Source organism: Vicia villosa, unplaced genomic scaffold (assembly GCF_029867415.1).
Source record: "Vicia villosa cultivar HV-30 ecotype Madison, WI unplaced genomic scaffold, Vvil1.0 ctg.002607F_1_1, whole genome shotgun sequence".
In the NCBI taxonomy this organism is placed as follows: Eukaryota; Viridiplantae; Streptophyta; class Magnoliopsida; order Fabales; family Fabaceae; genus Vicia; species Vicia villosa.
In genome coordinates, this window is record NW_026705983.1 from 80177 (window position 1) to 224355 (window position 144179).

The window sequence follows — 144179 nt, forward strand, 5'->3', positions numbered from 1 at the left end:
TATTGGGATGGCACCTTTTGAGGCGTTGTATGGTCGGAGATGTAGGACTCCGTTGTGTTGGCATGAATCGGGTGAGAGTGTAGTACTTGGACCTGAGATTGTGCGAGAGACTACCGAGAAGGTTAAGTTGATCCGTGAGAAGATGAAGGCTTCGCAAAGTAGGCAGAAGAGTTACCATGATAAGAGGAGGAAAGATTTAGAATTCCAAGCTGGTGACCATGTATTTTTAAGAGTTACGCCAACGACTGGTGTGGGAAGAGCCTTGAACTCGAAGAAGCTAACTCCTCGTTTTATCGGACCATATCATATTTCTAAGAGAGTTGGGAATGTGGCGTATAGAGTGGCCTTACCGCCTAATCTTTCGAATTTGCATGACGTGTTTCATGTGTCGCAACTTTGAAAGTATGTTTCGGATCCTTCGCATGTGATTCATATGGACGATGTGCAAGTGCGGGATAATCTCACGGTGGAGACTATGCCTATAAGGATTGAGGATCGCGAGACGAAGACGCTTAGAGGCAAGGAGATTGCTTTGGTGAAGGTCGTTTGGTCGGGTGCTACCGATGAAAGTATGACGTGGGAATTGGAAAGCAAGATGCGCGAGTCGTATCCTGAATTATTCGATTGAGGTAATTTTCGAGGACAAAAATATTCTAAGTGGGGGAGAGTTGTAACGACCGTTTTTCTTTATTTATTTATGTGAATTACGTGTTAATTATATGTTTAATTGATCTTATGTTGTTTTATTTGGGGATTGTTAGTAAATAATATAAGATATTAAGTGTTGTTGATTATTGGGCCTAAGTCGGTATTAGTAAGTGAGGGGTGTTAGTTAGAGCCCATTAGTAATTTAAGATAGTAAGGGTTTAACTAAAACAAGGGTTTTAGAGGAAATAGAAATTAGAAGTTCATTTTGGGGTTTTTGGTGAAAGAAGAGAAGAGTAGAGTGAAGAGAAAGAAAGGAATCTCAATATTGAAGCTAGAGTTGTCTTCAATCCAAACCTAAGGTAAGGGTGGGATTCTTTCATGCTAAAGGGATGTATGATGATGTTTTGGGTGGGATTTAATTGTATGTTGCATCCATGGAAGTTGTGTGTAGAGATGTTAGGGTCTATGAACAAATGCTTGATTTGATGATTTGAAATGTGTTTAATTGATGTTTGATGATGTTATGATGTTATAAGACCCATAATATGTGTTGTATTTGTGTTGATACCATGTATTCTGTGGTTGTTCGTGATGTTTGATGTTTTCCAACTTGATTGGGTTGAGTTTAGGGGTTTTGGGATGGGTTTCGTATGTTGTTTTCTGTGTTTGGGATTTTCTGAAAAATCGCCAATTCGCGCCGCGAACCTCTGTTGGCGCCGCAAACTTCTTGGCAGAAACTTTGGAAGTTCTGGATCTGCTCAGTTCGCGCCGCGACCCCCTGTTGGCGCCGCGAACTGCTTGGCAGAAAGTTGGGGATTTTTGGATTCGCTCAGTTCGCGCCGCGAACTCTGTTGGCGCCGCGAACCCTGTTTTGTAGAACTTTTTCTAAACTTTGAAATGCTGTATCTTTTGAACCGTAACTCCTTTTTAAGTGCCGTTTGAACCTACGTGAAGTCCTAATTGATGTCTTGCCATAGAATATGCTTTGTATAACTTTGAATACTCTTGGAATCTTTTTGAATTGGATTTTGTTGACATTGGATATCCGGAATTGATTATGTCGTTTAAGTTGATCATGTCGTTGACGTGGATTGTGCTGTTCGAGTCGATTATGTCGTTAAGTGTGATTGTGAATGTGCATCATTGAGTCACATTCATTGCATTGTTTGAGACGGCCCTTGTGGAAAATGTTTGAGACGGCCCTTGTGGCGAATGTTTGAGACGGCCCAATGGCAATTGTTTGAGACGGGAGTTTTACTCCAATGGTACCACATGCATTTGCATTGTTTGAGTTGCATAAGTAAAGTCGTATGATGAGTCGTACTTGAATATTTGTGTGCGCATAACATGATTGTTATCTTGTGTCAATTTGATGGTTGTTTCGTTGAGCATACGTGATAAATGACTATGTATGCCTTAATTGAGATTGATATTATTGTTGTCGGTAAGATGTTGAATGATGTGTATAGTAGTAAGTGATATATGTTGAGAAGTGGTGACCGATGTATAATTATTTCTCCGCTTTGAATATTATCATACACTTCTTTATAATGAATGATATCTCACCCTTTCTGTTTGAATGTTACCCTCCGTTGGTAACGTGCAGGTAATGACGCGGAGTAGTCGTGTACCTATAGCTCGAGTCGGTGTGTGTCGATGCTCTGATACGTAGAACTCGGGGAACGTTGGATTACTTGTTTATGTTTTGGCTTCTTGTGTTTATCCTTGTTAAACTTGTCCTTATGTTATGCTGAGACTTTTTAAATGTATCGTGCCGTGTTTGGCCGTGATATTATGAGTTGTATTGTTGTTGACATATGATTTTCCGCTGCGATGCAAGTACTTGATTGGCTGACAATGATTAATGATTTCGATATTGTTCTCCTACATGTGTGTTATGTATCTAAGTGATTGAGCATGACATATGTATGTGATTTTGTTGTTTAAAATGTGATGCTCCGAATCGTTATGTTCTAATTGCTTGAAATTTTATACTCTGGTATTCCTCTTTATTGTGGGGTAGATTTGGGGTGTTACATCTTGCCCTATGTGGCTTATACAACTATGGCTCAATGCTTCTTTCGAACCTACTTTGAAGGTATTCATCTCTTCTGACTTAATGATACAGGCAAAAGCCACTAGACTTGTTCTATTCTTGGAAGAGTTGTTCGATCAATGCATTTTCTATTCTTGGAAATGGTATCTTGACAAGTCATCTTGGTACTTTTCTTCCTACTATGAGTGACAAAAATATCTCATCATGTGCATGAGTCATTATTAGCCTAAGGTGTGCATTTTTTTCGTTGTATGGGTTAGTGTTGGTGGTGTGTTGGATGAGTTTGGATCCTGGTTAAATAAAGTAGAAAATAAAAAGGAACAATTCTGGAAATACCAAGGCATCTATTATCTAATTCTATTGTCCAGAGGTGGCCCCAAGTACAACACCAACATGCTTATTTCATCCTTTTTCTTTTGGGAAGGCTCGACTAACATCTTTCAACTTTGTTTTGAAATGGTGACTCATACCCTTTTCGACGTGGCTGGTTTTACTTGCCTTTGACGGTTTGACCCATCAGAGAAACCTTCGACCATTCTCTCAAAAATAAAATCAAACCAACATTTTCTTTTCCATGTCCAAGTTATAGTAACTACATCGAAGATCATTATGAAAGCCATCATGAAAAAGTCTCTGACTATGAGCATATTGCCTTCCTCTCCTTTTAGTTGTCCCACCTTGTCTTTTGTTCTAGCTCTCGGCAGGTATCTAAGGAGTTTATAGCTTTGGCAGCCCACACCCATGAGGGGGGCACATTTGTCTTAGTAAGCTGATTTTAGGGTCCCTATAGGAATCTCTTGGGCTATCTTCGTTTGATCTAAAATCCATAACCAATCCAAATCAAAAATTTTTGATCTCTGGGCCTATGTGGCTTATACAACTATGGCTCAATGCTTCTTTCGAACCTACTTTGAAGGTCTCCATCTCTTCTCACTTAATGAAACAGGTCAAAGCCACTAGACTTGTTCTATTCTTGGAAGAGTTGTTCGAGCAATGCATTTTCTATTCTTGGAAATGGTATCTTGACAAGTTATCTTTGTACTTCTCTTCCTACTATGAGTGACAAAAAGATCTCATCATGTGCATGAGTCATTATTAGCCTAAGGTGTGCATTTTTTTCATTGTATGGGTTAGTGTTGGTGGTGTGTTGGATGAGTTTGGATCCTGGTTTTGCTCATGGCTTGGTTAGAGATTTTTCTTCTTGCTCAGTGATTATTATGTACTCCAATTTATGAGTTGTTTTTGCTTTAGTCGCTTATGTGCTTGATTGACTATTTTTAGTTGTTGTGTGTATGTTTGTTCTTTCGAGTTGTTTTGATACAGTTCGAACATGCCTCATAAACTATATGGTGGCGTTTGTTTCAAGGATTTGAAAGTGATTCTCAAGAATTAGTTTTCCATAAATAAAAATAGTGATGTGTTGTAATTATAGTTTTGAATAAAAAATGTAAAAGTTCATGGAAATAAACATTCTCACCTTCTTACATGAGAGTAAAATCATTGGATAGAAATAAAAGAAATTAATGGCCCATGCAGGTCTCGAACCTGCGACCTTCGCGTTATTAGCACGACGCTCTAACAAACTGAGCTAATGGGCCACTTGATATTGAATAATTGCATAAAATTATCTTTCCATATGTATTTCAATCTGAAGAGACAGTTGGTTTAAACATCACGTGATTAAACCGATTAAAAATTTACAATCAAATCATTCATTAAACAAATAAGCAAATAAGTTAATAATATTAATTTAAGTTCATAGATAATTATACATAATTATACATGATTGTAGGTTTTATATGTTTGTAACCTAATAAAGTAAATATTTTAAAAATCATTAGAAATTTAATATAAAAATCAATGATATAAACGAGAATACAATATAATGATACACTTAATCCAACCTTGGTTCAATAACCAACTTGGGCTAGAAGGTTTCATAAAATTGACCCTAATTTTTTGATATAAACGGTTTAGAATCATTCAATCCAAATTTTCTACATCAGTTTTTACCCACCAACATCTTTATAAGGAAATTATAAAATTTTAATTTGTACCCTTATATTTATTCTTATACTCTTATATTTTATAGAAAAATGTAATTTTGTTCTTGTGTATTTTTAATTATCATTTTATTTTTTTAATATTTATTTTCTCCATCGGAAGACTTTGTAAAAGAGTTCTGATAGTCTTTTTTTATATATTTTTCAAGCTACAACCTTTCGAAGATCAATTTTTTCCTATAGTCCATATTAGTCCTGAAGCTCAGGCTACGGTTTGTGTCATTGGGGATATCATGGAGGGGCAATGTGTTGTATTGTTTCCCAAGTATTTCACTAAGAGTCGGTTCCTTATAGGAAACAATATATTCTTATATAAATGAAGTGGATCTTTCTCAAAAAGATATGTATTAGAAGAAACAGTTGATGAGCTTTATCGGCAACTTGGGTTACTTTGGGATTTATGTACCTCAAGATGAGCCCAATCAGAAACGTTTGCAGCGTCTAATTGATGTTTGATTGTTGGTGGAGGCCCGTTCTCGGGAAGAATGAAAAGTCATATTTGGTAAGCTCTGGAAACTTTTGGGCTTTTGTTTTTACGGTGCCTGTTCATGTTGCATTCGTTTTAAGCCTTCTTTTTCATTAATTGGATAAAGGATGAAGTACAACTCTGTGTTATAAAGCATGGAATATAGCCAACTGAGAGTGATTCTATTTTGGGCCTTCCTCTACCTCGAAAGACCATTAGAAGAGGAAGATGACTATTTTTCATCTTCTTAGGAGAAATTATATTCTATGTGTCTTCAAAACGCTTCTCTAACTCAACAGTTGGTCAAAGATGGTGAGGTTGTGTACGGGCGAAATTAACATTACTGACCTTTTATTTTTATTTTTTATGTTTCATTGGATTACCTTGTAATGGAAGCATCTGCCTGCAAGGTTTGCACTTCAACACTCATGTCAGTAACAGAGTAAGAATGGAGTTTAAATAGAAAATGAATCATACCTCAATACTTTTTTTTTCGATAAGCAATCATACCTCAATACTGACGTGTGTTCTCCTTTAAATAAGATGTATGGTTAGAAATTGTATGCGAGTAATATGCGACTGACCGCTTAATCATTTTTGGGAGATGATGCCTAATGATTTTATAAAGAGATTATGGAGGGAAAATAATATGGAATGTTTTCTTTATGACTATCCCTCATCCAGCTATTGGGTCTTACCTGATGAGTCTTGTCTACTAGGTAGGTCCAGACCAGATACAATAAAATAGCTTTGATTACAAAAGAAAGAAATAAAAGACGATAAAGTATTAGCACGTAACAACAGTATGAGCACACAACAAAAATAACTAAAGCATAGTAAACCTTGCATTTAGGGAGGGATTTTATTTTCCGTCATTAATTTTAATTTTACTAGTAGTTTTCGAGGGGGTTTGAACTTCCTTATAAAAAAAGAAGCCCATATACATATATATTTTACATTTTCAACCTATTTTTCTTGAACGAGAAGCCCAAAAGGATTTGAATTTTATTTTGCATTCTTTGTACTATAGTTCCGGATCCATTAGCGTGTGAGTATCAACTTCCAATTAAATTTCCAAAACTAACCTTAAAACCCTATATTTTCTAATGTGAGGTGAGGTGTTGCTTTCTGTCCACTCTCTCTCAACATTTCTTTCCCTCAAAAACCAAACTCCTTCATCGAATACCCTCAGAAAACACGATCAACAACAAAGATAATCTATGGGGAACAAACGTCAACGCAAGCTGATGAAACCTTGCTTGAATGCAATCGCAGATGATAAAGCACCAAATGAAATCCAGAAGAATGATGATCTGGCTACTGACGTTCGTGTTGAAAAGGGGGAGAAGATTTCATCTGAAAATTTTGATCGAAGATCCAATACTAAGAAGATCAATGGAATTTTTCGACCAAAGAAGATGAAGAAATATAGATCTCTTGCTGATATTTACAGGGTGACAAAACCCATTGATATTGAAAATTAAGAAAAGTGAGAGCTTGATATGTAATTTCAACAAGTATCTCGAACTAGTGTTATTATACCTTGATGGCATGAGAGGTTAATTATTCGTCAATAATAAATGATAAACAATTGGGTTGTACCTTATTTTGATACCATTTAATTTAAAAATATATGACTATATGCATGTTTTTTTAGGCTTTTGATTAACTTCGAAAGAAATCTTTCAATTCTCTTTTCACTTTATGATTTTAATTTGTGTATAATATATGGTTGATAGTCTTGCTCATAAGAAAAACTATCAATGAGATAGATCTTATTCTAGAAATTGAATATTTTATAATAAAAACTAATAGGAGACAACTTATGTATGTATTCAACTTATGTAACTAATTGGTGATTTTAATGGTATGTGTTGGTATAGTTTTTGTCTCTCATTATGGATTGAAATTTCATGCCATAAAGTATGAACATAAGAACTTCACCCCTATGTGTTAATATGTATGCTTAATTAATCTTGTGGATTTGATATTTTGTATTCAGTATGCATACATTTGTTTGATATTTTGTACTATGTGTGGTGGTTATTTAATGGAAATTTCATACTAGAAATATTTAAGTATGAAGGATATCATCTAATTCATCTCTAATATTGTAAAGACGTTCATATAACAATTGTTCATATAGTAGATATGTTCAATTTTGTGTATGTTAATATTCATGTATGTAAACAAAACTAGAAACAAGATAATGTTTTTCTCTTAGCTCTCAAGAGAAAGCTTTTAAGAATTCTCTTCACAAGAAAATATATTTAAGTCTATGAAAATCAATCATTTTTTTTTATTAAGTTCCCTCCTTAAAATTATTCCTTCTAAGTATAATGGGTCATTCTTCTGTCATATAGACCCATTGGGCCATATTTTGGAGATCATAAAAATAGACAATTTTTTTTATAGACACAACCTTCTTGGATATCTGCGGAGAAATTTTAAAGTTGCTCCTATATTTTGTAAATGCATCTCCGAAATCATTTTTTTATGAAAAAAAGTTGATTTCAGAAGTGCACTTCCGAAAACACCTTATTTTTTGGAGGGGTGTCTTCGGAGATGTATATCCGAAATATTCCAATTTCTCGTGTGTACTTACAATCCTTTGAGCCACTTCGGGCATAACATCTGATGTGTACTCGCTATATTTTCTTAGGCGTGCCCTCTTCTATTTCTCGTGTTGTGATGGTGGAGATGGAGTGCAATCAAGACTTATAGAACCTCTCACCTCTTCCTCCATTTGTTTTCTTTTTTCTTCAATCAAAATTTTTTTTCAAGTCTTTAATATCCTCCCCGAGACAACCTATGTGGATAGATATTTCTAGCTCAATTTTCCTTAACTTTTTGGCTCTTTTTCAAGAACTTGGGAGTGTTGCGAGACTCTACAAATTCCTCCCAAGTAGCTTTATCAATAAATGAATATACCTCGTATGAAGGTTGTTCTTTATTTGCTCTATTTGTAATATAATCATGGGTGAGTTATGTGTTAAACCCCCTCCAACGCTCACCATAATAAAAAAGCATTTTATTTTTCATGTATTTATCATTTGGAGTAACAATGAACACATCCTATGTTTACACAATAGAGATGTTATTAGTATTGCACAAAAAATATACTTGTAAAAAAAATGATAGAATAAAAAAATAAATACCGTAATATCGGTCCATATGCTGTATTTCAATTCTTTATCAACAACATGCCAACTATCTATCAAAATACTCACTTTACTTCTACCTTGTAAGGCAACGTAACCCAAAAAATCATCAGCATGTTCACCAAAAACCTTGTCGGTTTAGGCATCAACTCTAACAAGGTATCGAATACCAGTTTCATTGGATTTTTTCACATTTGTATACATCATGGCACCTCTAGTTTTTCTTAGGGTATTAACAGAGTTTGTAGCAGATGTTGTATGGGAGGTGTTAGTCGAATCGGCCATGACTATCAAGATGAATCAAATAAAAACGTTTCGGTCCAAACAAAATGATCAATAGATAAACTAACAAAAAAACCCTAAGCAACGTGATCAAGAGACTATTTCAGTGAAAAACTAACGTTGATGAATATACAAAATAACGCTTCGGTGAAGAACAAACCTACTTGCGAAAATGACGTTTGATGAATATCTTTTGCGAAATGACAAACTGGCGTTTGAGTGTTGATAGGTAAACGAAAAGTTAGAAACTAGATAGCACTCTAAAGTATTTCATGCATAATAAGTGTCATGTCGGTTTTACACTAAAACCGATTATAAAAAATATGAAATATAAATTAAAAAAATTCATAGCGCCATATTCTGGGACTTCATTTAAAAGATATACCACGTCAGTTATTTAATAAAATTGAGAGGTTAAAGTATATCAAATAAAGTATTAAAATAAGATTTTTGAAATTAATATTATGAAATTGTTAATGCAAAATATTTTACCTATCAGTTGGAAAAAATAAATAAAATAAAAATTTTATTGAAAAGACGCTAAATGAGAAATACTTATTAAACAATTGAAAAAATATATAAAATACTGCAACAGGGTGTCGAAGCGAGATCCCTTATTGCTAACTTACCTCGGTTTTATTAAATAAACGAAGGCTAAAGTTTTTTATAAAAAAGAATAATAATAAAACATGGCGCTCCCAGGATATATACCCTTATTTTTTCATTGTTCGAGGTGTAAGTTTCGTCATAAAAAGCGTTATTTATTGTAGTGACTCCTTGATTTTTTAAGCCTTTGATTGTGATTTAGCTTTGATATGTTAAATTTGGCACCCCTTCCTTCATTTTTGCACCCCTTTTCTAAAAAAGAAAATGCTTAAAACTCAATTAACTTATCAACAATAATAACTTTAAGAGAATGAGCAAATAATAAACTACTTATTTAGAGGGTTAATCAGAGTTTTCTGGTTTTTCAACCCTTAAAAAGTGTACCACCTTAAATCCCAAGTAGACTTGAGAAAATCTCCCAATTTTGAGAGAATGACAATATTATTATCGTAAATCCATATCTGCGAATCATTTTACTAGAGAGTTGGTTCAAACCACAAAGTTGATAAATTCATTACAGATTTATCACCTCAACCTATTAAGAGATTAAATCATCATAGATCATTATAACTATTGAGAAACATCCTCAATAAGAATATTCTGATCACGTCCGTTAAATACACCATCAACGAGAATCCCTTGGATCATAGGCATCAGAAATTCAAAATCATCAAACCTTATCAGGAAAGACTTTTACTTATATACTCAAAGGTATATTTTGCTTTGTACGACTTCATTTATACGCATTAAGGCTTCATTAAAGCTGCAAAGCATCTCTGCAAAACAAACCAAATTTTCACCTTTGGTATTCAAATCTTTTTTGGCTCCTGGTGTGTTAGTAGTTCTAAGAGGTATAGAGTTATTACCTTTAGACCTTCTTAATTTATCATAACAAAATGGCTGTAGGTGGCTAAACTTATTACAAAACGAGCATTTGTAAATAGGGTGGTTCAATTTCTTTCTATTTAAACTTGTACTATGTGATATATTCAATTTAAAAATCTAATCCAGTTTTATTTAAGGAAGACTTTTGATTTGATAAAATCAAATTTAAATTTTCTCTCTCTTTAGTAAATCTACTTAAGATTTCATGCAAAAACTTTACTTTCTTTTTTTCTTGAGAGACGAGTTTCACATTATTAGAATTTCGTGCAAATTTTTTACTTCCATTTTCATTAAAAGACAAGTCTCACATTACTTAGGGTCTAACCTATGATGCCCAAAATCAGCAAGAAATGGTTAACTAAGATATTGATGATGACATCAAGTAAATGAAACAAAAAATCCAAAATAAAATATAAAATGTTTGTACTTTGAACCAAACCAGTTTTTTCTAATGGCAAATTATTATATATTTTTCACCCTTGTCAGGACTTAAACCCTTGACCTCCAACTCCTTTTAACCCTTAACTCAAATATTTTAAAAATCAGACCGAACCGGCCAATCGAACCAGGAATCGGAGGAATCATCGGCCTGGTCTGATTGTTGGATCGAGTAAGCTATTAAATCGGTGTGAACCAGTCAAGATCGATAAAACTAAAAATCGACAATTTTTAAAATCGGCAGATTAGATGCTTATTTTTTCTCCGACAAAATGACTTGTTTTGATAATTTTTTAAAATAAAATTAAAATATAAGTAGAATTTGTTCAAAACTTATTTCGAACAACTTTCCCTCTTTAGAATTAAAAAATATTAGACAAATATTTTGTTATTCAATTTATATCGTAATTAAACTTTGTTCAAAATTTATTTTGAATTTATATTTGTACTATTTTGTAGTGTGTGATGACTATTTTTATAAATGAATTTAAAGAATGAACTAGTGAAATTGTAATATTTGAAATTTTGTAAGTGTTGTGATATCTAAAAAGACCAAGTCATCTTATTCGACCGATTTAATAACTATATAATTTTGTTATAAATATCAGTTTATTCAATCGAATTATCTGATTTAATCTGATTTAGTCATACAATTCGGCTAATACCCCGCGGTTCAATCTATAAACCAATTTTTAAAATATTGCTCTAAGCATTTTCCTTTATCCTCTGCTTATTAATTTATTTCTTTTTACTGTAGTTGTAGAGAGCAAAAAAATAAGAAAATTTCTTTGCCAACCTCCCAACTCTCTAGCCCACCTCTGGTGAAAAACCCAAACTACCCCTGACTTCGGAAGTTCATTTCCGAAATGCAAGAAAAAGGTGTTTTCGGAGATGCATCTCCGAAAGCGCCTTTTTTTTTGAAAAAATTATCTTATTTCGGAAGTTCATTTCCGAAAACACCATTTCGGAAATGAACTTCCGAAATAATGCGCGTTCTGCAGATTTAACAAAACACTCCCCCTCCCCCATTCATTTACCCTAACTCAAATCAAAACACAACCCCTCTTCAAATTTTCTGCCAAAATCAAGTGTAAGATCAAAGAGCATTCCCAAGTCTTCTTCCAAACTCATCATCAAACACTAATTGGTAAGTTCTACATTGTTTTTTCAAGTTTTAGATCTATTTGAATAAACTCTAATAGGGTGTTTAGAAACTGAAAAAATCACATTAAGATAGGTTAGTACTGATATTAGGATGTTTAGTAGGCATAAAAGTAGTTTTGGTTTAGGTTTTTTGGGTCTGCCATTGAAGGTTGCAGAAAAGCTCTGCGCAGGGGTGTTTCGGAAGTTCATTTCCGAAAACACCTCCATCCCAGTTTCGGAAATGAACTTCCGAACTGTATCAGAAGTGCATTTTTTTTTGTTTTTTCATTTGTCTCGCATATTAATCGATTTCGATTGTTTATAGGAACATGTCAGGCAACCAGCCAGCACGCATCAGACAGGGCAGGGAGTCCCATACTGCGTCGGCTAGACGCGAGCGGGCGGCGGCGCAGCTGGCGTCGACCCAGGGACGGGGCCGGGGACGCCGTGTGCGCGTTCCACAGGACTTGGTGGAGAGTTCATCTGCTTCAGGCTCTAGGAGTAGGCTGGCTCGGGTATCTTCTTCCCGCCAGCGAGAGGAGGAGGATGAGGAGGAGGAGGAGGTGATACCGGATGTTGACCCTCCAGTCGGGGAGCAGGAGGTGGATAGCTATCCGGGAGGGCCTTTTGACACTTCCCTGCTGATTCACTACCAGGATCACGTCGCTCGGCGGATCTGGGAGGGAGAGGTATTTTTTTAACTTAGCCGTTTATTTGTCACCATTTTTTATAATTTTACCGTTTATTTCTCGCTTATTTGTTTTTTTTTGTAACAGGAGAGAGAGCCATTGAAAATGGTGAACCACTCCAGGAAGATTTTCGGTCTGTTTAAACCATCAGCTCAGTGGTTTAACGACCATGTGCGAGGTTCAGGGCTTAGCGGGCTCTGCATGACCGGATACACCACCATCAGCACCGGCATGCAGGGGGCATTTGTGGAGCGTTGGCACAAGGAGACGTCTTCTTTCCACTTACCGGTGGGGGAGTTGACGATCACCTTGCATGACGTCCAGTGTCTTCTCCACCTGCCCATCAGGGGGTGGCTGTTGGACCACTCCAGGATCCAGAGGGTCGAGGCCATTGAGTGGATGATGCACTATTTGGGCATGCCGCACGAGGTTGCTCACCTGGAGTGCGTCTCGACTTTTGGGTGTCATGTCCGGTTCAACACACTGAGCCTCTATTTTGAGTTCCACCTGGACGCGGCGGCCGAGGCCGAGCAGGAGGGTAACGACCTATTCAGGGAGTACCACCGCGGCTGCGCTCTCCGGTGCTGGTACATGCATGTGGTAGGCGCTGCATGCTTTGTGGACAAGAGTGTCAGGTACGTCGACGTGGCCTACCTCCGCTATTTCATGGACCTGGATACCGTTCACCAGTGGAACTGGGGGTCAGCTACTCTGGCATATCTCTACCAGAAGCTGAATGAGGCCTCCAACTGGAGGACGAGGCAGTTGGTCGGATCCTGCACACTGCTTACGGTACGTTTTATTTTAATACATTATCGTATTTATTTATTTATATATGTTTCGTATTTAATTTTAATACATTATCTTGTTTCTGTTTCAGAGCTGGATCATCTCCTACTTCTCCCGCATCCACGGCTACCACCTCGATCCTGCGTACGTGGACGCCTTGCCCAGGGCCGCCAGATACGATCTCCAGAGGGGGAACGATGCGGTGGGACCATACCGTGGATACCTGGACCGCACTCTGCACGACGACGTCACCTGGAGGCCGTTCATCGACTACGCTCAGATTGTCCCCTTTGACGGCATTGCACTTTATTCTGGCTGGTTGGCTTGCGGGACCGGCATCATGGTTCGATATCTCCCTGAGCGGTGCATGCGTCAGTTCAGATTCGTGCAGCGGATACCCAGGTCACCCTTTGAGGCTGCTCCCGACACTGTGACCCGAGTGCAGCTCACTGCCATATGGGAGCATTGGGAGGTTCATGTGGTACCGCTGGAGTACCGTCTCACTCGGGTCACCCAGGACTGGCACAGTGAGGAGGGATATGTCACATGGTTCTACCGGGTGTCACATCCTCTTCTGAGACCCGACATTCCCGGCGCTCCTAGGCCAGCACACGAGGAGATCCTGGAGAACCAGCAGGCCGAGGATGATCACGCCATTGATCTCATGCCGATCTGCCAGCGGATATCGATGCTTGGGCGGGACGCGTTGGATCGAGGTATCGTGGAGCGGGGCGGTCCAGAGGCAGTCGCCGTGATGGAGATGATCGTCACTGATGCGGACCGTGCGGCGACATATAGGCGGCAGAGGAGGTCTCAGGGCGAGAGGTTTAGGCACACCCAGTAGTGGTCGGGTTTATATATTTTTTGTTATCGGATTGTATCTTTAGCACACTATTTTTATTTTTTTCGGTTTGTATATATTATTTTCATCGGATTAGTATTTTTTTTTTTGTTTATTTATCATATTAGTATTTTCAGTTTATCTATTGCTTATTTTATTTGGCGTTTACGTTTAATTAAAATGCGAGACTGTTTTAGATAAAACATAAAAAAAAAACACAGTTTCTGCATAATTCGGAAATGAACTTCCAAAACCCCCCAAAATCTGAACAAAGGTGTTTTCGGAAGTTCATCTCCGAAGACACCCCCCATGAGGTGTTTTCGGAAATTCATCTCCGAAGACACCCCCCATGAGGTGTTTTCGGAGATGCACTTCCGAATTAAGGAAATTTTTTTAAAAAAAAAAAGCGCTTCGGAAGTTCATTTCCGAAGCAGGGGTATTTTGGGATTTTCGCTGGGGGTGACCCCATAGGGAGGTGGGTAAAGAAAAAATCAAAAATAATGATCTAAAAAGGAGAAGGTGGCACAACCCGATTCCTCATTCAACTCCCCATCCAAAGTGTTAACCAAACATGTTTATTCTCCTTAATTTATTATAAGCACTCCATAAGAAAAATAAATCAATTTTAAATGCATATATATACATAGCAATTTAGGACCCATTTGTTTTGACTTTTTTAAAAATTAATTTTTATAGTGTTACATAATTTTGTAAAAAAAAAATTTACAAAAAATTTTTAAATGAAAATTTTATTTGAATAGTTCCTGTAATTTTAACTATTTCATCTATTTATAAAAAAAAACTGGACATCAAAATTTTAAAAAATCACTTAATTTTAAAGATATTTCAAATACATTTTCATAAAAATTATTTTTTAAATACAATTTTTTGAAAAAATTGCGATTTTAACTAAATTTTAATCTTCAATAATATATGTTTATGTTATACGATGTCAAAATTAGTGTTTCATTTTAAAAAATATATATATAAAAATATTTATAATATTTTAAAAAACGATTTTCAAAAATCTATTTTCAAAAATACAAAGAAAAAATTTATTTTTTTAAAGTTGAAACAAACGGGCTATTAGTCGTGGACACGTTAACACCATTCACTATTTTTAACAAAAATAAAATATACAATGGACGATTGTATCCTTAAAACATCTCAACATGTAATTAAACAAAGACCCTCCCCTCGCCTTAGCTTCCATTAAAGTTTCTCATTTACTCAGTTGAACCAAACAAATCACAACACATAAAAGAAATGCTCAGTTTTGTCAAGAGAAAAAAAGAGGACTTCAATCCTGCCCAAAATTTCAAGAATAGAAATGAAAGTGTCAACAACTACAAAGCAAACATGGCAAAACTTGCTGTGATAATTTCTATAAGAAAATTTTGATTATTTTGACTTTTTCAAAGTCTAAAATAAATATACCTAACTCAACCTCCCTAAACTTAAATTATAGATGTTACAAGGGAAAGAAACTACAAAAACAAAACTGCAGGAACATGGAATACTGAGAGCTTCCAATAATACCAAATTAACAGCTAATAAATGACTAAGCAGAGAGGCAGGGCAACCCTCTTCTAACAGAAAATTTACACAAGAACCAACATCTAGGTGATCAGGCAGCTGCACCATGGCCTGCATCACGGCCACGCCCACCACCCCATCCCCTTCCGCGACCTCGGCCTGCACGTCATCAAACAAAAATTACTACAGCATCCTTAAGTAATTTGTAAGGACCCCTACTGAATATGCCAAAAACAAGAAGGCAACACAAAAGACAAAGGAAACTAACAATCACAACAAGAAAAACAATTGGCAAATTCAAATTAAGTAGCTTTCTAATGCAAATAGGATACAGCAAAATACTTGACTGACTAAAATAAACAAATCTGTTTTGTATGACAGCATACAACTGGTATTAATCAATATCCGGAAATCTGAGTATGGACTGGCATACTTACCACGTGGGGCAGGTGGTGCATCATATTCACCATTGTCGTAATACCCGACAGGCTGGGCACCATAGCCTCGTCCTCGTCCCCGGAAAGCACGGCCCCATGCACGGCCACGCCCTCTGCCACCACCATAGCCACGGCCACCATCCCAACCATCTCCATATTCCATACCCCCATTGTACATTCCTACAAAGAATAAATTGCATCATAATAAGATACCTTTTTTTGTAAAAGAAACTACAAGCGTTAAAATGCATTTCAGGCCATTCTATAATATATGCCACATCCAATTACAGTTAAAAAAGCAAAACAAAAGACACAGCAATACCTCTGCCTCTACCTCTACCCCTTCCCCTTCCACGACCTCGCCCCCTTCCTCGCATCCTTGGTGAGCCTTCTGTTTCAAAATTATATTTAACAACTAAACATGCATAATAATAAGATTTCATTCATTTGAAATATCAAAAGAAAAGACTATTAATTCACCTCCTTCGTCTTCATATTCATTTAAAGGTTTTACTTGATCAGCCGGTAGAGGAGGTTGATATCTGCACGAGGAAAAAACAAACTTAGATCTTGCCAGCAGAGAATACAATTAAAAATCAAAACAAAATATTTGAATTTTAAAACATAATGTGAAAAACAGCCAAATAAAAGCATTTAATATAAAATTGAACCCCTGCATTATAGGAGTCTAAAGCAAATAACCAAGGTACAAAATCATAAACACAAGTGACAATAAAACAACCAAGTAAATGAAATCAAACAAGCCCATTAAAGATAAATTATACAGATAAAGCATCTAACAACAAAATTTAGAGACAAGATGCCGTACAGTATCATGAAAGTTCTTACCCTATAGAGGATGTATCCAGCTCTTTCTTTGACAAGGTGATTGTGATCATTGAAACATGACGGGTAGTTTCCAAACTGAGCAAGTAAAACACAAATAAAACAATCATACTCATGCACACAAACATTTGTTAATGTGGAATAGACTATAGAGGAAAAAGTAAGCCGTACGGAAGAAGGCCTTCTTCTAGTGGTTCCCATGTGTCAGTTATATCAGTTGATCCAATTTGAGTGTTCTGATGAAGACCAACAATCCTTCTCTGAAACAAGTAGAAATAGGAGTCACAAATAGTAAGATTAAAAAAATGCCAACCAATTTACTGCTTAAGGATAACAACCCCCCACCTTTATTAGCTCAGTAATCATTACAGTCTTATTTATCGCCCGTCCCATTGCTTTGACAACAATTTCATCTGATCCTTTCTCCTACAGAAAACACATGTAGATCAATATTAAAAGTCAGGGAAAAATTGTAAAATATTAGTTGGTTCACGATAATAGATACTTGCATGCATGTATTACACCAAACAAAATAAAAGAGAAAACTCCTGAAAACAGCAAAAAAATCATTGTAACTTAATTAAGTAAACAACTAAACATTAACCAACATGAGAACAAAATATATACAGAGTTATCTAAAGCAAAAATAAGGAAGTGCTAAGGGCAACATAGGAAAAGCTATGTCCCACATTAAATAGAGATAGCATTTAATCTAGGTAATTGCACTTGAAGAGCAATCACGCCGGGGCGTGTGGTTAAAGCGGCGCATATTAAGATTGGAGTTGTTCCTCGTGCGATTGCAGTTTGTGTAGTGTGTTTCGCAACAAACATGTAATTTGTCAGGAAAAATCAAGATCGCCCATTTTTTATGGGGGTATTTTGGGGTTTTCGCAGGCAATCTCTAGTCTACTCCTCTCTGCGTATTCAGAGGACATTTCTCTTCCCTTTTCAGCAAGTTTTCTACTACCCATTTTCTGCAAACCATCATGTCACTAGATACTTGTTTTCTCCTCTCCTTTGTTTCCAGTTTCCTTCATCCCTGTTTCCTACTATCCTTCTGTTTTTTATATATTTCTAATCTGTTTTTGGGTTTTTCCTTCTCTTGTTTTTCCTCCTCTCTATTTCCTTCATGTTTCTGTTTTTTCCACTCTATGCCGCTATTCGGAATTGATTACCAGTACTTAGTATACCAGTTTTGTGTAGTTGAGCTGTATTAAATCCTATCCTTGTTCCATTGTTGGGCCACTCACCTCATCATCTATCTTCCCCAAAAGTATTGGCCATTATGGAGATTTGCTGAGATTAAGGAATATCTCCCCCAACATAAAACTTACAAGTCAGGGAATTATTGTTCTCTCCAAACCTACACTCTATCACACGGGAAATCAGTTGTTATTTTCTATTGTCTATTGTCTATCTTCTCATTATTTTCTCCCACTTGCATCAAATATGTTGATATTTCAAGAAATTCCATATTTCCAATGATGCTACATTTCATAAAATGCAGCGTGAGCCATTTTAGACACTCCAATCTAAGTCATTCCTATGATATTTTATCCATTAACAGCATATTTAATTTTTCATAATGGGATAATAATGCATAAATCTTATAAGCTACTCCATTAATAAACATGCACAAAATCTACAGTATTAAATAAAAAACTGAAAACACAAGTTTCACTCAGCATTAAGAGCGAGTAAAAGCATTAATTAAAACACATAGGGAATAATTACGAACTTGAAAGAGAGTGGTGGCATATGTGATATAGTTCCTCATCCTTCCTTGAGTAGTAATGCGGATCTCATTTTCGTTAATTGGAGTGTCTGCTTTCGGCTTCTCCACCCTCTGGTATCTATCCATCTGAACACAGAAACAAAAATCAATTAATCAGAAAAATTGAATCGAATCGAAGCATTAATTGAAGAATCTAGGGTTCATAATACCGTTTGTGTAGTGCGTGAGTAAGATGGAAGCGAGGGTGTGTGTGGGTGGTTTTGGGGATATGGATTGAATTTGAGGGCGAGGAGGAAAAAGAAAGCTACACGCAGCGAATGCAATTTCTAATCTATCTATCAATAGAATGCCAAAGCCGAAAAAAAGGCGGATGAGTAGGGTTACTGTGGTCGCGGTCTCACTGCCGATTACATCGCTAAACTCATCCGGATCATTCCTGTCGTAACAATTACCCGATGGGCTTAGCTGGCCCATCTAGAGTGGTAATTTGACCCAGTTCATCCTATCCATCTATCCAATTTATTTAGACAGTCTTTATTTATTACAAGATATATTTGTTAATGAAATAAAAATTCATAAAAAAAAATTCTTTAAAGATCGGAAAGTATCTGTGCGCAGCTATGATCTCTAGAGCAAGGAAAGATCACAATAGACGAAAAAGTTATTCTTCAAAAAAATTTAACATTGTTGTGAGTCTAGAATTGAGTTCAAACTAAGAGCATCATATTAAGTTGGAAGAGATCTTTTATCATCTCATCTAAATACTCTTCATTATTCATTAAGAATCTAATCGATAATATTGATGAATTTTGTTCAACAACATATTTTTTAAATCTAATAGATTTTATTTTGTTAATGAAATTTAATAAATTATATTTATTTAACAAAATAAATCTTTTTTATTTATTTAAAAATATTTTATTAACTTTGATGTACAATACAACTTTTCTAAACATAATTCTCAATACAAAATTACTAGTTCATGTGTATTATTTATATTTTTATCACTTTTAATATATTTCCATAATAATAATAATAATAATAATAATATTTTGGGTCGGCTAAAGGCCTTATAAATTAAGGCTCACTCATCTTGTCCGCTCCCACGGTATAAATATTGTTACAAGAGGTTTCAGGTATGCAATTTTTAATCTCCATTCTCATTACGATTATATTGAATCATAAACTGACTTCCGCGTTTGAGTGTTAACCATCCACCCCCCCCCCCTTGTACCGTAAATTAGCAACATTAATTAAAGATCAATGTCTTTGATTCAAGATGCATAAAGATCGCTACATTCCGTCAAAGATCTTGTATCACTGAATCGCTTTTGAAGCTCTGTTCCACCGTAACTTGCGTAATCTTCTCCATTTTTAGTTTTGGAACGGGACAATGGCTCTGTCAGTGGGAATCTGATTCTCAGATCAGGAATCTAAAAGTGTCTCTGGTGAAGAAATTAAAGTTTCACATAGTCAAGATCTCAATTCTGCGGCGTTTGGATCCATCGAACTCTGATCAAACTTCGATCGATCGTTCATCTCGATCTGGAACCATTGTGAGAAGACACTAACATATATCCTCATGTTTGGACTCCGATCTACAGTGTTCTAACCGGTCAGACTCAATTTGAGTTTAGGTTGGGCAGGAATCTTGAACTCTAACTCTGCCAAGGCTTGTTATCAGATCCTGATTTAGATTCCCAAAGCTAGGATCGATTGAGTTCCATTTTACCTTCGGTCGAGCAACATTTTGGGTATGTAATTGCCGAATAAGTCCTTAGAGAGATCTCCTCAAATTTGAGCTTAGATTCATCCAGGATCCGGGAAAAGACAGAAGAAATCGCATCCGAGAAATACTATTGCACATATGCCACCATGATCGGCCCATGCCAAATGTCTCATCATCGTAAAAGCCTCATGTCGGATGTCTCATCATCGAAACGAATAGAGCCTGGACCCAGACGGTTACAAAATGTTCGGGACCGTAAAATGATAAAGAAGTTACGAGGTGATTGACATCTCGGAGAATGGGAAAACTTTGGGGATTAGTTGGTCGATTGGGTATCGAACCTGCTGGAGTAAACGAATGCCACATGGCTCTCCATTGACACTTGTAGTAACCCACCTCCTTGCCCTATTCCAAAGGACAGACTATAGGCAAGGTCAGGGTGTGAATCATGAAGAGGAAAGATAGTTTGTTTACCACGGGAATCCTGGGCATAACTACCCGAAATATTACACATGCTACAAACCCAGAAATGCATCGGAGGTTCGTCAGCCAGCACAAGTTAAACACCTGGATTCCTTCAGTCCACGGTCGAACATCAGGACAGCCTGAACATCCTTGATAGAGCTCGAAGTTCTGAGGCATCGGGCCTCCCCAAGGACGAGAAGTAGATCTGGACGCATCCAAAGACTCCAAATTTGCCTGGATAACACGTTCGAGGGCGAGTGATTGGTACATACTTGCGGCTGACCGTATTATTTAATTAATGTATTTGTAAATTTATTGCCTAGTTGTAATTACTAATATAATTGTTGAATGTATATTATATATATATATATATATATATATATATATATATATATATATACTGCTATTATATTCTTGCTGCTCTGCTTTTTCTCTAGTACCCTCTTTAGGGCACCGAAGTATGAATGCACGTAATAATGAAATGGTATGAGCAGTTGACACCCAAAATAAAGAAAATAAAGGGTGTTGTCAGAGACACTTTGCACATCCGACTATAGAAATCAAAATCTCACAGCACCAAGCATGCTTAAAGAAATTCAGGGATGCTGTTAGAGACGCTTTACACGTCCAACTACAATAATTAAATACCCCAGAGCACCGAGCACGCTTAAAGATTTCAGGGGAGCTTTTGAAGACTCTTTGTACATCTGACTAGAACAACAAATTCCCCAAAAGATGTTACACATGTCCAACTATAACAATCAATTCCCCCTATTCAAAGATTACACGCATTTTTGTGAAGTTAGTGCACCTTTCCTTCGGATCTAGCCAATCCAAGGGATGTGAGTGGTGGAGCCCAAATACGTCCACCTCGATCCGAGCTTTATCTCGGGGGCAGGGACGCGGATCCTCTACCTTTGTCTAAGGAATGATCCTCTGTGACGTAGAACGCAGTTCAAAACATAGTCACATCTGGTAGATCTCATGCTTCGTCCCTATGAATATGATTAAAAGCATAGCAGCATCTAGTCGGTTCCATGCGAAACCCTTACGAGTACAATTCAAAGTATAGTCGCGTCTAGCCGATTCCATGCCTCATAATTACAAATTCAACATATGAAGGTGCCAAGCCGGATCATCATCTCGGTGTTATAAACTCAATTTAAATATCGGTCACGTCAAACCAAACCAATACATTATCAACATAAGCACATTTCGATTATGGTCGCATTTAGGCGGACCAACATCTTACCAATAAAATATGCACATCTTAATGCGACATACTCGTGAATAAAGCAGCCAAACATGGTCTCACAAAGAACTTAAGGTTATTTACACTTTAATCAAATATTGTTTATCACTCTTTATAACAAACAAACTCTATAAATTGCAGGGTGGAAAATCAAACCCTAACGCTCTTTGGCTCGCGGTCAGTTGAAAATTACGATTAAAAGGAGCACAACATGAACCCAAAAACACAAGCATGCAAAAGGTAATGATATAGATAATTTTTTTTTACAAGCCGAGATGCAGAAGATCAACAAAGTCTTACAAGAACAACGTGAAATAAAAGAGAGAGGGGAGCAAAAAGACCCTCAAACGTCAGCGCCCGACTCCAACATTCCTAGACCATCTTCGGCGTTCTCTCTATAGATGGCTTGGAAGAGATCCAGTTGGTCAGAAATAGTATAAATTTTGGGGTAAAACCCTCTTGTAAGCTCTAAAATCTGATCTCAAACATAGTACACGGATTTCATAGCCCGCTAAAGGGACTCTTGAGTTTTCCTTTATGTATCAGTCAGGTCTTCCTCAAGGCCTTTCAAAACTTTTGCTTGATCATCTTTCTTCTGCTCAAGAGTTTTTTAGTTCCTCTTCCAACTTACAACATGCTTTCGCTGCATCTTTAGAAGCCTTTTCCAATGTTTCTCTCCCTCGATAAGAGAAGTCTTCAATTCCATTATCTGATCAGCCAAAACTGACAGAGAATTGTATTGTTTCACCTTCTCCTGCAAAGAGCTAGCAAGCTCGATTTTTTTCCTTAGCTCAACCAATTCTTGCTCAACTGTGGAATTCTCCTACTCAAGAGCCTCACACTTCTCCTTCAATTTATCCAGTTCCCTAGCAAGGTCACCAAAACCTAATACATCATCCTGGCCACCAACTACCATTAAAACCAAATATTGGGCCTTGAATAGGGTGCGAGAAGCATCCAAACAAAAAAAAAACTGCATGTCTCTTGCCAATATGTTCCAGACAAAAGCTAGGTCTTTAGTGGGCACAACAATAGCAAATTCCTATGGGGTGCTAGGTACCTAATAAGGAAGAATGACAGGGATCCAGAAGAAACGAGTAAGAGCCTCCAACTCAACATCTTCTAACAAACGACCCTGTTTAGAAAAATCCCCTTCAACAAGAGTGGACATGTAATTATCTTGATTCCTCTTGATAGGAGAAGGGGATGGTGAATGCTCACTGACAGTGAGGTCATCCGTCGCAGTAGTCAATGGTTTCACCTCAGGTGTTGTAACCTAGGATAGTAGTCATAGTTAATGTCGGGGCAATAACTATAATCGGTGTTTTAACCACCGGAGCGAGAGTAGTCGCCTCAGTAGAAGTCTCCACCACTTCACCCGATGAGTCGGTCGTAAGACACTGATCCTTGGGAAGCACGGGAAGCTTTTACACTTGATAAAAAAGGAGGCACCCTGGATTACCATCCTTACCAAAGTTATTGCCTCCTTGCATGACCTAGAGCACTGATAGTCACACAAGTATCAATTTTTTTATTCTTTTGCTGAGAAGTAGACACTTTGGCCGAACTAGATCCTTCTTCATAGTCGAGCCCTTAATACTAACTACATATCCTCCTTAATTTTTACCTCTTGGGAGGATAAAGGACTTATCCTAGTAAGGTAAGAAGAAAGGTACCAGCAGAAGTGAACTTAAGACTTGTATTTGAAAAAAACACTCTTGCAATGGCGAGTGAATCCAACTCGGGCCTAAGATGAACAAAAATAAAAGTGATCCTCAAGAGTATTAGGTTCCACCAGCACAAAACGTTCAAGAAAATTATCCCAATCATTAGTAAAAGAGTCAAACCAAGGGACATTGACATGAAGGAAAATCAATCTCTGATCTTGGGTGTCATCTCGAGAGGTGTGGATCGTATAAAAGAGGATTAAAAAGAGCTCAAGAGAAGGTTTCCAAGATTTTTGCTCGTTACAGAGTTGGAACACCTTCATATAAGGCCAAGCTTCAAGATAAAGTTGTGAGGCAAAACTCTTAAACAATTCATCACGACCAATTCAAAATCAAAAAAGGGAAAACGTATCCCCAACATGGTAAAGAAACGTTCATACAAAGGAATTGAGCAGCGCTCAAAAGAGATGCATGTCCTTTTTGTTAGATCTACTAGAAGAATCGACCAATATGATGGGTTGCCAACCATAATATTAGCATTGGTCATAGCCACAGTAGTGTTCAAAGCAGAATAATCCCTACCACTTTAGGGGCCACCCAAGGGTATTTATTGCCATTATTTGGATCAACTAACTGAATCCCTTTTTGGGCAAGTTTATCAGCTTTAAAGTGGTCACTAATTTTGATCCAAGATACAATATTAGACTTTCCTCGATACTCCAAATGACATGTGATTTCAGCATCTCTAGGCTCGCGACCATTCATCCCTTGATACAACCAAACAAAGTTACCGACACATTCTCTCCTTTGGTAGGCAGCTTCTAATTCTACCTCAGTCAAGATAGGGGGAGACATCAGTTTCTTGATAGGATTCTCATCCCTTCCAACCTTCCTTGAAAATAGAGCTTTTGAAGAATCATTTGAAGAAACTATTTCAAAAATGGATTCTCTAGACACCCTTCCATTTTAGAACAATCAACTAGAGAGATGATCTCCGATTTAAAATCCTCACTGATAAAAGAAAGGGAATGTGATTCATATTTTATCCCCCTCAAAGAGGAGTAAGTGCTACCATTTGAATCACTCTCTATGATGATAGGGTTATCACTCATGTTAACAAGGAGACAACAAATACTTGAAGAAAAAAGCTTGAGTTGGAAGTAGGTACCTCGAAGCATAAGGTCGTGGGCAGTAGAACGAAGAAGATTGAAGGTTGAAGTTTGGAAGCTTTGAATGCGTGATGGCGGTCACTCTAGGAAAAACACTCTTAGACAAGAGGGAAAGACTCAAAAGAAATAAGGGAAATTCAATCTAATAGGTTGCGAAAATACCCCAAAATTTCCTCTACCCTTATATAAGCAAAGGAAAATGAACGGATCGAATTGCAAGTAAGAAGCAAGTGCAAACCAACGGTCAGATTTCACCTTGGAAACACAATCAAACTCATGTGCATAGTAAGCAGCGTCATGCAAGTCTCTATATTTTCACGTCACACATCCATAGAGTAAACAACAAAATGTTTCAATGATGGGACAATATTTAATTTTCATGTTCCCCATCACACTTTGGAAAAACCAAAGTAATGTATGTTCGTCGATGCATGGACAACCATTCCTGAAGGATGACCATGGCTGCTAAAAGACTCCCCTGCATCCAAAGTGCCCAAAGAGTCTTAAGGGTTATTATTCTGGGACGGTGAAAGACATGATAAGATAAGGCCTACTTATCTCCTATTTTTCATTAAGCTGAAGGCATAAGTATTGTTACAAGAGGGTTTTAGATACACATTTTCTAATCTCCATTCTCACTATGATTGTCTTGAACACTAAACTGGCTTGGGCGTTGGAGTGCTAACCGTACAGGCACCCCCTTTGATCCACCGTATCAGAGATTAGCAACATCATTTCAAGATCAACGTCTTCAATTCAAGTTGCTTCAAGATCGCAACCTTTTGTTTAAGATCTTCCATCACTGAATCACTACTAAAGCTGTGTTCCACCCTAGCTTCCGCAATCTTTTCCATTTCTAGTTGCGGAATAGAACAAGTAATAATAATAACACAATAATTTATAATAATATTTTTCTTGACATATGACTCAGAGTAAATCATTATTTCACTTGTTTTATTTTTAAATAAATGACAAAAAAAAATCGTAACTCGGTTCTATGCAATTGTCCTTTAGGTCTGGAAGGCAGTAGCCCTATAAAAAGAAAAATCACTAATTAAAATAGTTAATAGTGAATTATGGTCTCATATGGACTATACCAGCTCATTTCCATTTTCTTAATAATATTTGTAAATTTCAACTCAGACTCACCTAAATTTGAGATTTTCTCAATTCCACTCAAACGATCTCCCAAATGTTTGTAAGAATCAATATTATGGACGTGACAAACTTCACGTGTGTATATATATATATATATATATATATATATATATATATATATATATATATATATATATATATATATATATATATATATATATATATATATATCCAAAACTTTATCTCTCATGAGTAGTAATTAATAACAATGAACAAAGTTTGACACCATCAAAACACACTACAAGAATCAAATAATTAATCTTTTTTAAAGCAAAATATTATATATTGTTATGGGCTGGCCAAAGGCCCAATACGGGTAAAATTAAAATATCCATCAAAACAATACAAAGCTCAATCATAATTATCCAACATATATAATCAACATACATGAGACTTTAGGTACACTTTTCTGATCTCATATTTTCACTTCACTCACCTTACACTCTGTAACTGACTTGTGCGATGGACTGCTAACCTTACAGATCCACCCCCACGTCGTCGTATTTGAGACCATTATCACTGCTTTAAGAGTCTATCATCATCAATACATCATAATTTGGTTCCAGTATGGTACATTGGTGTCGTCTATTGGAATCTACTTCTAATTGCCACTAAAATCCATAATCAAATCTTGCCCCCATAATTAAAATCGGGTTATCCCCGCACCAGACCCCACCCCAGTTAAATTGGCTTTTCCCCATTAGATCCAGGGCAGGGGCGGGCGGGTCCGACTGGGTCCGGATTTTCTTGCCATGTCTAATAGGAATGAGAAATTCATCCACAACTTCACGTCAATGAACTTTTCCTCCAAAACTCCCGAACCAACAATTGATTTCGTTATTGTAATTAAAGAAATCAAGAAAGAATCAATGTAACAATAATGATTTAATATCGCAAGATCTCACCATATTGGAAATATGAATCTAAAGAAATTGTGAACTGATGCTATCTCTTTATAGTGAGCAAACCTCCGAAGCAAATTCAAAATTCATTCATATCATCACGACAAATTATGCCACACTAAAATACTCAGGCTATAGTAGGATCTTGATTGATCCAAATTCAATCAGTAGCAAACAGGAATGAAGATCTTCAATGCACAAGCTGAGATAGGAATTAGAAAAGTGAAACTTCATGCATCCAACGAAATCATCAACCTTTTACGGAGTAAGGCATTCCTACATAGGAAAGGACACTTGGAAAGGAAAATTTAAGTAACTACCAATAGTTGATAGTCAGTTTGAACTATTGAAACATACAACGCTTTGATAACGAAGCTGAGATATACCTATCACCAAATATGAAGAAAAAATCTACATAATCTACCTCCAACTTGGAAGCATGTTCTGTGTTATTGAGATATTGTAGTTTTGTTGTTAATTAGAAAATGATGGTTTAATTTTGTTGTTGTATTTATTGAGATAAGAAGGTTTTGTATTATTGATATATTGGAGTTTTTTGTTATTGAGATAGTGATGGTTTAATGTTGATGTTGTTCTTGTTGTAATTGAGATATTGATGGTTTGTGTTATTGAGATATTGAAGTTCTATTGTTATTGAGATAATGATGGTTTATTATTGAATTTGTTCTTATTATTAAGATATTGAAGGTTTGTGTTATTGAGATATTGAAATTTTTATGTTATTGACGTAACGATGATTAGTGTTGAAGTTGTTACTATTATTGTTATTGAGATATTGAAGGTTTGTGTTATTGAAATATTGAAGTTTTGTTGTTATTGAGATAATGAGGATTTAATGTTGTTGCTATTGAGTGATTAATGGTTTATGTTATTGAGATAGTGAAGTTTTGTTGTTATTAAGATAATGAAGGTTTAGTGTTGTTGTTGTTGTTATTGAGTTGTTGAAGGTTTAGTTTTGCTGTTGTTTTTGTTATTGAGTTGTTGAAGGTTTGGTGAAGGTTTTTAGTGTTGTTGTTACATTGAATGTTTGAGGATAATATTGTCGTTATATTTAAGAACATATGCTTAATATGTTGTTATTATTTTTCTTTTGTAGTTATTTTGAACATAGATGAACTATAAAACTAGAGCCACTCATACAAATGAGTGTCCTACTAATGAGGATAAAAGAAAAATAAAAACTAGATGGGTTACAATGAAGGCTAAATTAGCAAAAGTCCGCAACACAAGTGTTAAGTTGTTGATCGAGTTTGATCATAAAACTTGGACTTGTTATGTTTAGAATGCTTCCCTTTTTAAGGAGCTATACGGTGTTCCTTGGACGTAACAAAGTTAGTATTTTTTTTAGATGATTGAAACAAAGCATATGGATATAAACTTAGGTATTAATTTTAATTTACATGAATTGATGATTTTTTTAATTACTAATACCTACTTATTGATGTAAGTGTAGTCAATTTTTGAGTTTGAAGAAAGTAATGACGATAAGTTGATGAATAAGTGGTCTCTTATGTTAGTGAGTGTTGGAGGGGCTTTGAGTCATGACCCACACCTGATTAAATTAGGAACCCTAAGCTTGATCTTGATCATCCAACTGTAAAATATAGTTTTATTGAGAATGACGTTTGGGAGAAGTTTTTCAAGTCTCGTAGTTCTGTTGATTTCTTGGTTAGTAGTAATCTTATTTTCTGAAGAATAATATTATTGTGTTTTATGTTGATGCTTTTTAGATATAGTCATGTAAATTAATATTTTCACTATGCTCAAGGGTGATCTTCTTATCTTTAATTAGTTCCTTGATGAAACAATGACGAATATCAATATGTTTGGTTATGTCGTGTTGGACAAGATGTTTAAGGATCTTCATAGCATTCAAGTTGTCACAGTACAATGTCATAACATCTTAAGTAACATTATACTCTATGAGCATTTGTTTCATCCACAACAATTGAGTGCAACTTCTTCCAACAACAATATACTTTACTTCTAAAATTGAAAGTGATACATAATTTTGCTTTTTGCTCAACCAAGAGATTTAATTGTTCCCAAGAAAGAAACATCCACCAAATGTAATTTTCTATCTTCAGCATTCCCTACCTAGTCAACATCACAATATACCACCAACAAGGAGTTTGTACTAAAGGAGTACAAAAATCCATAGTTAGATGTTCCATTTTTGTACTAGTTGATACATTTTTTTGAGTGAGATGGATAACCTTAGGATTGAATTTATATTGAACACATACTCCCACATAAAAGATGATGTCAGGGCAACAGGCCGTGAGATACAAGAGGCTACCAATCATACTCATACAAAGGCTTTGATCAACAAAGACTCCTTTTTCACCATTTGTCTTGATTGAGATGAATAACATTAGGATTGGACAAAATAAGCCACCATCTTGCTTGACATATCTCCAAACACAATGTCGTTAATATATATCTGAGTTATCATAAGATTCTCATTGTCATTCTTCACAAAACAGAGTCTTCTCAATTCCTCCTGGGACATAAATATTCATATTGAGAAATTTTTCCACTCTCTCATACCAAGCCTTGGGAGCTTTTTGAGGACATATAAAACCTTTTTTGAGTTTGTAGACGTGGTTGGGAAGGCATGGTTCATTAAATACCTTGGGTTGCTAAACATAGACTTCCTCATTCAAGTACCTCACTGAAGAAGACACATTTCACATCCATCTAATAGAGTTTAATTTAAACTGAAGGACACGGGGCAAGCCAAGTAATAATATGATAGCTTTGAGATGAGCAACGAGAGCAAAGGTCTCATCGAAGTCAACCCTTTTGATCTGAGTGTAGCTTTGAATACACAACGGACTTTATTTCTAGTAACATATCCATTTTCATCATACTTATTCTTGTAAACCCATTTAGTTCCACTAATATTTGCATATTTAGGTTTAGGAACAAACTTTCAAACTTTATTTCTCTTAAAATGAACAAGCTCTTCCTGTATTACATTTTCCCATAACTCATCACTTAAGGCTTTTTTTCGCATTCTTGGGTTCCATTTTTGAAATGAAACTTATATTATATATCATCTACCTGTAATTAACTTGATATTTTCTCTGTGTAGTGACTTGTTCATCCAAGTTTCATATGATTCTATCGATAGAATGATTCTTCTTGACCTTGGATGATGGTTATTTTCTTTCAATAACAATATTCACAACATCATCTGAATCTCCATCCTCTTTAGCAGACTGCATGTTGTTCTCTACATTGTTTGGAACATATTTCTTGTTGTTTTGACCGGTGAGATCATGATCTTTATCTTTGTGAATAATCACTATAGATTGTTTGTCATTAACAATAACGTTTATAGACTACATCATTGATTATGTACTATTATTAAACATCAAATACGCCCTACTGTAAATGGAATAGCCTAGAAAAATGTCGTAGTCGTTCTTTGGATTAAATTTCCTTTTTTGTTCACAGTCAGTAAGAATGTAGCAAGCACTGCCAAACACATAAAAATATTTAATGACGGGCTTTATCCATCCTCCATATATCATAATGAGTGATAGTGGTACCCGATCGAAGTATTACTCGATTATGAATATGATAGACAATATTATTTTCTTGAATCCAAAAATGATATGACAAGTGTTTATCATGGATCATAACTCTCTCCATTTCTTGCAACTTGCAAAGTATGGTTCTTCCATTTGATAATCTTGTCATGAGCAATCCCTTCAACATTACATAAAGAAGAAAAGCTAGGGTTTTGAAATTCTATATGAATAATCATACCAATTCCTTATCCTTTTTCACGTTGCAAACAAAGAGAAAGAGTTTCAAAAATAGCAAAGGCGTTTGAACTCTCATGAATAAACTCAACCCAAGTGTATTTAGAGTAGTTTTCAACAAAAACAAAAACATATATCTTCCCTTCAAGACTCTCAACTTACATGGGTCCTATGAGATGCATAAGTAGTAACTCAAGAACACAAAGAGTAGTAAGATATTGCACCTTCTTGTAAGACATTTTGGCTTGCTTTTCAACCTGGAAGCCTCCATAGGTTTTACCTTCTTCGATCTTGAGATTAAGTATACCAACAATAGCCTTTTCAGCAGTAATCTTCCTCATACTTATGAGATTCATGTGCCTAAGCTTATTGGGCCACAACTTAGTTTCTTTAACTATAGAGATTAAACATGATTGAGGTTGAATCCCATTAGAGGATAATCGCATATAGTAGTTGCTAGTGGATATAAACCCTTCAAGAGTTAAGTGTGTTGTTTGTTTGTAACATTGACACTTAATTCTTGATCACATATTTGGATAATACTGATGAGGTTAACATTAATATCATCAACCAATAACACATCATTAAGATAAGGAAGACCAGAAATGTCCAACTAACCATTTCCCATAATTTTTCCTCTAGCATCATCACCAAAAGTAACATAGTTGTTGAAATACGGATTGATATTTTTCAGATAGTTTCTTTCACTAGTCATGGGTCTAGAACTACCGTTATCAAAGTACCAGTCTTTTCTAGATGATACTCAGAGAGAGGTGCAAGCAATGTTGACTTGATTCTTAGGCTTCACACTCTTGAGGACGGGGGTGAGACTTCATACTCCACTTTGGATATAAATGGTTTTGATGAAGTTTTTCTCATAAAATTTATAGCAGAAAGGTTGAATGTGACCATGACGACTACAATAATGACATACCTAGGGACATTAGTATGTTGGTAGTCACGTGCGGTAGATTGTTGCGACATTATACGAGACATATTGATTTGCATTTTACATGTATAAGGAACAAATATAATCTTTAGGGTGGATGGTCTGCCAGTATATTCAAGTCCGTACATTTTCTTTGCAGGTTTACCAACACTCGAATTCATCATGCGCACAAATTTAGTCATTCCTTCAAGTTCAAAATTGAGACACCAAACTTCTTGTTTTAACTCAACAATAGTGAACATGAATCTGGTTTTGTTTTAAAGAAGCGTTTTACTTATTTCCTTCTCATTTTCAATAACTTGGGGTTCTTAAATCCGCTTCAAATAAAGAGTTTTATAAGATTCAGCAAGGGTATCATCAGATAGCTCATCTTCATCACTTATATTTTCATTATAGTTAGGAAATACATTAGCACTAGGTAACTCGGTATTAGAAATCTCTTTGACGCATCTAGTAAATGCCACAACACTACTTGTCTGATTGAATTCACTTCCTTCGTCAGACTTATCATCCGAAAAGGTGGCCTTGTAGCCTTTTCCTTGTTTTCTCAAAAGATTAGGTCATTTTGCTTGGATATGCCCAAATCCTTCACATTCATGACATTGGATTCCTTTGGATCTATTAAGACAACTAGAGTTTTGTCTTTCCTTATCTTTTCCTTGATGTTGGAAGTTGTCATTTTTTAAATTCTGATGTTGATTGTGTTTAACCTGTGAAGAGACATTATTGTTTTCAGATTTTTTATGAAGTCTTCTCATACCCTTGATAAAATTCGTAACAAGCATGACAGTATATTCAATAATACTTTCATCAATGGCATTGGATATTTGGTCTCCACAATCAATAATATTGACTTTAAACACTTCTCCTTTACTCTTCTCAAATTTGTCATCAAAAGTGAACAAGGGGCCAAATAATTCAACATTCATTGTGGAGATATTTTGTGTTTCCTCAATAGCAATAACCTTCATATCAAACCTCTACGAAGATATTTTGTGTTTTCTCAATAGCAATAACCTTCATATCAAACCTCTAAGGTAGAAATATCACAGTCTTTCTCACAAACTTCTCTTTTGACACCTTTTCACCAAAAACAAATGAATTATTGACAATGTCACGTAGACAAACATTGAACTCAACAATAATTTCCTCCTCAAGCATTTTCAAATTTTCATGAGGAATCGAAGTCTTGACTTACAAACTTTAGTGTGCATTATTAATTTCACTCAAATATATGATGACAGTCTATAGATGATAGATGGATGATTTAGTAATCTTAATTATCATTATGATAAATAATTCTACCAAACACAACATAAGTAGAAGTAATGGTAACTATATTTCTTCACTTATTTAATTCTATTTTTAAGGTGACAGTTAACTATATTCCAGGGATGAAGAGCCATAATAGGCCATTTGAAACCTCGTAATAAATGAGTTGCAGGAAAGTTCCCTTGCACACACACCATCCACTATGCGGGGTGGGGTGATGAGCAGGAGGATCAAACCTAGTTTCCACTGCCTGGGCAACCAAAAGAAACCAAGACAAATTTGGGAGCTTTATCACAATCGATTTGTTTGTAGCAAACAAGTATTGGAAGATAAGGCCAAAGATCCGGTTTTTCGAGTTTTTTCCAGTTCTGTGATGGCCAAGTCTTCCAAACTGGCCAGAGATCCGGCCTCCAGTCCGGTTCTGATTACCTTTCAAGTGTAAAAAATCAGTTTAAGTTTAGTATGTGTAGCGATGTCAAATTACAACAAATTGGGATTCAAGTGCGGAGATAGGACAACTGACTGAAACTAGTCTACCACTAAACAGTTGCATACCACTAGACCAAGATGGTCTAGCTTTTGGACAGAACAACGTCACCTCTAGCTCAACCTGCCGAACTTACAAGGGAAAAGAATACAAAAACAAAACTGCAGGAACATGGCTGAAACACTGACCCCTTCAAATAATACAAAATAAAACTCTAACAAATAACTAAGCAGAGAGGCAACCCTCTTCTAACAGATCATATACATGACAACCAACACCCAGTGATCAAGCAGCTGCTCCACCGCCTGCTTCAAAATCACGTCCACGGCCTCTTCCCCTTCCACGCCCTCGGCCTGCAAATCGTAAAAAATTTAGTATAACGTCCACTTACGTTTTGGAAGAAAATGCAAAAAAGAACTAATCAAACAATAGGCATACAGCAGCACAAGAAGTGCTTGTAAATTTTACTACAACAAGTCAACAACCACTGAAGTAACCAGTAGGTCAACAACTTTAAAATGCCTATACAGGTAGGAAATACAAGGGATAAAGGAAACTAAAAGATACAATAAAGAAAACAATTGGTGAATTCAATAGGAATAACTATGTAATGCAAATAGTACACAGCAAAATACATGTCTGGACTAAAATAAAGAACTTATTCATATCCAGAACCTGAATTTGGTGGAATCGCATGCTTACCCCGTGGCGCAGGTGGTGCATCGTATTCACCATTGTCGTAGTATCCAACCGGCTGGGAGCCATAGCCTCGTCCTCGCCCACGAAAAGCACGACCCCATGCACGGCCACGTCCTCTACCACCATAGCCACGTCCACCATCCCAACCATCACTATATTCCATACCCCCGTTGTACATTCCTATAAAGAATAAATTGTGTAGAAATAAGAAGACTCAGTTTTACAGGAAACCATAAAAGGGTTCAAAAAGGAATTTTTGATCATTCTATATGATTCATACTGCATCCAATTGCAGTTAAATAAGCGAAACAGAGTACTCAGCAATACCTCTACCTCTTCCCCTGCCCCTTCCACGCCCCCTTCCCCTTCCTCGCATCCTTGGCGAGCCTTCTGTAACAAAAATATTGTAAGCAATTAAACATGCCATAATGATCATAACCATTCACTCTTGAAATATCAAAGAAAAAACTATACACTCACCTCCTTCCTCTTCGTATTCATTTAAAGGTTTGACTTGATCCGCTGGGAGAGGGGGTTGATATCTGTAGGAGGAAAAACAACTTAGATCATGCCAACAGAGAATACGGTAAAAAAGAAGAAGACTTATCAGACATAGTGGGAAAGACAACCAGACTGCGACTTGCGTAAATCATGACTGAATCCTAATACTTGCAGAGTTGTATATTTAATTCTTTTTAGGAATGCATCCATTAGTGGGAGTCAACATTTAGAAAAGCAAAAAAATAACACCACAAACTGATACCATTCCATCAGTCTACATCAAACTAAGGTAACAATAAATACAGCAGCCCAAAAGGCATAGTTACATAGTATTTACCACACTCCTTTGAAGTTAAGGGTCTAACAAGTTCTTCCTCCTTAACAAAGTATTTGAAAAATCATGTACAAATTAAAAGTCAAATGCCAAAGGTGTCAAGTAAATTTATATGAACTTATTACAGACCCTCTTTGTTTCTAAAATTACACATACAACAACACTTGGTTAAGCATTTAACGAGACAAAGGGAACATTTTAGGATAAAATGTAAAACAGTACATGGTTTAGTTTTCTAGACACTGAGAGTTATATTCACGTGTACTTCAGTAAAACACTAGTCCTTTCTCATTTTGGATACAGTTCAGCAAGCTATCTAAAGCTTGTGACGATAAAATAGTAAAAATTATTCTTAACATCTATATCATGAAAGCAACATATAGTAACACATACTACAAAAACAGAGTGACCTGCGGAAGCTACTGTATATTTAGCACTTTACAGTGATCCGGAAACTTACAGAAGCACAGTAGCAAGGGGAAAATGCTTACAAGACTATATATGTACTGATTATAAAAACAAATAAACTCTGTCCAAGTGATTTAACAAAAGAGGACGGATAAACACTTATTAATGAGTCCAATTTGCCAATATCATAAAGTTTTGTAGTTTATGAAACAAACTAACTAGTCCAATCTTAACTAGTGATCAAGTAGTTTGCTTCAAAAATAACTAAGCACGTCAAATGATTAAGTATTGAACATAATTTAGAGATACATATGTCATACAATATCATGAAAGTTCATACCCTGTGGAGGATGTATCCAGCTCTTTCTTTGACAAAGTAATTGTGATCATTGAAACGTGACGAGTGGTTTCCAAACTGAGCAAGTAAAACACAATAATAAAAAATCACACACATGCATACATAGATTGTTTAATAGGGTAGCATAGAGAAAACAATAAGACATACGGAAGAAGGCCTTCTTCTAGTGGTTCCCATGTGTCGGTTATATCAGTTGATCCAATTTGAGTGTTCTGGTGCAGACCAACAATCCTTCTCTGAAACAAGTAGAAAGAACAGTCAAAATATTATGATAACCAAAAATGCCAACCAATGTAGTGCATATAGAGATATCGAGTCTCCAACCTTTATTAGCTCGGTAATCATTACAGTTTTATTTATTGCACGTCCCATTGCTTTAAGAACAATTTCATCAGATCCTTTCTCCTAAAGAAAACAAATGTAGAGCAATATTAAAAGTCAGACAAAACTTGTTTAACAGATGAGTTGCTTTTTGAAGAAAAATTTGTTCCTGTAAATGTGTCATTTTCAAAATTCAGCACAAAATTAAATATTGTTTTGTCAACCATACCCTTAACTAATTGAATAGAGAGAAATGAGTGGAATGACCAAAAAAATAGTTTAGGGTATTATCGAAAAGAGAAATAGTTATATTAAAAGTAACAAAACTGATTGATTTTCTTGATGTGTAAATAACCATAAAACAACAATTAAAAAGGAGCAGAGAGATAGTTGATTCTAGATCAATTGATACTTGCATGTGTGGAATGGATCACACCAAACAAAATATAAGAGAAGAGTCCTAAAACCAGCATAAACCATTGTAAAATGATTGAGTAAACATTAACCAAGGCAAGAAGAAAAAAATGGCGAAAGAGAAAATAAGCAAGAGCTAAATAGTGGCTATTGCATAGCAGAATTTGAACATATCTGTATTGTTATGCAATACACTATTAAGTACTCCCTCTATTTCACAATGAGCTGTTTCAAAATGAATGTCACTTTCATTTTTCAATGTAGACTGGAGGACACATGTCTTGAGAAATAGCATCTATAACGGAATTTAAACAAACTGTTATTTTCCGCCATCTCCAATTGACAGCACTCATATGAAGTTGGTTTTTCCCACAAGTGTCTTTTAAGGATACTCAATCTCCCACAAAGGTTATAGGTACCTTGCTTCTTATGGTAAACTCTACATCTCAAAGGATGTCTCACCTTCAATGAAGACAAGTTGCCCTATCCCGATCTTTTCAAACCTTCTACCTTGCCTCCTAATCCAAACTCACAGTCCAGTTATATTCCTGCCTCTATTTCAACCATACCTAAGGACCCCATTGTTGCATCTCCGGTTACTCCCACCTCTCAACCTGACAGTCCCAATTCTAACATTTTTCCTGCTCTTAATCCCTCACTTACCACTGTCTCATCTCCACCTAGCATACTTACTGTCATACCCACCAGTGTCCTCTCAATCTTAATCTCTTTCTCCCTTTGCTTGTCCTCTCCCTTTGCTTGTCCTCATCCAAGCACGAGGGTCAATCTCCTCCCCATCAGCCCCCATCCCATGCAAACCAGATCTAAGGATGGTATTGCATGTCCAAAATTTCGCTATATCCTGCTTATTCCTCATGCTGAGCCTAAAGCCGATGTCCTAATAAACAGGCCTTGTCTATGATTTTATAATAATCTAAATATTAAAAATATATTAATAATATGTACTCATTTATCATTCTATACAAAAGCTCTCTTTCAAAAAAAGTTATAAATTCTTTCTAATCATCTCCTCCCAAGGCCCTCCCCTCCCTTCCCCCTCAAACTCCCATGCAAAGCCTAAAAGTACTAGATCCTATCCTCAACCCTTTGTTGGGTCACTCACCATATTATCCACCAAGCCTAATATTATTGGATGTGGGGAGGATTGGTTGAGAAGGAATATTTCCTCCCACTTATGACATAACATGTTAGATAATTATTGCCCTCCCCAAACCTACATTCTATTCGTCAGGCAATCCATCTTTGCATTCAAATATACATACATTCTCTCTTTCTATCATCTATTACGGACTCTGTTTGCTCATGCTTGTCACTGGGACTTGTGTATCCCCTCTGATTTTTCTGTCTTGGGCATTAGTCATAGACATGTTTTTCAAGGAATTCCTTTCACCAATTGTTTTAGTAAATTCACTTTACAAGGCAACAGCTTTATTGTATTTCCCATGATGATAGTTTTCAAATTTCAATCCGCTGATTTTAGATAGAGAAATGATGTTTGGATATCAAAATTTTGATGATGTCATTTTAATTTTTGTAATATTGAATTGAATTTATCATTTTAATTGTTTTTAACATTTGAAATCCCAAATTTAAATCATTTCCAACTTACTTCAATTGAAGTACAATCAAAAGCAACATGAATGTGCATTAATTAAAACAATTATTATCATCTAATAACAACGCATTAAGTTATTATTACTAACTTGAAAGAGAGTGGTGGCATATGTGATATAGTTCCTCATCCTTCCTTGAGTGGTAATGCGGATCTCATTTTCGTTAATTGGAGTGTCTGCTTTCGGCTTCTCCACCCTCTGGTATCTATCCATCTGAACACAAAAACGAAATCAATTCATCAGAAACTTGAAAATGGAAGCATTGATTGAAGAATCTAGGGTTTATATTATAGAGAGAAAAGTGACGGATACCGTTTGTGTTGAGCGTGATAGAGATGGAAGCGAAGCAGGGTGGGTGGCTATGGGCGAATTTGCCAATGGTGGTGAAGTGTAGAAAGAAGAAAGGTACACGCAGCGATCTCGTCGCCGATTAGGCCGCTAAACTCGCCTGGATCGATCCTGTCCGAACGATTACCCACTGGGCTTTAATGGCCCAGCCCAGTTATTACAAAGTGAAGGTGAAAATGGAGGATTTACCCTTATCCATTCAAATAAAATTATTCATTGTCATGTCATATTTTAAATTATTTTAATTTTAAAATAAATTAATTTTTTTAATTTATTTACATTAAAGGTACCGGTATTTATTTTTGAGTTTAATATCAGTGTAAAAAAATTTATACTATCAATGCATCACAACCACTCAATTATATTACTTTTTAAAAAATTAAAATAAGAGTTAAATAATTTCAACAAATTAACGGTTGTGATTCACTAACAGTGTAAAACTTCTTTACACCGTTAATGTATTACAATTAAATTCTCTATCTTTTAATTAATTTACATTAAAGATACCGGTACCCAACTACTTATCATGGGTACCTAAGAATGTACCTTTTTTTTCCTATTAAATATTTTTGAATTTTTTAATATGCCATAAAATATTTTGAATATTTTGAAATGTTACCGGATTTTGTGCAATTGTTTACGTTTATATGATGATGAAATATCGTATTTTTTCGAAAAAAAATTAGATATTTTGAGAAATTTGAATGAAATACAAGATATTTTTGAAATTGTCGGTTAAAATGTATGGATTTCTGCAAAAATTATTGTAGAAATATGAGGTTTTCGACAAACTTGGTGCATATATATATATATATATATATATATATATATATATATATATATATATATATATATATATATATATATATATATATATATATATATATATATATATATATATATATATATCAATTTTTAAAATCTGATAACCCTATAATATGTATCAAATATTTTAGAAAATCCAATACATACCAAAATTTTCGAATATTTTAAAAAATCTGATAGGTAGTGGTGAGTTTTGAAATATCATTTAGTTTTTAATATTTTTAACAACATATACTTGATAAAATATATACATATAATGCAAAAAGTCTTACAATATCAATACAATACAAATTGTGTTGACTTCCTAACTTCTTCTTCCCAATGCCTAATAGGTCCCACATATGATATTTCTCATGATATTGCATCTTCACTACACTTTTGTCCTCATCGGTTTGTGACAGGAGACAATGGATTGAGTTTCAACTTCACCAGAACCTAGTGATTATTATTAATAAAATCAACTACAATAATTTTGTGTTTACTCGCAACTATGCATGGAGCTATCACTAATAAGAAGAACGTGATGTTAATTTTCTTGGACAACGAGATCGATGTGACATTGTATCTAGATGCAGTAGGGTTACCCATATCAGGAATCGTCATCCACTTTTCACGACCCTACACACCCAAGCTAGCTACTCGCAACATACTCTTAACTTCAGATACAATGTCATAGAATGTAACACCTTGTATAATATACATCTAGAAAATACATTATATAAAATATTAATTGGTACTGATATAACACAAGTGTCTAACGACATCGTTATATACACGTTTATTAAATAAAATACAATATATGGCACATGACGTACAATAGTGTCTAAACAAAAATTAAGATCTATGTACAATGTCCTCATTGCACACAATCCACAACAGAAGATCACGATAACAAAGTTTTTTTTGAAAACATCATCGGACAACCTTGTCCTTGCCTTAAACCTGCAAAGAAACACCTGAAAAATAACAAAAATAATGGGGTGAGATAATAATCTCGATGAGTTCCCCTATCATATGGGTCCACTTGGCTCTAAAGGGGTTTCATATTGCTTTCTTAACTTAAGTCATTCATCTTCGTTCTACTTATGTACACCTAAACAATAGAACAAGGACTTGAGCATCTAAGGGGATTTACGCTTCGTATGAAAAACATATAACATGAGCTTAAATAGCTCAATGAATCACAATTCGGAAGCACGAAACATCTTTCCCCGACCGGATCTACATCTTGGGCAAGACTCGGTTCATGTAACGACCGTTTTATTTTAAGTATTTTATGTTATTGTGTGATGTGAATTAATTGATGATTGTGCTATTTATGTGTTAATTATGTGATTACTTGGTTTTATGTTATTTTATTGGGAATTATTAGTAAATAACATGAGTTGGAACGTCTATTAGTTATTGGGCCTATGATAGAATTAGTAATTGAGAGGTGCTAATTAGAGTCCATTAGCATTATGACAAGTTAGTTAGGGTTTAACAAAACAAGAGAATTTAGAGAATAGAAAGTTAGAACCTCGTTTGGAGAAAGAAGAGGAGAAGCTATGTCAAGGTTCCCAATTGAAGATAGAGTTGTCTTCAATCCAAACTCAAGGTAAGAGTGGGATTCTTTCATGATAAGGGATTGTATGATGATGTTTATGGCGGGTTTTGATTGTATGAGTAGTAGCCTTGGTTGTATGTTGTAGAATCTTAAGGTTTATGTTGGATTTTCATGAAATTGTGCTTGAAATCATGTTTTTGATTAAGATTGTTAATGAATGATGTTAGATATTGATTGTGTGTGCCTTTAATTGTTGATTGAGAAGAGCTTTGTGGGGTGGAAGTGGGATTACGCAGGTCTGATAGTTCTGCTATTTTTCTGCATAATTGCACGTCCGCTAAGCGGAACCTGGGAACAAATTTGAAAATTCGCGAGCTCGCTAAGTGGAGCTGGTCTGCTAAGTGGAGACGCGAAAAATGGTTCGCTTCTGGATTTAGTTATGCGAAGCGCGCTTGAAGCCTCTAAGCGAACCTTGTTGTTGAATTTTTTTTGGAAACTTCTATTAGATGTATCTTTTGAGCCGTAACTCCTTTTCAAGCGTCGTTTGAACCTATGTGAAGTTGTAATCAATGTCTATCTAATGAAAATTAATTGAAAAACATTTGGAAAAGTTTTTAAAGTTTTTCTTGAAATGTATCGTTTGATATTGTGATTGATGTTGTGAAGCGAGATATTGTTATATGGTGATACAACATAGCGACGTGGTTGCGAAGTGATGCATTACTATGAATAGTGATGATTGTATTGTTGTCTTTGAATTTCAATATTGAATTGATGATGTTTAGTTGTTGTGACATGTTGTGTTTATGTGGATGTTGCATCATTGGGTCACATCCATTGCATAAAGAGACGATGGCCTGAAAATGGCAAAAAGCGACGATTGTCTTATAATGGCAAATGCGACGATGTGCCCAATGGCAACTTTTGAGACGATGGGAGTTTTACTCTAAATGGTACCACATGCATTTGCATAAGTTGAGTCGCATATGAATTGCATATGAATTGTGTATGAATTGCATTTGAATTGTTGAGATGATGAGATGTTTGTTGTAACGTGTTGATAACATACTTGTGAATTCGATTATGTTGTCATAATTGGTTAATAATATTGTTGTCGTTTAAAAGTTGTTTTGTGATGAGAAGTGGTGAACGATGTATAATCATTTCCTTGCTATGAATATTATCATACGTTCCTTTATACTGCTTAATATGTCACCCCTTCTGTTTGAATGTTACCCTATGTTGGTAACGTGCATGTAATGATTTGGAGTACCTGTTTACCTTTTGTAGCTCGAGTCGGTGTTTATGCTCTGATACGTAGAACTCGGGGGATGTTTGCTTGTCTTTGCGTATGTTTATATGTCATGATTGGATTTGATGTTGTTTTATGGAGACTTGTTGTTGGCATGTTGGCCATGATGTTATGACTTGGATTTTAAGAGTTTTTGTGAATTCCGCTGCAATGATTGAAGTTAATGAGATTTATATGACTAATGATTTATGATTCCTCCGTTGATTGTGTTATGTATCTTTATTAATGAGCTTGCATGAGATTTTGTTTAAGTTGCAAATGTGACACCTCGAATGAGTTGTTGTCTTTGAGATTTTGCACTCTGATTTCTTATTAAATTGTGGGGTAGATTTGGGGTGTTACAGTTCACGCGTGTTCGTACGATTCGACTTTCATATGGATTTGGGTTGTCCATGAGACTCGAACCCACTTCAAAAAATTGTCACTCATATGTGACTCAAATCCACTTAGGGTATTTTTTGTCGTATGGGACTCGAACCTACTTAGGCATCCACCTCTCCTCCATGGACTCAATCCATAGTTGGGACTCAAACCCATTGTGAGGCACGAATCATTGGTGTCACATCACTAATTATACTTTACATAAGCATCTCAATTGAGATGTGCACGATCAAGGGTTTTTTTCGAATACATGATTATTCTCAATAGACAAAACGCGACAATTCTCGTCAAACACCATATGATTATATCATAGCCATCACAGGATTATACAAGATTTCCATGTGATTACATCATAACCATAATATATCATAAAATGTTTCCATACAAGCTCATTTGAAAGAAATTATGACATCGTTCCCCATCCCTGACTTTGGCATTCTCATAGATGGGACGACTCGCCTCGAGCGACTACTCACTCATGGATGCATACCTCAACACCTCTTATATTCGAGTATCACAACCTAAGTTATTTATTATAACCTAAGTTATCTTTCTAATTCATTCCCCTAGTCATTATCTTATGTTCATCTCACTCTTCATCATAGTTAATTAATTATTAAACATTTAAGGCAAACAATAACTCATAATATAATTCACAACATAAGCATAATAAGTTACCATCATTCATTAATCATTATTTAACATGCATGCATAAATTTACTTCATTAAAGGATATAACATTAGATTAGCTTTCCAACGCATATGACTGCATCTTAATCGGAGTTACGAGACAAAAGTTACATCACAAACAGTGCCAGGAAAAAACTCAAAACTGTCAGACTCGCTAGGCGAGACTAGGACAGACTGTAGCACTTGAAACCCCATTAAGTTTTTGAAGGCTCGCTAGGTGACCCAGACGTGGCAGAGCGAGCGTAGTAGTAATTTCAACTTCCAGAACACCCAAGACCATGAGTTCATCCCTATATTCCATCATTTTACAACCCCCAAGCACCAATAAAACACGGATTACACAAAACATACATGTAGAACAACAAGAACATCATATATCAACATTAGTTTTCATGATCATAGCGAAAAACACCTTATCATGACGTCATACGCTCTTGGAGAAACCACCTAGGCTGGCTAATCTGGAGGTACTTGAGTTTTGGGATGAGCAGGCAAAGAAGGTGATAGCGGTATGCCAACATGTTGTAGAGATGGGTATAGGAGCCATCGAGGCATGCCTCTTTGAGGATGGTTCTCCCCAGTTTTTTCCTCGTGTATACCATGGTTTCCGAGTTACGGAATATTGTGCGGTACAGGCGGCGAAGGAGGCAGGGGTTAGATATATCCAGTAGTTTACATTGGGATGTTTTATTTTATTTTATTGCTATTTTCGCACTCCTGTTCTGTTATGTATGAATTATCTTGACTATTTTTTATTAATGTATGGATCTTTACCCTTCTTTAACTTTAAATTTACTTTGATTTTACGTTAATTTAAGTTAATATAAGTTAATGTATGAATTTTTGCGTCATGAAAATTTAATATTTGAACAATGGTGTTGGTTTGATATGAATCAGGAAGGGTTTCAGAGAGGCATCTCTGAAATAATCCTCCTTTGTATTTACCATGAAATAATCCTCCTTGGTATTTACCACGCTTTACAAACTTTTTAGGGTACATTTCAAATTTGCATCTCTGAATTTACCCAAATATCTCACGGTGACGCATCTCTAAACCACGTTTTAATTAAAATATGATGAAGCTCATAATAACACATTTTGGTTGTGATTTGAATGCATCCGATGAATATTTTAAAATTTTCAAGGGTGTTAGAGGCACAACTATAAATGAAATGAGCATTATATGCGCAAGAAACTTTGATGGTGGAATGAGATTTAAGGAGAAACAATATTTCAACTAACAACCATTTCACGATTTTTTATCTTCTTTGAGTTGTTTTTTTCTCAATAAATTAATTGAGAATCTTCACCATTGAAATACACTGCCAAAGTATGGTAGAGAGATATGGACAAGAATAGGTGTTCTTATTTTTATTTCCATCAAAATTTGACCGTGAACTTATTAATGCTCCACTAGTAGAGGAATTAATTGAACTCTTACAGAGAGAAGTCACCTTAAATATAAAACCTAGAAGTACATTTCATATATAAAGGTGTGGTGTGGAAACTGGAAAGTATCTAAATGTGCGAATTAGTTAAAAATATCTTAGAAGTAAGTAGCTCACAAAGTTCTCTAAATGTATAAATAATCCATTGTACTTCTGTCCTTTAAACTAACGGAATTGTACTTTCTCTTTTAGAGACACTTCTCTTTTAATGCTATAGACAATCTATTATGAAAGATTTTATTGTTGATCTTTTAGACCTACTCATATTTGTTTTATTTCTGAAAGGCTTTTACTTTCCTAAGTCAAGATTTGGGGCCAATTTACTTCAAAAATGCTAAACTAAGCACATTCCATTAATATCTTAACTTACATCAACTAAAAGGCTTTTACTTTACTCACTCAAGATTTGAGACCAATTTACTTCAAAAATGCTAAACTAAGCACCTTTCATTAATATCTTAACTTGCATCAATTTAAGAAGTTCCTGTAGCAGATGTTTATATAAACTATTTTTGATAAAAATAATAATTGGCTAATAAGCTAAGAGATAGTTTATAACTTATAACTGATGATCAATAATTTATAACTAATATTTGATAATCTAATTGAAGTGTTTGATAACTGATAAATGATATAATTATTTAAAATTCTTTACATTTAATACATATTTTAAATTTAAACAAATTATAAAAAGTAAAAGTGGATGTTGGTTAAAAAAGTAAGGGTAAAAGTGGGAAAAAATGATAAGTTATAAATTAAAAGCTATTTAACTTTAAGGCTCAAAATTTAGACACCAAAAAAATGAATTTTGACCACACCCGCCCTATTGTGAGTCTACGGATTCCATTACACTGTGGTTAGGGTTTATAAATGAGATTCTAAACATTGTTCTAACCCTGTTGTGAGTCTGCGAATTCCATTACATGGTGGTTAGGGTTTAGAAATGAGATTCCAAACATTGTCCTAAACTTCATCAGCTGAGCTTCTTGCGAATCGTTGGCGACTTGCCGTGATCTATTCTAAACTTTTGTTTCTTAGGTAAGCTCTAATTCTACCGGTTGCGAATCGTTGTAAAATCAAATTATATCTTCAGATTCTATTCATCTCTTTCTGTAACAGACATGACTATTGATAATGATAAAGAAGTCAATGTTTCTGATGCTTCATTTTTCATTGCCATAGACAAAAATCAAAAATCAGATAACTTTGAGCATTAATAAATTTATGTATTGATTCAGTTAGTAAATTTATGTAAAATGGACTTAGTGTTATAGACTTAGTGTTGTTCAGTAAGTAAATCTATGTATTGATTCAGTAAGTAAATTTATGTAAAATGGACTTAGTGATATTCAGTAAGTAAATTTTCAAAATTTACCAAAAAGTATTAAAGTATCCTATTAATCTAAGTCAAGTAAGCTCAATTCTGTAACTTAGCAATAGCAATGAAGTAGTCAAGATGTTTGTGTTATTTTGATTGTTGCTGATATAATTTTCTCTTTGAGAAATCTTTTTTGAAGAACGATCCAAAGGTATTTCAAATAGACGGTTGATGGTTGAACTGAATTTTAATGGTTGAAACTTTGATGCCTACCTACTGTTGTGGAAATGTAATTTATGTATTGATTTATGTATTGCATTGCTTACTTTAATGCACTGTTGAAAGTAAAATTTATGTGGTTTTCAAGATTTAAGCACTATTATTGCCTAATTGAAACTTGAATGCATAGTGTTGCCTAATCGCCTACTGTTGTGTTGTGGGTTTGGAAGATTCTAGCACTACTAGTGCTGTCTAATTTATTGTCTTTGTAAGATTATAAATTATATACAATAAAAGTATTTATAAGCTGTTATAATGAACAGGTAAACAATTAACACATTATATATAATAAAAGTCTTGTAAAAAACCGAATCATCTGAGCCAATCCAAACCTCAATGGTTTGGTTTGATTTTTTTTTTAAAGTCAACCGAATCAAACCGAACCGCATGTTTTTTCTCTTGCGGTTCAGATGATTTTAAACGTTAAAACCGTCCAAACCGCACTGCGAACACCCCTACCAAATACCAATAAGAGCCATAGTCAATTAGGCATTGAGGCTCGATATTCCTAGAGGCATGCTCGGTTTTCTATTTTCAATTATATAACGAATAGATTAAAGGGAAGATTAAGTATCATATACTGTGCTGACCATAATAGTCACAAGTATCAATCCTATGTTTGTATAATCCTATGTTGCAGAGACTAACTAGGCTACAAAAATGTGATATTCCTCTGTTTTTATAATCCTAGGCTACAAAAATGAGACTCGAACATGTATTGTTTGTTACTCTTATATGACGTAGAAATGAGACGTTAACTACAGTGCAAGCTCAGAAAAACTCAAGGCAGTGATGCCTATATAAGAAAAATTAACAAATTTGATTTTTTTTTTCCAAAGTCTAAACAAAAGAGATATATCTAACTCAACCTGTCGAACATAAAATTCTAGATGTTACAAGATAGAACTACAAAACCAAAACTGCAGGAACATAGCCGCAAACACGGAAGGACTCGAATAATACCAAATAGAATCAACAACACCGAGGCAATCCTCTTCTAACTAAGCAGCTGCTCCACGTCCAGCATCACGACCACGTCCACGGCCTCTTCCCCTTCCCCGACCTGCCAATAATTATAAAAATACTACACCATAAGCTTAAATTTTAGTTCAAAAGACAACACTACATATTATTTCAACAATAAACAAGCGGTAGCAGAAGTGCTTGCAAATTTTATAACTGGGCAAAGAAGACTGATAACTAAAACTAGAGAAAAAAATAGGTGAATTCATATTAAGTAGTAATTTTCTTCTGTCTCTTTATTAGGAAGCATCATGTTATGCAAATAGCACTCAGCAAAATATTAGACTGAACTAGCACATAACTGGTATCGAATTTCATATGATATTACAATTAATAAATTTGTGCCCTCGCATGCTTACCACGTGGTGCAGGTGGTGCATCATATTCACCATTGTCATAATACCCAACCGGCTGGGCACCATAGCCGCGTCCTCGTCCCTGGAAAGCACGACCCCATGCACGGCCACGTCCTCTGCCACCATAGCCACGTCCGCCATCCCAACCATCACCATATTCCATACCCCCATTGTAGATTCCTACAAAGAATTAATTATGTAGTAATCAGAAAAAAAATTATATTAAAAGAAACATTAAAAAGGTTTAGAGAAAGATCATTCTATAATCTATAATACTGCGTCATATTGAAAAACTACTTATTAAACAGAATCTTTGATTGAGATATTATCTTATTTTCTTATAAGTAAATATTCCCAACTTCCTTGCATATATACTTGATGTAGTTAGTTAGATGTAGGCCGTTCAGCACCAAAGCTCATCTCTATAATAACTATTTAATTTCCTTTCTACAATTTTCATTAAAAATACGACATGTTGATAGCTAAACTCTCAAGCTATTCAGCACCAAAACCTTATTCTCAAGTTGGCATCAAAGCTCAGTCCAGTATCATTGATACTAGCAGTCACGGCGAGCCCCTCAACAGAACTGCAGTAGACAGTTTTATCGTTCTTCAAAGCACAGCTGTCAAAAGCTAGCAGGTCCGTTACCGTGTGAAGGATCCAACCTCCCCGCAGCCTGAACAACTCGAATCCAACATTTTCAAGTTAAAGATCTAGGGCAGCTGCCGTGTGAAGGATCCAACCACCCCGCAGCCTGAACAACTCTAGTCCAACATTTTCAAGTTAAAGATCTAGGGCAGCTGCATTTACCTCGGTATTGAGGTAACCTAATCAAAGGCAGGAGTTGCCTTTTCTCTAGAGAAAGTATACTATCAATATCTTAGAGGAAATCAGTATGTTTGATTGCATACATAATGATATTACTAAAGATCCGAATGTCAAACTACAACCTAATCAAGGAGTCCTTTTCAAATCTAGAAAGGTACAAGAGGTTAATAAGGGAAGCTGAATTATTTGATCATGATGTAATCAGATATTTTCGTAAGCAGTTAGCATTGGTGGTCAATTCCTGAAATCTCCTGATAGCCATTAGGATGCAGTGATTAGAATTGAGATACATTAAAGGAGCCACCAGTAAAGGATTTGTTTGCACATACATAAGCAATCCTGATACTGCTGCACATGTATATATATTGGGCAGGTTGTCTATCTAATAGATGGCCACTCCATATCTAGATTTTATGGTCTTATATGAGACACTTTTGAAAATTAAGCACTAGAAGTCCCATTTGCGATAACCAAGTTGTCCTACATATTGCCTCTAATTCATTTTTTCATGAGCAAACTAAGAATATTGAAATCAATTGTCATTTTATCAGTGAGAAGTTTGTGTCTAGATAAATTGCAACATCTTTTGTTGGTTCTAATGATCAATTAACAAATATTCTCACAAAATCTCTTTGAGGGTCATAGATAGTTTGCAATTGACAAGCTTTGAAGCATACAATTAATATGATCAAGCTTGAGTGAGAGTGTTGAGATATTACATAATAAATGGAATACTTGATTGAGATATTATTATCCATATTTTCTTCTATGTAAATATTTTCTATTTCCTTGTGTATATGTCTGATGTAATTAGTTAGGTATATGTCAGGTTTAATCCCTATAATCAGGGGATTTCTTTGAACAAATTTTCTTTATAAAGACAAAATGTTGAGAGTTAATCTCTTACACTACTCAGCACCAAAACCTTATACTCAACTCAAACCATACAATTATAGTTAAATAAGCAAAACAAGGTACTGAGCAATACCTCTACCTCTGCCCCTTCCCCTTCCCCTTCCACGACCACGCCCCCTTCCACGCATCCTTGGTGAGCCTTCTGTATCAAAATTTATAGCTAAAATTTACACATGCCATAATAATTACAGCTTTTCATTCTTTTAAAATATCTAAGAAAAGATTATGAATTCACCTCCTTCCTCTTCATATTCATTCAAAGGTTTTACTTGATCAGCCGGTATAGGAGGTTGATATCTGCATGAAGAAAAACAATTAAGAACTTGCCACAGAGAATACATTTAAAGAAATAGCAAAATAATATTCCAAACATAGTGTGAAAGACAGCCAGATTTGTATAAAATATAAATGATGGCTGAACATTAATACTTAAAGAATTGAACATTTAATATAATCCGTTAATTAGAAAAGATGAAAATTAAAAGTACTATCAGAAACTAGAAACTAGAAACTGATAGACTACTAGGTTAATGAAAACAAACCCTTCCATCAATCTACATTGAAGCCAGGTAACAATAAGTACAGCAGCACGGCACATGTAGTATTACCACACTACCAGAAGTCTAGGGATCTAACTTGCTATGAAGCATTGACACAACTCAAGTAGTTTAAATAAAAATATGTAAGCTTATTAAAAGACAAAGCATCTGACAAAATAATTTAGAGCTACAATATAATGGAAGTCCTTACCCTGTTGAGGACGTATCCAGCTCTTTCTTCGACAACGTAATTGTGATCATTGAAACATGTCTCGTAGTTTCCAAACTGTGCAAGCAAATCACAAAACAGAAAACACAAAACAAAAACAATCACACCCATGCATACATAAATCATTCATTAAATCAGCATAACGGAAACAAACAACAGTTAGCCATACGGAAGAAGGCCTTCTTCAAGTGGTTCCCAAGTGTCGGTTATATCGGTCGATCCAATAACTGTGTTCTGATGCAGACCAACAATCCTTCTCTTTATTAGCTCAGTAATCGTTACAGTCTTATTAATTGCACGTCCCATCGCTTTCAGAACGATTTCATCAGTTCCTTTCTCCTACACAAAACACATGCAGTGCAAAATTCAACCAAAATTAAACACTATCGATAATAAATCCTACCAAAAGTACTTCAATCAAGAACAAGAAAAAGAATGCATAAAGTTATAACTAACCTGAAAGAGAGTTGTAGCATAGGTGATATAGTTCCTCATCCGTCCTTGAGTAGTAATGCGGATCTCATTTTCGTTAATTGGAGTATCTGCTTTCGGCTTCTCCACCCTCTGGTATCTATCCATCTGAACACAGAAACAAAAATCAATTAATCAGAAATATTGAATCGAATCGAAGCATTAATTGAAGAATCTAGGGTTTATAATATCAGAGAGAGAAAGAGAGATACCGTTTGTGTTGTGCGTGAGTGAGATGGAAGCGAGGGTTGGGTTGGTGGCTACGGGGCGAATGTGTCAATGTTATTATGAGTTTGGGGATATGGATGTTATTTGTGGTTTCGATTTCAGGCCGAGAGCGAGAGAGAAAAAGTTACAGTCAGGGATTGGAATGTGTATGTATGGAAAAAAAAAGGCCCAAGCAGAATGAAAGCCTGATGCGGTCATATCGCCGGTTAGATCGCTAAACTCATCTGGACCATTCCTGTCCTAACAGTTATCCATTGGGCTTTTGTGGCCTAGCCCACTTATTAAAAATTAATATTACGTTTTTTTTTTATAAATTCTAAAAATAAAAAATAAATAACAGTTTATCTTTACTTTTCTCCAATATAATAATTTGGTTATGCAATGATTTTACGACTTTTGTCTTTTACATTGTATTAAACGTCTATTTAGCATATAATTAAATTTGTTTATTTTAAGTGAGTTGTTATTGTAAAATTGACTAAATGTGAGTTAAATTTAAAGTAATTTATATTTGAATACACAAAAAAAAAATTGAACAATAAAATATAATTTAAAAATCAAAGCTACAAATTTTAACTTTAAATTAGAATCATTTATAAACCTTATACGTGTGGGAAACAAGTATATGAAAGGTTGGATTCCTACGCCTTGCTAGGAGTGTAGTTCGATGCATGAGAGATTAAAATCCAGAGAAAAGGAAGGTGGGTAAACCCATAAGACCTTACCTTGAGGGATATATTCCCAAAAGCGGGAAGGCAGGTAAACTAAAAAAAACTTACCTTATTGGGTCGCGAGTAGTAGTTGTCAAGGACATTCAAAACACTGATCAGACCAAAGGTTTGTCAAGACTTTGATAATTGAAATCCGTAGCTCCCATTGTTCTTCATGGCAAGTGTGGTTAGGTTATCAATTTTCCGCGTTTTGTGGGAGCGGTAGGACATATAACTCGGATTGTATACTCGTGAGGCACTAACCAAAACTCTTATAAGTTAAAGCAGGATGATCAATGATATGCACACCTTACTTGATAGTTGAAGAATACATGTGCAGTCCATAACCTCTGAGCTACGTGGGAGTAATACACTCTTGGCTCAGTCTGGATGTAGGGGACCATGCGTAGCTAGGCTCCTGTGGGATGGTAGTGGGATAGACCATGGTCTTGTACTATGCTTATGGGAGGTCTTGTGTAATCCTTGTTGTATGAGTGTTGTAAGGGTTATACCGTCATGAATTTCGCTTGTTCGTTAGAGTCTTAGAGCGTGATAGTGCATGAGTACTTGAGTTAAGATTTTACGTACAACCACCACACGTCCAACCCTGAGTAGTGTCCATGTGTCACCGGTAATCGAAACCATAATAAGATGGGTATGACTTATATCGTGAGGCTTATGTGCAAGCACTTCATTCTTCTATTTCAACGTGTGTTATCTTAGTTCTCTGTTTGTTGAAATATGATGAGATAGGCGTATTCTCGATGATCGGCATCTAATATCAAGTAGGTAATCTCGACGAGTTTTTCGTGAAGAAATCAAAGAAAGGCATGAAGGTTGAGAAAAACACAAGAAATGGGGTTTGAATTGGGTTTTCAAAATATTTTTTTTAGAAATTCTATTTAATCAAACACTTAAGATAGAAAAGATATAGAAAGAGGGAAGAATGACATTTTCGGTTTATACAAGTTCACCTTAAACATAGCTAATCTTGTCCATCCATCAAGGTAATTTCGCCTTCAAAACGACTTAATCCACTAATCTTGAAAGATTACAAACAACCTCTAGGAGTCTTGAAAGACACCTTAGCCCTCTCAAGTATACAGACTAACAATCTAGTCACTTGAGGAAAACAAATCTCAAAAGATTTACAATTGAAACTGTTTACAAATAATGCTTCTAGATAAGCAAATGAAATAAAGTTTAAGAACAATTGATTACACATAAAAAATGAGCAACAACTCTTTGTGTTCTTGAGATTTTCTTGAAATTAATATCTCTCTTTGGAGTGTTTTAATAGTATATCGTAAGTTACTTTCTCTTCTTTTTCTTTCACGTTTGATGTTTCAAAATATTTTCAGCAGCTTCGCAAAACTTCTATGTTCTTAAATGGTGAGTGTTTATATATATAGTCCTAAAAAGTAGATCGTTGAGAAGGACAAAACGTCGCTTTCCATACCAACTAGCATAACGGCTCAAATGAGATCGTGGGAGACAAAGAGCACACAATTCCTTTGGTCGTATATACATCCTTGTAGTAGTGGAGAAGGTAATGTACTGTGGCACAAATTTTCTTCTAGCGCAAGTTTCTGATCTTTCCTTCTTAAAGATATACTTCTGATCTGAAGTAGTGAGAGCATGGAAGAGACCAAGTAACGTGAAAACATTCAAGAGTAATAGAGTCTTCAGAGTCAGAACATTGTCATCAGAATTGAACGTAACAGCTTATCTGAATAACAAATTAGGGGTATACATGGGTTGTATAAACCCAATAAACCTAGTAAAACCCACCCAAACCGACCCAAAAAAGTGGATTGGGTTGGCTGTAGGGTGAATACGGTTTTCAAAAATGAAAATTCAATCAAAATAGTTGGGTTATGGATAAACTCACACCCAACCCACAAAACTCGTGAGTTATTGAGTGACTATATTTTTTTGCCCTTTTTTGTAATTTGACAAGTGATGACTTTGATGTTTTTAATTTCAACTGCTTCAATTTCAACCCTTTGAACATATTTTGTTTAGTAAGTAATTATTTAAACTTATTTGGGATGTCACACTTTGATTATTTTGATGCTAATTCTAGTAAGTAGCAAGTATTTAATCAATTTTAGGTTTTACTATAATGTAACTTTGGTTTTTATAAATTTGTTTATGATAAATTTTACTGTACGTATAGACATATGATGTTTAAAAAAATAGGGGTAATATGTTAAACTATTTATTAAGAAAAAATGTGACAACGCTGATGTTACTTCAGAAACGGATGAATAGTTCTTCTGAGTTGTGCCAACGCTGATTTTGATGATCTTTCCAGATGACTATCCATAATCAAACAAAAAATTATATCTGCATACTAGAGAAAGTATTAGAGTACAAAATTATTACATATAAAATATATGTATTATAATTATTAAAACTAAAGACTGAATGCTGAACTAAATCTTGTTCTTACAAGGCATGCTTATAGGAGATGGATGTGGAATCTCTTAGTACCTCATAAGTGATGTTATATTGGAATCATGTCGAGGGGTGAGGCACTAGTTGTGTGTAGTTGGGGTAACATTGACAGATGATACGAACACTGATAAAGTTATCAGTGACCGAATTGTAAGCCTCATTGCACGGTTAAAGGATCTCTTAGGAAATGAGTTATTGGCAATGTTGATATACGAGAATCGTTATTCGGTGCATGGCAAAGTACTAAGAGTATTGGAAGTCTAAACTAGAATATGTGTTTTTGACTCATGGAGCTTTGCAGACCCAGTGCAAGGAAATAAGAGCTACGGACTCTAGAAGAATCGATGATCGAGTAATCAGAGTGCCGCATCAGAACGAGTATGACTTGTAGAAGAGTTGAGGATAGTCAAGTGTTAGGATAGTGGCATATGAAAGATGGTGTGGTATGAGAAGTATAACATCTTGCGTGGGAAAAAGGTCAGAAATAGAGAAATTCTTAAACCAGAAAGGATTTGAGAAATCATAGAGAAATCAAGACTATCAATGATTAGAAGTTGAAAGCTTAAGTATGTCAAGAGAGTTGGCCAAGCCAGAGAAGGGCACTCTGGGAGTTGATAGAAGCTCCGCAGTCGAGCGAAGTCATGGTTTAGCTAGAGTTAGATATGCAACAAGTGTTTCCACCCTTGATCAGGCAAAATTCGAGGACAAATTTCAATTAGGGGTGTGATAACCTAGATTCTCTAAGCCATGTTATCATTCCACTAAGTAATAAAATTGTATCTAATGAGTGGATTAAGAGCTTAATCTAGTCATCCTAACCACAAATTAAAAGAAGTGGCATGTTTAGTAATGAACTTAAATGCCAGGGGCAAAAGGGTATTTTTCGAGGCTAACTGTTTAAGTAACTTGGTAGAAATAAGACCTCACTTTCCCATTCTCTTCCTCTCTCTAAGTTCATAAATTTTGAAGAGAAATAGATAGTTGAGTGAGAGAGAGAAATAGCTCGTGAGAAAGAGTAAAGGAGATGAAGGAGAGAGAAAATAAGTCAAAGAAATCAAGATCAAGCCAATGCATTTAGGATTCTTAAAAGTGCTTAAAGAATATCTTCAAAGAGAAAGCTTATGAGTATTATCATCCTCATCATCCTCTCCTCGAGTTCAAGTCTGAATTAAAGGTGGGGCTCTAGATAATTTAGTATTTAGGGATTTTAGAATGGTTTCCTAAGAAATTGCATGTTGGGGATTCCGTTTTCTTACTTGTTTCCATTGTATTATTGTTGTAGTGATGCATGTGAATTGATGTTGCTTGATCCTTGTGATTTGCTATTGTGATGTTGAATGTGTTACATGTAGTAGTAGGATCATGTTAGGAGTAAATGTTCATAAATGCATGTGGTTTAGAATTTAGTGAAACATGTTGAAAACCCTAGTTTATGATTAGGGATGGCAACGGGCGGGTCGGGGACGGTTATTATCCCTCCCAAACTCAAATTCCCAAACAATACCCGTTCTCCACCCCAAACTCAAACGGAGATGGAGAATTAAAACCCAAACCCGACCCAAACGGGTTCGGGTTGGGTTCTAATATTCCCGCCCCGCCACCATCCATTTGGTGAAATCAATTTTTTTTAATAAATATACTTATTTTTTCCAAAATTAAATTAAATTACATTATAAATAATAAAATAAAACAATTTCAAAAAAGTTCATACATACATTTAAAATATTTTAAATAATAATACAAATCAAAATATCAAAACATTGACCACATACTTAATATTCTAAATTATCAAAAATAAATAATACTCCCTCTAGTCCCATTTATAAGAAAAGATTCTCTTTTTAGATACATTGAATAAATAATGTATCTGGACAATATGTTGTCTAAATACATTATTTATTCAATGTATCTAAAAAGAGAATCTTTTCTTATAAATGGGACCAGAGGTAGTAATATATAATGAAATAAACGGGGCGGATTCGGGGTGGGTACTAATGTCCCCATTACCCGACCCGTATCCATATTTTGTAATTGGGGAAATCCAAATCCAAACCCACCCCCAGTCAAAGCGGGTTTTTTCCGTCAACTTCGGAGCGGAGTCAGGTGGGTGCCGGCGGGTATGGATTTTGTTGCCATGTCTATTTATAATTTTCTAAAAAACAATGAATGTCGTGGTTTGACGTATTGCATGTTCTGATTTTTAATATGAAATGAACCACAATGCATTAGAGGAACAATTAAGGTGTTTATGTGTTGGCAATGCTTGAATTTATGGGTTGAAAATTAGGATTTTTGATGATCTTCATGTGAACAATCGATTGATTGTTCACGACAATCAATTGTATTCTTAAAGATGGATGGATTCTGGAAATTCCCAAGAAAGCAATCGATTGACTCCTTGTATCAATCGATTGATGCTCGAAAATTTTCCAAATATCTTTTATAGAAATGCACTTAGGGCAGTCGAATGATCCCTTTCCAATGACTATATAGTTATTTTCCATGACTATTCATTAATTCATATATGTAGGTAAAGTAATTCAAAAAGAGACTTTTTGTTCAATAGCCAATTATTTTCCAAGATAGTTATTTACACTTCTCTGCATTCTTCTTGAGATTAATGCTAGATCATCTTCATCCTCTGAATGTGATTTTGTATACTCATCAATTATGCTTTGAGAGGATAAGATTTTAGTGCGGGCTTCAAATTTTTTTTGGTTATTAAAGCTATCATTTTTCCTTTTCTTTGTAGTGTATTCTCACTAAGAATACTTTCACGAGTGCGAAGAGATCACATGAGTTCTTTAATTTGTAGTACTTTTAGGTTTTTTAATTGTGAAATAGCATTTACCACATGTCTCCAAATTTTTGGAAGACATCTTATAATTTTATGGACTCTTTCTAACTCTCATGTCAATTTGTTCCTCTTTTAACATGACGGGTGCCTTCATGATGGATTTTGAGAGCATCTCATATGTCCTTTGCAACTGCGCATTCTTCAATTCTATCATATTCATCCCTGCTAAGAGGGAATGATAAAATAAATTGAGTGTTTGAGTGTTTGAAAATTTAAACGAGAAAGAAGGGCAGGACTTTGAAAAAAGAAAATGATTGAATGAAAAGAAAATGTCGCCACTTTCTCAACCCTTCCTCTTTTTCTCTCTCTTTTTTGAAGCCTCTTAAATTAGACACCACTGGCAAAATCTCTATACTACATTTTACCATCGCAAATTTTACACCTTGGCTGTTCAATAAATATAGAAAATAGTACTCCCACATCGTGAGTGAGTATTGTAACCACGAGTAGAATAGAGTCGAAAACAGTGTATAAAATACATTAAAATACAAAATAGTCAATTATTAATCATGACTATCACCACAGTTGAATTTCTGTAATCATACATCTAATGATACAAGTCACCAATCTGAATTCATACACTTAAACTCCATCTTTGAAGTCTGAGAAAAATAAGCAGAAAGTTGTCTTTAAGAGTCACAAAAAGCCTGGAAGCAGTTCTTCACACAACCCCTTTAAACTTAGCTTCATATACCTGAGGTTGCTGCAACAACGACAAAAAATCATTAAAATTCTTGTTTGAAGGAAAAGGGGCGTGGAGCAGGATAATAGACTTGTGCTTACCATGTATATAGCTGAAATCATTTTGCGTGCAAACCACCGCATGTGCATCGCACGCTGAGCAGCACTTGCTGCTTCCACTGTTTCAAACATCAAATATACAAAACCTGCACTATTCCTGGATACAAAATTGAATCAATTAATAAAAAATCGCAGCTATGCACAAAATGATATTGGAAATAAAAAATATATGGAATGGAGTACAAGTATATGAGTGCACTAATTTGCAAACTTACTTGTCGACATAGATATGCTTCACCCGCCCATATTTAGAACACTCTTCTTCTACATCTTCTTTGATGTCTAGATCAAAATCTGGCTCTGTCTGCAGACCGTAATAACGGATATTAGTAATAATTCAGTTAAATGAAACTATATACTAGACTGTAATCAATCCGTTAAAACTACTAACCTCAGTGGTTGGATCAAACATATTCTTCAACAGCAAACAGTTGCTGGGGGTTCCGACAGGTTCGGCCACTTGGGTAGGCATAAATTGAGTTGGAAGAGCTAGTGCTGGTATTAATCCAGGATTACCAATAGGCAAACTAATAGCCTGCTGGGCAGGAACTGAGCCATTCATGGGTAAGCCAATGCTGCAGTTTTTGGAATATGTTAAGATAATGGGCATATTTAAAGAATATAATAGTAAAATATTTAGATGAACCTTGCAGCGATTCCAGAGCGATCCAACTTCTGCATAAGCAATGCTCTTGATTGTGCATTTAAAGCCTGTTTGTATAAAAGTAAGAAAAAGCACGATAAATGAGAACGGTACTCATAACTAGGAAGTGAATTGAAATAAAAGAACCCCGGTAGAAAAAGTGATAATAGCAGCTCTTCAATACAAACACTCGGCCCAAGATAGGGGGCAAAAGTTGCAGTTTCTGACTAAAACATCGGCGCCAACACTCAATAGAACTAAAACTTCAATACACTTACCAAGTCTATATAAACAATTAAGCTAGAACTTACAGTTACTAAAAGAATAATGAAAATTTGAAATAAACAAAACTTCTTGTCAATAGCCCTAACAAGCTGAGCAAATAATCATCAACCTAAGTAGATTTAATCTATGAGATAGAGATTTAAGTGACACATTGTCCTGTGGAAGCTATTCATTTAGATTTATGTGTAGACTTACCAATCCGCCTTCATCATCATCAAAATCTGCAGATTTTGCTGTTGTATCTTGGCCTCCAACATGGTCTGCTACAGATGAAACCTGTTTCAGAAACAACATTAGTTACAAAATATAAGGACAGGCAAATAGACCCACACAGAAAAAGTTAATATAAAACAAGGTGAACAAATCTACCTTGATAGTTCTGCCAGCAATTTCCAATTTTCCATTTAAACTCTGGGCAGCTTTGGCATGCTCTAGGTGGGCAAACTATCCAAGGATTGATAAGGGAAAAGGGTAAGTAACAGTATTTTATCAGAAACAAAAAAAAAAATTAAGTGAAGTGTCGGTAACGAACTTGAATAAATCCAAAACCCTTGCAATGTCCTGTCTCCAGGTCAAGAGGCAGTTGCACAACCTCCACAGTACCAAATGGCTCAAAAATCTAAAATTAAAAAAAAGAAAAAGTCAGAAGCTTATCAGGGACAAATTATCAAACAAAAGATTCTTATTAGTTAAAGTCTGACATCAGGCTAAATCAATTCGGAAGAAAACTATTTTGTTGTTTTGACCGGTATATTTTCAAAAAACCATTTAGCACTGTCATTTCAAATTCCTAGCAATGGATGGCACTGACAAGATTCACTGGACAGAAAAAACAAAATTACCTCTCTCAACTGGCTCTCAGTCATATTGAAATGAAGGTTCCCCACATACAGTTTTCTGTCCACGGCTCCATATGGTCCGACCACACCAGCAGCTCCAGTAGTAGTATTTGATTGAACTAGGTTCTTTTCAGCCTCAGAAGGTTTGACCATTACAGGTTGTCCAAGAAGAAGTTGACCAGAGAGAGCAATTGCCATTGGCACTGACATTGCGTCGTAAAATTCAATATACCTGCAACCTCATCAAATACTTGCATCAACTTTTCAGAACTACAATATACAAACAGTTGCAATCAAAACTTACAAAGCATAGCTAAGAGATGTAGTGAAACAAAAACTCTAGTGAAGACAGCTCAACCAGAGTATCTTTTGATGTATCTGACTCATGTAAAGAAAGTGTTAGTCTGACGGTAAAAAACACATACTGAAAATATATTTCAATCAAGAAATAATAAGAAAAGACCAAATGAGAGAGGAAAGACTGCATTAAACCAACAAGATTGGGAGGATTAGGAAGCCAGCAATTCATCTTCACTTGTGTGCAAGAAATATTCATTTTTCAGGAAACATAACCAACTTAAAGCTGACGAAGTACTGTGCCTCACTAGTCAAATCAATTCTAAGAGACAGACAAACCAATTTCATGAGCATCACATCTAACTGGCTATTCCCACCCCCAAAAAAGAGGAGAAATAAAAGAAGGAAGGAAATGCAGGATAAAACTTCCTCCTCAAACTTATCAGGATAATATACCTCATAATCAGTTCAAGTGATATAAACTGAAAAGGCTCCACAACATAAGAAAGAAATCCTCACTGTGTGTGTATGTCAACATAGAGGAAACAAATTGGGAATGGACCAAAATAAAACCAGGATCATGTCATCTACCTTGAGTACGCAGCATGAATTGAATAAACATGTGTGCAAGGTATTCCCATCATCCCTCATCATTATCGCATTGCTAGTTCATTTAAGAGTACAGTTAAACAAGATTCTTGAAAGTTGATATCCTAATACCACAATAGTGCATGCATATGAAAAGTGAAATAAAATATTTTACAATTAAGAGCATACCCAACTCCTTTAGATCGTCTTGAGTTCCTATCCATGATCAGACGGACATCTCTCACCTGGAAACGAGGTACATCAGAAATAAAAAATAATTGAGTAAATATCACTAGACAAAGTAAGTAAAGATACAAGACATTCACACCAAGGAAACAAACAACTACAGCTCAATTTGGCTTGACTTTTTTTAACTTTTCCTTAAAAGAAGCTAGGCCAAACATAATCTTTAAAAAGATCTTATGTAAAAAAGGAACTTATTTTTTTATAAATAAAAACTATATATAAAGAACTTTTCAAATCAAGTAGAAAACCTTTGATATTTTATCTCTTTTTTTATTATTATACTCAAATTCTATATAAAAATACCTTTTAAGCTAAAAAACACACAAAACAATCTTATTTTTATTTCTAATGTTCTTTTTTTGGTTTAACTTAAAAGTAGTTTTTAATGCCAAAATAAGTAAGGCCAAACATAGCCTACATCCAGGAAATGGAAATATTTAAATATAACAACCACTAGTGCACTTCCCACATTGATACAGAATGTTGAGCACAATACAGTCCTAGATAACTTGAAACTGGAGAAGGGGATCTATGAAGCACTGACACAGACGGACACTGACACCACTAATAATTTAAGAAAATGTGGGACACCTGACACTTCTTAGAAATGTCTTAGAAGTGTCGGTGTTAACACACTCAATCATATATTATGTGAAATATCATAAAATAATAATATATGTTAGCAGTGCACAGTATATACACTCGAGCGACAGAAAGTTCCAATGGAAACACTAATTACCTCACAAATTTTAAATAGTAAAAACAGATAATAAATTAACAAAAATCAACTGACCTTGCCAGCTTTTGAGAAGAATTCATAAACATCTCTTTCTGTTGCCTTTAAGGGCATCTGAAATCATCACAACACATTGGCAATAATCAGAACAGGACACCAAATACTCAATTATATCATATCATATAATCCAAGACAAAAACAGAACAGAGCCAACCAAATAACCTGATAGGCAAAAACAGTTCTTTGATCCCTTTCTGGATCTGCCTCAGGCTCCACAGCTTCCTTCTTCTCCCTAAGTCTCCTGCAATTCACATTAAAATACAACCATTACATGCATAGAAAAGTTCAGCAAATTCGAACCTGATATTCAGAGTTCAGATTGTATAATTCATGACATTGTAATAATTTATACTTAGTATTCTGTGTAGCTTATTTATATACATGTATAGTTTTTAACCTAGTGTTAGTATGCTAAATTGTAAGACTAACTGAATTCAAGCAAAAATTAAGTAACAACAACTGTTAAAAGAGTTGTGCCTCTCTACATGATTCATTTCGGTTCAGTCAGCTAATGTAATGAAAACATATTCATGGATTATAGCCCAGATCCTCTCAAATTCTCTCTTCCAACTTCCTCGTTTTGTTCTTGAATTTCTCTCATTTTCTTATTAAAGTTACTTCAAACAATCATAAACCTAAACCTACTTGGCTAATATTAAGCCCAAAACAGTAATCTTGAGAGGGTAAAGGTCTCAAAATTTAACTGTAGACATCACTTCAGAATCTATTGTTATACTCTCAAATTAACACTCGCAAGTCGCAACCATGCAGACTAGAGCAGAGAAGGGCATTTCCCATCCCTGATTGGTGCCTACTTTGTTAAAGGAACGCACAGAATCAAGCACAGCTAAGCAAGCTTTGGCAGAACCTCACTGGTTTACTGCCATGAAAGAATATGACATGTTACTTCAAAATCAGACCTGGTCTCTATTTCCTCTCCTCTAGGCTGCAAGTGGGTTTTCAAAAATAAAGAAACCCGGATGAGACCATTATTGCAGCCAGGATAGTTGCTAAAGGACTTCATCAGCAACAAGATTAAGAATCTCTAGGATGGAACTCACACGACTGATTCAAAGGGTATCTCCTCTCCTTCCATGATAACAATTCTAAAATTGTACAGATTTGGAGCCAACTATTTGCATGATCCTACTTTCTACAGTTCAATTGTTGGTGCCCTAGCAATATGCCGATAAAACCCAGCATGAGATCAATTTGCAGTGAACAAATCAAGCCAGTTCATGTCATGACCACTGGAGAATCATAGAAAGGCAGTCAACAACTCAAGATCACGCTGAGGTATCTCAAGAATCATTGGAACCCATGGGTTGCTGCTGCAAAAACCTTACCACACAGCTGACTTGAGCCAGCCAGTCCCTCTTAAAGCTTATTATGGTGCAGCCTGGCCTCAGGTGATCGGAAATCAACTTCAGAACCCTGCATTTACTTTGGCCAAAATCTGGTATCTTTGTGGTCTAGAAAGAAGACCTACTTTGTGCGCTTGATGACTGAGGCAGTGTACAGAATTTTGGCAAATACAGCTGCTGAAAATTCTCTGTTTGCAATCATTGTTTGCAGAACTGCACATTTCCATACAGATTCCTCAGATTATGTGTGATAACTTGAGCACTGACTAATCATGATATTGCAAAACATTTTGATGGTGTCCATTTAACAAGGATACACCCTAAAATCAGTCCTGGTTGGTTGTAGAGCTAATGAACCTATAGAATCAATTTATCTATTAAATGAAATCACTATTTACTAGTATATCTGGGTAGATTATGTATGAATGTTTTGTGAAAATATAATTTCATTGTTAGTTAAAAATGGGATGTGGTCTTTTTACATCAAACCCATCTGGTAGTATGGTTGTGTTGTTCAAGAAATGGATAACTAGGTGGACGTAATGTATGCCTGGGATGATAATAACGCGGTATAAAGTAATAAACAGGGTTTCACAGAATCTAATGGGTGGTGACAGTTTTCAATGATACGCCGTAAGCTTGTCAAAAATTGCATTAAATAATTGAATAACCGGGGAGCAAAAGGAACATAGTTAAGCCAAGTAATGTTGCAGCGCAATAAAATTCATTCGTAAGGAGTGTGCATCAAATAAACAGTCAATTTAGTTGTGGCATATCTGATAAACAACACAGTTGCTCATTTACCAATCAAATTTAACAATTGTCACCACAAGCTAACAACTAAACCTAAGCCAAAAACAATTGTCACCACAAGCTAACAACTAAACCTAAGCCAAAAACACTTGCAAAGCTACGACTACCCAAAAACAAAGCAAAAAGTTTATGTTAAAAACAGAATTAACAAACAGGAATGAAGATTAAGGTACGGGAAAGTGTGTTACCTGCTATCTCTCATGTCAAAATCCCGTTCTCTAACACTATCACGCTCAGAACGACTTCTGCTCCTCCGGGACCTGTCTCTCTCCTCCCGTTCCTTCTCTCTATCTCGTTCAGAACGACTTCCGCTTCTCCGAGACCTCTCCCTCTCCTCCCGTTCTATCTCTCTTTCTCGCTCGGAACGACTCTTGCTTCTCCGGGACCTTTCTCTCTCCTTTTCCTTCTCCTTCTCCCTCTCCCTCTCCCTCCTTTCCCTATCTCTATCCTTGTCTCTCCTATCTTTCTCCCTGTCCCCATCCTTCTCCCTGTCTCGGCCTCGGTCTCTGTCTCTGCTACTCCTCTCACCGTCTCTATCTCTGTCTCTATCCCTATCCCTGCCACTCCTACGACGCTCCTTGTCGCGGTCATCATCCCGATCCCTATCCTTCCTGGAGACATGTTCATCGTCTTCGCCACTGGACCTCTTGCTCCTCTTCAATTCAGCGCCCTCTTCGATCTCATCGCGCTTTCTGTAGCTCCGTTCGGTCCTGTCGCTACTCTCCCTCCCCTTCTTAGAAGAATCTTTCTCTTCTAGCTCCTCCTCCACAGTCTTCTCCAGATAATCGTACTCGTCGAAATCCATGGAAGCTTCGTCTCTCAATCCCAAACTCTGAAATTGAGAATTTGAGATTGAAATTGAGAATCTCAAATTTCTAGGGTTTTACAGTTTTGGGGTTTCTTTTCCTATTCGGGCTCAGATAGATAGTAAAGAAATAAACACCGCTAATACTTTGTACTTTGTAGTTTGTACACTTCCTCCACGCTCCGCACTCTATCGAGCTTGTTAAAAGTCACCAAATAAATAAATCATTAACAATTTTGTGCCAAGCTCTAAATGTTCACTTTAAACAAATTTAGGTGTTGTTTTTACATTTTTATAAAATAAAATATATTTTAAAAAGAAAATAGAAATAGATTTTAAATATATTTTATAAAAATTGTTTCGGTCACAAAACGAGGGATTAATGGTAACTCTGACGTGCGTCATGGGAAGATGTCTTATGAGATTTGACTGTGAGTAGTGGATTTGCAGCATTTGCAGCTCGGACCATGTGTGAGACCCTTTTGGTGAGATTTCTCTTGTTTGGTAGCTTTATCTTTATGTAACGATGTGTTGGGTTGGGTCCTTGTAATTTGGTCTGTCTTAATGAGCCTTTAGTCGTCTCGGAATAGTTGCTCCTAAGTCCTTGTTATCACAAGTGAATCAAATATTGCATTAGAAGATTTAGGGTTGACCACCGGTCACTCTTCTTTGTCGTCTTGGATTATTTGAGCAGGTTTTTGACTTGGAGAAGGGGAGCGAAAAACTCTATTGAATGGGAGTAGGTGGTCTTGGGGACACGCTAATTAAATATTTATATCGTCATCAAAATATTTCGCATCGTGGGTTATACACATAACTTTGATTCTAGAGGCCAAGATGAACTTTTTATGACACTTGAGTGTTGCATGAATCGAGTTTGAATCAATATAGTCAATGATGATGGCACATTTTCTTAGATTGTTGATCATCGATCGTGTGGTCGTTTGTAGTTAATACATGAAGGTCTCAAGGTAAATTAGATTTTCTTTCACCCTTATCTACAATATAAGAAAGTTAACTGCTCTGGAAAAGACCGTACTGCCCCTGTGCTTCCCCAAGCTGCCACATGGACACCTTAGTTGATCTCCTTTTCTAAAGCACCGTGTCTGAGTTCAAAAAATCCAAACAAAGCCTTTTCAAATTTTTTGCATGTGACAATAATCATTTTATATTGCTATCTTTCTTGGTAAACACAAATATTTCCTCTGCCATACTCAAAGTCATAGTCACTAGGTTTTCTTTCTCTCTTTTCATTAGGTTTTCTTTCTCTCTTTCTATCTACCTCCAGGTTTTTCCTCTTTCTCCAACTCACGGGCGATTTCAAATCTTTCCCAGCTACCATCCATCTGCAAGCTATCCATCTTCTATCTTCAACCTCTGCATGGCTCGTCCTCTGGAAAAAATTAAGGACATCAACGACACCAAAGAGTTGTGGAAAGTGGCGGTGAGAGTTTCCCATAAATGGAAGGTAGTCTCCAACAACAAGGAGCATTTTGAGATGATATTTGAAGACAAAGAGGTAAGTGATGTTGCTGTTTGTGCGTGTGAATGTTCGCATGGTTTTTTAACTTCTGTCACTGTGTATCATTGTTCATATGTTGTCGTCTTTGTTGTTTTATGCTTATTCGATCTTTACCTTTTGAACGTTCTATTTTTACTGTTGATGTTGTTTGATGTGTTTACATAATCTGTTCCTTTTATGTGGTTTTGAAGCATGTGTTCTTTCAAACCCGTGCATGTGTACCATTTTCATTTTTTGAAACTAATTTACATAGTCTGTGATATTTCCGTGTGCGAGGTTGTGTTCTGCATCTAACCCTTTTGTTTATTTCCAGGGTTCTGATATCCACGTTGTTGTTCCAACTGCATGCATGGCCGCATACACCGAGAAGTTTGAGGTGGACCGGACCTATACTGTGTCTAATTTTTCTGTGCAGCCTAATAACTTAGTTTTCAAACCAAGCTCCCACAAGTTTTTGGTGAAATTTACTGGAGGAACTGCTGTTGGTGATGTTGACAAACATAACATACCCCCCAAACCACGCCCCTTCACAAGTTTTTCTGACATCATCAACGGGAACTTTCAGAAGAATGTACTCATTGGTAAAACTGCATCACGATACCGTTTCCTTTTGCATTATATAGTAGCTCAATTACTTATGTTCTTTGTTTTCAATAATCCATCAGATGTTATTGGTATGCTCGAAAGTGTTGGGTATCAACAGACGCAAATTGGTGGGAAAAAGTTTCAGGCTAATTTCGTACTCCGAGATGCGAGGTATGTTGTCCAACCATCTTCTTTTGGGTTCTTATTTTGGCTTGATTTCATCTGTATCATGTCTTATAATGATAACATTTTTCATCTACTCCAGCAACAACACCCTAAATTGCACCCTCTGGGAAGACTATGCTAAACAGTTTTTTAAGTTTAACGAGGACAACTCTGCGACAACTGGGCCGATTGTTATTATGATTCAGTATGCTAAAGTAAAAGAAGCTGGTATGGCGTTTTGGAATGGAAAATACACGCAACGATTCCTTTTAGTGCATTGTTATTTTTGATCATGTTACTCATTTCCTTTGTTTTTATTGTAGGTCAATACCCTCTCTCCGTTACCAACACATTCCATGTTACGAAGCTTCTTATCAACGCGGATTTGCCGACTGTCAAGGACTTCGTTAAAACGTGGAATCCATTCTCTATTTATGTTTAACGTCATCTCATTTTTGTATTCCTCTCATGTCCAATATTTATTTTGATTTTCTCATGCAGATTCCCAAAGGAATCGTTGCGCGTCGTTTCTACGCAACTGACCTCTCAGTCTCAACAATACTCCCGCACATCCACAAATGATAATGTTGGACAAAGTCATCTGCAGAAATTGCTCAATGGGGCTATTTGTGTACCACTCAGTGAGATGAAGAAAATGCGCGAGGTAAAGAGGCGTATATCTGAATTATAATGTATAAGCTAATTAAGGATGTGTGCTTTCTTACAATACATATTCATCTTTTCATGCAGAATTCTTTTTGTGCTACTGTTGCAAAAACAAGCAAACTCATTGCGTCTTCCCACGGATGGTACTATCAGTGCTGCCATGAATGCACCAAATCGGCTCGCGGTGAAAAACCTCCGTACAAATGTGATAATGGACATTTTACTGAGGCGGAGATCTATAAGTACGATACGTCTGTGACGTTTGTGAAAACAAAATTGCATGTCGATATTGTTTCTTATCATTATGGTTTTTTAAACATTTTTATCTAATCTGATAAACCAAAAATAGGTATAAGATTGAAGTGGAAGGTTTCTATTTGAATACTACTTGCAAGTTCATTTTTTGGGATAGAGAATGTACCGAAATCTTGCACGTCTCTGCTGCTCATATGCGGGATACAATGATAAAGGTATGTTACGTCATAGAACAATCATATCTATAGTATTAGGCTGTTCTGCATGATCATTAAAAACATGTTATATTTGTTTTTTGTAGGCTGGTATAACGGATCCATTAGAATTCCCATTAGATCTTGATGCTATGTTGCACTTGAATCTTGCTTTGAGGGTTAAATGGCAGCCCAGCTGGGACAGCGCCTCAGTTATAATGTTCGTCAAAAATGATGAGTTTGCAGATCAGTTGAAGGCTCGATGGGGGGATACACAGGTAACACTCAACTCACATCTAGCATGTTCTTCAAATTTACATCATCTATGTTGATACACATCAACTAATTCTGTTTATATGTTCAAGGTCGCGAGTTCTGAACCATCTATAACACCACTCCCGCCGCAGGTATATGCTCCAATACTACTCTTTATAAATGCATATATATTGCAAATTCTGTTGTATTATATTGAATTCTAAAAACAACTTGCATCTACTGTTTGTTATCTGAAGATTAAAGAGAGTGTCGATGAAGCCAAAACTGATGCTGCAGATGATTGTGAAGTTCCAACGGTATTCAATTTCAAAAACCAAAACCAGCTTCAGTTATATGTTGTTGTCCTGTACATGTGAAAAACTGATAGTTTATGTTATCTTTGCAGGACTTAGAGATAACATCCAAACACAACCCAGATCCTCTAACTCCCACCGCAAAAAGACATAATCATGGTGGTTCCGGCGAGTCGACATCTTTTTGTGATGGGGAACTATCTTCGACCAAATTGAAGAAGATCATCAAGTTGGAGAAAAACAAGTAGAAGTGCCGCTATTATTTTGAAACAACGCAAGCATAACGATTCTGTTTTGCCTACTCAGTTCTATATAATATTATGAGTCTTTTGGATGTTTCATTTTGGTTAACTTATGACTTAACTCCAGATTGTCTGATGTAATGTTTGTTCCTGAATATTTAAAGAATTATAGTTTCCTTCTAAATCCATAGCTCGAACTAAGGTTACAAATGCTAATTAGTAGTCTTTTGGATGTTTCATTTTGGTTTTCTTATGACTTTATTCAAGAGGATCTGGTGTAATCTTTGTTCCTGAATATTTAAAAAAGTATAGTTTCCAGATTTATCAATAGTTGTTACTAAGGTTATGAATGTTAATTGGGAGAATGAATATTTTCGTATTGATATTTTGGTTGCTTATTATATGACACCCAGTTTCCTTTATAAATAGCAAGAGATAACTCAACAAAATGCATACCACAGTTATAAAAATACAACACAAACTGCAATTTTCAAATTTCATCAACCAAATTACTTTAGTATATTATATATATTATATATAACAAGTAATAATAACATATCATTCTATATTATAATATGGCAATATATTTACCTGTTACATATATTTATATGTTAGATACAGCATGAGTATAAATCTTTCCCATTTGGTTCACACAAATCACTTACAACTTTAAAAAGTGATTAATTAAACTTATGAAAATATCAATATCAAAACCTGTTACATATATTTATATATTAGATATAAATATTTAAATAATTTTTATATTAACATTTTAAACATATCATCTGCACCTTTCCAAAACTTTGAACAAAAAGCTGACATGCTTTTTGTAGTTTCTTTCCTCTGTAGCAATCTACCTGCCGCATCCTATACACCACTCAGCAGTCTGCCTCATCCTATACACTACATGACTGCAACTTTATACCTTTTCAATGACTCTTTCCAATGCAATGTCACTACAACTTAGCACTCATTGTTGCGTGAAAACACCCATTGGCTGGCTTCTTTGCACTCATTAGTCACTAAAATTATCATTAATAAATTTATGAGTGCTAAGTTGTTTTAATGTCACTAAAACAGTGCAAACCATTTTTTAATGGAACTTTTGTAATGGCATTTGAATTTTGCGGGAAAATTTAAATTTTCAAATTACCCTCTCTTTTTTTTATTACTCTTTCACACAGGACCATGCAACATTAGAATTTTCTTCTCTTACATCCTCCTTGGACAGCCCTGCATTCTCAGCAAGATTCTAAAAGCGTTTCCACTTTATCACAGTGTTGGCTTGATTCTTTAACCATGGAAGCAAACTCTACTTCATCAACTAATGCTACTGCAAAGAATGCTAGACTGCGGAGAAAACTAATATTAGCTCATAGGAGACGCATGCGTAAAAATTTGACCGGGAAACCACAAACTGTCGTGGTACACCCAGTTTCATCCCCCATGCATAACCAAAGTCGTTCACATGGGTGTGGTAGTTCAATGGGTTCAACACAATTATCATTTGAAGAACATTCTTTTACTGATGGCATTGGAACATCTGGGCAATCTTCAAATGCTGCTTCAGTTGCTAGAAAAAGGAGGAGAGACATATTGTCCAACAGGACCAATGTTTCTAATCACCCAAATAAAGAAAATTTCCCGATCAGCAAACAAGCTGTTGTAAGATCCACTCAAACACCAACATCATCTCACCGGCTCCCTCTTTCTGCCAACCTGTCTAACCATATTAACACTGCACCCTCCGATACACATTTACACCGACAATTGCCGCCAAAAAGGAGGAGAACAATTCCCACTGCTGGCAATAACCTGTTGGCAACTTTTAACCAAACCATTCCCCATACTACCAACATTCACCATGCTTCTACTTCCAATGCATGCAACAACACACTCAATGTAACACGGCGCTCTGACCGAGCGACTAATTTCACAGATGATTCAGAATCTAACTCCGAAGATGACGTGAACTTGGGATATTCTTCTTCTGATGATGATCAAAGCATTCCCAATGATGACCATGTAGACTCACTTTTAGAACGTATGGTGTTTGTCTTATGCAATTTCTATATTTAAATTTACCAATATCTATATTTGACATATTACATAATCTCTGTACAGAATATTCAGACATAGGAGATCGAGTTTGGGACTGCCCATTTTGTCATGCCTCCATGTGGTATCAGGAACGCAAAGACAAATCAAGGCATACAACTGTTCCTAAGTTCCACCGGTGTTGTAGGAGCGGAAAAGTTGTACTGCCCTTACTTCAACAGCCCCCACAACTGCTGCAGCATCTTTTGCATAGTGGAACAAGTCCAGAGAGTAAAAACTACCAGAGCAACCTTCGCACTTACAACGCCATGTTTTCATTTACGTCTCCTGGTATGAAATTTGACAACAGCGTTGCTGACGGAGGAGGACCACCTACTTTACGCCTGCACGGTCAAACATGTCATCGGATTGGGACGTTGATGCCAGATGCTGGAAATGATCCCCAATATGCTCAACTATATATTTTTGACACCGATAACGAAGTCACTAACAGAATGAAATGTTTCAAGTAATTGTACTGATTTTGAAAATATCATATGACCAACTTTATATCACTTGCAATGTAGTAATGTGGATACATTTTTGTAGGGACAATGATGCTCTCAGCAGGGATATTGTTCGTGATTTAAAGGATATGTTGGACGAATTCAATCCCCATGCAAAGGCATTTCGAATGGCAAGAGATCTTTTGAGAGGAAATGCATTCTTAGACTTGAAGATACGATTGATCAGTGACAGGGCTGAAGATGGTCGTGTGTACAATACGCCAACTGTGTCAGAAGTGGCTGCTCTGATTGTTGGAGATATCGATCCTACAACACCGAGAGACATCATCATCCATGCACGCGATGGCCATTTGCAACAAATAACTGAATTTCATCCTGCCTACTTAGCCTACCAATACCCTCTCATTTTTGTTTATGGTGAGGATGGATATAGGAAAAATATACTGCACAGGTATGAGCATGAGTCTGAGGTTACTAGGAAAAATCGTCAATCCATCAAAGATTGGTTGTGTTTCCGGTTGCAGGAACGTAAATCAGAGGCAATGACGTTGCTTCACTCAAGACGGCTTTTTCAACAATTTTTGGTTGATGGATTTGCTATGATGGAGTCTGAACGTCTCAATTGGTTGAGGACCAACCAATCCAAGTTACGAGTTGGAAAGTATAATCAATTGAACGATCAAACCAATGGCACTCAGCAGAATTCAGCACCAAAGCGAGGAAAAAGGGTGGTTTTGCCATCCACTTTTGTTGGAAGCAAGAGGTACATGGATCAGTTATATTTTGATGGAATGGCCATTTCAAGTCAATTAGGATTCCCAGATTTGTTTGTTACGTTTACTTGCAATCCTGCTTGGCCAGAAATAGAACGCGCTTTGGCGGGCACTGACTTAAAGCCACATGATAGACCTGATCTCATAACCAAAGTATTCAAAATCAAGTTTGACGAGCTCATGACTGATATAACGAAACGCCACGTGCTTGGCAAGGTTATTGCATGTAATACTTCTTGATTGACTAATCTTTATTTGAATATCCACATTACTTGGTTAATTTACATTGACAGCTAATTTTTCATCTATGGTTCCCTCCCAGGGATGTACACAATTGAGTTTAACTAATTTTTCATCTATGGTTTCCTCGCAGGGATGTACACAATTGAGTTTCAGAAACGAGGATTGCCACATGCTCACATATTGATTTTTTTACACCCTCAGAATAAATATCCAACACCGGCTGATATAGATAAAATCATATCTGCAGAAATTCCTGACCCAGAGGTACATCCAACACTGTACAAATTGGTTTCGGCCCACATGATCCACGGCCCTTGCGGTGCAGCGCGGATGAATTCACCGTGCATGAAAAACCGAAAATGCTCGAAATTCTTCCCGAAGCGTTTCCAAGAAGATACGATTGTTGATGCAGATGGCTATCCCCTATACAGAAGACGCGCTAATTCCCATGTCATCCAAAAAAATGGTTTCTCTTTTGACAATCGACATGTCGTTCCTTACAATACAAGATTCCTATTGAAATATCATGCACATATTAACATGGAGTGGTGTAACCAAATTACATCAATCAAATATCTATTCAAATATATTCACAAGGGATTTGATAGAATCGGTGCAACAATTTCAACTTCTAACAACGATTCGGGAACCGATAGAGAGCCTGTGGATGAAATTAAACAGTATCTGGATTGTAGATATGTCTCCCCGAGTGAGGCGTGTTGGAGGATTTACTCCTACAACATCCATGGCAGGAAACCGGCGGTCGAACGTATGTATTATCATTTAGTAGGTGAGCAAGCAGTTTACTACCCGGATCATGCGAGAATGGAAAATATTTTGGAAAAAGCAAGTGTGACGGAGTCTATGTTTACTGCTTGGTTTGTTGCTAACGCGAAATATGAGGAGGCAAGGTCACTGACATATGGACAGTTTGTCACTAAGTTTGTTTATGAGAAAAAGAGCAGAACATGGAAACCGCGGAAAAAGGGCTTCACCATTGGTCGTTTAATTTGGGTTCCCCCAACCACTGGAGAGTTGTTTTACTTGCGACTGATGTTGACTGTGGTTAAGGGACCCTTAACTTTTGAAGAAATTCGCAAAGTTGGTGGGACCCAGTTAGATACTTTCAGGGATGCCTGCTTTGCCATGGGATTCCTAGAAGATGACCGGGAATACATTGGGGCAATACGCGAGGCGAGCGAATGGGGGTCGGGGCATTTTCTCCGCAAGCTTTTTGTAGTAATGCTTTTGTCTTCTGCTGTTAATAGGCCTGGTCATCTTTGGGATGAGACATGGAGTCTACTATCTGATGGTCTGCTGCATCAGCAGAGACAGCTAGCTCACAATGCAGGTTTAACCGAATTATGAACTTACATAACTTCATTACTTAAAAAAGCTTTTGATCCTGAGCAGCTACAAATATTAATTCATAGCATTGAGTGTATCACACTGAGTAGGCATTTCAATGGGGCCTACCAGATTATAACATGTCGTCAATTCTTTTAGTTATGTTGAATTAACTCACAAAATGATATGTGCTAAAAATTTGTTGTTTATCAATTGGGACAGATTTGGTTCTAACAGAGGAGGAGTTGAAGAATTTGACATTAACGGAAATTGAAAAGATACTACAAGCAAATCGAAGAAGCCTCACTGACTTTAAACCAATTCCATATCCTGATGGATACGTTCTACAACAATTAGGGAATAGGCTGATTTATGATGAACGGAGTTATGATGTGCCTACAATGAGAACTCAATTTACGTCACTTTTCAATGCTCTGACAGGTTCGTTTCCAATACAACAATATCACTTGCCTCTCAGTGTTTTGGAGTCTCTTAAATTAATGTTCCTGCCAATCATTGTAGGTGAGCAAAGGTCAATATTTGATAAAATTATGGCGTCTGTTCGAGATCAAAAGGGTGCTGTGTACTTCCTACATGGTTACGGTGGAACCGGTAAAACTTACATGTGGCGAACACTAGCAAGTGCATTGAGGTCCAAACATGACATATGTCTTACCGTGGCAACGAGTGGTATAGCTTCTTTATTATTGCCCGGTGGTAGAACGGCACATTCTAAATTCAAGATACCTGTCCCAACCATGGAGAATTCAACATGCAAGATTGACTATAATGACGACGTAGCAGAGCTATTACGACAAACAAAGCTTATTATCTGGGATGAAGCACCAATGGCACACAAACACGCTTTTGAAGCACTCGATCGAACTTTGAAGGACGTAATGTCTAAGTACGGTAATTCAGAGGAAATCTTTGGTGGAAAGGTTGTTGTGTTCGGAGGTGATTTTAGACAGATTTTGCCCGTTGTTCCTAGAGGTAGTCGTTCTGATATCGTACATTCTGCCATAAATGCTTCTTACATATGGCGTTCTGTCGAAGTTTTAACTTTAACACATAACATGCGGCTGCAATCCGGGCCAAATGAAGCTGAAAAACAGGAAATTGCTGACTTCTCAAAGTGGCTGTTGCAAATTGGTGAAGGCAAACTTTCTGAGCCAAATGATGGCTTCGCCGACATTCAAATGCCACCAGAACTGTTGATCACTGATTACACAGACCCAATCGTCGCCATCGTTAATAGTACTTATCCTGATTTTAGCTCAAATTACCTGTCTAACGACTACCTCAAAAGTAAGGCGATACTTGCTTCTACGTTGGAAGTTGTTGATAAAATCAACAATCACGTCCTTGATCTGATGCCAGGTTGTCAACATATTCCTATAATCGTCAAAATGTACTTTTCATCTATTACACTCACTAACAGTAAGATTTCTGTGATATTTAGGGGATACCAAGGATTACTACAGCTCAAACACTGTCGACAGATCTGAAATTCACGACACCAACGTAGTGGATATACTCACACCCGAGTTTCTCAGTTCGCTAACTACTTCAGGGTTACCTAACCACCTAATTAGATTGAAGGTAGGAACACCTGTTATGCTTATGCGTAACATAGATCAGTCGGAGGGTCTGTGCAACGGAACAAGGGTAATGATAACTAAGATGGGAAACCATGTCATCGAGGCGAAAATAATGGCTGGAAAAGGTTGTGGAAACTTGGTTTACATCCCTCGAATGGATATGTCTCCCTCGCAGTCTCCTTGGCCCTTCAAACTCAAACGGCGTCAATTTCCAATAATTGTCTCATATGCGATGACGATCAATAAATCTCAAGGACAATCTCTGGACACAGTAGGACTTTATTTGCCAAGAGACGTGTTTACTCATGGCCAAATCTATGTGGCACTGTCAAGGGTAACGACGAAGCAAGGAATCAAAATTTTGATATACGACGAAAGCGACAAATCGAAGTCTACTACTACAAATGTTGTGTATAAAGAGGTTTTCCACAATATATAATGTAATTCTAATATGATCAAGCTGATATGCCTTTAGCTCTGACATAAGAAGCAAACTTATTATATTTATGGACATAATTGTGTGAAATGTTTTCTGCAGACTAGGTGTTTATTGTGCCACGGGATAACAATGACAGGAATTCCCCAGCCATGCAAAAGAGGAACCAAAAATCGCCTCGATGACAGCAAGTCTGCAGATGTATTTTCACCTTTCAATGACTTGTCTGTGTAACAATGATTCTAAGCTACCATGTACTGTACCTTTTAGCTGGAAACTATATTATGAGAATCCAATCTTAATTTTTGCACTTCCATTAAGAAATCATACGTATAGCAAATTTAAATATAATAAGAATAAATAACTTCATGCATATTTGTAGTACACATTCATCTTAAAAAACAGCATCAGTAGCACAATATCATGTTCTTTGGGTTCATATGACGAAATTAACCTCATGCAATTAAATACACATAACAAGTTTTGTCCGGGGAAGTAACATCTAACCTAAATCGGATCCTATCTCCGCATTTGAAGTTGTTGGACTTGCAAAATTCATCCCATCCATATCCTATCTTGCATCTGCGAGGATCTTCAATTTTTAAGGTAGACATGAACTTATTCTTCCCGTTGTCACCGCACAACACAATGTATTCATATGCATGATCTCTAAGGAAGATTGCAAAATCCTCCTGCAATTTCTACAAAAACAAATCTATAATAAGTGATTCATTTAATGGACAGATGTCTTTGAAAGGGTTTGAAAATAGAGAGAAAACTCAACTAATTTTGGAATATCAACACTGAACGGATGGAGATCTACGTCGAAAAAATATATGTCTCTGGAAAACACGTTTCTGCTATGAAAAGGCGGTAAATCTTGGGGTCTAGCCACCTCCTCAAATGATAAAATTGAAAAGTTGTTGTTACCATAATATCCAATCGTCAAAATAACATCCGATGGTAGATTGTAGTACGATTCCATACAAGGCCATCCACTGAGAACCAGTGGATGCATTTCAATCTGGTTGTAAATCAGTTCATGATGTACACCTTGGTTATTCATTATGGTCCACCTCTTAGAAATTTCATTACCGCTGTTTTTCACAAATGACGGTTGAATTTCCGGGTAGGACTGCAAAGCTCAAATACAAAGACAATATGTTATCAACAAATACACTATAATTTGTGATGCTGACTAAACAATACAAATGTATATCTATAAGTGCTGGAAAACAATATAATTTACAGAGATATTTGACTACACCTGTGACGATATCTTCGCGATCATAAAGTAATCTTTAAGTTCTGAGTGTTTCAAAATGCCGCATAGATCCATTTCAAAAATTATGATGTACAAAATCTGAGAAGCAAAAAATGATGAAGTTTGAGAGTTGATGGTTTGTGACTCTATGAGGTTTCACTATGTTTGAAATGCATACATTGTGGTCTATTTATTCATCAAACAGACTGCAATGAAACGTGCTTCTTACACGCATTGCCACCAAATGGTCCAACTTATGCAGAGATTCTTTTGTCCTTATGCAGCAAGAGAAAGGAATATATTCCTTAGTCACATGTGCCTACTTTGAATACTTCCAGCAAGATGTCACTTCCAAACACCTTTATGTATCATAGCATGGTTGATAATATCATATAGTTGCCTTTTAAGTAACACTTGTGACTTTGTTTTATCCAAGGACCCACTTTTTAATATACTTATTTTCTGTCCACTATTTTCGTTTCAACCTATTGAACAATAATGCTTTTAATGTTTAAATGCCAATTGTAGTGCCATACTGATCCAGCAGTTTTCATTTTAATAAAAACATCAAATTTGCAATCTTATAAAATGTTATATATTAAGTACAACGATTTGGATTGTGCCTTTTTGAGTTAAACATGTGTTACAATTACTATAACATAAATTCTAACATCGTACTAGCATACATCAAAAGGTTATATAGTTTAATCTTACATTTTAACCCATTCAAATGGTGTTATACTTCAGCATTTTCACAATGGGACACGGGTTCTGACACAACTACATCAAACTTTAACATTTTTCATCACAACCTGACTTAGCAAAACTAATACAGTCCTACACCTGCCTAATACAAAACATGCATAATAGTTACAAAATGGACTTCTTCGTCATAAATTGTGGATATTCAAAAGCATAATGTTTCAACTTGGAGACTTTTTGCGCTTCACTGTAACCAGCAATTGGTCACACTCAGGGAGTCTCAAACTGAATCCAATCCTGTCACCAACTTTTATCTTCCGGTTCCTTACAAATGTATACCATTCCTTGCATATATAACGCTCCGTTAAGGTTTTTCGTTTTGCCATGTGCAGAACACAGTTGTAGGACTTTCTACGATCTGAATCGTATAAAACAATTGATTCATGGCCGACCATGAGATGCTCTTGAACCACCTTCTGAGGGAATTGCTGCATTGACACCAAAGCAGTTGATCTCAATTTATATCCAAGACAGATGTAGAAAATGAAACATGTATAATTACACAATATGACTTACAAGGACATTCCTTCTTGCAACTCTACTAGACTTGATCTTCTTTCGCCATACAATTCTCCTGCCAACTGGACCAAGGTCAACTTCCCTAACCTCAAGGTCATCCCATATATCCTTCTTTGGTTTGTCAATGATTACCTTATCAGAACTGAAACATATAAAATAACATTTTAAACTATCTCTACTATCTTCAATTGTTTTATATTGTAGATAGTTGTATGAAACGACAGCAGATGAAAATCGTTTAAAATGCAACATCCAAACCTGGACTCATCCTATGGTAAATCATTATCAAGTTCAGTTTGTTCCTATATCAATCTATTTTAACTAAAACATTAAAATATACAATACGAAATCTGTTTCTGTGTACTTACCCTTTTTTTCCGGTGGAGAGCATCGTAGCAGAAGAACTTGAAGTTTGGAATACCTTCTCTTTACCCTTACGCTTGGACGAAGATTCGATGGGTCCTTTAGATTTTTTCAACCTTTGCATGTCGACCGTAGCTCCTACACCGTCCAAGCTGTTTGTTAGCCCTGTAGCCGTTTCGCTCAGATATTGATACACATCGACTGGAAATGAGCCGAAGTTTGGTTGAGGAATCATGTTTTCTTCATCGGATGACATCTTCTTCTTTCGTAGTGCAAACGATTTCATGGGTTTTCCCGGACAAACTACAATAGTCAAGAGTGAATGTCCAAGGAAAAGCCCTAATTTGATTTACCCTACTGATTAATGGGCTGCAGGGACATTAACATTTAACTGATTCTTACCATGGCCCATTGCAACATAACTATATGGTGACATAAGTCCATTTCATTCTAGAAAATATTTCCGCTTCAATTATTCTTTTTATTATTATTCAAAATTTATTGTGTGGTAGTTTTATTACCTATTACACGACAACAAAAATGTTCTATTCTCATTTAATTATTTATCTATACATAATGTAACTTTTTATTATCCATTTAGAGTTTGCGGATCTATTTATAACAATATTTTATTATTACAAAATCTTTGGAAATAAATAATAGTATATTTATGTCTTATTATTTGTTTTTATTTTTTATTATTTTATTTATATCTATATGATATTATTACAAATTTTTTGGAAATATATTATAGTATATTTATGTATTATTTTGTTTTTATTTTTTATTATTTTAGCTTGACAAAAATATTTATGTCTTATATTTTTTGTGACAAATATCATTATTTTATCTTTCCATACATGTCCTCTGTTGATAATAATGTATTGGTTGGCCAAGTTTAATTTAGTTGTAAAAGTTACTTTCAAATTAAAGTTGAATATAAGAGCTTTTTAAATAAAGTTATAAGCTGTTTGAATGATAGTTGTGAAATATTTTATATATATATTTGAAAAATTACTGTTTTCATAATATGATATATGACCTGTATTAAAAAAAATCTAATATGAAAACATGTGTGCTAAACAGTATTGTTTGGCCAAGCTTCTACTTTAAAGTAGAAGAAAGGTAAATAAAATGGTTGGCTAAACAGTAGCTAAATCTCCAATATTGCCATTCGATTTATTTTGTTGACAAACATTTATATTCAACTTTGGATTTGGCTGGGCCCAATTAATTTAAATACTACATAACATATGATAACAATCTATATGGATTTGGCTTGGCCCAATTAATTTAAATACTACATAACATATGATAACAATCTATTCGCAACAAACACAATGATAAAATAACCATGCAACAATTAGAAATACAATAAATATATGAACTTATAATAAACATGGATTGCAAACATGTAACCAATAACAAAATATCTGATTCTGCCTCTGACAGAATGAGTTAAAAACCATGTGATTAAGAAAGTCAAAAGAACAAAATAACCAGCATTACAAAATAGAATGGATGCCCAACAAAGCATAGTACCAAAACATTGCAACTGTCCAGAAAACTTAACAATAAAACATACATAATTGCAGATTATGACTTTAGCTACGACAGCAACACACGTCATATGTCTTAACAGGTCTTTCCCTAGGCTCTTCCACGCTCTACGGTCACCAATATCGAGTCCACCGGAGGATATTTAATGGAGAACCGCAATGTGTCTCCCTTCTGTAGGTTGCGCTCTTTACAAAAGTCAGACCATCCACCGAATATATACCTATCTATAGTACCTGCCCTCTTTACCATCTCGCAGTAGTACGGAACGCCAGTGTTGCGATCAATCAAGACAATTCTTGGAATCTTCCCGGATATACATGCACGAATCACATCTCTTGGAATACCCTGAAACAGAACATCAAACTCGAATTTTAGTTGCCTACTTTCTATAATCAATTCTTATTTTTAATGTTATTTGTCGCAGAATAACTTACCAACACATTGTTTCTCAGCTTAACAGGATTTTCAACGACTCGGGTCCAGCATTCCTCTTTCACAGCCATTGTTTCTGCAGTGGATTTCCTACAAAAATTAAACACAGATTATAGCATGATCCATTAACACACTTTAACTTAACGGTCGATATATTCATATCTCCTGATCAAACCAGCTTATTCCATAAGCAGTCATTTTATACCTAACAGAACTAGAACAATTGACACACTTGCGGGAAAATTTGACTTTCGCTTTGTCTTTCTGCTTCATGGCAGACTTTTGCACACTGTGTCCAACAACTTTTTCCTTCCTTTTCACCTTCTCCGGATATGTTTCAGCTCCTCCATTCCTACGCCGATTCAATAAGAAATATCAGTCATGAATATGTACTCCTTTTTACCTATGTCTAAAATATTATACAACACATTTACCTTGAGGCGTTGGTGGTTCCGTGATCCTTTATTTCCCGTGTTCGCCTTTCACCATTACCACAACTTCCAGAATAAGGGGCTTCCTTCTTGACTTCACACCGCATTGCTGCGCCATCATTGGTCATTGCAAAGGTGGCTGCCTCACCATTTTGTTTGCCTGACCCTGAATAAGATTTTCTTCTGCAACACAATGTACCAACAAATAAATATGCTTATTTAAAGACTAAGTAGTAGCAAAAATTATACTTTTATACTAAACATGTTGGTTATAACCATTAAATAGGAAGAAACAATTACATTTTGGATGCAGAGGGTTGAAATGAAGCACGGTAAACAGCTGCATGATAGGTTTTTCTTCCATGCCCGGCAGCAATGACTGGTGCCGGTTGTTTCCCTTTCCCTTTCTTACAGCCTACTGCAATCTGTTCACGCTCCAAATCATGTCTTGCTGTTCCACCATGAAGTTCTTCCTCGATTTCTTCAATCGCATCCATGCTTTCTTTTTTCACAGCACGAATCTCTTCCAACATTCGGAGGAGTACACACCTCCGAGTGCGTTTCGAAATGGGCTGCATTTCAACAAGTTCTTCCTGACATCTGCACAAACACAATTTTTCTGTTTATCGACAAGCCGCATCATCTTTAATCATTACATATAACATTTTTCAACCTAATCTGTTATCTAATGTCAGATCCGATATTTGAGGGTTCATCAATATACATGCACGGAAAGCAAATTACAAAAAGGTTAATACAATCCTATGGCCACTACAAATACATGCAAGGATAAATAAAACCAGGTATCTTCTGTTACTTTAACGTTTTGGATAAGAGATTGGTTTAAGGCGGTGTATCTGAATCTACGACCATATAATAACGAATACGATTCAAATGAATGACGACAATAATCTAAGATGATATTACCTTGAACCGGTTGTTGGGGATCGTTTGAGTGAGCTTCCTTCCATTGTTTGCCACAGATGTACTTCGATGACTTCCGATGGTTTGTGGGGGTGCTTTTATCTGCAACAAATACCTAGAGACAGGGGTGGAGTATTTATGTTTGCTCTAGAGAATTCAGTTTTCCAAGTATGTCAATCGTTCAGTTTCCAAATACATTTAATATTGCGTCCTTTCCATTACACACAGTCTGTTTCAAAAAAATTTCGATATGTGGGCCATTCCATACTTATGGTTAATAACTTTTTATAAATATATATATTTATTCTGTTTATGGACAGCTTACATTATTATTTTAATTTGATTTAGACATGGTTTTGATAATTCTCATTAATATTCATTTTTACTATTAGTTATTCTATTTTTTAATTATTGTTTCTTTTTAATCTTCCTCTCCATCTATAGACTTGTGCTATCATTATAATTTCTTTACATTTAAAATAAACTCTAACTATTATACAATTGCTAATTTATAAAGTTGCTTTATTTTATTTTTTTGCAGTTTTTTATATAAAAATGCTCATTTTCAAAAAAATCATGGGATAATATCTGCCCTTTCATCATAATCAATCATGCTTTTTTTGGACTCAATATTTACTCTTCCAAAATATATATTAGAACTCTTTTTAACATATGTATTTCAACGAATATTTAATTTCTTGGATATGAAGTGTTTTTTATTTAATTTTTTTATGTAATATAAACCAAAATCCATCTTAAAAAAATATATATCTTATAAACAAATTATACATGTAAAACAAATGCGCGTGCCATACCAGAACCCGTGCGAACGCACGGGTTTGTTACTAGTTGCTCGTGATACTTAAATTACTCTTGAGTTGTCTTGTCAAATGTACAAATCCAAATTCCATAATTTTTCTTCTTCCTGATCTCATTCTTATGTTTTGACATCTTTTGTGGTGTTCAGATGACTTGATTCTTACGCATACCGTGAGTTGTTTCTTTTAAAGTAAATGACTTTTCCCTTTTTTTGCTATGTTTGTTTATTATTCATTAGGGTTCCTGAAGAGATTGTTATGGAGGATTTGAAAATAAATATTGTTGTCAAAGATGAATGGGTAGTTATTGGTCTTGATCCTACGGAAATCGCTAAGGGTTTTGCTTTCTCAACTTTACTTTGACAAATTCAATTGACATAAGCACCTCAAGCAAGAACAAAAAACTCAAACTTATATTAGGATGCATCGTCATGATTTTGGTTATGACCCCACTAACGACAAAGTAATGTGGTGGTTAAAATATCAGTCACGTGATTATACTCGTGATCATTCTTTTTATGTGTTGGAATGAACCTAAGATGGACCGAAGTAATTGTTCGGTCGATCGAGATTTTAGAATCGAAGACCCAACAAAGGGTGGATTATGAGACGCTAGACACCGTTTCAGTTTGTTCCGGTAAGGGGGTAAAACCATGCTTCTACCGAAGTGAGTTCCTCATTTGAATAGGGGTGCTTTCCTTATAAGAGGATAAAAGATTGTGTAGTATGTACAACATATGTGTTATTCCTCTTCATAAATGTTTATTCTCTCGTATAGGCTTTTTGCTTCTTTTCAACGATTTTAAGGTGGTGGTTTTTAACCACATGGGGATTGCTCCTTTGTAAATGCATATGGTAAGTTAGGTCTATGTCAAGGTATTCAAATATTTGTATGGATATAAGAAGGGTGTGCCAACATTTATGCTATTTTTCTACCTTTTTCAATATTCAGCATAACTCAGCCAACCCGAGACGGGGCCAAAGTTTACTCTTCCCTCAAGTAGGGTGGGAAGATGCTCAAGGTGTATATCGACATTATGAATAACTTAAAGGGCCAATATTACCTAGTAATTCTCCCTCAATAAGGTTTCTCCTACATGTATTTGTGATGCTTAACTTGGTATACCTCTAAAATACTCTTATAAATTCCCTAAATTCTAACGTCACAGTTCCTTATGGGCTAGACCGGGAACTTAATCTTACCTTCCTGATGATCTATCTAAGAGGAAACCTACTTAAAAAATAAATTAGTGGTCTTTTGGAAAGGTTTAGACTTTATTGATGGGTTGAAGTAGCAGAAGAGACGATACATAGAGAGTTGCCTTCTAATGGAAGCCGCCTCCAAAGAGGAGAGGCATATTATCATTGGTATAGGGGTGAAAGGATTCTCTTTTTCCTCTTACGTTATTCTATATTGGATATTCTCGTTATTTTTATAGACCCCTTCTATTTTTAGATAAGATAAGATGTTACAAAATGAAGCTTAAGATGAATATGGTATTTAGAGCTACTCACTTGTATTCCAAAGTCGCTACCTTACTGGTTTTAGAAAGAGCCCACTCCCCGGGAAACCATGTTGCTTCAGCCTCTCTAGATCCTCATTTCATAGAGCAGTTCGTGATGTGGAATTCTTCTAGTTGGCCTTCAAGGAGGATGTCTTAATCCTGTCACCAAGGGTAACTGGTGAAAACCCATTTATGGGAGATGTTGATAGAGACTTTTTGGCTGGTGAGTCGGTCTTCAAAAGACATTGGTGTCTGGGACCGGATTCATAAAGGTCGGGCCTTAAGGGAAGCTTGTGGTTGAACCACACAAATTCGTCAGTAATGCTCATGGTACATCCTGGTCCTCAAAAGGATAGGTAACTCCATCAAAGTTTTGAAGAAGACTACGCGTATTTCTCGAACATGGACTAAGTCGTTCGTCATGAAGAAATTCAAGAAATGTCATATCAGATACGCATGGCTTCTGCTATTTTGGCTTTTACAGATGCAAGTAAATATGAAATTTTTGCATCGGAATGTCTTCAGAAGGATAAATAGATGTTTAAGGAGTGTCTAAGTGTCTTAGGGATCTTGTTGTTGAAAGAGGTAAAATTTTCACTAATATTATCAGATATGATAATCACATAAGGGAATCATTTATGAGATGCAAACATACAAGTATCCTTTCCTATTAGCGAAGGAAACGATGGAGTTGACTCAAGGGATAAGAGAAAGGGATAGCGCGTTGTCATCAGTTCGAAAGGCATTGTTTGACATTTAATTTTCCCTCATTAATGTGAACGGGAATTTAGATTCTTCTCACAAGATGCTAAGGTATTTGAAAATATTCTTAAATGAAACACAAGTAACACATAAGACTCCACACACGAGCATCAACGCCTAACGCTAGAACGTGAACGTTAACACCGTCCACTAAAAACAACCAACAAACAATATTTTTTAGATGAACTACGGAGCTTTAATTTCTTCACCGTACATTGAGGATAGGTAGGTATATGATTCAGGAAATCTTGGCGAGCACACTAGTTTAAAACCTTTCCCCCTAATTAAATCCATCCTTAACAGCAAGTAAACCCTAAACAACATCCTTACACATAGATCGAGCAAAACGGTTCCCGTTGAGTACAACGGATGTAAGGGGGTGCTAATACCTTCCCCTTGCATAATCGACTCCCGAACCTAAATTTGGTTGCAAGACCATTTGTAACACCCCATATTTTCTAAATTTAATTTAATTGGAAATTAAATTATTAATTGGAATTATTCAGTATTTTGTGGAATTATTTGGAAAGAAATATGAGATAGGCTATTGGGCCAAGTGTGGTGTTAGTAAAGAGGGGGTATTATGTTAGTAAAGCCTTTACTAATTAAAATGTTATGTTTCATAAAATAAGGAAAATTGGGAAATGAGGAAAAGAGTCAGAACGTGAAAAATGAGAAGTGGAAGAGAAGGGATGAGGAACGTAAAGAGGAACCAAAGAGGAAGAGGACCAAAGATCAAGAACTCTTGGCTAAGGTAAGGGGGGACTCTCTGGTTATCATCTATTATCGTGCTCTTAGATAATAATATTGATTAGGGATGTTGTTGAGTCAATTGGATCATATGTTAGGTTTAGGGAGGTTATGAATTGATGAAAATTGCATGAATTATTGATAGATTATGTGTTGTTTTGATGTGTGATAATGAATAGTGATGCAATTGATGATTAACTGCCTATATATGACGTTTAGAGACAGTTTTGGACTCAGATTGAGTCAGATCGCAGGATCTGACGCAGACCCGATAGTCTGCGAAATCGCCAGTTCGCGCCGCGTCCCCGTGTTGGCGCCGCGAAGGCGTAACTTTTTCTCGTTCCGCGCCGCGTGCATAGGTTGGCGCCGCGAACGTGTTCTTGTGGTTCAGGTCGCGCCGCGAACTTTGGTTGCGCCGCGTGCTGTAGCGTTAGTTGTTTTCTTGGAAAAGTTAAATGATGTGTAACTTTCGAACCGTAGGTCCGTTTTAGTGCCGTTTCGAGCACGATGAATCTTATGAGATAGCCTACGTGTTTAAATGATGAAATGAGGTGTGAATCCAATTATTTTTAAATATGATTTTATTTCTTGATGAATGATGTATTGTACATATATGTGATGAGATATGTTAAATACATGCTATGTTGAAATATTAATCATGTGACGATTTGTTTGATTGGATGATGTATTGTTGACATATATGATGAAATGTGACAATATAAGATGTTGTTTTGAAAACATTATGATGTGATGATTTGTAGAGAATTGTATGATGTTGATTGATTGTATTGGAATGATGTGGGTACATGTGTGTTCTTCTTATTGATGATGATGATTGATGTGGACACATGTATGTTCTGTAATGATGATGATGATGATGATGATTGATTGTATTGAATGATGCTAATGTATATAAACATACTTTGATGATGATGATGTTAATGATGATGATGAAATGAGTATTTGATGATGTTACTCATTAGACTTGACGATGGTATAAGTATGTTGTATATGTTGCATTCATTCATGTGCATTGATGATACTGTATCCATAAGGGTGTGTTGGATCAGTGAAGGGCATGATTCCCATTGTGAGGAATCTGTGCTGGCAGGGCCGTATCTGGATGATGTTGGATCGGTCATGGGTTAGTCCCATTTGACGATGTTGGTACCACATGCATAGTGTCAGTTCATACATATGCATACTTTTATAACATGATTGGAAGTATTCCAGTGTTATAAATATTGATGATGTGTTGCTTGTGTGTTTTGTCGAATTAGTGTTGAGTATGATTGTCTGTGTGAAAGATGTGTTCTGATGATGTTTGTGTAAACGATGGATGTTCCTGATAATCTGAATATGATGTAATTGGGTGAATGATAAACTATGATGTGTTGTTATTTAAGATGCAATAACATTTGTTAACTGTGATGAGACTCACCCTTACTGTTGATATTTTCAGATTGAGGATAGCTGCTTTCGACTTGGTGAGGATTAGCTCATAAGTCGGTTTAGTTGTTGTGTCGGTGTCATGCTCTGATAGATGTAACACGGGGAAAGCGATGTTTTGAGTTTCGATTATAACTCTATTGTTATTTTATTTGAAGTCTGATACATTAACGATGTAATGTTGACTTGATGATTTGATTCCGCTGTGTAAACATGATTTTTATCTAATGAGTTATAATTTCAGATGTTTCAGTGAATGCATGACATATGCCGAACGTGTGTTTTCTTTTATTTTTTGAATTGTGACACCCTTTGCATGTTTACTCTGATTTAATTTTGATAATTGCCGTGGGGTATTAGAGGGGTGTTACAATAGTGGTATCAGAGCAGGTCGGTCCGTCCGGCCAATTGTTGAGTCAGTTGAGTTGCACGACAGCTGAATACTGTCGGTGTTTTATCCCTTGGTACGCGACATGTGAGTGAAATCACTGTCGGTACTTGGTTGTTTGTTGAAGGAGTTGGTTTGAAACCAGTGGGGGAGAAGCTTCGCTTCTCGGTTATGTTTCAGTTGTAAGAAGATTGATTCAGTAGGCTGTTGTTGGCAACAGAGCGAGCGTTGTCGGAGTTTGTTGTTTCCCGAGTTGAAGGTGACTTGGAATTAAGACTTCACTGGGAATTGAGTTGGAACATCTTGAAGGGAGATGATTAGAGGTAATTGACAGTTATTGTAAGAGACGGAAGAATTAGAAAGTTGCGATGTGTCAGCTCTGCTGGTGTGCTGCGAAGCTGTCAGTTGAGTAGCCTTACGACTCAGAAGAGGTTCAGCTGCAAGTTTGCGAAGAGGATTGATGTAGTAATGTTCCAGGAATTGCGCTTCGGCGATGGGCAGTGTTGCTCAAGTTATAATGATGTTTGGAAGTAAAGAGATATGATAAGGGGCTGTTTGGAATGTGATAGAGTTGAAGAGAATGAGTTTTGGAGAGAGATTTTCGTAAGCAAAACGCAGGAAAATTGCTGAATAGCTGCGGAACTTCGAAAATTTATAGCTGGAGTTCTGAACACCCGAATTGAGTTCCGTTTGAAGCTTCGGAAAGCTAATGAGATGAACTTTGTTATAAAAATGGTTGCAACAGCTGTAAGATAATTAATTGAGACAGGATGACGTTGGTAAGAGGCGAAGTTACGGTTACTCTTGTTCTTATAACTAGACTTGTTTATGGGTACTGCATGGGATGTCAGTGTCAGTGTTGAAGGGATCGAAGGAACAATTAACAGGTTTGTTGAGGAGTAATTTTAAGAATTGAATTTACCAATTGAGAAGTTTTGGATATATCGTATAGAGTGTCACTGCATGATGTCAGTGTTGCATTTTTCGGGCAAGGATTGGAAAATTCATATCTGGAGTTCCGAGTGTCGGATTGATGTGCCGTTTGAACCTACGAAGAGGAGGGATTGTGTTCTAATTTATGGGAGAGTTATAAGTACAGTAGAGGTAATCCTATGAGGAGATAGTCTGAATCCGGTTAAGGAATGCGTAGAACTTGTTGAATAGGAATGCCTACTACCGTGAATTATTCGAAACGAAGTTGAGCAGAACGTGATGTTGATGAATAAGTGGGTGAGATGCTCGATAATAAAGATGATTTGAGTGCCGATGGATTTTAGTAAAGATTGAATTAGTAGCAAAGATGGAATAAACTTTAGAACTCTTGGAATCGTATTTGTGATGACAAAGTAACGATAAGTATAAAGGAAGAATTTTAGAAGATTTCTGACACCTATTGAATGTGAGGGAGACTTTGTTGATACTCCGAGTGGAATGATATATGGACGCGAAGGATGTTATGGAATTTGGATTAAACCACGAGTTATGAATGTTGTTTTGGTCGTGCAGGTTAATTATATGGTTCAAGATTCGAAGTGTTTAGTGATCATAAGAGTTGAAGTACCTCTTTGATCAGAAAAGACTTAATATGAGGCAGCAGAGATGGTTAGAGTATATATTTTTTTTTTAAGGATTATGATTTTGGTTTGAATTACCATCCTGGTAAGGAAAATGTTGTGCTATTGTGTTGCGTAGGAAGTCTTTAAAAATGTCGGTGCTAATGATGAATGAGTTGGATTTAATTGGACAATTTAGAGACTCGAGTTAGTATGTGAAGGCACTCCTAATAGTGTTAGATTGAGTATGCTAGAAGATGACTAGTGGTACTCTTGACGAGATTAGAGAAGGTCAGGAAGATGATGTTGAGTTGATCGGTAGGTTGACTTTGAATTACCAAGGTAAAGGCGGTGAATTCAGAATCAACGAGAACGGTATAATGAGGTTGAGTGATTGGATTTGTGTAACTGATGTTTGAGCTTCGGAAGAATATTCTAGAAAAAGGGCACCGTAGTGGATTATTGAACTATGACGATGTTAATGGGTTTGGGTGCGAACTCGGAAAGGACACTATTATGTAGTAACGACGGTTTATGCTTAAATATGATTTTCAACTAATATTGACAAATTTAGGACTTGATCACCCTAAATCTCTTGTTGGTAGTAGATGGAATCATATAAATGAGATGAGCTTGTTTTGTTACCTTAATGGTTTAAGATGTGATGAATACTAAGCCGTGAGAATAATCACTCACTATGTTATGTGAACTTATGAAGAAGTGAATATGAAAGAGTGCAGTATATTGGATGATGACTTAAGGCGGGTAATCAGAGTCGCGCAGCGAAAGTGTGATGTGGAGTAGTGTTATGAGTACTACTCGCGGGCAGTAAAGGAATTAATATGTCTGAAGCCTACATAGAACATATGTATTGATCTATATGTTGGATTTAGAATCCAGTGGATGTAAGGATGTCGTGTCGAAAAATTATAACTCTTTGGAATAATTTTCGAGACGACGAACATGTTATTATGGTTGTACGTAGTTAACGGGTATGCATTTGGCAAAGTTAAGATGACGAGTTGATACTATATGATGTTATAATAATTTTGTTTCGTTGTTAAGGTGATATTGTGGATTCCAGATATAATGAGGAATTATACTCTATGAAGGACGAAGTTGATTTAATTCTTAAAGAAGAGTGAGATTCAGTTTGAGCTATTATGTAAGCAATGGTATATCCAGGCCGATGAGTGTGATTATAACTACTTGTGTACACTCATTCCGATGGTGGAATGTTTAATAGAGGAAGTAAATCAGGAATTGGTTCGTTGGATGCGAGTAAGGATTGCTAAATGGTAGATTAGTACCATGAATGATGAAGAATGATTCTTGAAACGAATGAGTAAAGAGAGTCGGAATCGGGTAAAACTCAGAAAATCTATTTGGTATAGATGATTGTGATGAGTAATCAGAGTAATGCGGAAAAGCGGAATGTAACGTGTTGGATAATTGCTGGTGTGACTTAAGAGGAGTCAAAAAGTTGAAATCCGATGATATATGAATATTATTGTTGAGTTTCTTGAAGGAAGCAGCTGGTGAAAAGTGTAAGTATTGTTTTATCGCTCGGATGGAAGAGTGTGTCTGAGGTTGGTATGTTGGTAGAGGGAATGCATTACTGCATTGTGGATCAAGTGTGATCACACTATGGATTGTGTAATTGTATTACTCAGTTGTTGAGCGTATGGTATAGGTTGTACCTCAAGTTCTATTGTTGTTAACCTTTTGGAGATATTATGAGTGGTACACCTTGGATGGTCAAATGTGACGTAAGAACTGAGATTGGAATGTATGAAACATGTTCCCTGTTGGTTATGTTAATTGGGATTGACTGATGGTACTGTTAATTGGGAGCTGGAGAGTCAGGTGAAGGACTCTTATACGAGCTGGTTACTGGAGGTATGTTTTCGAGGACGAAAACTCTTTTAGTGGGGGAGAGTTGTAACACCCCATATTTTCTAAATTTAATTTAATTGGAAATTAAATTATTAATTGGAATTATTCAGTATTTTGTGGAATTATTTGGAAAGAAATATGAGATAGGCTATTGGGCCAAGTGTGGTGTTAGTAAAGAGGGGGTATTATGTTAGTAAAGCCTTTACTAATTAAAATGTTATGTTTCATAAAATAAGGAAAATTGGGAAATGAGGAAAAGAGTCAGAACGTGAAAAATGAGAAGTGGAAGAGAAGGGATGAGGAACGTAAAGAGGAACCAAAGAGGAAGAGGACCAAAGATCAAGAACTCTTGGCTAAGGTAAGGGGGGACTCTCTGGTTATCATCTATTATCGTGCTCTTAGATAATAATATTGATTAGGGATGTTGTTGAGTCAATTGGATCATATGTTAGGTTTAGGGAGGTTATGAATTGATGAAAATTGCATGAATTATTGATAGATTGTGTGTTGTTTTGATGTGTGATAATGAATAGTGATGCAATTGATGATTAACTGCCTATATATGACGTTTAGAGACAGTTTTGGACTCAGATTGAGTCAGATCGCAGGATCTGACGCAGACCCGATAGTCTGCGAAATCGCCAGTTCGCGCCGCGTCCCCGTGTTGGCGCCGCGAAGGCATAACTTTTTCTCGTTCCGCGCCGCGTGCATAGGTTGGCGCCGCGAACGTGTTCTTGTGGTTCAGGTCGCGCCGCGAACTTTGGTTGCGCCGCGTGCTGTAGCGTTAGTTGTTTTCTTGGAAAAGTTAAATGATGTGTAACTTTCGAACCGTAGGTCCGTTTTAGTGCCGTTTCGAGCACGATGAATCTTATGAGATAGCCTACGTGTTTAAATGATGAAATGAGGTGTGAATCCAATTATTTTTAAATATGATTTTATTTCTTGATGAATGATGTATTGTACATATATGTGATGAGATATGTTAAATACATGCTATGTTGAAATATTAATCATGTGACGATTTGTTTGATTGGATGATGTATTGTTGACATATATGATGAAATGTGACAATATAAGATGTTGTTTTGAAAACATTATGATGTGATGATTTGTAGAGAATTGTATGATGTTGATTGATTGTATTGGAATGATGTGGGTACATGTGTGTTCTTCTTATTGATGATGATGATTGATGTGGACACATGTATGTTCTGTAATGATGATGATGATGATGATGATTGATTGTATTGAATGATGCTAATGTATATAAACATACTTTGATGATGATGATGTTAATGATGATGATGAAATGAGTATTTGATGATGTTACTCATTAGACTTGACGATGGTATAAGTATGTTGTATATGTTGCATTCATTCATGTGCATTGATGATACTGTATCCATAAGGGTGTGTTGGATCAGTGAAGGGCATGATTCCCATTGTGAGGAATCTGTGCTGGCAGGGCCGTATCTGGATGATGTTGGATCGGTCATGGGTTAGTCCCATTTGACGATGTTGGTACCACATGCATAGTGTCAGTTCATACATATGCATACTTTTATAACATGATTGGAAGTATTCCAGTGTTATAAATATTGATGATGTGTTGCTTGTGTGTTTTGTCGAATTAGTGTTGAGTATGATTGTCTGTGTGAAAGATGTGTTCTGATGATGTTTGTGTAAACGATGGATGTTCCTGATAATCTGAATATGATGTAATTGGGTGAATGATAAACTATGATGTGTTGTTATTTAAGATGCAATAACATTTGTTAACTGTGATGAGACTCACCCTTACTGTTGATATTTTCAGATTGAGGATAGCTGCTTTCGACTTGGTGAGGATTAGCTCATAAGTCGGTTTAGTTGTTGTGTCGGTGTCATGCTCTGATAGATGTAACACGGGGAAAGCGATGTTTTGAGTTTCGATTATAACTCTATTGTTATTTTATTTGAAGTCTGATACATTAACGATGTAATGTTGACTTGATGATTTGATTCCGCTGTGTAAACATGATTTTTATCTAATGAGTTATAATTTCAGATGTTTCAGTGAATGCATGACATATGCCGAACGTGTGTTTTCTTTTATTTTTTGAATTGTGACACCCTTTGCATGTTTACTCTGATTTAATTTTGATAATTGCCGTGGGGTATTAGAGGGGTGTTACACCATTTTCTTCGCCTTTTGGGGTTTTCTCGATGTTTCCCATTCCCTTTGGGATAACTAACGTTTGATGACGACTCTATATTTTTTCGTGGCACGATACGCCATCACTTGAATCCATCAAGTTATAATACTTCATATTGTACCTGTAGAGAGATGTCGGTCTTACACTATGATGATTATCTCTAAGCGCTTACTAAGGTTGGCAACGTTAATTTCTAATGCATTTTCTTTCTCCTTACCAATTGACGTCAAGTCATAGTTGTGCTACAAAGCTCTGTGTATTTGTTTGGCTCCAAATAAGTCGACATATATTATCACAGGTACATCACGGACATTGGGGTATTTCATCTTTAAGTGAAGCGGGGAGGCCACGATGTAGAGTATTGCAATGAAAGGTCTACCAAAAATGTAGTTGTACACACTTTTGAATGGAATTATCGAGAACTATAGGTCCACCATCCTAGCATTTCTTCTTTCTTTGAGTGAGACCCTGAGCTTTACAAACCCTCATGGGCAGATTATTGTATCAATTAAGGTATGTAGGTAAAATATCATATAAAGAGATAACCTTTCTTTCTTTAATCTTAGCTTTTCAAAGAGTTTGGCATACACGACATCACACGTGCTCCTTGCATTGATAAGGATTCTTGAAACATCAAAGTTGGTCATAATCGTTGTTATAACTAGGAAAAAAACTCATTTGGTATGTAGGTAGAATATCGTATAAAGAGATAACCTTTCTTTCTTTAATCTTAGCTTTTCAAAGAGTTTGGTATACACGACATCACACGAGCTCCTTGCGTCGATAAGGATTCTTGAAACATCAAAGTTGGTCATAATCGTTGTTATAACTAGGAAAAAAACTCATTTGGGATACTGCCTACGTTCTCACTATCTTTGAATCCAAGGATATGCCTTTTTGGCTTCACTTCAGAGGCGACGTCTTCTTTCTTATTAACTACTATCAGCTCGGCAATCCATCTCTTGATTATCCCTCTAGATAGAGTATTTGAGCAGGGAAAACCTCCCCTAATAAAGTCTTTAAATTGACATTTTCCTCTTAGCTTTTATTCCTCTTTTTCGTTGCTATATTTTCTTCCATTGACTTATGTCATAACCTCAATTGTCTTTTTTTGGGATGCTTTTCTCAGCGAGGGGATCCCTTTTTCATGGTGATTTGTATTGCCTTTTGTAGTGTTCTTTTCTTCCATGATAATTGTTTTGATCGTCTTCTTGGGTGTACTGGTTTAATCTTAATTTCTTAATCATTTCCTCAATCGCAAAATTCAGGTGTACACAGTCAACTACATTGTAACAGTGGTTTTTGTGGAAGCGACAAAATCTCGTCTTATCAGTTTTTGATGATTCTTTCACGAGGTAAAGGTTTCTTTCTCCCACGTCCTTGAAATAAATGTCATCCCATTATTGTAAGATCTTTTCTCTTGACGTGTTGAGCAGTGTGTAGGATGAAAATATGGCACGGGGATCTTGTTCTTTGTCGTCCTAGCATTAGTTAGTCATTTTCTATTCGTCATTTATTTGTCAAGCTCCAAGATCCGTGGCCAATTTCCACCTCTTTTACTAGGAGTTTTTCTTCATGGTTAATGTACGACTAGATCCTAGTGGGGAGATCACTCATACTTCTAACACCTTCAAGTCCTAACTTCTTGCGAAACAAATAATTTATCATAATCCTTTATCTAATATCCAACACTTCAAGTTGTCATTTGACCCGCTTACTTCGAAGGCTACCTGGTAAATCAGTCAATATATTCCCACAAGATCTCCCTTTTCTTCTGCTTGATTCCTTAGAGGATACATGTAGTATTGGGTTGTCATTTTAGGGTCGTAAATTGAGTCGTAAAAGAATCACAGAGTCCCTTCCAAGAGTTTATACAACTATCAAACAAGGTTTTAAACAATGTCATGGTTGCCCCTTTGAGAGTTTGCACCAATAATTTTCTTTTTACCTCATTCTTGGCATGATGATACTCAAACATAATGTATATGTGTTAGATATGTTCATGTGGATATTCGTTCCCGTCGCAAAGATCTAGCTTCAAAGGTTTTTCTTCTTTGATTTCTTCTTAGTAGCCTTTTTAGGTTCATGAACTTCAATATATCTTACGACTGTCACATATGGTTTAACATTTGAGTCGACTCTTCCGCATAGATGCTTATCATGTTTAATCTCTACATTCGTACCACCCGCCTTGCCAATAGTAACTTAATTTCACAAGATGCAACCAAAGACACTAGAATAACAAGTGTAACACACCATCATATATTTTAATGTTCACTAGTCAACGAAATTGCATACACAAGAGTACCATCAACCTTACCATTGTTATGTGACATATGGGAGTCGTGATAAATGATCATCCACTTGATTTTCCACACCTCTTTTGTATCTAAATTTATATCAAACTATTACAACAATATTACACATTTTTATAAATCTTGGATTCACGTCTTTTTTGGCTATTAGGTACTTGATTGTAGAATTATTAGTGTATACGACCACTTTGGTGCCCGTGAAATAGGATCTAAACTTTTAAAAAACAAACATCAGAGCTAGTAGTTCATTTTTAATAGTGGTATAATTTATTTGGGCTTTAATCAAGGTATTACTTGCATATTAAATGAAATGGAATACCTTGTTATGGTTTTAGCCCAACACTACTTCATTAGCGAAAACACTAGCATCACACATTAATACAAATAGATTGAACCAGTCTAATACCATGATAATAGAAGTAGATATAAACACATTCTTAAGAGTTATGAAGCCTTTCATACACATACTACCTCACCATTAGTGAAATCTTTAATTAATTCTCTATAAAATTTAGCATTACCAAGAAAACTTGGTACCAAAGGGGATACGACAACCCCTCCGCAGTCGAATGTCAAGATATTCTCAACGCTACTAAGCTTGCGAAGGAGATGAAGGTTATAGATGTTGAGATTAAAACGGGTTGCAAGATCTTAGTGGATTTGCTTAACAAAAATAAGAGGAACAAGGACAACTCTAGCAAGAAAAAAGACAATAAGGCTAGTCAAAAGCGTATCTAGAACAATCAGGCTAAGAAAAAAAGGTTCAATTTCAACAAAAATAGGAACAAGAAAGAGAAAACACTCTCTAGTGTTTGGAAGTAAGAGGTGTGCATAAGAAGGATTAGGACAATGGAACATAGCAACATGAGAGAGAACAATAATGGATAGAAACCCTAAAGACTTTTAGAAAATGGATCATTACTTACACTAGTGGAGAGAACAATGGGATAGCCCATTACTTAACAAAAAAAAAAAGGAAATTCTCATTACACCCATATATCTTCTTAGAGACCTCAGACGAAATTCCTTTTTTGCCCCCAGAATTCAGAGATGCATCTCCGAACGCACCAAATTTATAATTTTTGGTGTTTTCGGAGATGCATATCCAAAATAACCCAATTTTTGGTGTTGGGATTTTTGGGATATGCATATACGAAATAACTCAATATTTGTTAAAAAATTAAAATCAAGGTGAATCAATACAATTAATAGTATAATTAATTGTATTAATTAAAATATATAATTAAATATAAATAATTATAATCAAGATACAATAATAATATCAACCTATTAAATCTTTAAATCAACACATTCTTTTTCATATAAAATTAATTTAAGAAAAAAACTAATATAAATTAAAAATTATAATGTTAATAACATGATAAATAAATTACTTTTATAATTTTAAAAAAATTGTGACAAATAAATTACTTTTATAATTTAAAAAATAATTACTTTTATAATTTAAAAAAAATTGTGACAAATAAATTATTACAAAATTAAAATAAAAAATATCTTTTTAAAATAAATAAAAATTGAGATATTGGTTAATTCGGAGATTCATATCTTTATTATTAATGATTCACTTTAATTATATTATAACTATATTATAAATAAATATTTTTTTTAAATAAAAAAATTGGGATATTGGTTAATTCGGAGAATTAACTAATACTCTAAATTTCTCAATTTCTTTGAGTTTTTTCGGATATGCATATCCGAAAAATCTCGGACATTTTAAATCTAACTTTTAAATTAAAAAAACGTTTGAAGAAAGTGTTTTCGGATATGCATATTCGAAACATCTTAAAATAGGAAAAAGATTCCTTTGAACATACATATGCGAAGAGTATTTTGAAATTTTTAGAGATGTTTTTATTTATTTATATGGGTGTAATGAGAAATTCTAAAAAAAAAAACCATAGGAACAAAAATCTCATTTGTTTTTAATTTGGCCCAACATGCACTTTTAGGTGCCCTTATTAATTTGATTGGCTTTTTATAAATATATAAAAAATCTATAAAAATTAATAGACCAACATATATAAACATAATAATAATGTAATAATAATTAATAAATTATTAAAACATTTTTATATGAAATATTTTTTAGTTTAATAGATATGCAGTATCATTGTAAAAATTTATACACCATGCATCATGACCATTCAATTTGTATTATTTTAAAAGAAATTAAAATAAAATTCAAATATTTTATATTTATTAATGGTTATAATTAACTAATAATATAAAATATATTTACATTGTCGATGTATTTCAATTAAATTTAATATTTTTTAAAAATGTTTGACACCAGGGTCTTTAACTAACACATTCAAACAAATATTTGACACCAGGGTCTTTAACTAACACATTCAAACATTTTATATTTATTAATGATTGTGATTGACTAATAATATAAAATATGTTTACAGGTGTATTTCAATTAAATTCAATATTTTTTAAAAATGTTTGACACCACAGTCTTTAACTACCACAACAAAAATCGTTAAATATAAATTTTGAATTAATAACACTAGCCTCGTATAGAACATTTTGTCTAACATAACTTTTATACATATACTTAGCACTTTTTTTTAATGCAACTATAATTATAATTCTAATCATAATTATAAACTTAAAATTAATTAATTAAATAATTATTCGATATTTTTTCCTGACCTTTTCATGTTCTTTAGATTTATAAGTTAAAATTCAATTTTTTAACAACCTTCATAAAATACATTTTTAAACAAACTATAAAGTCAAACCAGACTTTTAAAGCCAAACTCAAACCTTACAAAATCTGATGTGCTGTGATCGGCTTTGGCTAATATGCATAAGGATTTACTTATGCACCATGCATAAGCCTACATAAACCATTAGATCATGTTTTTAATCCAGTATTGAGTATTGAGTGGTGAGTATTGAGTAATAACAATTGATGTCTAGAATTTGATCCAAGAGTCCATAATAATCTATGTATGGTGCATAGATTTTTATCTATGCACGGTAACTGCACCCTGTTGTGATCTATTCTCACCCCATAACCCTAAACATGGCCTAATTCTTCAGAGGATGAATGAACGAATGGAAAAAAGAAGTGAAAGTATAAGAAAATGATAAAAATATTGTAATAACTACATTGTATCTTGCTCTTTTTTCAACTTCGATAGAAACTATAAATATAAAACAACTTTCGTATACAAACTCCATCACAAGGAGGTTTAGAATACAATTCTCATCACCATATGAGTCATGCATGGTATAATGAACGATAACTACAAATCAATCTTAAGCCGCGGTTTCATTCCTTTAACCAATTCTGTTCAAAGATATTCTCTCATTCGGCCGAGCAACTCTTTCAATGGGAGATATCAACTGTGGCATTGTCATTCCTCCAGAAACAATGATTTCTGTATCAACATCAAATAAATGTTAAGCCATGAATTAAGAAAATGTTACCTAAATAATCACTACATCATGAAGAATGTACTTTCTAATCAGTCATCAAAAAGAGAACCTACCGATGCCTTCTCGAATGGAAAGATTTGGTCTTATTACATCTTTGGAGTTAACCAAAATTATATCGCCAATGTACAGATGGTTTGTAGGGACAAAAACACTACAGAGCTCTTCATCTTCATTTTCTTGCTGGGAAGGAGGAAAAATGATAAAATCTAAAGTCAAATATATAAAACAAAGCATTGAAATTAGTAGTTACCTCAGAAAACACAATTTCAATGGTGGATGCACACATAAAATAATGAGATTATGATGAGGCACCTTTCAAATGAAAATGAAATAATCGCAAGCCCAAATATTTTCAGTAAATTAACTTCTAAAACAATGGCTACAATAAAGCAGCACTAATCATGGATATACTGGATAAACTCGAGACAGGGCACATTAGACTTATACGTTGCTGTAAATCTAAGAGGTGAGCACATATACAAATCCAAACACATAAGATGTATACGTTGCATCAAATCTCACAGGTGCGCACACATATAAATGTAAACGCGTTAGATTTCTATGCTGCAACAAATCTCACAGGTTTGCTGTTAATGAAGGAAGGATGTAAGGATATCATATAGGACAGACGTATCCTCCATAAGCATATTTTCTTTTCTTCTAATGCTACAATAATTGTGATTTTTTAACATTGATCTAATGGTTGTGAACTCGTAATGATGGATCATGTCTCCATATATGTCATTTGCCAACGCTGTAGATCTATTACATTGCCAAGTTAAAGCATTATAGACATTGGTTAAGTTTACTTCTTATCAAATTAGAAAAAAGGGAACCCTAAACAACAATAACCAAAGTCTTAACCCACGAGGTGAAGTCAGATACATGGATAATATCTTGTCAAGAAACCTGTTTAATGACAAATTATTTAAATCCAAATTCCTCTTAATAGTTAGCCTATCACTTTCCTTGGTAGTCTTCTTCTCCACACATGCTTAACCACTTTAAATGAGGCTCTATGATTTTTTGTTGCCCAGACTCTGTTTCTAATTATATTCTCAATCTTGTCTTATGCGACCACGTATCTACCGTAGCAACTTCATTTTTGCAACACAGATCATTCTTTCTTGTTGGCTCTTTACTCCCAACAGTCAATCCTAAATATTACAAATTTTACAGATGTGCAATGATAATTTCAGTAAGATGTACCTATACCCTTATTAATGGCGTCCCCTGCACCCCTACTATTAGATGGTGGATGATGGATTCAATATACATAAATCATGAGACATCTGGTATTGTATGTGTTTCATCATTCACATCTAGGCTAAAATTTATGTGCCTCCTGCTAAGCCTGCATTCTATATATTTTATTTTACTTCTACTTAGACAAAAGTTGTATGAAGTCTATTTATCAACATTAAAAAAGGGAAGCCTAAAAACTGTTTAGTAAATACAGTATGTTCAAAGTACCTGTAAAGTAACAGTTGATGTAATGAAGCCAAAAGCATATTCACCAACACGCGGATGACGGATAATTGCTACCTCTTTAAAGGCAGTGGTATTTTGATCTGTAAAGAATTCGAAAATAAAAATTACGAGAAATCACTGACAGCTAAAATAAAATGATAGGGGAAAACAATTTGAACTTTGAAGTGAGCCTTGATTTCATAAATGAAGAGCCTAACTGATCCTACCTACCAATTACCATTTAAGTTGTCAAAGCTAATAAGATCTATTCTAAACAGTAAAGTATTTCCTTTCAGCCGGCCATCCTTGATAGTAGCATGTATTTTATTATAAGACTAAGGTAAGAAGTTCCCTCACCGTTAGTGGTGTCGATGGCGGAGAGCCAAAATCCCGCCATACTAACCGTTTTGCGGTGCTGTTATAGCGGGATTATGGCGGAAAAACCCGCATTACCGGCCAATATTTACCATTACAGCGAACCCAACAATTGCCATGTATATCCGCCATAGCGTTGCCATGGCGGATATTTGATAATACTGCTCGCCGTCAACGATATAATAGAATTCATATATAAGAGCCGACAAACCTACCAATGCCCAAAGATCCCAACTCTCTCAAACAAACAAGACTACAAAACAACTCCCACTCTAAATCTTGCTTTCTATTTAATAGGCAACACGTCTTATTTCTCTAATTATTCCAACACCCAACTGCTAAGTAACTCTAACTGCTTTAACTAATAAATCTACCAAGAAAGTTTGATGTTATTGCCCCAAGTGAGCATTCCATTATAAATAATCAATGCAGTAATTTTAATGTCTTCATTTTAAAATAGAGATCATTTGCTATAGAACACACACCATATTCACACACCACATAGAATCACCGTATATCTATAACTAGAGAACAACCTAGATTTGTTATAGTTATGTTCATTACTTTTTTCTTTTCCATTATGGATCCAGATCCAAAAACAAGTCGCTTATAATATAACAAAATAACTGATATACCCTAAAAAAGAAACTGAACAGTTAAAACTGACGGGTATTTGAGGAATTTTGCATGCTTAACCTAAGTGTAAACATAAAATTGTGGTTTGGCCACAATTTACGGCCAGGACCGCCACACGACTTGCAGGCTGAACGCTTTGCAGTGGACGCTGCCACCTCTATGCAATTCCACAATTGAAAACTTAAGTGACACCATTGACAACATAGATGCACCAAACACTTCAAATTTAATCAGCTCACTTATGTGTTATCTACTCGCTACTTTCCAAACAGCGCCCAAGTAATATTTTCAAATGAGCTCCTTGTATAATAATTTATAAAATACACTCTATAAAGTCAACATATAAACAAGGAACCAGCAACCCTGGCCACTTTTCCGTGTAAACCATTTAAGAAGACATTCTATTACAATTGTAACAACACTAGGTAACCAACAAGCAAGTAGCATAACTCATCACCTCTAAGTGAATTCAAATTCCGCTATCTAACTAATCTTAATCTTTTTTGGGCTAATCTAATTGAACTATATTGTTATGAAGAGCATACCTGGAGAAATTGCAGCACTAATCTGCTTGGATGCCGAATAAATGTGTCTGACAAGGGGCATTTGCTTTATTAACCATTCTCCAATCCAGAAGACAGTGGCCCCCATCCACGACGAAACAAAAACACCAATAACAAATACAAAAGCTAGCGATGTAATAAAACCAAGTCCTGCACCACAAACCAAGAGCTTTCAAACTTAATACAATGCATCAAGATTCGAGAGGGATTAAAAAGAAAGAATGTAGAAGATGCTTGTCCAATGTGCATACACATGTTTTGAAGAAAATAAATTTACAAGAGACAAGTGGAGAACTACAAACAAAGGTGAGGATACCATAACCTCTACAACATTTAGATTACAGTTCAAATAAACCCGGGTAAGAAACAATATGCCTTTTCTCTCAAGTTATTCAACAATAAATTAATCTGTTATCGTTGAATTAACAAGTTTATGCACTGTTGCCATTTACATTGCTTTGCAAGTTCCCAGATTAGCCACTAAACCCAAAGAAGAAAGAATAATACTTTCATGCTCAATTGATAAAACAAAAAGAATAACCTATTATATTTGATATTACAAGTATAAGCACTATGTTCAATTTGTTTCTTTTTAATGTTTTGGATCTATGACATCTATAACAATGAAAAACATACCACATTTTTACTTTCTCAAGAGAGCAAATATAATAGTCAAATCCATGTATATTGGATGGAAAAAAATTACTCACCAAATATTTCAATGCCAAAACTAGAGTATAGCGGACTAAAGAAACCATCAACAAACTGAATAAACCACCATGTAATAAAAAAGGTAACTGCAACTGGGAATAGAACAACACTGCAAGTTCAAAATTAAATGAATAATTAGATTTACAGTAATGGCAACAATTAGTTATCTTGACAAGTAGTTTAGTCCATTACATTCCAGTCATAAATTTCTTTGAGACCCAACTCTGAAGAACAAAGCAGCAAGCCTGAAATAAATGCAGAGAATGAGTCAGTAGCAAGACATAGATGGACTTTATCTTGAAATAATATGAGATTAAAAAAATTATATCATGCCAAAACTAAATGCATATTGGCTAACAATCGAGTTTCTGTAAACTTCAACGTCATCATTTAGAACTTGTATCATAAAAAGAAAAACAGCTACTTTTATATGAGGAAATGTTCGTGCCGAATCATTCCTTGATTTCCCACATCCAGCAGCTAACTGGCTTCTTTCTGAGGCCTATACAATGCAGGGAAACAGGGATTGGAGGTTCAATTACAATCGTGCTTCGATTTTTAATGGCTTTGTAATATGCTTCACATACACTATCGAAGGGATGTAAACCATGTACACTATTGAAGGGATGTAAACCATTGAAATGGAGGAGAGCTTCGGGGATTTTATGTGACATAAAGGTACTGTGCAAACTGAAGGGAAAATTTTATCGAACTGCAGTAAGATCTGCGATGTAGTACGAGACAGAATGTTGGGCAGTTAAGGATCAACATGAGAATAAAGTAAGTGTAGTAGAGATGAGGATGTTGCATTGGATGTGTGGTAAGACTAGACATAATAGGATTAGAGAACAAAATATTAGAGATTGTAGGAATAACCCTTATAGTAGAGAAGATGGAGGAAACTAAACTTATGGTGTGTTTGGAAACACGGTCCACTGCCGCCACCGCACGTTTGGAGCCCTCCCACCGTGATTTTCAGAAGCTACTATTGGTAGCTTTTAACCACCGTGATTTCCTACCGTGGTTTTTAATAAATTCCAAACATAGGCTTAAATGATTAGGGTGAGAAGACTTGTAAACTTTGTGGTAAGGAGAGAAGTGAAACAACTAGAGGAAGAGGAAGACCTAGAAAGACTATAAGAGAAACACGGTCCTGGATTGAACATTATGTCAATAGTTGATCCATGTAGCCGATCCCACTTAGAGGGATAAGGCTTGTTTTTGTTGTATACTATTTTAACAAACTTAGTATTTTTCCATATAAGGACACTTAAGGGAAACAGTACCTGGACCAGTCTAGCTAATCTGAGAAAAGAGCAAGCAAAATCCACAAAATCTTAGCAACAACTTAGAAAATAAACTTCATAATCTTAACCCACATAGTATCTCAACAAACAACACAACTAATGAATTGGTCCAATCCAACTCAAATTTGCAATATCCATTTCATCTTCCACTAAGATAAAACCCTAGTAAAGTCAATTTCATTATGCTTAAGACTCTGGGTTGACTTATTAGCAACCTAATCATAAATACAGTAGAATAAACGAGATCGAAGACTAAACTTAACCCTAATTTGAAGAAATTGAAATCTTAAGGGAATACAGAAAAATTGTACCCTGCGAGTAGAAGAGTTGGGAGAGGTTGGTGGAGATTTAGCTGGATCTTCGGGATCTTCGCAAGAGACGTTATCAGCTTGACTGAGAGGAATCGACGTTGATTCTTTTTCTTCCGCCATTTTCTCCTTCTTCTTCTTCACTTTTTCTGATGCATCAATTTGAAAGATCTTAGAAGAAGCTTAATTTGGATTCTATATTATGTTATGATTTAGTCTTGGATACTAAGCAAGCAACACTTGCTCACTCTCCAAAAAGTCTAATCTGATAATTAGAGCAATAATCTAACCCAAGCAATGTTAATAACGTGGTTTTGGACTATGTGATGTGATGTGGTTTTTTCTTTTTACTCTTTTCTTTCTAGGTTTATATAAATTTAATTGGTTAATTAATAATTTGGTCAAAATTGGATATTTAATTATATTTTATTTAGAAGGGAAATCCTAAAATTCTTTCATTAAATATTAATCTATCTTGGTCTAATTTTTTTTTTTTTAATTTTCCCCTTAAATTTAAGAGTGTAGTGGGATTGAATTAGAATATTTATTTGGTTAATAGGAGTACGAGTATCTAATTAAATTCAAGGATATTAAAGTGTTCAGATTTTTTTTTTAAAAATTTTTTATTTATAAATAAATTGTGTTCTTATATGATAATGTAAGGCTCTGTTTGGTACAACATCTTTTCGAGCTTATAGCTTATGTCTTATGTTTTATAAGCTCATATGGTAATTTAGACCCGTTTGGTAACGGTCTTTTCATCACGAGCTTATAGCTTATTTTACTAGCTTATAGCTTATTTTCCAGACGTTATTTCAAATAGCGTTTTAGCTTATGTCTTATGGCTTATTATTTTTTCTTCCTTTTTTATCCTTATTATTTTAATTAAAATTCATTTTTAACCCTTATAATTTAATTTAATTTAAAATAAAATAATTATATATTAAATATCTTTTATGTCATTTTACATTTACAAGTTAGTTGAACCGCTAATTTTACCAAACATTTCAATTAGCTTATAAGCTATCAGTCTCAACCATCCGCTATAAGCTATAAGTCATCAGTCATCAGCTATAAGCTATCAGCTAACTTATCAGTCAACTGCTATTTTTACCAAACAGACCCTGAGTTGTTCTAAATTTTTTTATTTGCAAAATAGTAAATTTGAGATAAAACAACACATGATAAATATTTACGTGTTGGAAGTGCCTTAATATTTTAAGTGAGAGGAAAAATATTTTGAGATTATAGAAATTAGAAATCAACTTAAAAGTCAATGAAGACGATATAACTACAGAAAAGGCTGACAGCAGAACTAGCGTGACATTGCAGAGCGAGGCTACAATGGAGTCGACGCAACGGCGAAGAGTGAGGTTGGTGATGGAGCAAGTGTGAAGTGAGGCTAGCAGTGGAATCAGCGCGACAGGGGTTAGCTGTGGCGTGGTGACGAGGTCGCTGACAGCGGTAGAATTATAGGTCTGGGTCTAGTAAGAGGTTCGGTCTATCAAAGCTTGAGTATGGTTTCTCGATTTTCATGTGTTGACCTTCGTTGTTTTGGTTCGTGGATTCATTCATTAATAGGTTGAGTTTCTGGCTTGTAATGGATTTGTTGAGTTTCAATAGTTATTAATATGTATCTCTATTATTTTTGTCTTTACAATCATCAGAACTTTACAGTTGAAGACAATGATCAAGGCTTAATAATCTTAGTGGTAATGTTCGAGATACAAAGATAAATACTTAGGCGTGTGTTCTTGGACTTTAGAAAATTCTTAGAGGTATCTAAAGGGATTGAGAAATATTTTTAAATATCATGCGCTTGTGAAATTCATATATAGAGAATTTTAGAAACACTTGGATAAAAAATAAGGATTGTTTTTGGGATTTAGTGACTATTTTTCTTGTAACTCATTTGTAATATTTTATAACAATTTTTGGAAGTATAGTGAATCAAATAGTTGATCTTTCTTCCCCGTGGTAAATCGTTTGATCAAACAAGGTAAGCAAGTTATTGTGTTTCTTGTCTTTTATCTTCTTCCGCCAAGTTAAGTTATTATTTTATTGCACAAAAAGTTTATTGAAATCCATTTATTTTTGTTCACATTATTCTTTGTCACGTCAAATTTCTTGGTGTGTTGAACTTTTAATTTTATAATAAATGACACCCACCGAGAAACAAAAGGATTTTGTTTACAAGTGATCGTCATGGGTTTTAAATGGAAAATAATAAGGTTTTACAGACACAGCGGTTTTGGGTTGTGGGAAGTGAATATGCAAATAATTTTAACTCAAGAGAAATATATTGAAGCATTGAAAGGTAGTGCATCGATATCTACACATGTAACACAAGCATAAAAGACTAAGATGGTAGATAAAGGCACAAATGTCATTATCTTATGTAGGTCAGAGATAAAGTTATAATGAGAAAGTCGTCATGAAGAAGATCATTGCTTCAATGTGGGAAAGACTTGAATAATTGTATATAACCAAACCTCAGGCTCATATGTTGTGTTTGAAATAACAAATCTACTAGTTCTGAAAGATATAGTGAAGTAGTTTACATATTTTCACAAGATCATTGATAGTATAGAAAATATTAAGGTAAAAATTGATGATGGGGACAAGACTCTGCTCTCGTTGAGCTCATTATCCAGATCGTTTGAGCACTCTAAGGATATTCTTATTTATGGTATGGAAGATACTATTACTTTGGATGAGGTTTAGACAATTGTGAGAATCAAAGAATATTCAAGGGTGGAAGATTTGAAGATTAATAATAATGGTGAATTCTCGAGAGTCTCAAGAGGATGAAGTGAGTATAGAGAGATGTCCAATTCAAATAGGTTTGACAAGTCAAGGTTAAACTGCTTTATTTGTCAGAAACTTAGTCACTTAAAAAGGGATTGTCACGAGAGGGAGAACCATGAAGACTGTGTTCATATTTTTGCTACCTGAGATGAGGATAGTTATGAGAATAAAGAAGGTTAGGTCATGGACTTGAATTTCTCTTATCACATGTGTCTAAGAAAATAATACTTTGAGACTTTAAAGCTAGAGTAAGGTGGAGTAGTTCACCTTAGTTACAATAATACTCATGAGTTTTATGGTATTGATATGACTATACTTAAAATGCTTAATGATCATGAGTTTCTTCTTCATGACATGAGGTATGTTCTAAAGTTCATGAGAAATTTGTTAGCCATAATCATTTTATAATCTAGGCTATTGCACCAAAGGTTAACACGGGAATGTTTAAGAATTTAAATGGTGAAGTGGCCATAGCTAAAGGGTTTAAACTATGTGACTTATATATTTTAGAAGGTTCCAACGTAGTAGTTTGTTCATCATCATCTAGTGAAGACTTTCACGATAATAACAATCTATAGGATTTGAGGTCGATGAATGATGGGTGTTTGAGAGTTGTTTTAAAGCACTTTAATGAGTTTTGCAGAAGATGGGAGATGAAAATGCATTTGATAATTAAATTATCATGGAGTTTTACGGTTATGGTTGATGCCAAAACAACTTACCTGATCGACATGTATTCATTTACAATAATAGAATCCAAACACTTATGGAGCTTTGGAATAGGAAGGTCGTAATTGTCGTTACCGCGAAAATTAATAGAGTCGGCACTAACATATTTATCCTAAAAAGGAAAGGAATGCCAGCAAACCACAAAACAAAACAACGGTCTCACGACCAGAGAAAAAGGGTAAGGGAGTCGGCTACGCGAGGGGAAAGTATTAGCACCCCTCGCGCCCATCGTACTCGATGGTATCCACGCTTGTGTCTAAAACTATGGGTGTGTAACAAATCTACGCCTAATCTGAACTAAAATGCATGCAAAATGTAGGGAAAAGAAAGAGTTATACTCGCACGGGCCCTACCCTGTTGCCTACGTATCCTTTTTGAGGAATCAGAGGTACCGTAGCTCGGTTAGCTAATTTCTGTTTGTTTTGTATTTTTTAGGTGAACGAGTTACATTCGCACTCCACAGGCGCAGGCCGAGTAGTGGAAAAGCGGTCCCGCCATAGCCAAGGGGAGCGGATCACCCGAGTCAACCAAGCATTAGACCTCGCGCAAAGCGATCGGGCCATAGACAAAAGGAGCGAATCTCTCTCAACAACCAAGCCTTCACATATCTAAAAGGAAAACGGTGCATGCGTACACCGAGCATCAACGTCGGTTAATATGAGCTATAGGAAATGTGGGGGTTCGACTGCATGAACCCTTTACCTGACATACTCGATAACAGGATCTTGTGCTAGTTCAGAAGCAAGCAACGCGTAGCGTGCACTTACTGAACGGACTCGATGAGACTAGGCGGGGGTTGATTGCTAACCCTTTCTGCATGCCTTCCATGAGGACTTAACGAAGTGCCTTTAAAGGTCTTATTACACCGTGACTCCCTGCCGCAAAGCACAAATATAAACACACCAACAAAAATAGAGCCTCTTTCGAGGGCTTGGCCAGATGAATGTCTAGGTCCTACCTCTCATGTTATAGGATGATGTGGAAAGTAATAAAGTACGAGAAAAAGATAAAATTAAACGAGATCAATACCAAACAGATGATGATCCGTAAACTGCAGCAAAATAAGAAAGAAAACCAGATCCCGCAAGCGAGCTAGCAAAGGCAATAGCAAATAGTCAGCAAACTGATTAACCACATAAGCAACAAGGATAGACGACGTGAAAATAAATCACGCGTCGATGTGTGCATCGAGCAGAATCACAATACACTTGTAAAAGGAACAAGCAATCCAAGCAAACATGTATAAAGTAAAAGAGATGTGTCTCTAAGATGAGAACACGAGATGAGAGAATGAGATCATGTCCCGCAAATAAAGCAGAACAAAAATGATGTAAGCGTCGCTCGGTAACTTTTCAAATGCCTTGCATACTAGCACACAAGTTAGAGATAACAAACAGCGCAATCGGAATTGCGTTATTGCATTATAAGCTAAGAGAAAATGAACGACTAACACAAATACGAAAGGGAAAACAAACACGAATAAACTAAAATCAATCAATACCAATCATCTCATGAGATAGCACGTTTCACAAGCTTTCCAACAGTATAAAGAACGCACAAACTGGAGTTACGAGTCAAAAGATATGAAAGATTGAAGTTAGAAAGTAAAACAAACAAAATCACAACTCTAGGTCGACCTACCCTCAACCTAAATGGTCCAGAAACGAAAGAGAACAGCTCTAGGTCGACCTACCCTCAACCTAGGTCGACCTAAATGGTCCAGAAGCAAACATGAAGGTTTTGGGTCGACCTAAACTCAGTCTGAGTCGACCTAAATGGTCCAGAAACAAACATGAAGGTTTTAGGTCGACCTAAACTCAGCCCGGGTCGACCTAAATGGTCCATAAGCAAACATGAAGGTTTTAGGTCGACCTACCTTCAGCCTAGGTCGACCTACACAGGCAAAAACAACAAAAAACAGCTTTTCGAGAAAACGAACACAATGCGATCCATCACCAACGACAATCATACGAGCAACGATGAAACATGCAATTTTAAGAGCCAAAAGCAATCACATTATTCAACATATAAGATCCAATTCATGCATAGAAAATCAACGTTAAATGATGTACAAACAATCGACGCGTCAGTATCGCAACGAGGGCACGAATTGGCATATATGAGCATCAAAAGCAAGACCAAGCATCAACGATTAGCAACACCAAGCATCCAACTAAACCACATTATTTGACACATCGATTGATTATCCAAAATCACAATTAAGCATTTCGTCAAACAATTACCATGCAAGAACTAGATCTTAGGCACCATGAACACAACATCAAGATTAATTCCTCGTCGAAACTCAAGTTTATCCAATTAAGCACAAACGTCATGTATCATCAATCAACCACTCATTATCACATGCTAAAACTAAGAATTAAGCATAAATGCTTCACACACTCAAATTATCAAACACTTAGCATGCAATTTCTTGGATCTTAAGCAATATGCAAGTATCATCAACAACAATCTACTAACAAATCTCATACTCAATTAAATGAACAAAATCAACGTGAATTATCAATCAACACACAAATATCATCATCAATTATCATAAACCCATCATCCACAATCAAAGATCATCATGATTAATGTTGAAATAAGCAACAAAATCAAAGATCTAGCAAGGTTTATAGTGAATTTACCGGATCGAATGAAGAAACCGAGATCGGATGAACACGAACGCGAACTCGACGCGAAAACGAACGAAAATCCAAGGAGTAGAGAGAGAGAGTGAAGCGCAAGCTTTGAGAGATGAGAGAGATTCGTGAATTTGATGATCAACGAGGAAGAAGGATCTTCATTCTTGCTTCGATCTTCATTTGTTCTTGATATTTGATCTTGAATTGATGAAGTTTGATTAAGCTTTTGTGAGTTTTTGTAGTTTTGATGCTAGAGAATTGAGAGAGAATTAAGAGAAAGTGTTTTCTGAATTTGGGTGAATTGAAATTATGAGAGAAAAAGAGTGAAAATGACTTATATAGTGTGAGTAGTGAAATGTTCAAAACGCCCTTAATTATCTCTTTTTTGCTCGGTTTCAAGGAAACACGAATCGGTGTGAAGTTTGAAAGCGGGACCAACGTCAACTCGAAGATGACTAAATTTGTGGATCGTAGCCGCGAGAATCGTCTCAATCCGATAAGCGATGAAGAAATTACGCGCGTTTGAATGACGAGAAACACCGATTCATCTGGCGCGACTGTGCAGAATTTTGTACGTACCGCTCAAAGAACTCGATAAAACTCCTTCCTCGGCTCGAAATCTGAACAAGCATGTGTGATGAAGAATCGAAGATAACGGAATTTCCAAGAGAATGTCGTCGGAATGGACCTCATACGATAAAAATCGAAGAAGTTATGAATTTTCAAACTCGTCGCGACATACCCGAAAATACACTTTTCACTGCAAGATCATGACATTCTTCAAAATGCTGGGATTTTTAAATGCATAATTGGTCGACGGTCCAAACATATGAAATCTCGATAATAATGTCACGGAGCTCCAGTTAAAATTTCGAGCGAATCCGACAAGCGGATCATGAGATATGAATTTTCTAAGGCCCGAAAACCTACATTCAGCACCATTTTTCACTGCGAACGCTCCAGTAATTTGCTGATTCGACCACCTTCCTCATAGAATTGGTTTCTGAGTCAATCACGAAAGTTGTAGATAACGTTGAAACAGTTCCGACTTCGTGGGAACCAAGCTCATATCACATTCCAAATAAGACTTGTGAATTTTCTCGTATTTTCACTGTATAAACCATATTTCACACCATATCTCCTTACAACCATGAAAACTCTTTATTACTTTTCTTTTCTTTTCGAACGACGAAATAAACGTCTTGGATAACTTATAGCTCAAATAAAGAGGGCAAATTTTGGGGTGCAACAATAACCTAATTTGTTTTGAAAGCTGTCAAAACTTTAATATTTATCAAATCAAGCCAATTCAGTTTTATGGAAAAGTTTAGAATTTTGTCTTCAATGGATTATCCAAGAGGCCATGAGGGCTATGAACTGTTGATAATGGGGCCTGAATGATCAAAGTTCATAAATTGCAAATGTATAACTTTTAGCGAATCTCATAAAGAGAATAAGAGTAAATATATGAAGATAAAACTTTTAGAAACTATGGCAAAGAAGACTCAACTTGAAATGGAGGTTCCTACCAAGGATACTAGTAGTCGTGAGGAAACAATTACAATGACTTATGATTATCATTTAATTCATGATAAGATAAGGAGGTAGGTTACACCATCTCAAAGGGACGTTTATGCATGCCTTAGGTGTTTCCTTGGAATGTTGATGAAGGGTTGTAAAACTCATAAATAAGGAATTTTGGGGAGCCATTCGAAAACTGGTCGGGTAAAATATGGTTTAAGAACCATATTCGTGGACTTGTTAGACTACTAAAGCATATAAATATTGCTGGAAGCGAATGTATGGAGGTGGAAAGATAAAGGTTCAAGTAAGGCTTGAAATTGATAAAAATTGTTCGATAAATATTGAATTGGCAAAGAGCAACAAACTAGTTGATGGGTAAATTGACATCACCACATATTCAAGTTTGTTGGACAAGTCACTCCAAAATCAAGAGGGGGTGAATTGTGGAGGTTTGAAAAATAATTTCCAATTAAAAATTATTTGATAAATGAAATTGTTTAAATCAATTTTGTAAAACAAACAGAGAATATACAACATAATAATTAAAGAAATGGAAATTAGTGTAACTAGCATAAATATAAAGATATCAAGATTAAGAGAATTACACTAAGATTTAAACAGGTTCGGCCTAACTACTTGACTTTATCTTATCCCCTAAAAATTTCTTCTTGAGAGTTTCACTATACAAATGAGAGCTTTTTACAGGTTATGCCCACAAACTTTCTTACAACTAAACATTATAATGGTTATCCTTCAAACCAAACACAAGATTTTACACCAGAACAATAACGAAACTAGACAGAGCTTTTACATTAGATTGAGCTCATGAATCAAATGGAAATTTTGCCGAACAATCTAATGAACAAAACGAGAGCTTTTTATTCCATATTGAGTTTCACAAACTAAATGAAGATTTTGACTGGGTAATCTCACAAAGTAAACAATTTTTTTTATTGGTTTATCTCATGAACCAGATAACAATTTCACACAAGAGATATTACACAAGATACAAAAGTCCTTTTGAGGAAATTACAATACCAACCCCAACACTAGAACAAAAAGCCTCATTAGTGTTTTTCACTCTCAAAACACTAAGACAATTTAGTAAAAAAGAAAGAAATGAGATGGAAAGAGTAAAAAGTGAAAAAGTATGTAAAAATATGTTTTGTGAAGTATTTTGAAAGTAAGGAGAAATTCTCTATTTATAGGAGAACTTTTTATTCCAAAAAGGAAAAAATCTGCATGGACCTTTAACTACTCTAATAAATTATGCCATAGGATTAATCAACTATGAGCTTCAAATTACGGTAGTCGTAATTCTTGAAGAAGAAACTCAACACTAGTTATGTGTCTTAATCGATTAGGAGTGTTCTTAATTGATTAAGAAGTTTTATGTCTTTCTCTAATCGATTGGATAAGTTCCCTAATCGATTAGGCAGTGTATACAAGTTTCCCAAGTTTCTTTAATCAATTTTTGTGTTTAATACATCTTTAAAAAAAAATAAAATTACCCATTTTTAACCATTAGGAAATTCTTTAATTAATAATATTAATTAATAGGTTAAGTCTAGGGTGAGGGCTAATTTAGTCCCTCACCGGTGAAACTTCTAAAAAAAATCCTAAGGTTAATTGAATGCTTCAGATCTAATATAATAAAAATAAGAACATGTGAAATTAATTGTAGGTAATTTTTTTCAACACAATGGTACGATATTCTTACTTTTCGTAAGAATTTTTTTCTACTTAAATGTTATTTGGTTTCTGTTTCTACTTTGCAAGTTCTTTTTCTTAAACTTCTCTGTTTGATCACTTCATCACTGCACCTTCCTCTTCTTCATCGTAAGATAAAAACTTTTTCCTTGTTTTAAAATATATTCACCATTACAACACATCTTATTTACCGCCTCGAGAGCAACCACCGCGACATAGCCTATCTACCGTCGCGAGAACCACCGTTGCAACACAAACTATTTATTATTGCAAGAGCCACTTAAATCATAGTCCTGCCGCCGTCACTGCCACTTGAAGTAGTTCTTAAATTTTTTTTTTACATTACTTCTAATTTTCAATCTCATTTTTTCAAATTCTCGATAATCCAATTTTAATCGGTAAGTTTTCACTTCTTCAAATTTTCTTTGATTGGTTATATGTTTGCAACATCAATGAAGCTAATATTGTTACCAAACTCAATTTTATGTCATTTTCTTCCTGAATTGTTTACGACGCTTGTTTGATGTAATATTCAATGACCACCTCCATATTTCCCGAATTCGAGTTTGTTCTTCTGCGTGAAACTTGTAGTCATATGTTGATGCTTGTGTTCTTTTGTCTGTGAGTGTTGAACCAATTATATGTGTGTTTATTTATTGAGAGTATTTAAATTTCTTTCCAAGACTGTATCTTGTTAAATAATTTTAGTAACTTTGTATTGCTTTATAGATGTTAAATATTGCTCCTCAATATAACCTATATTGTTTTGATTTGTCTGCTCGGATTTGCCAATAATGACTTGTTGTAAATAGGTGACTTTGGCTCTTTACTTGTTAATTTTTGAGCTAACCGTGAATAAGTTTGCTTGTAGAATATTTGTTGAGGTGCTTATGAAGTTTTGTTCTTCTGAAGTTGTTATTTGGTTAGCCAAGACTGCTTGAGTATACTTGTTAGTAATTTTTGTTATGAATATAACATGGAAGACATAATTGGTGCAGGAAATAGAGAAAGAGCATCGGTGCCATTAGCTTCAATTACACGAGACTATTTATCCATAGATGAAACTTTATCTTAATTTGAGAGAAAGGAATCTAGAACCTTATGCTGCTTGGCTTAATTTTCCAAAGGAAGATCTGTGTATTTTGTTGTTCTTCTCCTGAGAGGTTCTTGCAGTTGGATAGGAATGACATGCTAGAAGCTAAGCCCATTAATGGTACTACATCTCGTGGTTCTACTAAAGAGGAAGACAAGTAACTCAAATTGAAATTATAGCTCATGTGACATTTATTTCTAGAAGATTTTAAGTCTACATATCACCATTTTAATAAGTGTTTCTATGACTTCACTTTACATAATGGTATTTCTTATTTTATTACACTCTGACTATGTATTTGAGTTTATGAAAACCTTACATACAGAGCCATTAATTTTGGTTAATTTTTCTAGTGCAGACAACTAGATCAGGTATAAGGAGAATTCGTCCAACCAGGTGATGAAGCTGGTCCCTCTGCTGTTGTTGCTGATGAAGAAAATGATCAATTATGGGGCTTAGATGACATCCCAGATACCTATCCAATGAAATTTATTTGACTAAATCATCAAACCATGACTAGGACACGGGGAATTTTATCATCATGATCATTTTATTTAGGAAATTGATAATCTATTATTAACATTTGGTATTTAGACTTATTTGGTTTTGAATTACAAACACAACAATTTCCATTAAAGTTGTTTATCATTAATTTTTTTTTGAGCTTATTTGGTTTTGTCTTGTACATTTTGTCTACTCTTTCTTCAATCAATGTTTCACCTAGTTCATCAAAATATCTTCTACATATTTATTTCTTTGCTTCACTATATATATAGTTGCAATTGCCAAATCGACATGAACTTTTTTTGTATCACAATTGAAGAAAAGAATTCATTGGATAGTTCAATAGGCAAAAAAAGTGAATTTGGATCTCTTCGTAAAAACCCAGCAAATCTAGTTGTTCTTGAAGGTGACTGCTTAGATACTGGTGGTGATGGAGGGGAGGTGGAGTCTTATCTGGTATTTTAATCAATTGGAGTTGTTAATATAACAGTGTTTGTATAATTTTGGTGACTAATGATATGATGAATTGTTGATGCTGCCCACCACAGACTTTTACCAAGATTTTATTTTATCGGACACGTCTGATGCTGTTGCAGTTAATTAGTATATGAAGGGGAAATTGGTACGACATATAATGGTACTAATAGAGCAACCTCAACTCGTAAAGGCTTTCTTTTTCCTAGACGTTCTGGTGGAAGTGCTGATAAATCGGTTGTGAAGAGTAAGCAGGCTAATACCGCGTTCTCTCCTAAAAATATTAGTTTTGAAGACAAAGAAGCTCGGCTTAGTCCTCTGGCATCTTGATAAGTGCCAAAATGTACTTATTTTGTGTATGTAAATAGTGGCACTTATCGATACTTTTGTTAATACCCTTTGAATAATTCCCCGTTTTGTGTATAAATACGTATACTTTGTGAATAATTGTATTTTCATATACTTTTATACCATTTGATAGTTTTTCCTTTGTTTTTATAGGTATTCATTCTTATTGGAGCCTTGAGGAATAAAGTGTCAAAGGCACGGCTTCGATTTTGCAGTTTTGGTGAAAGCCCGCTTAGCCACCATCAAGCGGACTTCCATAGGCTCAAAATAAGGATGACCAAAATCATCATTTTGGGTTCCATTCATTCATTATTGGATAGAGCATTGAATAAGCTTTCCAACGCTTCGAACCGGGCGCAATTCGGAGTTACGGTTCTCGAGTTATGGCGAAAACAAAATCTGATTTTTAGCAGACTCCGCTAAGCGGACTCTGTTCCGCTCAGCGGACCTGCGGATTTTCAGACTTGTTAAAAAGGGGAAAAATCACATTTTTAGGTTATGGGTTGGGTATTTTTGAGTCCCAACACCATCAACTTCATTCTTAGATCAAAATTAGCTTAGAAAACAACTTCCGAGGTTGCATAAGGATGATCGGGGGTGGATTGAGCGTTGAACGAAGCTGACAAACCGGGAGATTTTCGGTTCATTTCTCTTCTTCTTTGTGTATTTCTCTTTGGTTGGGTTTTGTTTGTATATTTACTTGAATCTTATGTATATTTACCGATTATAATGTTATATTTAACTTGCTTTACGAATTTGTGTTGATGTTATCCTGGATTTTTGCTCTATGCTGGGGATTTGGGGTGCTTTAGAGATAAACTTCTTGAATCCTTATCTAGGATGATTATCTGTTAGTTTCTGAACTCTAGAGATATATTTAGAGCTAGCATTCACTGTTTGTATCTGTTCTTAATGCTTTCGTGTTTGAGCGGCGCGCGAGAGATCGCCGACGCGAGAATACGGATGTTCTCGCGACTTCGCGTTAGAGATAACCTTAATTGTGAGATGATCTCGTTTGTGCTCCAGAGATGGATGCTTATGTGAGAGATACGTGATGACATGGATGAGTACCATAGGTTGAGTATAACAGGTTGGTAAGTGTATGTTTGTGAAGAGTGAATATATTTACATTCCTGATAAGTTATTTCTCTTCTAAGAATGTGTTTATTCTTTTCCTGTCTATATCTTTGTTTACTTTTTTGCTGATTCAATCCCAAGCTCGAAACCATAGAAACTATTGAATGGCATCTCTCCATCTCTGTGGACGATAATTCCTGGATCAATGTTTCCAAATCTCTTTTGTTGCTTGCCCTATACTGCATTCAACACATCTGCTGTTCTTATCGGGGTAGCTTGGAGTTGGTTGTATGTAGAATCTTGTTTATTAATGTTTGTATGTATTTGAGTATATGTAGTTAATTTTGGGTTGGATTAACTTTGGTGGAGTTTTTGTCATATATCAGTAACACATTGTAACATATTGTGACACAGAAGGTTTGATGATAAAATTATAAATATTAACATGTTTTTTTTTTCAAATGAAGCAAAATCTATTTACTTTTTTGTCGAGAACCAATTACTGCTAACAACTTCCTCACCAATTAGAAATTTCCATTGATCAATTTCTTTTTTCTTATCTCTTCAACAATTGTCATCCTAAAAAGAACAACACCATTAATGTAAATCAATTTAATAAGTAGACTTACTGCTGATTTTCCTAGTAACAACTTTCCAAACAATCGGACCAAGGTCTGCAGCAAAATGGGATGGGATTCCCTGTAACACCCCTTTTCTAACCCCAAATATATCATTCAATCACATAGAGTAATCATGCATAAAGAAAAAGGGAGTCACATGTTATTTTCATCACAATGAAAACCTAGAACAAAACAGTATACATTCTTAATATGCAAAGATCATATTTGTAACACAAATTTAAATCTCATGTTTTCAAACATTATGCATAAATGCTTGCGGAAAACGATTGAATTGCTAATAAAATTTCAATGAATATATCCCATACTATATTCATCTACCAAATTCGAATTAACATTTAAATCCACAATCTTGGCCACATAGCCTTAAACACATATCCGAGATCTCAAACAAAATACATCCGAATATTCCACAAAACATAGGAAATAGCAATATCCAAACATAATCATAAGTCTAAAGAAAATTCCCCCCAAGTGTTACATGATCAGAGCATATGACTCGCTACCTAATCCAATAACAAAACTCAGGAGCTCCTCGGCTAAATCCTCGGACAAACTACTACTCGTTGGAACCTGCACGTTATCAACGAAGGATAACATTCAAACAGAAGGGTGAGAATTCAACTTCTTATAGAAAACATAATAATGGAAATGCAACGTAATTAAGCATACATTTCACAATTCTTTACTTTCTCAAAACATGCATTTATCTCCGATATAAAGTTAACATGTTCAATACCATTAAGCATTGCAATCAAATTCACAACCTCATATATTGACGATTTACATGTATACACATATATCACTCATACATGTACATATATTTCACATTTCACATCAAATGTGTATCAATCACATATATCTCATTCTCATCACATTCTCTAATTCATATAAAATGATTCATTATTCCACATACATGCATATCAATCAATTTCACATCCACACATTCATACCACATAATCACGCATAACAACATTTCACACCGACACGTGCGACTCAAGTGTGACTCTATGCGATATGCATGTGGATCCCTCCGTTATCATTTCCGGTCATGTCGATTGTCATTCTCTCAAGACTAGATAACCACCTCAAAGCCCTATACTCGTTAAGCTTTCAAATCCCATACTCGTTAGGTTTGGGACAATTAAATAACCTTCACGATATTACCTAACATTGCCACTTTCAAAGACTCATGCTTGTGTACGTGTGCAACAAAACATGACTCATGCATTTAAGACGATCTCTCTATCTCTTAAACTACACAATCACATCTTTACAACTTTGCACAACATGACATTCAATCCAATATCACACATCAATTAGCATTTATCAATCAATCACATAATTCATGACATTAACATCTCATAAGGCATCCATGAACATTGATCATATAAGATTCATCCATCACATACACATATAATTACATGTTATTTTTTATTAACATCATAATTAAATTAAACAAATTCCAATCAACCTACTTTATCATATAAAAAAATCTCATTAGCTTCCTAACGCTTCGAACGGCGCATAAAACAGAGTTACGGATCAAAAGTTATGGTCTTTACAAAAATCTGCCAAAATGGAAGTCTGTAGGTCGACGCACGACTGTTTCCCATCCCTCTCGGGTAAGCGCTCGTCGACTCATGTGTCGATGCAAGGCATTATACAGGTCGACGCAAAGCATCTACAGGTCGACGCATGCTGAAGGAAAATTGATTTTCTGCTGTTTTAAGCTGCTCAGGTCGACTCATGCCTCTATGTAGGTAGACCTATGCTGCGTAAAACTCAGAAAATCACTATTTTCTTCCCCATTCCCCTCATACAATACCCATTAACCCAAACACAATCCATACATCAATTGAAAGCAAAATTGGCACACATATGATGTTCCTAATCATGTTTCTAACCATGGGTCATCCATACAACACATTAAACATGAACAAATCATAAAATCTCATTATTTTATCATAAACCTAACATTTTTCCAAAACTATGAAATGAAGAAATGAAAGATTACACAAACACACATTACCCAATCATATAACTATAAGAACTTGGATTCAAACCCCTACCTCTTGAATTTCTCCTTCTAACTTCAAGAAATTTACAATCCTCTTCTCTTCTCTCTTCTACTCTTTTGCCTCTTTTCTACTTTCTACTCTTATTTCTATCTTTCTATCTAATTTAGGTTATCTCATAAAATTCTCTTCTAACTCTCATTATCTCATCGGGCTTAACCCATCCACTATTCTCATTTCTAATTCCCATTAAGCTCAATAGCTAATTCTAATAAAATTCTACCATTTATTAATTAGCTAAGTAACGTATTACCACACAATCAAATAATTATTACTCAAACAATAATTAAATAAACACATAAACAACTATCAAATATTAAATAATCCTAATTAAATAAAATCTAATAAAAATAGGGTGTTACATTCCCCGCTTATGATTTTCTAGTGTTAAATCTCTATCTTCCATAAACCCTTGTCTGTGACAAACAAATGTCCGATGTAATATTTCTCCTTTCTTGTTTCAAAGGATCTTGTTCTTGCGAACAGCAAACCTGTTCATTTTAGCATACTGGTTGTAGAACGCATAAGCCATGTCCAGGCTTGAAAATTGAAATTTTCTAATCTCATGGGGACTTAATCTTTTCAGGTCCATGCTAAGAATATCCTCCATACTATCAATATTTATAATTTTTTCAATAGATTCTCCATCCTCAAATGTCATCAACAACAATGGTTTTGCATGTTGCTTCATCAACTACTCCAATTGACAAGTCTTCTACTCCCTATCAAAATAAATAACATGGTTTTAACATAAGTGCCAAAGTACACTAATACTAGTATTTAGAACAATCCTTTGTTTACCTCCTTTGGCACATGTGCTTCAACATTATTTTCCATCTCAAACAACTTTCAAATACGTATACCACCTTTAACTATCTGTCTAATGTACCGATGCTCTTTCTTTATTTTCTGCACCAATTATGTCATCCATGTTATTTTCATAGAAAAATTATAAACAGGTATACTCAACTTTTTGATTACAAGTGTTGTTAAAGAGCATAAAAACATTAATTCCAACTAATGACATCATATATATATAATAAACAAAAAATTAAAACTAAAGGTCAAAATGAAATTGAGTTTATATTAGTCACCCACCACCAAACAAAAATGCATCTCAAGTTAACTACAACATGTCGTAGATAAGTATGCACTTTATTAAAGAGATAAAAAACAAAAGGATAGAGAATAGAGAAGTGGAAATATATAGAGAATGAAACTTATAATTTCCTTCAGTGAGTTACTTATTATTGGCAATTTTACAGTATGTCATATATATATATATATATATATATATATATATATATATATATATATATATATATATATATATACATATATATATATATATATATATATATATATATATATATATATATATATATATATATATATAAAATAAACATTACAAAACTTTTCAACACAATAAAATTGACAGGTTATTTTTCAAGACATTTTTGTCTAGCTTATGTGATCTCATATTATCTTGCTTCAACATACTAGTACAAAAAAATCATGTTCAAATCCTTATTTAGGCCAACTATCTTATGCTACAAGGAGTGGAACAATCAACAAATCATCCTCATACTTCAAACATGCCTTATAATGCTAAGGAACATTCAAGATCGGCGAAATTATAGAAAAATTATCACAGAGAATGATTCAAAGAATCATAACTCCTATTTTTCTTTTTTGTTCTAAGAAGGTTTGTTGTCTTTAAGCAAATAAACATGTTGAGATTTAGGAGTTTTTTTGATAAAGATATAATCTGAAAAAATATCATTTTAGGGAGATAATCAAACACATCAATTTTTACATTATCGACGTCGAGTGTCAGAGTCTGTGTCATGTCCCGGAATCCGTGCTTCATAGCTTCATAATAAGGTTTTTTCTTTGGCCACCTCCCTACCTTCTAGTCCACCTCTGGTGAAAAACCCAAACTACCCCTGACTTCGGAAATGCATTTCCGAAATGTAAGAAAAAGGTGTTTTCGGAGATGCATCTCCGAAAGCGCCTTTTTTTTTGAAAAATTTAACTTATTTCGGAAATGCATTTCCGAAAACAAATTTTCGGAAGTTCATTTCCGAAATACTGCGCGTTTTGCAGATTAAGCAAAACAGCCCCCTCCCCCAAATCATTTACCCTAATCTTCTTCAAACTCAACCCCAAAGAGATTTTTGTGCAAACCAGTTCCAAGCTACCTCAAAGGCTCCATCTACTTGCTCTATTACATTCTAAAGTCCTCCAATCTATTCAATAGGTAAGCATTTTGATTTTAAGATCTATGATTAAAATGTATATTAGGGTGTTTACAAATAGCAAAAAATGTATTAGGTTAGGTTTATAGTGATATTTAGGATGCTTAGAATGTGTATACATAGGTTTGAATTTTGATTTTGGGGTCTGCCATTGTAGGTTGCAGAAAAGCTCTGCGCAGGGGTGTTTCGGAAGTTCATTTCCGAAAACACCTCCATCCCAGTTTCGGAAATGAACTTCCGAACTGTATCAGAAGTGCATTTTTTTTTTGTTTTTTCATTTGTCTCTGTTTACGGTGATTTCCGGTAAACAACCGCTAGTCTTCCAAACTATAATAAATATGATTTGGTTACTCGCAGGATCGACTAGATTGATCCTAGGACGCATAGTCAAAAAGATTGTTATCAATGGTCATTCGAACCATAGTCATGATTCGTCTTCGTTAATAAGAATTGTTTCGAATAAAACGAGTAATCTTGACAATCACTTGGTTATACGTAAGTATAATTTCAGTGAAAGGATAAGTAAAATAACATATGAAACGAAAGTATTGTTAAAGCGTAAAGAATCTTAAAATGCAGGAATGTTAAATACTTCAAAAGTAAATGACATGAAAGTAAAAATACAGAAATGTAAATGGAAAGAAGTAAATGAAATGCAATAATACTGAAAGATATTTGAAAATGAAAGAGAATACACATGTATTAAAATGGTGGTGTCATACGTACATTTTCTCAGCGAACTCTTTCTCTTAACACTTGATACTTGAGTAATATGTGAGTGATTTGTACTAAATGAACACACAGAATCCTAACATTAAGACTCCTATTTATACTAATTTCGACCTTAACGGCCCTACGCTAATCTAATGCCACGTTTCTCATAAGAACTCCAGGGACGCCATCTGTTATTTAGACAGTTACGAAACCGTCTTCGAATTTCAAATCTTCCCGCCTGAGTCCTTCTTCGACGCGTGGCAGTGTATTTAAAAACACTACGAAAACACGCTAAGTAGTAATACTTGAACATATTTCATAAATTTTGTCTAAGCCCTCGAAGACATACACTTCTACTAGCTTCAGTATTCATTATCTTCATAACGAACTTAGAAGTCTTCATTCTCGAAGCATGGCCATCAGGAGCCATTCTTTTATTTTTAAGGGATGGTCATCAGTAACCATCTTTCCTTCGAATTTTTACTTCTTCGAAGAACCAATTTATAAAACGAAATCTTCAGCTAACAAATTGCCCCCAATAAATGCCTGTTTCGAAAATCAAGAGAAATAGGCGTTTTTTGCCATCATAAGATTTCGTCTCTTATTGATCTTTGAAAGTTCCAAGATTGCTGACTAACGTCACAATCATTGCTGACCCTGTTTCCAAAACGTCTTGTCATTTTCAAAGATGTCTTCTCACAACTTACATTCCCACGTTTTTGACCTTACTTCTTGATCATTACTCCTACATACTAGGAGTAAAGCTAATTTATTCGACCGCCGTTGGATAAAATCACTAGCCGCCACGTGTCCCTTGGTTTTTACCCAAAAAGATTTAAAAAAGGGTTTCCGTTAAACCTTTAAATACTTGGTCTTGCACTTTTATACAACTTTTCATTCCTACCTCTTCATCCTCTTCAAAAGAAAAAACAACTCTCAACCCTTTCAAAAAGCTTACTTTTCCAATCAAAACCTCTCCATGGCTTCATCTTCAAATGTTCTTCAACCTGTTCTGAAGCTCCAAACAACAATGCGGTCTGGGGAACAAGAACACATTCCAAACCCTAATACCGCAGAAGTGCGCGCTATTTACGCTTCTCAGGTAATCATTCCCTTTGAACTTTCTGGAAAACCTCTTGCTTTTATGGGTCCATTACCAGGTGAAAACAATTCATCCATGAACAGATTCTTCCCCGCTTATTACAAAACTAGACCCTTAGTTAGTAAGATTAAGATAGATGAAGATGGACGTTCCCCCTTAGGAGAATCTGCTAATACTAAAGAAACTTCAACTGTGACCCATTTGGCTTTGGCGAAAATTAGGTTAAACTATATGACCAACTTTGTAAAAGTGTTTAGGTCAATCCCTTTAGCCAAAGATCCTGATTTGTACTATGCCTGGTTAGAAAAAGTAGAGAGAACGAAAGGATCTTTCTGGAAATCGTTAGGCATATATGATTTAATTCAACTGTCAAAAACAGACTTAGAATATAACCAACCCATGTTAGTAGCAGCGGTTCACTTTTGGGATGCTTCTCACAACACTTTCCATCTCCCATGTGGGATGGTTACCCCCACTCTCTTTGATATAGCTGCTATTACGGGACTTCGACCAACTGGGGAGACCTTCGATCCCAATGAGATGGATACTGATACTATTGGTTTTAATGAATCAACAGTTACTTACACTGCATTCATTCAGAAGCACCATAACAAAACGCAAGAAGAAGTTTCTGATGAAGAGCATATTGCTTTCTTGGCATTATGGCTCTCACGATGTGCCTTCTGCTCAAGATCCATACAGGTCGCAAAGAGATACCTTTGCATGGCTAATCAGCTACATGCTGGAAAAAAGCTCAACCTAAGCCAGTTACTTTTAGGATCTCTTTATGAAAATCTTAGCGAAGCCTCGAACCTTACCAAAAACTACCAAACTGGCACTCTGCTTTTTGCTGGTCCTTTCTGGCTACTGCAACTGTGGCTTAATGCTACGTTCGAAACTCATCTTCCTTTTCGAGGCAATGTCAACAAAGAAGATAACAAAATTAAGAATCGAACTATAGAAGGAACCAGGTTGGCTTACCTGACTCCAAAAGAAGAAACTGGGAAGCTTCGTGAACATTTTCTAGCATATACAATGATGTTCGCCCAGCGCAATCAGTTCGATCCTTCTATGGCTCCGTTCGTACACAGAACAATTGGTCCTGAATGGTTTACTCGAAGGTTCCCATCAACATCTCAGGATCAACAAACTGAGTCTATGGAAATTTGGGAGGCCTTTCTGACCCCAAGGTTGTTTTCTCATCGCCTTCGACCATCAAAAGGTCAATGTGTCCTTGTATGCTACCAACCAAATCTGGTTTCGAGACAGTTTGGGTTGGTTCAATTAAAACCCAAGTGTTTATATGAGAAAAGGAACCATATGTGTTTCCATACCTTGTACCTGACTGAAGAAGAATGTGAATCCAAAATCAACAAATACGTTGGCGTCGCCAATCTTTCTCCTATTCCTTTCGAACCTGCTTTTTATACTACACCAGACTTTCACCAGTGGTGGACGAATTACTATACTTCTCAAATCTTTGATGCCGATAGTCTTACTCAAGAACTAACTGCAGCTTTTGCTGATGTGCAGGAGAATTTTCAAAAAGGTACCTCGACTCACATTAAAGAAATCCAAGCTTTTCAAAAATTCTTTGAAACTATCTACAGGCCTGATGATCTTAGTCGGACCGTTCGTGAGGCTGCAGTCATTTTGCGCGAAAAGTTTTCCGCCAAACTGGATAAGTTGAAATTGCCCTCGTATGTTCGACCAGAACTACGTTATGAAGTGGCTTTCAAACTTAATCCTCCAAAATTCCCTCCACTACCAAGTGCGGATTTTGGTGTGGCTCTGAGCCCCCCTTTTCCAAATTGGTTTGTGTGTGGCAACGTTTTAAGAGATCTTCAAGAAAGTACTAAAAAACGTGCTGAACGAGTGGTTCCGACTAAGCATACCTTGGATACTTTCAAAGGACATCTTCATATAGATCTTGAACATGTTCGTGTCTTGACTCCAATACCTGAAGGTTTGGATTCAGACAATTTTTCGACTGACTTTTCTTTTCTTTGCTGATATACTGATTTCAGTTTCAACTACAGCTGTTGCTCGAAGGAGGAAGATTAAAGAAGCTCCTACCCAAAAGGATTCTGGGGCATCTAAAAGCAACAAACCAAGTGAAAGTGACTCCATTGTTACTGACAAGAAGCCCACGGTACATACCCACTTTATATTCTTAATCTTGTATAATCTGTGAGCAGTACTCATTTTGCTTAATATATATTTTTTCCAGAGCTTGAAACCCCCAACAGGTTCGAAACGGAAAGTCTCTTCAACAGTTGTCTCAGATGATGACGATAAATCTCCTCCTCGTACCAGATAAGGACATAGAAAGAGACAAAAGGCTGTTACCCCTTCAGGAAAAGAGAAAGGGGTAAGTTCTTCCAAAGTTGCTTCTCCTGGCGACAAGGCATCTTCTGAAGAATCTCCTCTAAAAACCGCCAGTAATGCTTTCGTTGTCGAAAGCCATAATTCAAGTCCAGACAATATCCCAACCAAGGTATTTGGGTTTCAACCCACATATTGTCTTGTAATTTTAACTAAATGATTAAACCGACATCTTACCTTGTTTATTGCAGGATGAAGCTGGCACTGCCACTTCAGGTCTTAAAGCTTATGACCTCACTATTAATGTTGATAAACTTCACGGTAATCGTAACTCTTTCACTTCCGTCGATAAAACTCCTCAAAGCCTTATCTTTACGACTGATTCTGGTTTGTTTAACACAGATATCTCTCAAAACAAAACTCATGTTCTCTCACCAGTCTTCGAAGATGCTAGGCCACTCACCACCATATTGCCTAATGAACCAGTCGAAGAAAGCCAATCTACTGACGAATCCCCACCTACTCATCAAGACAAAAATTTGGAAGAAGATCATCCATTCTCAGGCATCGACAATGTGAATCCACAACCACATGACAGCGAAGACACTGCATCGGAACAAGATGCTATGGAGGAAACTTCTAAACCAGAAAAACACAATCCTCAAGAAACTTCAGCCCTAGACACAGAAACCACTCCTAGGACAACTTCGAAGCCTGCCCCTGCGAAGCCTACTCCTTTGGAACTGGAACAGCTTAAGCAAACTGATCCTCTTAGTTTTTTAAAGGCTATTATGACTGTGAATACTTCTTCGCCTTTAGAACTTGATGTCTCTCCAGCTGTCGTTATAGAATCTGGTGACAAGGAAGACATTCCCAACCTCCTTCGACAGATAAAAGAAAAGTTCTTTGGGGTCAATCTCGTGGATGTTCTTAGCCGGGAACCTATTAAGAGTCACAACTTAAATCAACTCTTAAAGAAAGTGGATTTGTTTCAAGTCTCAACAGAAGTTTCAGAGATAATTGTTTTGCTAGGTTCTCTAGTTGAACAGCTCGAGGCCAACATTCTTCGAAAGCAAAATGTCGAAAAGGAACTATCTGAGAAAATGGCCTCTCATGACTCTTCATGGAATTCTGCTGTGGATGCAACGAAACAAGGTGAGGCCCTCAAGCTTAAACATTCAGAAAATCAGAAGGCTTTTGATGATTACGAGAAGAACATCAACTCCTGGAAGCAAGAGATAAAAGCCCTCGAAGAAAAGATAAAGGAAGCTGAACATTGTCAGGCAGCCATACAAAAAGCCAACCAATAGGATTTGCTCGAAGTGGTGCAATCGGGAATTAAACATTTCGAAACTGCGCAGAAATTAGTGCCAGAGATTGAAAGATTGAAGAAACACCGGGCGTTACTTGAGCTTCGTATGTCTTCGTGGGAGACTCAATATTTGAAGATCAAAAATAGCCTCCCCGAGGATTTTAACTAACTGTTTCCAATCCTGTATTTTGTTGCATTTTCGTTTTGTAATCGAACCTTTTGTAGAAACATCTATCTGTATGTTTGGCTTCTATTTTCATTCTGTCTATGTTTCTAATATTCGCAAGCACTATCTTTTAGCAAATCTTTCAAGTTCTGCCAGAATATATCTTCAGATTTTCCATAGTGATTTTATTTAATGCAACATGTAGACCCTGACTATCCTTCGTAGCATCCTTGCCGTTAGACTTGACGTTTCCACTTCTCTAGCCATAATCATTATTAAACAGTGACGTCACTCTCTTCAAAATGTCTATTTGAGACGTGCGTGCATCAGTTTCATGATTACTTCTCAACTTCCAAGGGCGGGAAACGGCGGAAGCCTTAACTCCCTTTTTGGAAAACCAAATGCAGTCTAATCAATCATCAACATTTAAACCAACCTTTAGTATCCCAGGTCTATATAAAGGGTCTAATATTACTTTCATTTCTTCATTCCTGTGCTTTCTCACATACTAACAACAGAAAAGAAAAAACCAACTTCTTTCTCTAACCCTTTTTCTGAAATGGTTGCACCTCTTTCTTTCAACAACATAAAAGTTCTTATCAAGAAAGAATTCAAGCTTTCTGAAGATGAACTTGATAACAACTTCATCAGCCTCGAACACCTCTTTGTCAACCAAGAACTGGACTTCTACTTTGGAGACATCCTGGAGGGTCCTGTCTACCCCAACATGTTGGCAGATTTCTGGATGTTTGCGTCTCTACGCATAGATCCTGAAGGTAGGACCACCATTGTTTTTGAGGTTCGACATGCTCATATCAGCATTACTCCCACCACCATTGCCAACCTAATGAGATGCAATAATTCTGGGGAAACTTTTGATGATAACAGCTTCAACATGACTACTCATCTCATGTTGAGGACTCTCATGGACAACGACCCCTTCAGTGCCAAGGTTATGAGGATCTGGCATCAACTGCTTGTGGGTAACTTCCATCCTCGGAGGCTTGATGAAAACAGCATCATGGTTGAAGATTTGGAGTTTATTCTCTGTGGTCTTCGAGGGAAGAAGATTAACTTTCCTTTGATGATTTTCAAAGGACTTGTTAAGGCTGTTTCCATAGGTGTCACACGTCAAGGGACTATGACCTGTCTTCCCTATGGGAGACTCCTCTCTTACATTTTCCTTAAGAAAGGTGTAGTGAGGAGGATGCGCAATTCCGGATCCATAGACATGTTTGAAGCCGAAAGCTTGCCTGTGCTGTCCTTGGAGGGTTTAGACCAAAGGATTAATTAGCAAGTGTTTGCCCTAGGCTTTTATGCTTTCTTTTTGTAATCTCAGAAATTTCTAGATCATGTTCTTTGGATCCTTTTTTGTAATTGTTGAAAGTATTTGTGGGTAAATATTTTCGGTAATATATCGTATCCACAGGGATTGGTTAATATCACTGCCGTTCTATAGTTGTTTATTTTGAGTTAAGAAATTTGGTTTGGTTTGTTTTATACTAATAGTAATATCAAAAGCAAATAATAAAATAAAAGCAAGTAAAGGACTTTGTGTTAACAATTAAAGAAAGATGTTGAGTCTTTAGGGTTCATCAACCTAATCCTATACAATTATCAATTAATTCTCAATAGAACAATCCTTTGAATCATTATCTTCACTTATCCTCAAATAAGATTCCATGTCTGCAAATCAAATTAGATAACTTTTACCGGTATGAGATTCGATCTCTCCAAATCACAATAACGATAATAGTAATTAAGAACGATAATTATGAAAACCCAATTACAATTCCATCTCTGCAAATTGCAATTGAATCAATATAGTAACCTAGGGCAAAAGTTAAATCCTTTCTTTCGATCAAAGATTCAACAATGATGTAAATTAAAAGCAAGGTTTCTTATTGATAATAAATTCAAACAATTGTTCACAGGAATTAATCAATGGTAATGTATATTCATAGGTTAACTACTACCTTAGACTCAACAAGAGGGATTTAGCTCTCCATAGACATGAAGAACATACAAGAATCAATGGAGGAATTCATCTTCATCAATAGAATGTCTTCGATTGGTAAAGAATCCACCTTCAATTGTTGTTCTCAGCTTCAGAATCAGATAGCTCTCCTAATTTCGCTCCCACAAAAGTATCTCACCACTTGGAAAACTAGGGCTTTAAAACAGAACTTTTGGGCTTTTAACGCCGAGGCCGCGGCGCGGCAACGGGCTGGCGCGGCGCGCCCCTCAAACAGAAGTATTTTCGCGGCGCGCCTAGGAACTCTCGCGGCGCGCCCTTTGTACTTTCCATCTTTTTCTTCAGCCTTTGAGACTTCCAGCTTTCTTTCCTCCTCATGTTCTTCTTAAGTTCTTATTCAGCTCAAAACCTGCAACAATAACACCCACAAGTGATTCGATTTGCTTTACGCACGAACTAAACTTATTCAGTTCAATTCTTAATAAAAACCTATGGATTCATCACATTTTTGCGTTGGTTTAGAGAAGAAATCACTTATATTAACACATGAATTTACCATTAATTTACTCCTAACAAACTCTCCCCAACTTAGAGTTTTGTTTGTCCCTAAACAAAATTACTTACCTCCAGCAAAGTTTACCGACAATCAAGCCACAAGTTTTTCAAAAAGTTTTTCTCAAGTGGTTCAATCCAGTAACTAAGTCAAATACTCCTCTTCTACCTGCAAACTCAGAATATACACATGAAACAAACGTTGAAAGCAAATTACCTCCAGAAGTTCAAAACACTACACAATTGTAATTGAATCAGCACTAATCACTCTCATCAACAAGTATGATGAATAAAAGAGGGGTTAAACACTCATCCAAACAATTAAATCAACAAAGATCCATATCATACGTTCACCAAATTGCTCGCATCAAGTCTTGTGGAATCTGAGAATCAGAAGGTCTTTCGATGGTTGTAATGTGGTTTAGATTCAAAGAGAAGAAGATAATCAAGGGTTGTTCCTAATATAGGGAAGCATCCAATTCATAACTTATTTCTTTTTCTCTAAAACTCTACTTCCTTTACCCGTCCATCTTTTTTTCATTCGTAGCTTGGTTTTTCTTTTTCACTTTTTTTTTTCAGCAACCGTTATATTCTAACGTTGTTACTTCTCTTTTTTCTCAAGCTACGACTTCTTTTATCTTTCACCGATTACCATAAGTACTTACTCTTCTTTTGAATGTGACTCTCCCCAACTTGGAGATCAACCTGTATTCAGATTATATGAATGCTCCCCTACTTTCTAAAAAGGTCAAAGAGAAAACACATCACCAAATTTTATGGTTGATGGTCCAAAACAAAACTTTTTATTGAGATCAAAACTCACCAGCTATTTCCTTGGTGCATATTATGATACTTACCTTGACCTCAGTCCCAAAGAATGGTTAGCAAAGGATCACACTCTCACAGAAGAAAATAATTTTTACGGTGGAGTCGGCTCAAAGAACTCTCAAATTCAAACAATTGCCTAAATCACTTCCACAGATTTCCACAGACGATGCAACAACCGGTTTAGCATGATACGAACAAGTCAAAATAATTGATGGTCTCCTGCATATAGTAAACAATGGAAAGCTTTCCTCACAATGGTTAAGGCTAAGCCGATCCAACAAACAATGTACCATAAAGAACTTCTGACAGTATTTACTAACACCTTAAGTTTCATTGCACACATTAAGAGTTTGAGTTCAAAAATTCATACCTGCTTTGTTACTTATTGAAAAAGAAAGTGAAAGTGAAAAATTTTTGAACATTCACTTCCTACCACTTTTCATACATGTTGCTTCCTTGTTGATACTTCGCTTGAGATTCTCGCTTTGTTATGGGACTACTTACTCTAACTGGGAGTACATAACAGACATAAAAACATAAAATTGAATATAAAAATGCAAAGAGTAAATCCACCCCCAAACTTAAACTAAACATTGACCTCAATGTTTCGTAACAAGCCCGAGAGGGCTGACTCACAGAGGGTATTACAATATTACTTGCCTCTTTCTAGCTTTCACCAGAAAGGTTCCCTTATTATTTCCTGAAATAAAAATAGACAAAAATAAAACATTAGAAGTGTGGGTTACCTCCCACAAAGTGCTTCGTTTAACGTCGCATGGCTCGACGGTCCATTACCCCTTGTTTTATGGAGGGTATTTCCTTTTCCAACACTCGCTACTTTGTACTTCCATACCCACAAACTCATGAAGATAAAAAGCATGGATAGCTTTTCTCTTCACTTTATCTTCTCCATTCTTATCACTCTCCTTAGCCCTCTTTTGACTTTTGACATCATCATAATTTGGTTTCATTGGAGAAGATATGTTAGAGACTTTTTCTTGGAGGTTTTTGAGATTTTTGTTTTCTTGTGCACCTTCCGGTATACCAGTTGAATTTTTCTCATTTACCCCTGACCTGTGTTTCTTGACTCCCAGCATCTTCAAGGTTACTTCTTCATCAAATGATTTTAGCGTTAGCGTCCCCTTTTCAATGTCAAGATTACAGCGTCCTGTCGACAAAAAGGGTCTCCCAAGAAGGATCGGAGTTTCTTCATCTTCCGGAATGTCCATGATGTGGAAGTCAACAGGGAAAACAAACTTATCAACTTCTACTAGTACATCTTCCGCTACTCCATAAGATTTCTTAATAGTGTGATCGGCGAACCGTAATTGCGACTTACTTTCACTAATCTTGTCTAATTCAAGCCTTTTGAAAATGGATAACGGCATTAGACTCACACTAGAGCCAGAATCGAGAAGTACCTTTTTAAATGATATATTCTTGATAGTGCATGGTATCGCCACCGCCCCAGGGTCTCTTCTCTTAATTGGGATTTTTCTTGCTGCAGCGACTATACTACATTTTTCGATTGCCATTTTTGGTTCTCCCTCTAGTGATCTTTTTTCGCCGATACCTCCTTCATAAATTTCTTATACACAGGTACGTGTTCCAGTGCTTCAAAGAAAGGTAAATTCACTTCTAACTTTTTGAACAAGGACGTAAATTTCCGAACGTCTTTCTCTTTTGAATCCTTCTTTGTTACTCGCAAAGGGAGGGATGGTTTAATCACCTGTTCAACATCTTTCTTATTTTTTTCTTCAACTGGTTTCATTGGTAGTATTACAACTTCTGGCTCTTTTAGGTTCTCTCTTATTTCCAGATCTACCTCCATCGCCATAGGGTCACCTATCTCTTCTTTCTCTTTTTCCGATTCTGAACCCCTTTGACTCCTTGTTGTAACAGCATTAATTTTCTCCTGGTCTTGCGGTTTTTTTTTCGGTTGAGTTTGGTAAGGCTCCTTGTGCCTGTAGAGTAAGTTGATGTGTTATTTGCCCCACTTGAGTTTGCAGGTTTTTAATTGCCGCTTCCTGGTTCTTCTGATTTATTACTGATGTTTGAATGAACTGATTCACTGTCTCCTCTAACTTGGATTGTCCTCCTTGCTGTTGTTGTGGTGGTTGAGTGTATGGTTGGAATGCTTGTTGTTGATACCCTTGATTCGGTGGTCTTTGTTGGTACCCTTGGTTGTTGTATCTTGGGGGATAACCTTGTTGGTATGGCTGATTCTGATATTGATTCTGCCTTTGTCCTTGGTTATTGTTCATGTAATTCACTTCTTCTTCTTGCACTGGTGGACAGAATCCTGTTTGATGATCTCCCTTGCACAATTCGCACTTAGCAACTTGATATGAATTAGATACCCAGTTTAGCTCCTTGATCTGTTGTGGTAGTTTAGACATTTGTTGTGTCAAAAGTTCCACTTGTGAAGTTAGCACTTTGTTCTGAGCAAGTAGAGCATCACTGTTGTTCAACTCTAACATTCCGGGTTTCTTATCTCTTACTGTTCGATCATGATTGCCTTGACGATCATTTAGAGCCATTCGCTCTATTATCTGAGTAGCTTCTTCAGGTGTTTTGGACATGAGCGAACCACCAGCTGTGGCGTCCAAAAGTGTCTTGTTTGTAGCTGTGAGACCGTTACGGAACATATGGATTTGGTCAACGTCTGAAAAACCGTGTCCTTTGCACTTTCTCAACATAGCTTTATACCTTTCCCATGCTTCATTCAAAGATTCATTACTACCTTGAGAAAATACTGCTATTGCTGTTTTTGCTTCGAAGAATCGGTTTTGAGAGTAAAACCTTTCCAGAAATTTTTCTTCCAATGTGTTCCAATTTGTCATCACTACCTCGGGTTGATCCAGATACCAATCCTTTGCCTTAGATAGCAAAGAGTGTGGGAACAACCTCTTAAATAATGCTTCCTCATCAACTTGAGCGACACCCGTAGTACCCGCTAACTCATAGAATCGAGTAAGATGCGTGTACGGGTCTTCATGGTCCAATCCGGCGAAAGGACTTGCACAAATCAATTGTATGATACCGGTCTTCAGTTCTGTCGGTCGCCCGTTGGCGGCAGTTCTCGCGAACTGAGGATTGAGTCTTGGACTATTAGCACATGGACCATTAGCAGCCATGTTGCCAACAGTAGGTTGTATAAAAACTTCCGGTTCTTCCTCCGTGAATAGTTCGTGAAAGAAGAATCCTTCTTGCGACTCGTCAATGGTTTCAAGTTGTTGTGACGATGTCGCGGTTGCGTTGTCTCTTGCTTTTGCTATGTTCGCTCTTTTTCGTGCTTTGCTATTTAACCTCCTAGCGGTCCTTTCGATCTCGGGATCAAAAAGAAGTTGATCGCTAGAAACTTTGCTGCGCATACACAATCTTCTGCAAAACTAGCAAACACGTGAAACAACCAAATAGAGAAAATAAAAATTAAAACTCAAAATAAGAACTATTGCCTTGCATGCAATATTGACACCAATCCCCGGCAACGGCGCCAATTTGTTGAAAGTATTTGTGGGTAAATATTTTCGGTAATATATCGTATCCACAGGGATTGGTTAATATCACTGCCGTTCTATAGTTGTTTATTTTGAGTTAAGAAATTTGGTTTGGTTTGTTTTATACTAATAGTAATATCAAAAGCAAATAATAAAATAAAAGCAAGTAAAGGACTTTGTGTTAACAATTAAAGAAAGATGTTGAGTCTTTAGGGTTCATCAACCTAATCCTATACAATTATCAATTAATTCTCAATAGAACAATCCTTTGAATCATTATCTTCACTTATCCTCAAATAAGATTCCATGTCTGCAAATCAAATTAGATAACTTTTACCGGTATGAGATTCGATCTCTCCAAATCACAATAACGATAATAGTAATTAAGAACGATAATTATGAAAACCCAATTACAATTCCATCTCTGCAAATTGCAATTGAATCAATATAGTAACCTAGGGCAAAAGTTAAATCCTTTCTTTCGATCAAAGATTCAACAATGATGTAAATTAAAAGCAAGGTTTCTTATTGATAATAAATTCAAACAATTGTTCACAGGAATTAATCAATGGTAATGTATATTCATAGGTTAACTACTACCTTAGACTCAACAAGAGGGATTTAGCTCTCCATAGACATGAAGAACATACAAGAATCAATGGAGGAATTCATCTTCATCAATAGAATGTCTTCGATTGGTAAAGAATCCACCTTCAATTGTTGTTCTCAGCTTCAGAATCAGATAGCTCTCCTAATTTCGCTCCCACAAAAGTATCTCACCACTTGGAAAACTAGGGCTTTAAAACAGAACTTTTGGGCTTTTAACGCCGAGGCCGCGGCGCGGCAACGGGCTGGCGCGGCGCGCCCCTCAAACAGAAGTATTTTCGCGGCGCGCCTAGGAACTCTCGCGGCGCGCCCTTTGTACTTTCCATCTTTTTCTTCAGCCTTTGAGACTTCCAGCTTTCTTTCCTCCTCATGTTCTTCTTAAGTTCTTATTCAGCTCAAAACCTGCAACAATAACACCCACAAGTGATTCGATTTGCTTTACGCACGAACTAAACTTATTCAGTTCAATTCTTAATAAAAACCTATGGATTCATCACATTTTTGCGTTGGTTTAGAGAAGAAATCACTTATATTAACACATGAATTTACCATTAATTTACTCCTAACAGTAATGCATGTACTTCTTTGAATGAAAATATTTTGGTGTTTTTTCTGACTTTTTTCTTTTAAACTTATCAACCCATTCGGATTGTAAAGCCATTTTGATCAATGCAACGTATATGTTTTGATACATGCCTGACCATTTTGGCTTTCGTAGTACCCTGAATGTCTACGTTTCTGCAATCTTTACTTCGTACATGCTTGGTTTATATCTCTTCAAATATTTCCCGTTTACTCTCAAGATCCTACGATCTTCTGCCAACTCTTCAATTTCGTAAGCATTGTTCGAAAATACCTTTAAGATTCGAAAGGGTCCTTCCCAGTGTGGGGACCATTTACCAAGTGCCTGATTCTTTCGATCTATAGGTAAAATAACTTTCCAAACTAGTTCATTATTAATAAATGTTTTACCTTTCACCTTTTTGTTGTATGCTCTGGACACTATTTCCTTTTGTCTTTTTATCATTTCCAGCGCTCGAAGTCTGTCTTCGTCCAAATCTACCAACTCATTCATCATTAACTCCCAGTATACGTCGGGAGGAATATCTGCTTGCCTTTGTATTCTTACTGATTGCAAATATATCTCGATTGGAAGTACTGCATCATGTCCAAACGTCAACTGGAAAGGAGTTGTGTTTGTAGCTTCTTTTGGAGATGTTCGACAAGCCCAAAGTGCTTGGTCCAAAGTCTTATGCCAATTCTTGGGTTTCTTTCCCACATGTTTTTTAATAAGGCCAATTATTATTTTGTTTGCTGCTTCAACTTGTCCTTTTGCTTGAGCATAGTAAGGTGTAGAAGTAAATAACTTGAAACCTATTTCTTTGGCAAAGTCTTGCATTTTTCGTCCAGTAAAGACTGATCCTTGATCAGTTGTTATACTTTCTGGGATTTCAAACCTATATATAATATGTTTCTGAATAAACTCAATCACGGCCTCTTGATCCACAGTCGCCAGTGGTATCGCTTCGACCCATTTCGTGAAATAGTCTATTCCTACTAATATGTACCTTTGACCTTTAGACGATTTGGGGTGAATTTCTCCAATCAAATCTAATGCCCATCCCCTAAAAGGCCAAGGTTTCACTATTGTACTTAATTCGTTTGCTGGAGCGTGTTGGATACCTGCATGTTCTTGGCACTCTTGACACCCTTTCGCAAACTCTATGCAATCTTTTAACATCGAAGGCCAGTACATCCCATAACGAAACAAAAGCCATTTCATTTTGTGCCCTGCTTGATGTGCACCACATGCTCCACTGTGTACGTTCGACAGGGCCAGATATGCTTCTGCTTCACCCAAGCATTTCAATAATACCCCTTCAGGAGTTTTCTTGAACAATTCATTTCCCATCAGGAAATATGACAGGGCTCTATACTTGATTTTCCTGTCTGTATCCGTCGAAGGATTTTTAGATAGTTTATTATTGGACTCCTCCAATCTGTATCTGCCAATGAGTCTATGTTTAATACTTCGAATTCTTCTTTGTTGGCATAACCCAATTGTGAATTCTCTAGGTCACTTGGGGAAAGTTTAGTAGACATTGCTCTCCCTCTTACTTCAATCAATTCCTCTAACTTCTCTTTTGATACTTTATATCCTGAAGCTAATTGTGCCAAGTCGTTTGCTTCTTGGTTATTTATCCTTGATATGTGTTTTAATTCCACATATTCGAATTTCTTGAGTAGCCTATTTGCTATGACAAAATACATGATCAAATTTTCTTTGATGCACTTGTATTCCTTTGTCAATTGTTTAATGACCAATTCGGAGTCTCCTTTAATTTCGACTCTGGTTGCTCCCAATTCTAACAAAGCTTCAAGTCCAGCAATTAATGCTTCGTATTCAGCTTCGTTGTTGGAGCATAATGGACCTTCGATTTTATACTTGAGCTTTGTTGGAATTCCATCAGGAGAAATTAACAACATTCTAACTCCAGTTCCTTCTCTATGCATTGAACCATCGAAGTATAACTTCCAGGGTTTTAAACCCACGTACTGTTGATGACTCTCAACTACTGCGTGGTCGACAATAAAGTCTGACACAATTTGGCCTTTCATTGCCTTGAGAGGCTGAAATATTAATGAATATTCAGTAAGGGCTAAAGCCCACTTACCAATTCGACTATGTAGTATTGGCTTGGATAACATGTGTTTAATAACATCACAATGAGATGAAACATAAACATCAATTGGCTTTATATAATACTTAAGTTTGATACAAGAGAAATACAAGCAAAGGCAGAGCTTTTCTATAGCAGTATATCTAGTCTCTGCATCATTGAGTACTCTACTTAAGTAATAAATGGCTCTTTCGATGCCATTCTCATCTTCTTGCGCCAGCATGCTGCCTATTGTTTTATCCGACGCTGAAATGTATAGGCGCATGTGCTTCTTCCCGTTTGGGGGAGATAAGATTGGTGGACAAGTCAAGTATTGCTTGATCTGATCGAAAGCTTCTTGATGTTCAGCACGCCACTCAAATTTTCCTTGCTTAAGCCGTAGTAGAGGTGAGAAAGCTTGCGTGCGTCCACTCAAATTAGAGATAAATCTCCTTAAGAAATTTATCTTTCCCAATAATGATTGTAGCTCTTTCTTTGTGGATGGAGACTTGGTTTCCATTATGGCTTTCGTCTTGTTCTGGTTAATTTCTATTCCTTTTTTGTGGACTACGAAACCCAAGAAATCACCTGCCTGCACAAAGAAAGCACATTTGAGGGGGTTCATCTTCAAACCATGTTTCCTCATTCTTTCGAATGATTGGCTCAAATGATCGAGATGACTCATACCCGAGGTAGATTTTACCACAATGTCATCTATATATATTTGCATGAATGTTTCTATAAAGTCATGGAATATAGAATTCATTGCTCTTTGATAAGTTGCCCCAGCATTTTTTAAACCAAAAGGCATTACAACCCATTCGTAAGTGCCTATTGCCCCTGGGCAACGAAATGCTGTTTTGGATACATCATCCTCTGCAATAAAGATCTGATTGTATCCAGAATATCCATCCAACATGCTCAAGTACTCGAAGCCTGCGGCTGAGTCTACTAGCATTTCTGCTACAGGCATGGGATATTCGTCTTTAGGAGTGGCTGCATTAAGATCACGAAAGTCTATGCATACTCTTAATGAACCATTCTTTTTAATTACAGGTACTATATTAGCAATCCATTCAACATACCTTGTAGTTCGGATAAACTTGCAACTTAGAAGCCTTTCGACCTCTGCTTTAATCTTTGAATGAATCTCTGGCGCGAATCTCCTGGGAGTTTGCTTTACAGGCTTCTTCCCTTCTTTTATTGGTAGTTTCAATTCGACCAAGTCTCTTCTTAGACCAGGCATCTCATCATAATCCCAAGCAAAACAATCTCTGTTTTCTTTCAACATTTTGATGACCGTTGCTTTTAGTTCTGGTTCTAGTTTCACGCTGATGTATGTTATTCTTTTTTGATCCTTGTCTCCAAGATTTACTTCTTCAAGTGGATCTTGAGCCAACATCTTTATGTTCGACGCCATTGGGTCTTTTTCAAATCCCAAAGGTTCTTCGTCGTAAATTGCATCTAACCTTTGACTCGATTCTTCTCTCATGATCTTTTCGACTTGAACCGGGTCTTCAGAGGATTCGAAACTCGTATGTATCTCTAACTCTGTTACTCCTTTTTTGGTTAGAACTGCGTCCATCTTTGCATTTGATAGTTCGGCTTCGAGAGCCGCCTTCCTTTTGTTCTCGGCCACGTAAGCCGAAATTTTTTCGAAGAACGAAGACTCAGACATTATTAATGTCATCGTCCCAGCCTGTTGGCTGTACTGCTGGATAATTGTCCAATGGTGCTGTATCTGCTGGACCATCCATGATCTCTCTATCCCACTAGAATCCATTTGGGTGCAAAGTTAAATAGTACAATGCATTCTTATTTGGGGCATACATCTCTTCTGCAGCATGACAAGGACTTATGTTTCCCAGGTTCCTATCGAAGTTGGTTTTATTCACCTGGTTAACTTCAGCCATATAGTAACTCTGATCTCCTTCGATATTCTCCACTATACCATCTTCCCTCCAAATTGTCACCCTTTGATGCATTGTGGAGGGCACAACTGCCACCCCATGAATCCATTCCCTACCAAGCAAAAGGTTGTAATTTGCTTTTGCTGGTATAACCATGAACATAGTTGGCCTTGTGACTGAGCCCACTGTCAAATTGACCTGAACGACTCCCAATGTTTGTCCTATCTTGCCTTCGTAGTTAGATAAGACCATGTTATGTGGCCTTATATCAGTATCGAACATACCAATTCTCTTTAGCATGTATTGAGGCATTAGGTTCACCGCTGCTCCCCCATCGACTAAGACTTTATTAATGCCAACATTCTCAATTTAGCCCTGATATAGAGTGGCTTCAAATGATTTCGCATACCCTCATCAGGCCTTTCGAAGAAAGCGTTCTGTTCTTCAACTGCACCATTATTCAGCACATAATAACACACAGGCCTGTGCTTCGCCATTTCCTCGATATCAGCCTCTTCGCAGTCTTCAACTTCAGTCTCCTGATTAAACTCATGAGGGAGTACGGATACAACGTTGCAATTGAGGTTTATAGACGACACTCCATCAGAATCGAAATCATTTGTCATTCTATCCTCTTCTTTCCAGGAATTGGAGCGCATCTTTTCTTCTTCTTCTAAAATGTTTTCAACTTCGAAGAGCCTACGTTCCACCGGAGGTTTGTTTGACTTTGCCCCCTGGTGTGGGACTTGGTTGCTACTAGAATCTCCAACTTCTCTTGGTCTGTATTCCTTTTGAGCCTTTTTTATTCTCTGATGCCTTCTCCACTGGGAACGGGACATAGGATTTTTTCCTTTGTAATTCTCCAGTCGATACGCCTCTCGATTTGGTTTTTGAAATTGCTTCCTGTATGCCATTGCAGTTCTTCCTCCTTGGTCCCAACTTCGCCATTTATTGTTTCTTGCATTAGCTTGCACCCATCTATCCCTGGGTGCATCTGCAGGGATTTTGAATGTTACCCTTCGAGCTCTGGGGTGTGGGCTATCAGGCCTCTTCGTTGGAGTCCATATGTCGAAACCGTATAGGTTAAGACGCAACCCCTGAGTTTCTCGACCCATGTAGAAGTACACACGTTCGAAAGATCTTGCCAGCATTTCATCATAGACTTCCCCACATCTGGGGCATAGTGCAACTCCAGTGTTCCCTTTGTGGCATCTGACCAAAAATCCTACTAAGCTTTCCTCCATCCTTGGGTACACTTGTAGTAGGGGATTTGGTTCTCTCCCTGGGTGTTCCCATCTGTCATACCCCAATTTTTGACCCTAAGATCACGCATCATTTGCATACCAATCATCAATCAAGAAGTTTTAACCTAGATCTCTACTTGCAATGTTGTGCTCAATTCATCTGCAAAGGAATCATCGAGCACCCATGTTTTAGTTTGTATATATTCCTTTACTAACCAAAATACCAAAAATATTGCCTTGTGCTCTTGTATGGTTGTGTTTTGTAGGTACCAAGTCAAAATACCCATCAAAGGAGCATTTTTCAACATTTTCACTGTGCAAATCGATTTGCATAAGGTGTAAATCGATTTACACAACTGTTTCTGCACCAGATTTGCTTCTGCCATCAGTGCAAATCGATTTGCATAAGACAGCAATCGATTTGCATAACTGTTTTTGCCCCAGATTTTGCCTTTTTTCAGCCATGTAAATAGATTTGCATAATGTGCAAATCGATTGCACCAGCACGAATTTGGAAAAATGAAGGCAAATTTCAGCTTTTTGAAGTGTTGACATCATTTGCAAGCATGGGAAGCATGACTTGGTTCTTACATTTGATTTCCTACATCATCTAATCATGTACCCTCATGTGATTGCATCAAGACCATTGGATTTCATTTTTGGCTCCAAATCACTTTTCCAAGCCTAATTCTATTTTCCAATCCTAACTCCAAGCCACAAAATTTCCCAAGCCTAAGTGCTATAAATTGAGGCACTCCCCTCTTCATTTTTCAAGCTTTGATAGCCAAGAAACTTATTGCAAATTCTCTCCTCACCTCTTCCAAACCCATCACTCAAAGCTCTTTTTTCTTCCACACAAATTAGTGAGTCACATCTTGAACCTCACTAATTTAGAGCTAAACCTCAACATAAACACTACTTTTCTTCATCAATTGTGAGAAATCAAGGCTTGTGGTTGTGTGTTCTTGAAGAAGATTCAAAGTTTGTGAAATATTTGGTAAAATTCTAGATCCAATCCATAATTCAAGATGTGATCCATTGTTGTTTATGCTTGATGCACCTTTGGTGCTATATTGATGAGATTTGCTTGCTTACTTGATACATTTTCGTGCACAAATTGATCCAAGATCACAAGGTGTTTGGTTTTATGTTTAAACAAGTTTTCTTCTCTTTATTTGCTGATTTTTTGAAAACTGTGTTGTGCAAATCGATTTACATCTTGTGCAAATCGATTTACACAACTGAAAACTGCGCAGATTTTGAAAACAGAGTTATGCAAATCGATTTACACTCTGTGCAAATCGATTTACACTGGGCAGAATGCTGATCTTTGTGGTTTTTGACTTGTTTTTGGTTCTAACTCATCTTCTACTCCATTCTTTTGATATTTTCTTTGAATCACAAGTTAGAGGCCTAATTTCTCTCTAATTTCAATGGACTTAGGGCGTCGATAGGATGAGAATCCAAATCCGCAAAATTATGTGATTGAAATTATGGATGAAAGGAGCCTTTGATGTGGTTCCATCTTTTGTTTCTCTTTATTTTGATCGATGAAAGTCTTAATACCTTGAGAATTCTTATGGATTCTTGGTGAAGACTAGATCACTCACCATTTTTCTTTTCGTGCGGTATTGCTTTCGGAAAACGATCTACATATCGTTCTTCTCGCATGCATTAGCACATAAAGTTTTGACCGGCCTCGTTGTAGGGTGATTTCTATATAAATCACTTGGCGATCTGCTTAACATAGCGCAATATTTCGTGTCCCGAATAAAAAAGATCAAATATGGAAGAGAATTGTATGCGGTTGATTTAAGACTTGTGGAGGTTTTTATCGTGTAGTCGCTATGATTTTATCAAGCTTCTGATAAACCCCATTGAATTTAAATCCGAGTACATCATTCACTCAACATCGATCTCCTACTAACTTTGATAACATACTTGACAAGTTTCAAGATGGTTATCTTTAACATTTAACAACTAACTTTAATTTCCGCACCTTTACTATACCGCTCTTTATATTACCGCTCTTTATATTTCTCGCTTTATCGCTTTACTTTATCATTTCATCATATTTACTTTCTGTCATTTTCTCTTTGTCCACTTGGACCATACTCTATTTTTTCGCTAAAACACTAATAAATAATCAAAAATCTAAAAAATACATAAGGCTCTCTTTGGACTATCAGTTACTATCCCTAGCAATTTGGAGATTCGGACTTATGGACCTAGTACCTTTGGACTAATTCTATTACTATCATGTGATTGTTCTGTCTGTCTGGCATTGTTCTGTTGTATGTTTATGTGTGCAGGTATTTCCTTGAAAGCCCTTGATGGTTAATTCCAAGGCATTGAGATAAGGATTTTACCCACTCTGCCCAATTTTTGTCAGAATCTTAATGTGCTTAATGAAAAAATGGTGCTAAGACAATAAGTTCATCTGGATCCCCAAGTGTTAATGTGTTGGTATTGATAAATCCAAAGGATGGGAAAACTACCTTGGCTCTTAATGTCAAGTGTTGGCTTCTTATTCGGTTAGACCGTTTCTTTCCTTAGCTTTTATTTTATGCATTAGGTTAGCCTCTTCATCTCCTCCCATTCTTAAATTTTCAAAATCTTCTCCCTTTTTCCAAAATATTCTTATGTTTGCAAACCTTTTCGAAACCTTTTCTTAAAAATATCTTTCGCCCTTAGTGGCTTTTCTTCAAAAGTTTAGACACCGTTAATTGTCGAAACGAGTGGTTATACCCCACGATTTTGAAATTGATTGATAATAACGAGATCTTTTCCGCGTGAGAGAGCTAGTGGCATACTCGTTGATTTTATCCGAGTTGGCGCCCTTCTTTCATTTGCGATGCAAAGAACTTGTTTGTTCTCATGCTCAAGATCAATGGCTGAGTATTTCTCTCTAACGACAACAAAGTGTTTATTCGTTTTAAAACGTTTTTCCCAAAAGCGGAACTACATTAGCTCTGACTTCTCCATTGCACCGATGAGGTATGTAGGCCCAAAGCTTAACGCTTTGCCAAGCTTATTTTGAAAATAAAACAAACCGTTCTTTAGCACACACGACACAGATTTTCAAAAAGGTTCCCGTGGAGTACCACGGATATGAGGGGTGCTTTAAACCTT

General features: G+C 35.9%; 10 protein-coding genes and 1 non-coding gene across 15 annotated transcripts; 2 read left to right on the plus strand and 9 right to left on the minus strand.

Moving 5' to 3' along the window:
• Positions 1–4228: 4228 nt before the first annotated feature.
• Positions 4229–4302, minus strand: TRNAI-AAU (transfer RNA isoleucine (anticodon AAU)). Its single transcript has one exon. It is a non-coding gene; the product is annotated as a tRNA-Ile (tRNA).
• An 11061-nt stretch (positions 4303–15363) lies between these two features.
• On the minus strand, positions 15364–19044 carry LOC131639374 (uncharacterized). Of its 2 annotated transcripts, none has more exons than XM_058909876.1 (9): positions 18831–19044; positions 18625–18747; positions 17232–17312; positions 17058–17146; positions 16890–16964; positions 16521–16582; positions 16363–16428; positions 16041–16220; positions 15364–15762 (listed from the first exon to the last, which is right to left on the minus strand). In XM_058909876.1, exons 2-9 carry the CDS (start codon positions 18745–18747, stop codon positions 15695–15697), a joined length of 744 nt encoding a protein of 247 aa, XP_058765859.1. In that variant the 5' UTR covers positions 18831–19044; the 3' UTR covers positions 15364–15694. The 2 variants fall into 2 exon arrangements, with proteins under 2 accessions (XP_058765859.1, XP_058765860.1); XM_058909877.1 differs by having other exon boundaries at positions 16363–16431; positions 18831–19040.
• A 14371-nt stretch (positions 19045–33415) lies between these two features.
• On the minus strand, positions 33416–38604 carry LOC131639368 (uncharacterized). The gene is made up of 9 exons (XM_058909871.1): positions 38447–38604; positions 38225–38347; positions 36090–36170; positions 35913–36001; positions 35748–35822; positions 34645–34706; positions 34492–34554; positions 34168–34344; positions 33416–33818 (listed from the first exon to the last, which is right to left on the minus strand). The coding sequence occupies exons 2-9, from the start codon at positions 38345–38347 to the stop codon at positions 33751–33753; spliced, it is 738 nt and encodes a 245-aa protein (XP_058765854.1). The 5' UTR covers positions 38447–38604; the 3' UTR covers positions 33416–33750.
• An 8478-nt stretch (positions 38605–47082) lies between these two features.
• Positions 47083–51019, minus strand: LOC131639366 (uncharacterized). Of its 3 annotated transcripts, none has more exons than XM_058909866.1 (8): positions 50856–51019; positions 50629–50751; positions 50342–50511; positions 50155–50229; positions 49640–49701; positions 49478–49564; positions 47664–47840; positions 47083–47344 (listed from the first exon to the last, which is right to left on the minus strand). In XM_058909866.1, the coding sequence occupies exons 2-8, from the start codon at positions 50749–50751 to the stop codon at positions 47283–47285; spliced, it is 756 nt and encodes a 251-aa protein (XP_058765849.1). In that variant the 5' UTR covers positions 50856–51019; the 3' UTR covers positions 47083–47282. The 3 variants fall into 3 exon arrangements, with proteins under 3 accessions (XP_058765849.1, XP_058765852.1, XP_058765850.1); XM_058909869.1 differs by having other exon boundaries at positions 49478–49543; positions 50856–51018; XM_058909867.1 differs by having other exon boundaries at positions 49478–49546; positions 50856–51016.
• Positions 51020–57369: 6350 nt separating this feature from the next.
• Positions 57370–64554, minus strand: LOC131639378 (uncharacterized). Its single transcript, XM_058909879.1, has 13 exons — positions 63759–64554; positions 61556–61634; positions 61391–61447; positions 60541–60596; positions 59470–59698; positions 59160–59246; positions 58997–59071; positions 58823–58903; positions 58346–58410; positions 58091–58274; positions 57915–58003; positions 57682–57796; positions 57370–57601 (listed from the first exon to the last, which is right to left on the minus strand). Exons 1-13 carry the CDS (start codon positions 64373–64375, stop codon positions 57560–57562), a joined length of 1776 nt encoding a protein of 591 aa, XP_058765862.1. The 5' UTR covers positions 64376–64554; the 3' UTR covers positions 57370–57559.
• Positions 64555–65756: 1202 nt separating this feature from the next.
• LOC131639369 (uncharacterized) lies at positions 65757–67338 on the plus strand. The gene is made up of 5 exons (XM_058909872.1): positions 65757–65894; positions 66211–66653; positions 66748–66875; positions 66971–67061; positions 67149–67338. The coding sequence occupies exons 1-5, from the start codon at positions 65757–65759 to the stop codon at positions 67336–67338; spliced, it is 990 nt and encodes a 329-aa protein (XP_058765855.1).
• A 2534-nt stretch (positions 67339–69872) lies between these two features.
• LOC131639370 (uncharacterized) lies at positions 69873–75771 on the plus strand. Its single transcript, XM_058909873.1, has 8 exons — positions 69873–70617; positions 70698–71139; positions 71220–72136; positions 72284–73504; positions 73723–73941; positions 74023–74880; positions 74963–75522; positions 75640–75771. The coding sequence occupies exons 1-8, from the start codon at positions 69873–69875 to the stop codon at positions 75769–75771; spliced, it is 5094 nt and encodes a 1697-aa protein (XP_058765856.1).
• Positions 75772–75973: 202 nt separating this feature from the next.
• Positions 75974–76540, minus strand: LOC131639367 (uncharacterized). The gene is made up of 2 exons (XM_058909870.1): positions 76322–76540; positions 75974–76238 (listed from the first exon to the last, which is right to left on the minus strand). The coding sequence occupies exons 1-2, from the start codon at positions 76520–76522 to the stop codon at positions 75993–75995; spliced, it is 447 nt and encodes a 148-aa protein (XP_058765853.1). The 5' UTR covers positions 76523–76540; the 3' UTR covers positions 75974–75992.
• Positions 76541–79986: 3446 nt separating this feature from the next.
• LOC131639365 (uncharacterized) lies at positions 79987–80752 on the minus strand. Its single transcript, XM_058909865.1, has 3 exons — positions 80643–80752; positions 80440–80527; positions 79987–80350 (listed from the first exon to the last, which is right to left on the minus strand). The coding sequence occupies exons 1-3, from the start codon at positions 80708–80710 to the stop codon at positions 80096–80098; spliced, it is 411 nt and encodes a 136-aa protein (XP_058765848.1). The 5' UTR covers positions 80711–80752; the 3' UTR covers positions 79987–80095.
• A 115-nt stretch (positions 80753–80867) lies between these two features.
• Positions 80868–81969, minus strand: LOC131639371 (uncharacterized). The gene is made up of 3 exons (XM_058909874.1): positions 81796–81969; positions 81169–81468; positions 80868–81051 (listed from the first exon to the last, which is right to left on the minus strand). Exons 1-3 carry the CDS (start codon positions 81837–81839, stop codon positions 80868–80870), a joined length of 528 nt encoding a protein of 175 aa, XP_058765857.1. The 5' UTR covers positions 81840–81969.
• Positions 81970–98533: 16564 nt separating this feature from the next.
• LOC131639380 (protein LIKE COV 2-like) lies at positions 98534–104571 on the minus strand. 2 transcript variants are annotated; one of them, XR_009294932.1, is made up of 7 exons: positions 104271–104571; positions 102845–102897; positions 102652–102761; positions 101924–102091; positions 100371–100468; positions 98951–99103; positions 98534–98839 (listed from the first exon to the last, which is right to left on the minus strand). XR_009294932.1 is itself a non-coding variant. In XM_058909881.1 (7 exons), the coding sequence occupies exons 1-7, from the start codon at positions 104388–104390 to the stop codon at positions 98739–98741; spliced, it is 777 nt and encodes a 258-aa protein (XP_058765864.1). In that variant the 5' UTR covers positions 104391–104563; the 3' UTR covers positions 98534–98738. The 2 variants fall into 2 exon arrangements, 1 of the variants encoding a protein (XP_058765864.1); XM_058909881.1 differs by having other exon boundaries at positions 98951–99077; positions 104271–104563.
• Positions 104572–144179: the final 39608 nt, after the last annotated feature.

Coding starts and splice junctions, on each gene's coding strand:
- LOC131639378 (XM_058909879.1), bottom strand. CDS start 64,375: ATGGATTTCGACGAGTACGATTATCTGGAGAAGACTGTGGAGGAGGAG. Junction 59,072..59,159: donor AGGGTTTTGGATTTATTCAA/GTTCGTTACCGA, acceptor ATCCTTGGATAG/TTTGCCCACCTAGAGCATGC. Junction 58,904..58,996: donor TTGCTGGCAGAACTATCAAG/GTAGATTTGTTC, acceptor TTTCTGAAACAG/GTTTCATCTGTAGCAGACCA.
- LOC131639374 (XM_058909877.1), bottom strand. CDS start 18,747: ATGGATAGATACCAGAGGGTGGAGAAGCCGAAAGCAGACACTCCAATT. Junction 17,147..17,231: donor TGATTACTGAGCTAATAAAG/GTGGGGGGTTGT, acceptor TACTTGTTTCAG/AGAAGGATTGTTGGTCTTCA. Junction 16,583..16,889: donor CTGGATACATCCTCTATAGG/GTAAGAACTTTC, acceptor TTCCTCGTGCAG/ATATCAACCTCCTCTACCGG.
- LOC131639367 (XM_058909870.1), bottom strand. CDS start 76,522: ATGGAATCGTACTACAATCTACCATCGGATGTTATTTTGACGATTGGA. Junction 76,239..76,321: donor GTGTTGATATTCCAAAATTA/GTTGAGTTTTCT, acceptor TTGTTTTTGTAG/AAATTGCAGGAGGATTTTGC.
- LOC131639371 (XM_058909874.1), bottom strand. CDS start 81,839: ATGGAAGGAAGCTCACTCAAACGATCCCCAACAACCGGTTCAAG. Junction 81,469..81,795: donor TCCCCAACAACCGGTTCAAG/GTAATATCATCT, acceptor GTGTTTGTGCAG/ATGTCAGGAAGAACTTGTTG. Junction 81,052..81,168: donor CAACCCTCTGCATCCAAAAT/GTAATTGTTTCT, acceptor ATTGTGTTGCAG/AAGAAAATCTTATTCAGGGT.
- LOC131639380 (XM_058909881.1), bottom strand. CDS start 104,390: ATGGCGGAAGAAAAAGAATCAACGTCGATTCCTCTCAGTCAAGCTGAT. Junction 102,092..102,651: donor TTTTGGCATTGAAATATTTG/GTGAGTAATTTT, acceptor TTTGTGGTGCAG/GACTTGGTTTTATTACATCG. Junction 98,840..98,950: donor TTCCATTCGAGAAGGCATCG/GTAGGTTCTCTT, acceptor ATGTTGATACAG/AAATCATTGTTTCTGGAGGA.
- LOC131639365 (XM_058909865.1), bottom strand. CDS start 80,710: ATGAAGCAGAAAGACAAAGCGAAAGTCAAATTTTCCCGCAAGTGTGTC. Junction 80,528..80,642: donor AATTGTTCTAGTTCTGTTAG/GTATAAAATGAC, acceptor TAATTTTTGTAG/GAAATCCACTGCAGAAACAA. Junction 80,351..80,439: donor AGCTGAGAAACAATGTGTTG/GTAAGTTATTCT, acceptor GTTCTGTTTCAG/GGTATTCCAAGAGATGTGAT.
- LOC131639370 (XM_058909873.1), top strand. CDS start 69,873: ATGGAAGCAAACTCTACTTCATCAACTAATGCTACTGCAAAGAATGCT. Junction 73,942..74,022: donor ACTTTTCAATGCTCTGACAG/GTTCGTTTCCAA, acceptor CAATCATTGTAG/GTGAGCAAAGGTCAATATTT. Junction 74,881..74,962: donor CGTCCTTGATCTGATGCCAG/GTTGTCAACATA, acceptor TGTGATATTTAG/GGGATACCAAGGATTACTAC.
- LOC131639369 (XM_058909872.1), top strand. CDS start 65,757: ATGGCTCGTCCTCTGGAAAAAATTAAGGACATCAACGACACCAAAGAG. Junction 66,654..66,747: donor TTCGTACTCCGAGATGCGAG/GTATGTTGTCCA, acceptor CATCTACTCCAG/CAACAACACCCTAAATTGCA. Junction 67,062..67,148: donor GTCAAGGACTTCGTTAAAAC/GTGGAATCCATT, acceptor TTTCTCATGCAG/ATTCCCAAAGGAATCGTTGC.
- LOC131639366 (XM_058909866.1), bottom strand. CDS start 50,751: ATGGATAGATACCAGAGGGTGGAGAAGCCGAAAGCAGATACTCCAATT. Junction 50,512..50,628: donor ATGCTACAACTCTCTTTCAG/GTTAGTTATAAC, acceptor TGTTTTGTGTAG/GAGAAAGGAACTGATGAAAT. Junction 50,230..50,341: donor CTTGAAGAAGGCCTTCTTCC/GTATGGCTAACT, acceptor TTGCTTGCACAG/TTTGGAAACTACGAGACATG.
- LOC131639368 (XM_058909871.1), bottom strand. CDS start 38,347: ATGGATAGATACCAGAGGGTGGAGAAGCCGAAAGCAGACACTCCAATT. Junction 36,002..36,089: donor TGATTACCGAGCTAATAAAG/GTTGGAGACTCG, acceptor TACTTGTTTCAG/AGAAGGATTGTTGGTCTGCA. Junction 34,555..34,644: donor TGAATACGAAGAGGAAGGAG/GTGAGTGTATAG, acceptor TTTTTGTTACAG/AAGGCTCGCCAAGGATGCGA.